Source organism: Dreissena polymorpha, chromosome 13 (assembly GCF_020536995.1).
Source record: "Dreissena polymorpha isolate Duluth1 chromosome 13, UMN_Dpol_1.0, whole genome shotgun sequence".
NCBI classification, from domain to species: Eukaryota; Metazoa; Mollusca; class Bivalvia; order Myida; family Dreissenidae; genus Dreissena; species Dreissena polymorpha.
The window spans coordinates 67,988,606-68,122,961 of record NC_068367.1 but is presented as its reverse complement, the minus strand read 5'-3'; the positions used below and the strand labels follow the sequence as shown (position 1 = coordinate 68,122,961).

Below are 134,356 nucleotides of genomic sequence, written 5' to 3'. Positions count from 1 at the left end.
AATAAAATTAAATTTAGCTTATTTGAATGAAGCAGAGGAAGGGGATAATATGTGGGGAAGGGGATAATACTAGTATGTGGTACCAGTGCAATCTCTAGTGGTTTGTGACCCTCCTCCAGCTACATTAAGATACAAAGGTCAGCAACACATGATGAACAGAACTTACAAAATTGAATGCCTATTGGAATCATTCTTCAGTTTAGAACTAGGTAACTATTTAACAATTTCCATCCTGAAGCAAAGTGAAAATGACTATGTGCAAACAGTATGAAACCAGAACAGCCTGCAAGTAACTCACAGCCTGTTAATGTGTTATGAGGTTTTCTGCTCATCAATATCTAAGGATTGGAAATGAAGCCTTTAAAACTTGATACTTGAATTGAGTAAGAAAGGTCTTTAATTAAACTTAACTTTTCAAGGGACTACAACTGCATCAAAATATGTATTTAAGTGGTTGCTGGTAAGTGCATACCAACTTTATTGAGTAACTGAGTTTTTAAGTTGTCAGTTAATCCTTCAGTGCTGGAACCAAATTTTGAAGGCCTTCGCAAACAGTTCGGATCCAGATGAGACGCCACAGAACGTGGCATCTCATGAGGATCCAAACTGTTTGCTTTTCTGATTGTATTCTTTGAAAAAAAAGAAGAAAATGCTTATTTTAGAAATTCAGCAGACGACATTAGCAGACAACAAATTTCCCAGCATGCAAAGGGTTAATGTAGCATAGCCTGAATTGATTCAATCACCAGAGTGTCCGGTTAGCGGTTTATGTGATGACGCAAACCAATCTGGTTATTGCCAATTATCTCTGTACACAATAAATGTGGAGAAAATTAAACACAAAAAAACAGTGGATGGTTGGTGTCTACAACATTTACTTATATATAGTGCGTAAAAGCGTATGCATGTTACAAAAAAGTATACAGTTATAAATGCGCACATATTGAAAGTATCTATATGCAAGTACATAAACAGAGAATACGAAATGTAAATTATAGACATTCATTTGATGCTTTCCTTTTGTTTATAGGGCATTATTGTGATTTAAAACTGCAAAAGCTGAAATAATAAAACTGGCACTGAACGGTATGCAAGAACAAATTAAAGGACTTTATGAACAATACATAAACCTGCCCTGGAAAGGATTTTTGTATGAATTGAAGTGTACCGCACAGAGTAAACTGCAGTGGTCATATAAAACTTATGCACAACTTTCTCAAACAAAACCAAATTCAAATAAAACAAACATTTCATTCGTAAAATTTATGGGGTTAAGCGAGTGCCAGGTCAATTTTGTTCAGCTTTAACTCACCATTTCAAATAGTGAGAAATCAAATGGAATTTTTTAATATTTTCTACTATTTTACTTTGAAATTACATTATTTAAATGTCATGACGTTATTATTTGCCACAAAATTATCCAGTTTAACCCTTTTAAAAAATAAACAAAGATTTCAAAGAATGCAAGGTGCACATCTATTTAAAATAATAATTTCTCTGACCACTCGAAGGTTTAAATGGATAATCTACCGAAACAAACAAATAGCCTTTAATTTTGTATAGTCAAAACTTTAAATGAAAATATGCCTCACTCTGCGAAAAACAGGATTAATGCATGTGCGTAAAGAATAATCCCACATAAGCCTGTGCAGATTGCACAGGAACAACACTTTTCTGCCATCACTGGACTTTTGTTTTTGAAGAGACTGCCTTTATAAGCAAAATTCAATAAATGTTGAAAGTGTCCCTGATAAGCTTGTGCATACTTCTCAGGGACAACTCTTGACTAACTCTTTCAGTGCTGGAACCGAATTTTGAAGGCCTTTGCAAACAGTTTGGATCCAGATGAGACGCCACAGAACGTGGAGTCTCATCAGGATCCAAACTGTTTGCTAGTCTGATAGAATTCTTTGAAAAAAATCGAAGAAAATGTTAATTTTAGAAATTCAGCAGACGACATTTTAGCAGATGACAAATTTCCCAGCATGCAAAGGGCTAAATGCATTCAGCCTCGTTTTCCAAGTAGGAGGCTCATTAAAAAAAAAATAACTATCAAGTCCTAGCTTTTAAGGTAAGACTTACAGTATTGACAATGTATTGATGGCAAGGTCTTTTACTGTACTGGGATTTTATACTTGGAAAGGTAGTGGTTCAATCATAGATACAAACATAATTTCAAAACAATATACATGAAACTGAACAGTCAATCTGTGTTATGCTAAACAAGTACTTCCATGGCTTAATTTATACTGTCCACCTACATGTATTTTTGTTGAGCTTGTAAATCTTTTTCGGCGTTAGCTGTATACGCCAGCTTTTCACCTTACGTGACCTTTGTTAGCGTCCAATAGAATTCAAATTAAACTTCCCGCGGCCAATTACAGATGAATACACTTCATTGACTGCATTGGCTGATTTGATAAAACCACTAGAACATGTCCGCGTCTTTGTAACACTGTTTTACTGCGTGTTCAGCATGAAACAGTTTTATCTCTAATAAAAAGGCTTAATAGATAAAACAGTTTTACACTCAATCTCGACATCAATACAGTTTGTGCGTGCACCTTTTATTTTCAGAGGATGTTCAGCGCGAGAACGTTGTGTACTTTACGGCCATATTCCTGTCAACATGTTATATGTAAAAGTATAAAGAGAAATGGAAGCGATGCCTCACTTTAATGCATTGCATTTCAACCCGCGAGGTATAAGGGGTCAGTTCCGGTTAGTGTGTTTGAATGTCAGAGTTTATAAACAGGTCAGACCTTATGTGATGATCGGAGTTTGCGGTCAGTAACATAATAGTTATATAATAAAGACGCTATAGCGTGAACTAGGTGAACTGGAATTTTCTTTACCACCAGAACGATGTTAAATGAAGATATCCAGAGATATTATTTTATGGCATGTCAATAATAGATTCTTAATGTGTTTTCAACAATGCCATGATAAATATTATTTTTAATTAATTAACAAGAATTATTCATTCATATTTACTAATGTATTATTGCAGCATATTGACTAATGTATTAAGTATGAGCGCGATGATTCTCGATACTGTTAATAATCGAATCAAATACACGTAGCAATGCCCGATAAACCACTCAAACAGGTTTGTTCGAAGAACGCGCGTATACATATTTAAAATATGTACGGAGACTTCGCATGTGGCCGGTTGACTTTGGTTTTCTGTTTTGTATCTATAGGTTTATGACCAGCAATATGAAATAATGTAAAATAAGCCGCGAAAACTCCGCGTAACATCCCGTACTGCGTTTGATGCAGCTAAAAACTGCACAGAAAAAGATATTAGCTATCCTTGATCTCATTCATTTAAATCTTTACCTTCCATATACTCCAACCACAATCAACGCCGTATATCTTTTTTAAAGATATTTCTTGTTAGTATTATGAATATGTTTTCAAATATTAATTAAATGAAGGTTAATGCATTGAAACCTTTAGAAGGGAATCTAATCCAACTTAATTTGTTTACATGTATTTTTAACATTTTGTTTATTAATAAGTAACATTGTTCCATCACAAAAAAGCAATCTTTGTTTTAGGTTATTAATAAGTTATATTGTTGCATCACAAAAACAATCTTTAATTTCTCTTCTTATCCTTTTTTCTGCAACAATTCTGAGAAACAAAAAATAATATAAAAAAATGGTTTCAATGAAGTAACCCAAAATAATAATCTCACAATGTTTAGAATTTTCATAAGATTAGGACTGAAGGTGTCATAATTATGAGTTGCATTTTTCATGAAACCAACTAAATACAGTGACTTTGGTGTATAAAATACAAACAAATTTTTATTTGTGAGCATTAGCTCACAAATAATGTAGACCGAATTTTGCAAATCAGTATGCCTTAGCTACGCTAGGAACCGTAACCTGTGACTGCCTGTGTGGATAACTCCAGCAAAATTTAGCAGACAACAGAATGCTGAAAGCGTCTATTATAACCCCCGCATCTGCCTGTTCTCACTGGTACAGTACATAGTGTTATTTAACAGCTTCTAAGACAACGTTGGCCAGTCTAGTGTTTATCTTTGAAATCTGTACATATTACGGTAGATGCTTTCAGGGAAAACGGGTCTTAATGCATGTCAAATAAGATTAGCCTGTGCACACTGATTAGCTGTATCAATGATTTGGGGAAAAAAAACAACATCTCGACCTGTGTTTTAAGACACACTCTATAAATTTGAATAGGTTGTGGTCATTTCAAACTTGCGATATAAAAAGCTTTAACATAATTTGAAAACTGAGTTGTGTCTAAGATTATACAACAGCGAAAAAATACAGTGCCTTCAGCGCTTCGATTTATGAATGTTTTTACATACTATCCATATTGAATGTAATTACTATACTCAAAATTGATTTCAGTGCTGCCTTGCTATAATGTGGTCATTAAATACTCAATTAATGTAAATGTCATTGACTGGGAGAATTGATCTAGTCTTCATGACACGTAAATTTAATCTATTTGTGGCTATTTGCTTTACATAGCGGTGATTTTCATTCTGTTATGTATATTTTGATGAACTTGACGTTTTGTTTTAACCCTTTGCATGCTGGGTAATTTGTCTTCTGCTAAAATGTCGTCTGCTGAATTTCTAAAATTAGCATTTTCTTCGTTTTTTTTCAAAGAATACTATCAGAATAGCAAACAGTTTGGATCCTGATGAGACGCCATGTTCTGTGGCGTCTCATCTGGATCCAAACTGTTTGCAAAGGCCTTTAAAATTCGGCTCCAGCGCTTTAAGGGTTAAAATCTGTTAGACATCAGGGACTAATAGGCACTCATCACATATACATGAGCAGCGTTCTTGGGAAACTGGGCGTGATGAATGTGATTGAAGTGTTTTTCCAGATTACACAGGCTAATATCAGAGACAAAACTTTCCACCTAGACAGGATTTCGTTTAGGAGACTCTTCCTTTCAACAAAAATTCCATAAAATCGAAAAATGTCGTTCCTGGAGATCCTGTGCTGATTGCACAGGCTAATTTGGGCGGATACTTTATGCACACGCATTAAGAACCATTTTCCCAAACTTGTTTCAAGCTCCAGTGCACAAACACTTCCATTTCTAGTGTACATCATACTAAACAAGATCAAATGTTGTTTGCTATTGCAAAACCTTAGACGAACTTAATTATTTGTCAAAATTAAGTTTTCTCTGTTTAAATGGCAAGTTAAAAAATAAATACAACCCATTCACATTTATTTAGAGTGTATCTAAACCCAAATGATGAGATGTGTGTGCCATGTTCTAAGCATCCTATGGGTGTCTAAGTTATCTGTATAACACCCTTAGGATGCTATTGTACAACACCTGTATTAAACTTTTTATATTTATAATCTGTTCAAATGTATTTCCCATTTCAAATGACTTTCACAGAATGTGTCAATTTTTTAATAAATGCAGTTTATGAACTGAAACTTCTAGCATACATGATTGAACAGTTTAATCGGTGATCAGCACTTAACTAAATACCATTTTAAGAATACGGTAATAACCTTAGTTGTTCGCAAGCAAGAACTAATAATGAATTTAAAGCAGTAAATTAAAAATGCAGTAGTTATTAATCTTGTAGTTTTTATAAACACAAAGACGTGTTAAAATTGCCAATGAAGTAAATCAAGAAAGTGTCTCACTATGTTTGTACCTTATGTAAGTGTCACACTATGTTTGTACCTTATGCAAGTGTCACACTATGTTTGTACCTTATGTAAGTGTCACACTATGTTTGTACCTTATGTAAGTGTCACACTATGTTTGTACCTTATGTAAGTGTCACACTATGTTTGTACCTTATGTAAGTGTCACACTATGTTTGTACCTTATGTAAGTGTCACACTATGTTTGTACCTTATGTAAGTGTCACACTATGTTTGTACCTTATGTAAGTGTCACACTATGTTTGTACCTTATGTAAGTGTCACACTATGTTTGTACCTTATGTAAGTGTCACACTTTGTTTGTGCCTTATGTAAGTGTCACACTATGTTTGTACCTTATGTAATGTATCAAGAAAGTGTCACACTATGTTTGTACCTTATGTAAGTGTCACACTATGTTTGTACCTTATGAAATGTATCAAGAAAGTGTCACACTATGTTTGTACCTTATGTAAGTGTCACACTATGTTTGTACCTTATGTAAGTGTCACACTATGTTTGTACCTTATGTAAGTGTCACACTATGTTTGTACCTTATGTAAGTGTCACACTATGTTTGTACCTAATGTAAGTGTCACACGATGTTGGTACCTTATGTAATGTTAAGAAAGTGTCTCACTATGTTTGTACCTTATGTAATGTATCAAGAAAGTGTCACACTATGTTTGTACCTTATGTAATGTTAAGTAAGTGTCACACTATGTTTGTACCTTATGTAATGTATCAAGAAAGTGTCACACTATGTTTGTACCTTATGTAATGTATCAAGAAAGTGTCTCACTATGTTTGTACCTTATGCAATGTATCAAGAAAGTGTCTCACAATGTTTGTACCTTATGTAATGTATCAAGAAAGTGTCTCACTATGTTTGTACCTTATGTAATGTATCAAGAAAGTGTGTCACTATGTTTGTACCTTATGTAATGTATCAAGAAAGTGTCTCACTATGTTTGTACCTTATGTAATAATAAGTAAATGAGCCTCATTCTGGCAAAATTGATTTAATGTCAAGTGTAAAGTGTCATCCCAGATTAGCTGTCCGCGTGTAAAGTGTCATCCCAAATTAGCTGTCCGCGGCTAGTGTACAGTGTCATCCCAGATTAGCTGTCAGTGACTAGTGTAAAGTGTCATCCCAGATTAGCTGTCCGTGGCAAGTGTGAAGTGTCATCCCAGATTAGCTGTCCATGGCAAGTGTAAAGTGTCATCCCAGATTAGCCGTCCGCGTGTAAAGTGTCATCCCAGATTAGCTGTCCATGGCTAGTGTAAAGTGTCATCCCAGATTAGCTGTCTGTGGCTAGTGTAAAGTGTCATCCCAGATTAGCTGTCCGCGGCAAGTGTAAAGTGTCATCCCAGATTAGCTGTCCACGGCTAGTGTAAAGTGTCATCCCAGATTAGCTGTCCGTGGCAAGTGTAAAGTATCATCCCAGATTAGCTGTCCGCAGCTAGTGTAAAGTGTCATCCCAGACTAGCTGTCCGCGGCTAGTGTAAAGTGTCATCCCAGATTAGCCATCCGCGTGTAAAGTGTCATCCCAGATTAGCTGTCCATGGCTAGTGTAAAGTGTCATCCCAGATTAGCTGTCTGTGGCTAGTGTAAAGTGTCATCCCAGATTAGCTGTCCGCGGCAAGTGTAAAGTGTCATCCCAGATTAGCTGTCCACGGCTAGTGTAAAGTGTCATCCCAGATTAGCTGTCCGTGGCAAGTGTAAAGTATCATCCCAGATTAGCTGTCCGTGGCAAGTGTAAAGTATCATCCCAGATTAGCTGTCCACGGCTAGTGTAAAGTGTCATCCCAGATTAGCTGTCCGTGGCAAGTGTAAAGTATCATCCCAGATTAGCTGTCCGCAGCTAGTGTAAAGTGTCATCCCAGACTAGCTGTCCGCGGCTAGTGTAAAGTGTCATCCCAGATTAGCTGTCCGCGGCTAGTGCGGACTGCACAGACTAATCTAGGACAACACTTTGCGCACATGCATTAAGTTTAGGTTTCCCAGAGCAAGGCTCAGTTATCATCGGGATGTAATACACGGAATCAAGTTATCCTTTAGTATGCAATAGTTTCTCTCACTCACTAGTGTATATCCATGTACCATTAATAATTGAAAATGTTGGATTTGTTTGACTGAACCCTAGTACTGTTTCATGTTGTTTGTGGTATGCTCTCATAACTAAGAATAATTATTTTTTTCACCATGGTTACCAGACAATATATGGCTATAATTGCAGTTGTCAATTAATGAATGTATTTGTGTTCACATTAGTATCATAGTTTGTTGACTCACAAAGTAGGAAAAGCTGCAGATCATATTAATTATTCATAAAAATGTAGTTAAGTCATGAAACCATAATAATGTAAAAGTGACTGCGTGTTTTAAACGGGCCATGCTCCGTAGTCAAATGAAAATGGCTTGTAAAGATTCCATAATCATAACCATATTGCAGATATCATCGTTTGTAAAGTTTCTGTACTCATGAACCATTTCCCAGATATCCATGGTTTGTAAAGGGACCATACTCATGAACCATATTGCAGATATCATATGGTTTGTAAAGGGACCATACTCATGAACCATATTGCAGAGATCATGATTTGTAAAGGGACTATACTCATAGTTTGTAAAAGTGTTTTACTCATGAAACATAATGCAGATATCATGGTTTGTAAAGGTGCCATGCTTATAAACCATATTGCAGAGATCATGGTTTATAAAGGTGGCATACGGATGAACCATACTGCAGGGATCATGATTTGTAAAGGTTTCATGCACATAAACCATATTGCAGATATCATAGTTTGTAAAGGTTCCATAAAAATTAACCATATTGCAGATATCATGGTTTGTAAAGATGGCATATTCATGAACCATGTTACAGATATCATGGTTTGTAAAGGTTCCATGCACATGAACCATATTGCAGAGATCACGATATGTAAAGGTTCCATGCACATGAAACATATTGCAGATATCATGGTTTGTAAAGGTTCCATGCACATGAACCGTATTGCAGATATCATGGTTTGTAAAGATTCCATAAACATGAATCATATTGCAGATATCATGGTTTGTAAAGGGGTTATCCCCATGAACCATATTGCAGGTATCATGGTGTTTAAAAGTGCCTAACTCATAAACCATATTGCAGATATGATGGCTTGTAAAGGTGACATACTCATGAACTATATTGTAGAGACCATGATTTGTAAAGGTACTATCCTCAATAACCATATTGCAGATATCATGGTTTGTAAAAGTGCCATGCTCATGATCCATTATGCAGATATCATGGTTTGTAAAGGTTCCATTCTCATGAACCATATTGCAGCTATCATGGTTTGTAAAGGTGCTGTAATCTTGAACCATTGTGCAGAGACCATTGTTTGTAAATAGGCTGTTGCAAAGTATTTGATTGTGAAAATAATATTATTGCACAGTCTTTTCTTTTTTAAATGTTTTATACTTTAATTAATGTGCTGCTCAATATTGCAATTGCATTTGGCAGGATTTTCATTATATTGTTAATAAAAAATCTAATGAAAATATGGTGTTATTAAGGATTATCTAGGGTCATGAAATGTCTCTATGGTTTCTGCTTTTTGAAATGAATCCCCCAAGTATTAAACATGAAATATGCCTTCCTGACAAAGAGCAACACTCATTAGAATTATTGAGCCTCGTTCTGGGAAAACTGGGCTAAATGCATGTATATTAAATGTCATCCCAGATTAGCCTGTGTATTCCCCAAAGGCAGGGACAACGTTAGAGCTGCTAATCTGGGAAGATACTTTAAAGGGGCCTTTTCACAGATTTTGGCATTTTTTTAACTTATTCATTAAATGTTTTATATTGATAAATGTAAACATTGGATCGTAAAAGCTCAAGTAAAAAATCAAGAAAAAAATTAAAAAAAGGAAAAGAACATTGCCCGGAGCAGGTTTCGAACCAGTGACCTCTGGAGTCCTGCCAGAGTCCTGAAGTAAAAACGCTCTAGCCTACTGAGCTATTCCGCCGAGTACAATCTTGATGTATTTTATACCTTATATAAGCAATCTTCGTAGTTTCACAAAATTTAACGACAAAAACAGAACTCTCCAAATTATTCAATCGTTTCGCGTTGCAACGCTTTATAATTTTTAGGTTTTAAAATCGTCAAAAGATGCATATAATGGCTATATTAGAGCATGGTTAATGTTCAGTATTACTGTTTCCTCACAAATATCATAACTAAAACGAAAAATTACGAATCTGAAACAACTTTTTTCAATTTTGTCAATTTACCAAAGCGTGAAAAGATCCCTTTAAGCAAATGCATGAAGCGCAGTATTCCTAGAGCATGGATCAATTATGTCCTATTGTGTTTCTTAACCCTTTGCATGCTGGGAAATCTCTCGTCTGCTAAAATGATGTCTGCTGAATTCTAAAATTAGCATTTTCTTCAATTTTTTCAAAGAATACTATCAGAATAGCAAACAGTTTGGATCCTGATGAGATGCCACTTTCTGTGGCGTCTCATCTTGATCCAAACTGTTTGCAAAGGCCTTCAAAATTTGGTTCTAGCACTGAAAGAGTTAATCCTAGGAAAAGGGATTTTCCACTTTGACAACTGATCCAGAAGATGTGGCAATGATGCCTTCAATGTAAAAATTATCACAGCAAAAAAATATCCATTATTTGTGTTTCCAAGTACTTTTGGTACCAGAATTTCCTAACAGTTTTTTCATGTCCATTGATCCATTTATTATTGCATGAAACGAAATGATGATAAACTTCAACTGCACATGGGGTATTGGAAATATTTTCTGCTGCTCTCTACCTCTGTGACTGTGATGTAAAACTCACAGTTTGGATAAAGCTATTGAATTCAGCCCATTATGGTGAATGCTTACAGCTTTTTGTGTCAACTGCGGCTTTTTGTGTCGATATCAGTTCCAATGTAATTATTGAAAAGTGGTGTTTGTTAATGGCATTGCCAGCAATTAGAGTGGACATTGCAGGAGAATTTATTTAGTGGGTTTATTGCTATAAACTGATATAATGCTTTTATAAACATAGGCATTGGTTTACAAGTTACAGCTTTTATGTGCATCATAAGTATTGATAGTGGGTTTTATCTTTTAAATTGTTTTAAATATCTATTATTTAATATTTTGTCTGAAATTGTTGTGAGTTAAATATTTATTATTTCAACATTTTTGTTTTTTGAAGATGTTAGATGGAAAGTGGAAAACATAATTTTTACTCATACAAGTTTAGGTAAGTCAGTTTGTGTTTTCATGTTTTATGTACACTTTTAATATGCATGAAGAAAAAATTTAAAGATCTTTTATAATGCCCAGATAAATTGTGAGACATTAACTCTTTCAGTGCTGAAACCGAATTTTGAAGGCCTTTGCAAACAGTTTGGATCCAGATGAGACGCCACAGAAAGTGGCTTCTCATCAGGATCCAAACTGTTTGCTATTCTGATAGTATTGAAGAAAATGCTAATTTTAGAAATTCTGCAGATGACATTTTAGCAGAAGACAAATTTCCCAGCATGCAAAGGGTTAAGTAGTGGTACACTTGTACATCAGTATGTCTGTCCAAACATTGCGTGGCCTAAACACTTAACTGAATGGTCCTCTTTTGTTTATATGACAATAAAGAAAGCTCGGTCAGACCAGTTTTTGCAAATAACCTTATATGTTTCCACTATTTATTTTTCAGTAAAAATACTTTGTAAAAATATGTAACGGTTAACCAAAAAAGTATCCATCTATATGCCCCTACAAACTTTTAATGTGGAAAACATTTATCATTGCAAGGGATGCGCTATACAAAATTATGCCCTAAATGCCTGCATCTTTATTCCTCCGGAATAATACTGTACTCGCCCCAGTCCCGGATTACCCATAAGGCAAAGTAGGCAACTGCCTATGGGCCCTGTAAGTTTTAGGTGCCCCATGAGACCATGACAAAATTAAAAAAATATACTATCTATAGTTCTTGTATTTATTTAATTCGTAATCTGATAATGAAAGTTTTGCATTGGTCTGTATTATGATGACATTTTATAAAAGGACATTGTCACATTTTATGTCTTGCCAGGCTTGGCACTGGAAGGTTAATTTAAACAAGTTAACTTGACTGGGCACTGGCGTTCTAGAAACACTCAGGCTGACTAGGGGTCTTGGGCGTTTGCCCCAAACATTTCATTGCCTATGAGACCCATGGTGCATAATCTGGCACTGAATCACATGAGCACATAGTACTTATGGGAAGCTGTGAAAATACTGTGATACTCGTTTACCTATTTTTTTCCTCCTCCTGAACCGCTTGATAGATTATAATTAAACTTCACACCCATGAAACATCGGTTACCCTTTTTCAAATGTGTTCAAATCATTTCGGTCATCTGCATACATAGCTAGAGTAAGCAATCAGAACTGAAAGGCTTAGAGGTTTAATAGTTGATAGTATTGTCTTCTACTAAGTTTGTTCAAATGATACACCTGGGGTCAAAATTGGCCCCTAAATGGGGGAATTTGTTTTCATACATGTTTATATTAAAAATCTTCATCTGAATTAATCTGCAAGGCCCCAATGTTTGGTATTTGGCATGTAACATTGTATCCTTTACCAAGTTTGTCGAGATCATGCCCATGGGATAATTAAAGTACTGACAGTACTGGTGTGATGATGCTTTAAGAGGATGGATATAAAAGCATCAATTAAAGTTTATCTACATCACCACAATTGTGTATGTGGGTACGAAAATTTTGGTTCCAAAAAAATTTGGGTACGAAACTTTTGGGCAAAAATTATTCCCATAAAAATTTGGTACGAAAACAATTTGGGTACGAAAAATAAATTGAGTATGAAAAGAAATTGGGGTACAAAAAAAAAATTGAGTACGCAAAAAAATCTAAAAATAACCACATTTTGGGTTTTCCCAGGGTCACAGCGTTTGAAGTGCAACCTAGCAGTTTCGTGTCTCTCTGGTTCCTGTCCCGAACTTCTCGATAAATTTGAAAGAGGACGGGAGCCAAGCTGCCTTTACCTTTATCAATGATAATCAGCGAGGTATGCCAATTGTGAAAATTGAGCTAACTCCATTTGGACTGGCTTGGTCTTTTACATAGGTCGCCATTGTGAAGAATTTTTTCATGGTATTATAACTTAGACGAGCTGCTTTGCTGAAGCAGCATCGTCAAAAATTAGCCCCGCCTTAGGGTCACTTGCAATATTCTGAAACTCTCCAATACTTTCTTGTAGATCCAATATTTTGACAATGGTATAATTTTTTCTTACATTGGCTAAAAGTTCTGTAAAATCATATATTTATGGAAAAAAATAGAATGGGTGACAAGATAATAAGAAAGTAACAGTTTGAAGGCAAGTATTTGTTATATGTGTCAAGATTATTTGGGTACACTTAAAAATTTGACTGTAAATTGCCCAGGGGACAAGTTACCTGGACAGGTAATCACGTAAAGATGGTGATGCCCATGTAGAGGCAGGTATTTTTCGCAGTTTTATACGCTTTATTATTTGTATTAAGTTTTTAAATGTCACTCACTTTCCAGCCATATCAGCAAAAGAGTTGCTAGCGCTTATTTGTATTAATAATTGCTCTATGTCTCGACTTTACTCGCTGCAAATTATCTTAGCAAATGACCTAAATTCAGATCCACTAAGAAAATTCGCTGCCGGTAAAGTGGAGATACATGGGGAATTTTAATACAAAATAAAGGTGTATCACTTTCTCACTGATAAAGCAGGAAAGTGAGAATCATTTAAAAATTAAACAAAAGTAATTAAAGGTATAAAACAGCCAAAATTACATGTCTGGGCATGGATGTCGCAATCTTGACTATCATATGCTAATTCCCTCTGATTACTTTAACACTTTACCACTTCGATACGTATTTTGACGCATTTGTAATCCCTTAGACAGTTTATTTATTTAAAGACCTTTGTTACTAGATTTAAGTTTTAAATGCTTCATTTCCAACCCCTTGATACTGGTGAGCAGCAAACAGCATAAAACCTGAACAGGCTACAAGTAACTCGCAGGCTGGTCTGGTTTTATGCTGTTTGCAAATAGCCATTTTCACTTTGCTTCTGAGTGGGAAAGGGTTAAACATCTGAACTTGGTTGAAAAAGTTTGCTTTAACATTAAAGGCAGTTGTGACTGACAAGATGCATTTTAGCCAAAAATAACATGCATCACTCTTTTTATGCTCCCCCAAACTTTATTTTTTGGGGAAAATATAGTGGCCACTTCGTCCGTCTGTCCGTGTACAATTTTTGTCCGGGCTATTTCTCAGCAACTAATGACAGGAATCCAATGAAACTTTATGGGAAGCTTCACTTCCAAGAGGAGATGTGCATATTATCAGCAGGTTCTGGTCGGATGATTTTTCACAGAGTTATGGCCCTTTGAAATTTTCTATAAACTATACATATAGTGCAATTCTTGTCCGGGCTATTTCTCAGCAACTGATGACCGGAATTCAATGAAACATTATGGGAAGCTTCACTACCAAGAAGAGATGTGCATATTATCAGCGGGTTCTGGTCGGATGATTTTTCACAGAGTTATGGCCCTATGAAATTTTCTATAAACTATACATATAGTGCAATTTTTGTCCAGGCTATTTTTCAGCAACTAATGACTGGAATTCAATGAAACTTTATGGAAAGCTTCACTTCTAAGAGGAGATGTGCATATTATCAGCGGGTTCTGGTCGGATGATTTTTCACAGAGTTATGGCCCTTTGAAATTTTCTATAAACTGTACATATAGTGCAATTCTTGTCCGGGCTATTTCTCAGCAAATAATGACCGGAATGCAATGAAACTTGATGGGAAGCTTCACTACCAAGAGGATATGTGCATATTATCAGTGAGTTCTGGTCGGATGATTTTTCACAGAGTTATGGCCCTTTGAAATTTTCTATAAAAAAATTCTTGCCCCCCCCCCAACTACTGTGCCCTCAAGACGTTTCCTTTTATCTGAATATATAGTGCAATATTGTGACCAAAAAAAACTTTGGGGAGCATCACCCGTCTCCGACGTTTCTTGTTTTTAACTTTTTATCAATAAATTCTAAGCACTTTTTATTAAATTTCACCACGCTTTAATTTTCTGATGGTCAAATATAATCCAAAAGTTTAATAGCCAAACGTGATTTACACATCGTAAACAATTTAGTCACAATTTATTGTATATTTAGTGAAATACACTTCATTGAAATGATTTGGTCTAAATGATTATCTAATTTATCTTATTCTGTATATTTCGAACTGTATTTAAATAAAAGGCAGTGTAACACTGTATGCTTAATGCATGATCGTACAGTGTCCTCCCAGATTAGCCTGTGCAGTATGCTGAGGCTAATGAGGGACGACACTTTCTGCCTATAAGGAATTTTCTTTTGGAAAGGAATTCCTTTAAACCAAAAAAATCTAAAAAAGCTGAAAGTGTTGTCCCTGATAAGCCTGTATGAACAGGCTAATCTGGGACGACACTTAAGGTACATGCATTTAGCTAGTTTTTTGCAGAGCCTGCTCATTTAAATCACATGATGTTTGGAAAGTTTGTTTGTGTGACTCTAAAACTGATGTCTGAACACGTAATTGTGTCTTGTTCTGAGAAAACTGGGCTTAATGCTTGTGCGTAAAGAGCCGTTCCAGATTAGCCTGTGCAGTCTGCACAGGCTAATCAGGGACGACACTTTCCGCTTGTATGGTATTTTTAGTTTGAAGGAAGTCCCTTCTTACCGAAAATCAAGTTTAAGCGGAAAGTGTCGTCCCTGATTAGCCTGTGCGGACTGCACAGGCTAATCTGGGACGACACTTTACGCACATGCATTATGCCCAGTTTTGTCAGAACAAGACACAATTAATGGCTTTAGACAATAATAATCATTTTTCTTTCTGAACCATTAACATTCTTTTGATTAATGGATCACTATAAAACACCCAATATGTTGGATTGGTAAGGTTGCTTAAAACACATGTTGATTGGATATTCCTATTTCAGTGGGATGCAAATAACCAAATGGATTATTCATATATATTCATGGAAATTTATCATGTAAATAAATGAATACCGTAGTGATGTCTCTATGATCAAAATAATGACTTGCCCAAACCAATTTTTTACCCAAGCATGAGAAAGTTGCTGTCCACCTTAACATTTCCTCTGAAACAATCCTTATTTGTATGTGTGTGTCACGGTACCAAACTTAAGTGGTATTGGTGGAAGGATGTGTGGCGGCTCGGTTATCTCAATCGGGAGAACACACGTAAGTGTAAGTGAGGTGTCTCAGGTTGGAGTCTCGGACTGGCTGCACATTTTTTACCACCCGGCGACAATGATGACCAACAGGGGATCAAGGCGGTTACAGTTCTCCATAGTCGAGTATGAATTCCAACTTGGCTGGGGAGAATGTCATGGTACCAAACTTAAGTTGAATTGGTTGAAGGATGTGTAGTGTGATTAACTCAGTCGGAAGAGCACTCGCCCTGTAAGCGAGGTGTCTCGGGTTCGAGTTCCGGATTGGCTGCACACTTTTCACCACCAGGTGACACTTGTATACTCAACTCTGTTAAATGCTGGATGGAACTCGCTCAAACTTTCACAATGTTTTTTCTTGCTTGAATATTATATAAACTTTCATTTTGGAATATATGAAAATTTAAATTGTTAAATTTCTAACTTTGCCAAACAGTGAACAGCTGATCTATTTTGGCAATGAAACAAACTTGCAGGGAACATTTGTGCTAAATGGTTTTGAATTTAATCCTTTGCATGCTGGGAAATTTGTCGTCTGCTAAAATGTTGTCTGCTGAATTTCTAAAATAAGCTTTTTCTTCGATTTTTTTCAAATAATACTATCAGAATAGCACAGTTTGGATCCTGATGAGACGCCATGTTCTGTGGTGTCTCATCTGGATCCAAACTGTTTGCAAAGGCCTTCAAAATTTCGGTTCCAGCACTAAAAGAGTTAATTCCTGTAATGAGGTGGGTAAATTATAGCTCCCTAGGGAGTGATCTGTCCTCGAATTTCATTGCAGGAATTTCTTCAACAAATTAAGTTTGAATGTATTGTTTGGAAAAATGTGGAATTCTAAGAATGGGTTGAATAATACTATTACAGGACCTGGTTCTAATGCTGAAAGTGATTCGAGAGTGTCACAAAAATGCGACTAACACAGATCACTGAAATATAAAAGGATTTTAATCAAATACAGTATTCATTCCTTGTGTGAGTAACTTTTCTGTTATAGTTGAAAAATCCAACCACAGGCTGATAGCAATTATCAGAAGAACCGGTATATATGTGAACTTCAATGTTAACATCAATGAAAGTAAGATGTTTGTTGAGATAATATTGATTGCTGCTCCCTGTCTGAATCGTCATGCCATGGTATGCAAGTAGAGGGTGAAGTGGGGCCATGGCCATGCTCTGTGAAAACCAGGCTTAATGCATGTGCTTAAAGTATTGCCCCAGATTAGCATGTGCACAGATTGCTACTATTGATAACTAAATTATAATCCTTATTAAATTCGATCAATTTATTTAATACTGATTTCTATCCATTACTATTTTCTACCAATAACTAATTTCTATCCATTACAACAAATTGCTATCCATTAATATTTTCTATTCACTACTAATTTCTATCCATTACAAATTTCTACCTGTTACTGATTTTTACCTATACTAATTTCTAGCCATAACTTAAATATCTACCCATTACGTATTTCTATCCATTTGTATTCCAAGAACACTTTTCAAAGAAGAATAAGGACATTGATCCAGTTTGTATCATCTTTTTATTTTAACAAAGTAATTCAAAACTTGCTTATCTGCAACCAATGCAAAAGACATCCTCAAAGCTGTCTTTACTTTTAACAGAAACTTTAACCATATGTTTTCATGTAACAAGTTTCTATTACGTAATTGTATTGTAGTTAATAGTTCAACATGGTGAACGTCATAATAATAATAAAAACCTCTACAAAAGGTATTTTCTATAGTTTGTTGAAGAAGAACAAGGTCCGGTTAAATCTGGCGAGGTCCAGTAAATTTGAAAAGTCATAAGACCTCATGTCCTTTAAGATTTTTTGTCTTTCACATGGGTTGTTATCGGTGTAATTATCCTAATGGGCATTAAATGATATTATCTGTGATTCATTTGCTTTGCTTTCACATATCTAGTGTTGTGAATGAAACTGTTTTCCTTGCTTTTCATTTTTATACAAGAAAAATAGTTTCATTCTCAAGAATCAATATGCAGCTGACACTTTCTCATTTAGTTTTCTTTCTCCTGGCATGACTTGCTGTTAAATTTGTCACTTTCATGTGATTTTTTTCTTAGGCCCCATTTTTAAGAGTGTTGTCCATTAATTTTCTTGTGATTTTACTTAATACCCTTGTCCAAAAGTGGGTTTGTTTTTCTATCTCAATTATTAACTCTTAAAGCCATATGAATGGGCAACATTCCTCCCCAATAAGGCCATACAAAGTTTTTTCTATGGTCATCATCCCCATTATTCTTTCTATTAAAACCTACAATTTACCAAATAAAAAATTAATTAATCAAGTAGAAAGAAAACAGTCAACAGTTCATCCAAGAAGGACAAGCGAAAGCAAATATTTCCTTTAAGGACGTACGCGGCAATTAAGTTTCATGCAAATATTTTTTTACTGAAACACCGGTTGCGAAATTCATGCAAAATATTTCGGATATTCGGATTAAAAAGAATGTAAACAAGTTTAGAACAAAAGAACAACAAAACATGCTTAAAATGAACGCAAGGTAAAACATTGGACTGTTTTTGTCCATGAAAATTAAATACCTTTGAAATGCCGCTTTAAAAGGGCCGTCAAACAGATAAAGCGTCGTATCGACGCAAAACAATATTTTGGGAAACTACGAGGTGCAAATAACTTGCAGTCTGTTCAGGTTTTATGCTGTTTGCTGCTCATCATGCAGTATGTAAGGGTTCAGGAAATTAAGTCTTTAAAATTTGAATCTAGTAATAAAGGTCTTTTATTATTTTAACTTTCTATGGGACTACAAAATACATATCTAAGTGGTAAAGGGTTAAAGGAGGTTTCTTGTAAACAAAAATATAGTCTATGCAGAAAGTGTCATCCCTGATAAGCCTGTTCGGACTGCACAGGCTAATGTGCGACGACACTTTAAACACATGCATTGAACCCCATTTTCCCAAAGTGCCACTCATTCTACATTATAATGGCCTTATGTTCATGCAGGCCCATCACTCTATCACATGGGATTGTCATTTATTACAGTCCACCATTCATTCATATGAATACATTGCACACTTGTTTTATTTTTTCGATATCAGTCCTTAGCTGGAATTCCAATCGATGGCATTTTTAAGCTCACATTTCACAGGATGCTTTTCTGATCGAATTTTGTGACACAAATGTGTATAATAATGCAAATCAGCATTGGAAAAAAATGTTATCAATGCTGTTAAATTACATCAATGTAGTCAGAAAGGCAATGTATCTAAGGCATTAATTAATGTGCATACATGGACCCTGTTGACATATCTGATTGTTCAATTACCTAACAACAATCTTTTCTGGTTTGATATTTTAACTGACAGATTTGTTCATATCCATATACCCTGGTAATGGGTCTATTTATCAATTGAGCCTGATTAGGGTCAAACTTGGCTTTAAAGGGGCCTTTTCACAGATTATGGCATATTTTGAAGTTTGTCATTACCGGTAAATGCTTTATATTGATAAATGTAAACATTTGATCTTAAAAGCTCCAGTAAAAAATCAAGAATAAAATTTAAAAAAGGAAAAAAAAGTAGCCGGTACCAGGGCTTGAACCAGTGACCCCTGGAGTTAGTCTGAAGTAAAAACAAATTAGCCCTCTCGGCTATTCCGTCGGGTATACGCAGTATAAGTATTTCATTTCTTATATAAGCAATCTTTGTAGTTTCGTAAATTTAAACGACAACAACAGAACTCTCCAAATTATTCAATCGTTTCGCGTTGCAACGCTTTATAATTTTTAGGATTTTTCAAATCGTGGAAAGATACAATATAATGGCTATATTGGACTATGGTAAATGTTCAGTAATACTGTTTCCTCACAAATATCATAACTAAAACGAAAATTTGCAAATCTGAAACAACTTTTTTCAATTCTGTCAATTTACCAAACCGTGAAAAGATCACTTTAAATGCATCTGCGTAAAGTGTAGTCCCAGAATAGACAGTGCAGTTTGCAGGGACGACACTTTCTGCTCTGCATTAAGCCTGGTTTTCCCAGAGCTTTGATTGATTGATGTAGTCTAGTGTTTTATAAAGGATGAGTAGCCCCTAGTCAAAAAAATACAATACCTTTAGAACAATGCATTTAGTATAAAACGAATGTCATTGAACAAAAATGAAACATATCTTTCAACTTTAAAACTTTTTTGCCAACTGCCCTCTGACCAAGTCAAGTGACTCAATGAAAGTAAAATAAACCAAAAGAGAAAGGTTATTGATCACCATTAAAATTCGATAAAGAGAATCCCAGTTAATCTCAAAGGACATATGACTGCTGCACTCTGATGAGATAACATTATAGGACATCAATTGTACAATTATTAGATTTCTGCCAAAGGAAGGTGCAGATCTTACAAACAACAATCTGCTTAATGTGCCTGATTGGAATTCTTTTGTGCTGCTGTTTAACTTTTTAAGAATGTTGAAGAAAGAAAATACACCGGTATTTAAGCCGCATTTTGGGGAAAAAACCTGGCTTAATGCATGTGTGTGAAGTGTCATCCCAGATTCGTTTACATTCAGTTTGCACAAGCTAAATCGGGATGGCACTTTACTCTTTTATGAAATTATGCCTTTAAAGGAAGTCTCGTCTAAATGAAAATCCTGCCTAGATGAAAAGTGTTGTCCCTGATCAGCCTGTGCAGACTGAACAGGCTAATCTGGGACAACACTTTGGACACATGCCACATTAAGTACAGTTTTCTGTCTGGGACAACACTTTGGACACATGTCACATTAAGTACAGGCTAATCTGGGACAACACTTTGGACACATGCCACATTAAGTACAGGCTAATCTGGGACAACACTTTGGACACATGCCACATTAAGTACAGGCTAATCTGGGACAACACTTTGGACACATGCCACATTAAGTACAGGCTAATCTGGGACAACACTTTGGACACATGCCACATTAAGTACAGGCTAATCTGGGACAACACTTTGGACACATGCCACATTAAGTACAGGCTAATCTGGGACAACACTTTGGACACATGTCACATTAAGTACAGGCTAATCTGGGACAACACTTTGGACACATGTCACATTAAGTACAGGCTAATCTGGGACAACACTTTGGACACATGCCACATTAAGTACAGGCTAATCTGGGACAACACTTTGGACACATGCCACATTAAGTACAGGCTAATCTGGGACAACACTTTGGACACATGCCACATTAAGTACAGGCTAATCTGGGACAACACTTTAGACACATGCCACATTAAGTACAGGCTAATCTGGGACAACACTTTGGACACATGTCACATTAAGTACAGGCTAATCTGGGACAACACTTTGGACACATGCCACATTAAGTACAGGCTAATCTGGGACAACACTTTAGACACATGTCACATTAAGTACAGGCTAATCTGGGACAACACTTTGGACACATGTCACATTAAGTACAGGCTAATCTGGGACAACACTTTGGACACATGCCACATTAAGTACAGGCTAATCTGGGACAACACTTTAGACACATGTCACATTAAGTACAGGCTAATCTGGGACAACACTTTGGACACATGTCACATTAAGTACAGGCTAATCTGGGACAACACTTTAGACACATGCCACATTAAGTACAGTTTTCTAAGAGCAAGGCTCATAGCACTTTTTAAAAGCACGAGGAATGTTAACTCTTTCAGTGCTGGAACCGAATTTTGAAGGCCTTTGCAAACAGTTTGGATCAAGATGAGACTCCACAGAACATGGCATCTCATCAGGATCCAAACTGTTTGCCATTCTGATAGTATTCTTTGAAAAAAAAATCAAAGAAAATGCTAATTTTAGAAATTCAGCAGAAGACATTTAAGCAGACCACAAATTTCCCAGCATGCAAAGGGTCAATGACAGCTGAGGAGGATAAAATTTATTATTTCTCCTAGCAGCTGTAACTTAGAAACAAGGCATATTTGAAAAAATAACATCCCACATGGTTGCTTTAACAAATATGGATTGCAATAGAGACACCAGGGCTTACAGAGCTGCATTCTTAAGTATGCAGTGGGCAGCCTACATGAGCGTATGGATGCCTCAGAAATTTGGTTTCCACACAAACAGCTTTTTATGTCCCCCACTATAGTAGTGGGGGACATATTGTTTTTGCCCTGTCTGTTGGTCTGTTGGTTGGTTGGTCTGTTGGTTTGCGCCAACTTTAACATTTGCAATAACTTTTGCAATATAGAAGATAGCAACTTGATATTTGGCATGCATATGTATCTCATGGAGCTGCACATTTTGAGTGGTGAAAGGTCAAGGTCATCCTTCAAGGTCAAAGGTCAAATATATGGGTCAAAATTGCTCATTTAATGTACACTTTTGCAATATTTCAATATTCAAGATAGCAACTTGATATTTGGCATGCTCATGGAGCTGCACATTTTGAGTGGTGAAAGGTCAAGGTCAAGGTCATCCTTCAAGGTCAAATGTATGGGTCAAAATCGCTCATTTAATGTACACTTTTGCAATATTTCAATATTCAAGAAAGCAAATTGATATTTGGCATGCATGTGTATCTCATGGAGCTGCACATTTTAAGTGGTGAAAGGTCAAGATCAAGGTCATCCTTCAAGGTCAGAGGTCAAATATATGTGGCCAAAATCGCTCATTTGATGAGTACTTTTGCAATATTGAAGATAGCAACTTGATATTTGGCATGCATGTGTATCTCATGGAGCTGCACATTTTGAGTGGTGAAAGGTCAAGGTCAACCTTCAAGGTCAAATATATGGGTCAAAATTGCTCATGTAATGTCACTTCTGCAATATTGAAGCTAGCAATTTTGTATTTGACATGCATGTGATTCTCATGGAGCTGCACATTTTGAGTGGTGAAGGGTCAAGGTCAAGATCATCCTCCAAGGTCTAACGTCATATACTGGGACATAGTGTTTCACAAACACATCTTGTATTATCATATAATGGAAACATTGTCTCCATAGTGGTGCCAGAACTCATGTTTGATGCCGCACTCAATCCTTACCTTCTAGCTGGTATTTCACATACTATGTTCTCAGTATGCTGATACATGTTGTATGGCTTTTTGGGGAAATTCTGTACTGTAACTATCTTGTATAGGATGCCACCATGTGTAAGACTTACATACTCAGAACAACTAGTATCCTAGTTTGTTGAATACAAATATCATCATATTAAATTTTTTTTTTCAGGCTTTCCGATTTGAAAATAACTTCAAACTGAAAAAATTTAAACATTGAATTCTGCAAAGCAGATGCATTATTATACTTAATTTTCTGTTACTTAATTTAAGTGTTTAGATGCCCTGGTGTAAAAACTATTTTTTGCAGAGACAGATACACAATAAAACAATTGTTAATTATGCAAGAAAGAAGGGTTTATAAAAAACACGATTTTTTTAGTTTCTCATCTTTCAAATTCCCATGTTTCATTTTCTAAAGAAACAAATCTTCTGATTTTGTAATCTCAACAAAACTCATTTTATCCGATTTTGTTTGTCTTCTGACATAAAACAAGGAAATTGTTTTTGCACTAGATTTGTCGTAGAACTGAGCGTTTTCATTTGATATATGGATCATTCCTGGGGATTTATGTAGTCTCCATTTTGACGATTTATTGGGGATAAAAGACTTGCTGCGGAAACTGGCATCCAGGCTTTGTACAATAATTGCACATTTCCAGCGGGTTTGCTTCCCAATTTTAAGCAAATTCTATGTTTAGGGGAAGAGAACTAATGTCAGCAACTGAGAGGAATAAGTTTATTGTAAGATTAATGTTTTAAATAAACATTGTTCACTTTGTTGTCAGATTGTTACATCTCCATTAATTTTATAGCAGTATGATTGCATCAAGGTTTTGAAGATTATAAGACAAAAAGCAAAGAATCTGATAATGTTTTACAATATAAATTACATGTAGATTAGAATCCACAGTCATATGACCCTGTAAATGATCCATTAAATGATCCATTGAATTGCTGGAGTGTAGGGGGTGCTGTCCGGTAAGCACAGTGGTTGGTACACAGGCAGAGTGTCTCCTAAGCAACCTGAGTTCAATCCCCATGCCTGGAAGATTGAGAGTTTGATTGGATCTCACCATATCAGTGAGGACAAGTTGCCACCTGGTTATAATTCCGGCTTACCATCTGAACCCAATAACACATCAAAATGGAAAACATATCAATAACAAAAAGCAGGAAATTGCTGCTATAATAAACAATGTGTCCACATTAAGTCATTAAAGTTAATAAGTTACAATTGCTTTGACACACTCCAGCCTCCGGCGGCAGGACCTCATAAACTTCGAAATACATACATGCTGGAGTGTAGCGGAATAATTCAAGTCTTGATTGATTTGTGCAAATGAGATGCCGGGTTACCGGTTTACATTTCAAAAGACTCGCTGTGGAAAAATAGGGCTTGATGAATGTGCGTTATTATGTCATCCCAGATATTTAAGCCTTTGTACGCATGCATCAAGCCTGGTTTTCTCACATTGAGACTGATATGTAGAAGCCTCCATGGGAGATTGCTGTCAGTTTTGTAACAGACATGAGTGTATCATCCTCAAATAATGACACCATACTGATTTATTTGTAGTGCCAATACAAAGCTGATTTTTGTAAGTGTTTGGAAAACATTTCAGATGACAAAAGCAATCTCATGTCAAAAGATTGAAAGGAAATCTGATATCAGCAGACATCTGGTGTTATTTCTATGGGGCAATATAATATGTCAGAAAGTCTATTTTTGAAAATACATTCAAGATGTACTACCCAGTTCATTGTTTCATTACAGCTAACAATGAAACTTAAGAATTTATATTGGAAAAGAAATTCTTGTTTTATCAACTTCTTTTAGAACAGACCACCAACTTTAAAAATAAAATAATTAATAAGACTTTTAGGTAAATGCAAACCTGTTGTTATGCAGACATAAGTTAAGCTCCATTGGTCATTGTCGGCTCGGGTACTACTTATGTGTACCCCGGGTACTCTTAAGTATACTTACATGTACCCCGGGTACGGTGAATATACTGTATCGTACCCGGTCGATATAAGATCTGTTCCCGAGTTGTATTCCCGCCTAAAATCCTATGTCGTAAAACGCGCTACCGATTATCTTAAACAAACTTCTCTTTTTTTTAAAACTGCATCAACATGCTTTGTGAGTATGAGTTTCGATAATATAGAGGCCATTTTACAGAAAATTGACATAAATGTGAATGTATTTATTTAAAAAAAATAGCCGACAACGACCGATTAAGCTTTAAATTTCCCGGGGTACATGTAAGTATACTTAAGAGTACCCGGGGTACATAATTGTTAGTAGTACCCGAGCCGACAATGACCAATCGAGCATAAGTAAACATTTGAATGTAGTTTAAACAATATTATATGATTATACAAAAAATGGTAGCGTTTGGGTGACTTTTTAGTATAATTGAGATTCTAATGTATTAGTATTACTTTTATTATTATTTAAGTTTTATAAGGAGTTTTGTCATGGTGATCATCTTTTTAATATATTTTCAGTAGTTTTTAGTCAAAGTTAATGTTATTTTTTGTTTATGGAATGACTGGTGTCATTTAACAAAGCATAAACTTTTTTTACTTTGCAGTGAACACGCCAAATTAATTTGTTAATGTTTTGCAATAAATTCCGTTTCAAGTTTTAAGTTTATCCAGTTTTAAAGAAAAGTTTGGTATTTATTTCATTTTGAATAAAAACCTTCTTAAAATGGTGTCGTCCCGATTGTCCCACATTTAGAAATTCAATACACCGTACAAATAGGTGTGAAGAGGCGTAAGATGGGTAATACAAGTGTAAAAAATATCATGTCTAGGATTTATTATGATTAACTACGATCAAAGTATAAAACGATAATTATCTATTGTTTGTCTGCTGTAACATAAATACAATTTAAATTTAAAAAAAATAAGATAAATAAAAACTGTTATTTTATATAATTAAATAACAGTTGAACATCTCAAACATGCATTAATATATATCCATGCGTTATCAATAAATTAACCTAACTTCACTTTTTTCAAAATTCCGCGTTATTTATTTACTAATAAACACGAAGGGATGAGCATTTTGCTTGAGGGATTCAGATTTGTATTTTAATATGTATACTTGTATACTCATTGATCTTATAACAGTGTTACTTATAACTAAGTAGTGTTAGTATGCCATTCGAATTAAAGTATACAGAATCTTTATTCAGAGGGGAGATTAAATAACGGATTGAATGATTGATGCTTTGAATCGAAATATTAAGATTAAATGGAGATTGTTAAATAAACAAATTACCTGAGATTGTTTGATTTTTTAATACATTCATATTTCATTTTTATAGGTATTAAATCGATTGGTGATTAAATATAAAATGTTAATAAAGTGTGTCTATATTCCCTCTATTGGAAGAAAATAAAAATAAAATATTTATCGAGAAACACTTTTGTGTTTATGTTTTGTTAATTTAATCAAATAAATACACGAAATAAATACCCCTTTTCGAGCCCCAGATATGCGACTTACCTGTATGTTCCGTTATCGATATTTTACTCTTAAAATAAAAATGTGGGACAATCGGGAGTAAACCCTTAAAATATTTGAGTAGACCATTTTACTGAATTTATTGATCTACACTGAAACCTTGTGATCTTCCATAACCATTTCTTGGAAAACTGTGCTCCATGCATGTGCCTTAAAGTGTTGTCCCCAATTAGCCTGTGAAGTCTGCACAGGCTTATCAGTGACAATGCTTTCGGTCTAGTAAGACAGGATTTTAGTTTAGAAGATAGATAAGATAAGATAGTTTATTAAAGTCTCATTATCCTGTATCTCGTAAAACATATATAAAATAGCTTTAAAACATAGTACATAAATGCCACTCACAATTGAGTTATAAGAGACTATACATATTATTTAAAAAAAAATCAGCATCAATAGCCAAAACTTTATGAACATATTTCACTTCAACAAAGGAGAATGTAAATGATCAAGTTTTCAACTTCAAATATCGGTTTTAATTAATACAAAATATATAAGAGTAAGATAAATCTTACATCTAATTGCTGTTGGTGTTATAAAGATCATTTTGCAAATCAAGATACTTCCTTGAAACAAAAGATTCCATAAAAATTTATTTACCCAATTTTCCCAGAACAAGGTTCATATGGATGCATATCTTCTGTTACATTTTTAGAAAAATCATAAGGCCCATTTTTGCACAACATGGCTCAAATATCCTCAAGGTAATGGTGATGTGTGGTAATCACTGCAATCCAGTATGACTGCCTCCCATAATGGTGTGGCTAGAAATGAAATGGCAAATGGGAAACACTGTTTCCTGTAAATATGTTGTTGGTTCATAAATCACGTTGACATGTCACTGGAATTTCCTCAATTATTGAAAATGTATGGCCACACAAGGGGCTTCTTCCTTCTAAGAGTCAACAACAGTAATCATCTGTGAAAAAATGATCCCTGCCTGGAGTTTTGTCATTGGGTTCTATGGCTGATGTTTATGTAATGTCAAATTTAGGTTATGTAAGGATTGGGGATTAATGGTTGACTTTCGAGATAAATGGCTTCTTTATTCAGTTCGATAGCAATGGAAAGTCCTACCAGGCCCATCCAGTATTGTTTGACAACAAAAAATAAATTGAAAAAAAAATGTAATGCAGTACATTTTCCGGATCTTTAAGACCGCCAATATTTTGTGAGACATAGTATGAGTCCCTCAATGGAAAAATGAGGCTTTGTGCATGTGTGTAAATTGTTGTCCTGAATAAGCTTGTGCAATCCGCACAGCTAGCTAATAAGGGACAACACTTTCTGCTTTTATGGAAGTTTTTGTTTAAATAAAGTTTCTTCTTAATGGAAAGCCAGTGAAGGTGAAAGTGTCATCCAACATTAGCCTGTGCAGATTGAACAGGCTAATCTGGGACAATACTGTAAGCACATGCATTAAACCCAGGTTTCACAGAGCGCGACTCATATGCATCAATTTGCTCTCATTTTTTCATCAGGTGTAATAATTGTAATGTTTATTTTGTTTGATTTAAGAATGGGCAGAAAGTGTTAGATTTATGGTTAATTAGAGATCTTGCCATTAAGGACTTTTTTCGTTGTGTACAAAAGCTGTTAATGATGAATGTATTGAATTATTTTAAAGTGTTTCAAAAGGGTTGGTTTTATTTGACTGAAAAGAGATAGATATTAAGAGACTGTATAATGATTAATGGTGGACTTAAACATTCCTGGAACTTTACTGAGTGAAATGCTGTGAATACTGTTGGGAAGCAGAATTATTGAATGTTGTTTTTACCTGCAACTTAACCACGAAGTCCTGTGTGATTAATTGTAAAAGATATGACTATTCAACAGCAATTAAAATTGATGAGTGAGAATTGTTTTATTTTATGCTTTCCAGTGGTTTTTAGAGAAATATCAGTGAATTAAACCTGATAATTCAGTGTTTCAAATAATTAATGTTAACAGTGAAAATTATATATATATACCAATACACAACCCCACCCTCAACCTATAATAATTTCCCCCTCCACCAGCCACCCATCCCATTTTATCTGAACATAGAATAATGCCTCTTTGTCAAATACATTTAAATAAAACAAGAAATATCTTTTAAAAAGATATACGGTGTTGATTGTGGTTGTTGTTGATCAACAATTTATAAAAGTTTAATCTATAAGATCAATGATCGAATGCCGTATTTCTTCGCAGTTCTAAGCTGCATCACAAATCAATTACGGGTTGTTGCTCCAGATTTCGTGGCTTATTTTGCTTTATTAGATATTATTTATCGAATATCTATATTTACATAATAGAAAAACACAAGAAGAATGAACATAAATGAAAACATATAGGCCAGCGGCGGCAACACACGAATCATCCATACAAATTTGAAATATTTATACGCGTGCTGTTTGAACAGACCTGTTTTTGTCGTTTGTCTGACTTTGTTATTTGATTCCATTATTAATACAAGTAGTATAGTGAATCATGGCGCTCATGCTTAATAAATCGGTCCACATGGTTGAATATTTCTAATTAAATTAATCAAAACTGGTTCTTATCATGCAATTGTTGAAAACACATTTAGAATCTATGATTGAGATACCATAATAATATCGCCGAATATCTTCATTAAGTAACCTTCTGATTCAAAATAATCTTTAAGTGCATATAGTTTACGCAATAGCGTTTATATAAAGATTTCTGTAACTGACCACAAACTGATCTCAATACCTTGGGGGTTGAAATGCAATGCAATGCAAAGTGAGGTAACAATTCCACTGCTGGAACGATGGCTTGTTTAAAGCTTTATATATTTACATGTTTAACGGTCGATTTTGAAAACAATTTTAAATATTTTGTCAAAGCGTATATCACGTTATTGAACAACAATATTTATATGATATAAAATGTATGTGTGTGACGAATGCAATATCGTAGTAATTACCAAATATGAGAACACAGCCTTAAAGTACAAACGCTGTGGCGCTGACTATCTTCTAAATATACAGGGGCACACAAAATTGTATTGACGTTGAGAGTTGAGTGTGAAACTGCTCTATTTCCCAAGCCTTATCATTAGAGATGAAATTGTTTCATGTTGAATAGCAGTTAACATCGTTGCTTAACAAACTGTAGTATCCCTTTTCATACCCTATACTTCCCAAAAATATAAAGTCGATTGAATAACATATTAATGTAAATGTGAAAACAGTTTATAGATTGCATGTTTTCTACTTCAAAAAGTTTCAGGCCTACCGGCGGGAAATTTTATATTCAAATTGATTGGGTGCTTACAAAGGTCAGCTAAGGTGAAAAGCTGGGTTAGACAGCTACCCCCAAAAATATGATCATGTGAATTAATTTTTTTCTATGCCTGGCCTTATTTTTACAAAAACACAAACATTTGTCAAGAATGCAATCTTGTCTGGCATTATTATGTGTCTGCTGTTTACGTCCCTGGTGACATAAAAGTAACAAGATTGTGGTGTATGTCTGACATGGTAAACATTTGACAGCAGGTGCAATGAAAGTGTCTACCACTAGTACTATTTACTGGCTTCTGTTTTTGTTGCACAGCAAAACCTTATTGACTATAATTTTGTGAAAGTACTTTTTGGCATCAGAAAGTCTTTTCATAAGCTCTTTGTAACAGCTTTAAGTATGTGTTGACATCTTTGTTACTAAGTGACTTGACATATTTGAAACCACACACATTTAGTTAATTTTGTGCCAAATACCTAGAGATTTAGGTATTTATAAGAAGTTCTCTTTACATTTAACAAATTCCCAGCTTTAAGTATACTGTGTTTGAAAGATATGCAATACAATTGTACCAGACAAAAGTGTTTCTTTCTGATGTTTGTTTTCATTAATGTATACACTTAAAAGCATTTATCCTTTTAAAGAACACACTTTGCCATAAAATAAATATGTTTTTCATTAATGGAATTATTTATTAACAATACAGAAAAAGTACCAATAGAATAATCTAAGAGTATAAAATGTGCATTTAATGTGAATAAATTATGGTGCCAATATTGCTATGTTAAATACTTAGCATTAACCCTTTGCATGCTGGGTAATTTGTCGTCTGCTAAAATGTCGTCTGCTGAATTTCTAAAATTAGCATTTTCTTCGATTTTTTTTCAAAGAATACTATCAGAATAGCAAACAGTTTGGATCCAGATGAGACGCCACGTTCTGTGGCGTCTCATCTGGATCCAAACTGTTTGCAAAGGCATTCACAACTCGGTTCCCGCATTGTAAGGGTTAAAGGGGCCATTTCACAGATTTTGGCATGTTTTGAAGTTTGTCATTAAATGCTTTATATTGATAAATGAAAACATTAAATTTTAAAAGCTCCAGTAAAAAATCCAAAAATAAAATTTAAAAAAGGAAAAAAAAGTAGCCTGCATCAGGGCTCGAACCAGTGACCCCTGGAATCCTTAAAGGGGCCTTTTCACAGATTTTGGCATTTTTTAACTTATTCATTAAATGCTATATATTGATAAATGTAAACATTAGATCGTAAAAGCTCCAGTAAAAAATCAAGAATAAAATTAAAAAAAGGAAAAGAACATTGCCCGGAGCAGGTTTCGAACCAGTAACCCCCGGAGTTCTGCCAGAGTCCTGAAGTAAAAACGCTTTAGCCTACTGAGCTATTCCGCCGAGTACACATACTTGACGTATTTTATACCTTATATAAGCATCTTCGTAGTAATACACAATTTAACGACAAAAACAGAACTCTCCAAATTATTCAATCGTTTCGCGTTGCAACACTTTATAATTTTTAGGTTTTTAAATCATCAAAAGATGCATATAATGGCTATATTAGACCATGGCAAATGTTCAGTAATACTGTTTACTCACAAATATTATAACTAAACCCAACATTTGCAAATCTGAAACAACTTTTTTCAATTTTGTCAATTTAGCAAACCGTGAAAAGATCCCTAAACACAATATCTAGAAGGGTAGCTTCCATTGTTTTCTGCAAGTTTCCTATTGGTATTCTTTCACATGAGTCATCCAGCCAAGATTTAGTTAAATATGTGCTTCTCCTGTATTTGGAACTATCCATAAAAAAAGTGTTGGAGGCCGACAAATGGCAATTAATCATATAAATACAATTATCATCTGGTAATATTTTGTGTCGGCTGTTGTGTTACAAAAAAATTCCCTGGTGACATAAACGTGGTCAGATTGTGATGTCTCAGTCCTGGTAGATCGACATTTAACTGTTTCAGTGCTGGAACCGAATTTTGAAGGCTTTTGCAAACAGTTTGGATCCAGATGAGACGCCACAAAACGTGGCGTCTCATCAGGATCCAAACTGTTTGCTATTCTGATAGTATTCTTTGAAAAAAATTCGAAGAAAATGCTAATTTTAGAAATTCAGCAGACGACATGTTAGCAGACGACAAATTTCCCAGCATGCAAAGTGTTAACAGCAAGTTGCAGTGACACATTCTGCAACTAAGGCCTATTTACTGGCTTCACTTTTGTTGCAGTGCATAAACTTACTGACTTTTTGTGAAAGTACTTTTTGCATTGGAAAGTATTTTAATAAGCTCTATGCAGCAGATGTCCCTGGTGACTTTAAAATGGCCATAATGCAGTGCCTTTACTGGTAGACATTTGCCAGCAGATGCAGTGAAAGAGTCTTCAACCAGGCATATTAGCTGGCATCTCTTTTGTATGAGTGGAAAACTGGAAAAGTCATAATTGTTTTACTTTGTGGTGGATAGTATTTAAATCAATTGTGTAAATGCTTTAAGTTTTTGTCTTTCATGTTTGTGGTGAAAGGTAAGATTGTAAAAAACATATATAACAGATATGTTACATCCATCTTTGGTGCGAAAGACAAACAGCCAAAAGCCATATAAATATGAGTCGCGTTCTGAGAAAACTGGGTATAATGCATGTTCGTAAAGTGTCGTCCCAGAATAGCCTGCACAGTCCGCACAGGCTAATCAGGGAAGACACTTTCCGCTGTTATGATACCTTCTGTTTAAAGAAAGTCTCTTCTTAAAAAAAATATAGTGTAGGCGGAAAGTGTCCTCCCTGAATAGCCTGTGCGGATTGCACAGGCTTATCTTGGACAACACTTAACGCACATGCATTATGCACAGTTTTCTCAGAACACGACACATTATAATGAATATATTCCAACCCATATCAATCAACGAAATGCCACAGAAAAATGACTGGTTCTGTCCAGATGTTTGATTGTGTTTGTTAACAATCATTTTGATGAACCTCATGGCTGGCTGTTTGAATAAAATCATGACAATATTAAATGTCGATTTGATTTACACTGGTAATACTGTTGTTTTGAATAATGATAATTATACCAATCAATGCTATTGAAAAAAGCATCTAAGTTGTAATAGTTATTTTTCAGGCTCTATTCTTGTATATATATGTATATATTCTTTCATATATGTGTAAAGATCACATGATTATAGAAGGAAGGAATCTTACTTACAATTTCTTGCTCACACACTTAACAAAATTTAAATTGCAGTAATTACTTTTAGTTTTGGGACACTCACAATTTTTTGAAAAGCCCTTATTTGGCCCAAATAATAATTTTTTTTGTGACTCAAAATTTTTAGACATACAGGATTTTGTCAATAATTAAGCACTATTTTACCACTGATTTCTTCTCCGTTTTCGTAAACTGGTGTCACTTCCATCATGCATTTTCATGACCCGATTGGATAATAAAACCCAGTAGGTGAATGCTTTAGGGCAATAAACCATATCAATTGCATAATTGGGTAAATAACCATGTATATGAGTAATTAACAATTGTTTCGTTCCAGAGAGATAACTCTGACAAATAATACACACTCCAGAACGTAATTCACCCCTATTACTATGCAAATAATTTAAGGCGTTAGACTATGACTAACAATGTTAGACTACGACTGACGAACAAACAAAGAACTCATAGTTTTCAAATTCTTATTTAAGTGCGTTTAAATTACAGGTTCATACAAGAGTTATCAAAAGCTCATTTTTGAACCGGTTCGTCAAGAAAGAGCAATGGTGTAATGTTCTATACCAAAAACATGAGAAATTATTTTTAATAAAGTGCAAATATATGTTAAAGAAAATTATACTAAATGGTGTGATATCTAACATTAAGTACGTGATTTAGTTGTTAATACAATTCATGTTCTACATATTACAAACCTGCATCCAATCGGCAATGCAATCTCTTAGTTTGTCTCTAAATTTTCCAACACCTGTGTTTAAAAAATATTTTTCGTATCTAAATTATTGGACTTGAAATTTTCATATTATTTTAAAGTGTCCATAAACTCAGATTATATACGGTAGATGTGTAAGCAATAAAAAATAATTGTCTCAAAGTACATGATTAAAAACTTTATTTTGCTTATTAAGATTCTGTTGTGGGTTCTGAATGCAAAACCTCAATTTTTATTCACATTTCGGGTGTTGATTTTGTATCTTATGATAACTGATAACATTTTTATAAAGAATAATGTGTTGCATGAGTTATGAAAATTACCTATACCAATTGTGCAAAGGCACATGGTACTTTTGCTCCATCTGGTACTTGCTCTGGGAAAATGGGGTTTAATGCATGTGCATTAAGTGTCGACCAAGATTAGCCTGTGCAGTCAACATTGGCTAATCAGGGATGATGCTTTTTGCTTTTATTGTAATTTTGGTTTCAAGAAAATCTTTTCTCAGGGTAAATCCAGTTAAGGTGGAAAGTGGCGTAACTGATTAGCATATATGGAATGCACAGGCTAATGTGGGATGACACATTACGTACATGCATTAAGCCCGGTTTTCCCAGAGCGAGGCACATCTGTTTTTGTGGGCATGACTTTTGTTGTAGACTAAATCACAGCGTATATGTCTGAAGATTATGTGATAATTATGTATAAATGCTAATGGCTTGCTAGTAACTGGGACATTAATGCAAATTCACATGTTAATCTTTACCAGTATCCATTTTGAGAAACTCATGTTATTGGCATTTTAGCTGAGTAGAAAGAGAGTATATTGAATAAATTTGGATTGTTTAGTCTTAAATTTCCGTTGTATGCATTTTGAGTGGATATTGGTGAAATTTGGTTTCAGATAGTCAGTACCTCAGGGATAGTCTTGAAAGCAGGTAATGAAATATAGTATTTGTGATGTCAAGACACTGAACATCATCCTGTAAGTGATACACAATTAAATGCATTATTGAATATTGATATATTTTCAAGACTATTATCAAATCTAAATTATACAAGTCACAACTAAGGTATACTGAAAATAATGGTTATCATTAGTAAAACTATTAATATTCTTGTATTTGGTTGCTATCTGAGAACTAGAGTATTTTACTTCTTTTTCACAATAAAAATAAAGGAAAATATTTTATTTAACCTTTTTTTTCGTGTCAACATGTAGACAGCTTGATATAGCAGTCACAATGGTCAAGACAACATGTAGACAGCTTGATATAGCAGTCACAATGGTCAAGACAACATGTAGACAGCTTGATATAGCAGTCACAATGGTCAAGACAACATGTAGACAGCTTGATATAGCAGTCACAATGGTCAAGACAACATGTAGACAGCTTGATATAGCAGTCACAATGGTCAAGACAACATGTAGACAGCTTGATATAGCAGTCACAATGGTCAAGACAACATGTAGACAGCTTGATATAGCAGTCACAATGGTCAAGACAACATGTAGACAGCTTGATATAGCAGTCACAATGGTCAAGACAACATGTAGACAGCTTGATATAGCAGTCACAATGGTCAAGACAACATGTAGACAGCTTGATATAGCAGTCACAATGGTCAAGACAACATGTAGACAGCTTGATATAGCAGTCACAATGGTCAATACAACATGTAGACAGCTTGATATAGCAGTCACAATGGTCAAGACAACATGTAGACAGCTTGGTAAAGCAGTCACAATGGTCAACATGTAGACAGCTTGGTATAGCAGTCACAATGGTCAACATGTAGACAGCTTGGTATAGCATTCACAATGGTCAACATGTAGACAGCTTGGTATAGCAGTCACAATGGTCAACAGTAGGTGCGTGCATGTGTCTGAACATTCATTTTTGTTATTCATGATGCAATTTTAAAATAACTTAACACTAATGTTAAACATCATTAGACAACTGTTCACATGTAACTCCAGCGCCCATTCTTCAAAGGTCACAAATGGCCAGAAAACAGATTGTCCAAAGATAATTTCACAGGCATCAAGCAATATTAAAAAACTGACCACAAATGATTACTATGAGGAGCTAGACGGCTTGTTGCTATCAACGGGTCTCTCTACCTCTAAGGTCAAGGTGAGCATCAGAAGTCAAATGTCAAATAAGGCATTAAAACAGCTTGTTTGGAGTGTACCTATCTCATTCATCGTGGATAAATGATTCTTTCTTACCACAAATGACCATCATGTGGAGGCAGCGTGTTGTCTATCAAACCTGTCTCCCTATCTGAAAGGTGGAGGTCACATAAATCAGCTTGTCTGGACTGTAACGTAGTCATTGGTCATTTGTCATCATACAATTTAAAATTTAAATTAAGGCAAATTACCACCATCAGAAGAGGATTTAGTGCATGTAAAATCTGTCTTCCTATCTTAAAGGTCAAGGTCAGACTGAAAGATCAAATGTCAAATTTGGCCATAAAATAGCTTGTCTCATCTGTTAAACGTTATCGTTCATCATGCAATTTTAAAATTGTTGACCAAGTTGAGACTGTGTGTCATGTGTAGCATTAGGTCACACTTAATTGTTTGTTAAAGGTCAACTTTGGGTAATGTACAATATAGATGTGCATGTGAAAACATAGTGGAGCCATTATATTTGAGACACATCTAGTTATTTTGTACACCAGATCATAATTAACGCAGATGCAACTAGAGTTGCATACAAACATTTTTTTAAATTTCTGTCTGTGTCCCAGCAAGTTCTGCATATTTAATGATTCTGTCCAACACTATTAAACTAACATGAAGTATTGGCTGTTGGGCATGGTGTTACTAGATGTGTGTGCAATATTTATGTCCTGTTTATTTCTGAAAAGATTAATTATTCATAGGTACAAAAGTTTTTAGTAGGATATGTGTATTTGAGATGATGATAATTATTTCATTTTGGTGCAATATTTACATTTATATTGCTACATATCTGAAGGCAAAGTTAGTAAATTAGTAAAGATCTACATTTAAATTACTTGCATAGTAATTATTCATCTGAGTGACAATTTCCTACAATTGAACTTTTTTTTTTTTAACTAAAATATTTTTAAATTATATATATATATATACCCCCATATCTGAAAGTCTTCATTTGTGAGCGCCTTGGGAAAGCCAGACTTAATGTATTTGCGTAAAATATGGTCCCACATTAGCCTGTGCCATTTTGACAGGCTTATCAGGGACAACACTTTCCGCTTACATTGAATTTTTTGTTTAAAGTAAGTCTTAACAAAACAAAAATCCAGTGTAGGCAGATTTGTCTGTGTGGACTGCCCTGGCTATTCTTGGACCTTACGCACATAAATAAAATCCGGCTCATTTTTATTTTTATTTGAATTGCTTGGTGTGTTGTAAGCAGAAATGGCTTAAATCTGTCACAATCTACAGGCCAGAGTGACCTACCAGGAAACTTAATGTCACAGGCCTCAATTATAATTGTTGAACCCAGGAGTGCATAGAGTCATGGCATTTTAACTTATGGTTGATTCAAGAAATGGCTAAAAATAGCACAAGAAGCCAGATTCCGGTAATACATGGTTCACACCAACTGCGCTTTGATGGCTTTTTAAAGCGACGTGCAAAGCGGCACCAAAGCCTAACAAAGCTTGATTAAAGCGTCAGTGTCGTAATAGATCCTGGGAAAGCTTGGAGTAAAGCGAGACATTCGGCAAGAACGCCAAATAATTTTTAACTGTTTAAAAAATTTAGGCGCTCTGTCACGAATTGATTAAAGCGCCAAGAGCATATCAAAGCTTAAAAAAAACGTAACAAAACTCAGCAAAGCTTGACTCAAACCGTAGAAAAGCTTTACAGAGCTTGGTTCCAAGCGGCGACCCCAGTCTTCACTGTCTGTCCCCACTTGACACGCTTCGTTACGATGTCTCAAGATTTACTACAATCTGGCATGAAGATCTGACACGAGGTCTGACATGCTTTATTACGCTTTGTTACGTTTTCATGAAGGACTCTCCAGCTTTCCCACGAAATGAAATGCTTTGATCAAGAATTGACACGATTTGTTAGACTTTGTTACACTTGGCAAGCTTCCTCACGCTCTTTCATGATCTCCTACAATACCCACGCTCTGTAGTCATCCCTATAGATAGCACTTGAGTACCACTTATTGCATTGTTTCCAAACGAAGAAGAACTATCCTGAACCTGAAAAACTACTAAAAAACACAAAAATGGGACCCAAGAGAGGTAGAGGTGCAGCAAAAAAGAGCCGGAGAGGGACAGGCATAGGCCAGGTGGCTGAAAGGCCGAGGTCTCCAACACCACAGCAGGCAGAAGATGAAGCCATGCTGGTTCCAGAGCCAGAGCAGCCACAGCCTGACACCCTGCAGGGGATCATCTCCCAGTCATCACACCAGTTCCAGCAGCAGCCGCCAGCAAAAAGTGTACAAACAAACCCTACTACTATGCAACACTAACAGAAGCGCAAAAAGAAGAGATTATTGACTGTCTAAAAGACAATCCCTCCATCTACTCAAAGAGAATGACAGACTATAACGACCCGCAAAACAAAGAGAAGCTATGGGAGGACAAAGCTGCTGACATGGGTGTTGAGGTGGCAGCCCTTAAAACCTTTTACAAGTCAAACCGTACCCAGATGAGACGCCTCAAGAGGACTGTGGGGAAGTCGTGTGAGGGTACTGAGACAGTCAAGGACCTGTCTGCCATGGACAAATTGGTATGGGAGAGGTTCTCCTTCCTCAAAAACCACATCGAGACCACACAGTGTGGAACACAGAAACATGGTGAGCATATGTGGTAGAGGTAGAGAAACAACAGCAGTCATCATCCAGTCAGACTCTGGGTCAGAGTCCCAGTCTACAGAGCCCCCTTCTCATAGACTGTCCACAGAGAGTGTTGACTTGAAGCAAAGTCTGATGGACTTTATGTCTGGAAAGAAAGATGGTGCCATCACCACCCTATGCCTCAACAGGTTGTGCAACACCACAGCAGTTTCAACCTAATTTCTGACGTTCTCTACCTTCTGTTCCATTGTTCCCCCAGCAGGCACCTGAACCTGTTGGCCAGAATGCCCAAGGCATTCTCCACCACTCTTCTACCCCTTGAGATCCTGTAGTTGCATATTCTATGCTCATCTGTCATCCCTCTTCTACTGTATGGCTTCATCATGTAGCTCTTCAAGGCAAAAGCATCATCACCAAGGATGACGTATTGAATATCTGGCTCAGTTTCCCTAGAGAATGGATATTATTGGGGCAGCCTTATGGACCCATCTTCTACGCATTCAAAGAGCTCAGAGTCTATGAATATCTGGGAGTCAGACATGTGTCATTTACCTCCTAGCGCAATCCAGATGAACTTGTATTCTGCATCTACAAGGGCAAGCATTCGTATGGAGAAGAACCCCTTGTAGTTGTGGTAGAGACTTCTGTGTTTGCTGGCTTCTTGATGGCTATGTGTTTTCCATCCAAGGTACCAACTGCATGGGGGACATTCCACATCTGTTCAAACTGCTAGGCAAGGTGTCTCCATGCTTCAGGGGTGGTAGGTGCATGCCGTGCACACTTCTGGAATCAGCTCTGATAATGTGGAGATCCCACATCTGAATCTGAATATGCCAGTAACCTGTAGTTGTCCCCAGTGGCCAGATGTCTCAAGCTGATTGCCAGCTTGAGGTTAGCGGACAGGGGATGCCTGTAGTTAGTCTGCTACTTCTGGATGATTGGTGTCTCTATTTCAAGGATATCATCAAACACCTCAGGGTTTAATCTGGTGAAGTTTCTGAAGGCAGCAGGGTCTTCTCATTTGAGCTGTGTGTCCAGGAGGCTAGTGTAATGACCATATTGCTGTCTTCTTTCTTCAGTGAGCCATGGCCTGGTCCAGCAGCTTCTGATTAATGGTCTTCTCCCTCCTGCTGATAGGTCAAACCTCCCCTTGTCTTGCTATTCTTCCCCCCTCTCATCCGCCTCAAGGGCTAGGATATAGTTATACAACAGAGAGACAAACGTCATGTCTTCTTCAGATAGATCATGCTCTGGTACATGTGGAACTTCTGTATCTTGTTGTTCTGTCATCTTGTTCTGGAGTCAAAGATGCAATGATTTTGATGATCTGCTGCATCTTCATATAGGCTCTGGATCAAAAGCGGCATAAACATTGGCGATCTCGACATTTTCCAATACGCAACAGAGCGTAAAATGCACAATAGAGCTTGATAGTCGTATCAGAGCCTGTTTTAATCGTTATAATCGCATCAAAGCGTAATTAAGCATAATAAAGCTTATCAAAGCGTGATTCCAAGCGCAACAAAGCCTGATCAAAGCTGGATCAAAGCGTGCGGAATCGTAACAAGTCGGGAAATATTTCGTCCCCAAAGCGGCAACTAATTCGTATCAGAGCTTATCAGAGTGTAAGAGATCGTGATATTTTTGGAAAAGTTAACAAAAATCATGGCGCTTTGCTTGCTGATTTAAAGCACGGTGTTTGCCCTTGGTGTGAGCTAACCATCAATGAAGCATATTAGTTTCAGTTTGGGGAAATATTTAAACCTATATAGATACATATTTGGGTGTTATTGATGTATTTATCTAAGATTAATTAATATATTTAATATGTTCACCTTTAGTTATTGTCCATTTCACTCACATGCCATTACATTGTATAGAAAGACATATCATAATAAAGCATAATACATGTATGCACATGATTCTGATTATACACAGATGCACTAACATTATAAATCAAACCATGTTTGTCTTTTTCCATTTCGAACAATAATCCTGTTAGTGTATTTTTGTTCACGAGTAGACTAAAATTGAACACCAATTTACAAACACTTGTCTGTGACATTAAATACACAAATTTCTAATAAAAGTGTGTAATTTGTATCTAAAACTTTTTCTCCTCATTGAATGACACATGCTTTTCATTAATCCATACTACATGTAATTATAATGATGTCCAGCGTTAATTGGTTTGTTATTTGTCATTGTCGATGATCATCTTTATTGCTTTTTATTGTCCGCCATCTCGAAATCGCATTTGTGACATGTGTGCAACATAACGTAAATTCATGTATCTCTGACTTCTTTCATGAATCAATAGTTAAGTATGATATCTTTCGGTGAAAACACAAGAGGTTCCATTAATATTTTGAAACAAACTCGGAATTTATTGATTCTGCAGTGTATAACAGTTGGTTGTTTGAAAACTATGATCTTTTTATTTCTGGAAATATAATTTACAGGTAACAACAAAATAATATTGTTTTGAAAACTAGAATTAGGGTTACAATCTTTTGAAGCAAAAATTACGGGCGAGTAAATCTGACAATCCTGATTTCACTGTAAGCCTTTTTAAATGTTTGTCCAAAATGTCCAACCGACTTTCACCAGGTCTGTGTTTGTATCTCAATATAGGTCATATTTTAACGCTGGCCCGATTCTAAATGCTTTAAACTTCGGCCTTGATGTGGGCTGGATTTTCCGAGGATATTCAATGGTCTCAAATGAACTACCACATGACGCTCTCATATTCAAATAACAACAATGTCAACAGTTCTGAATATTGTGATAATAGATAACATATTAGCTAATCAGATTGCATCACAGTATTGTTGCTGAATGGTCTAGGTAACAAAATAAGCGTTATTTGTAAGGAAAGTAAATTTTTGGAGCATTATCTTTTATTTGGCTTTTGGTCAAAATCTTCTGATCTACCTGTAATTACTTGCTTATGTTTACAACAGTTCTTATTTTTACACACTTTTGCTCTAAGACTTATTCCTGTTTGCTTGTCATTTCAGAAGTGTTCAGTTCCCATGACAACCATTAATGCAATAGCAGGAAGCAGTGCGTAACCATGGCAGCAGGGTCTGACATTCATGGCCACAGCAAATATGAGCTGTTTAGGAGCCAGGTGAGTCAGGTATTCTTTCCTTCTATTTTCAGTGATTTTTTTTCCTTTTTTATAAAGAACCAGAAAACAGCACTTTCCCAATAAGGAAAAAACTACAATTTTCCAATTTCTGTCAAAATAAATTCCCAATTCAAGGTTCACCCCCCAATGTTTTGTTAATTTTGGAACATTTTTTATTAATAAAATGCAACATTTAGGTAGTTTCTCTATTCAGATCTATGGATTGAACCCAAGTTAATATAATATTGACAACTTGACATCACTAATTTATCAATTTTAAAGTATTCAGTAGCAAAGAATCAAATACACCAATTTCAAAATATAAAGACTTCACTTCACTAATTTTCCAAATGTCAGGGTTTTTCGCACACATTTTTCCAATGGGGCTGGTACAGGTACTTTTCCCTATTGGGCTCAAAAAATCGCTGATTTGTTTCAGTCCATTGTATGGGATATTATACATTGTATGATCCTTAGAAAAAATCTTTTCAAAGCATATAAACTGATATTTGTCATTACTTTACCATGAATTCCCTCCATTGCTAAAATGCCAAAAATACCATATTTCCACCCAAAATTGGGACCTATCCCTTAGAGATAAAAATATAGATATGAGTGACAAAATATCGTTGATAACGCCTGTTAAAAGGTCTGAATAGTTCATGTATTTTTTATAACTTAAAAAGCTTGTTAATAAGTTGATAAAGTTTATGATTATGGAACAAAAGCACTATTCAGCCAGTATAAACATTATAATGCTCACCAATTTAACATTCTTTTAAACTGAATACCGTCCTTATCAAGGTTTTTAATTATTTTATGAAACAACTATTTAGAAAGCTTTGTTTGTAGTGGGGGGTGGGATGTTTTTTTCAAAATCAATATGATCTGTTTTACAATTACTGGTATTGCAATTTAGCAATTTATGTACAATATATTCATAAATTATTGGCGTCGCCCTGGAGGGCGGCAACTAGTATGTAATGCATTTTTTTAGCTCACCTGTTTGCTCAGGTGAGCTTTTTTGACCGGTCTTTGTCCGTCGTCCGTTCGTCCGTTAACATTTGCTCGTAAACACTCTAGAGGCCACATTTGTTGTCCCATCTTCATGAAACTTGGTCAGAAGCTTTGCCCCAATAAAATCTCGGCCGAGTTCGAAACTGGGTTGTGCCGGGTCAAAAACTAGGTCACTAGGTCAAAAAAAAGAAAAACCTTGTAAACACTGTAGATGTCACATTTTATGTTCAATCTTCATGTAACTTTGTCAAAATGTTTGTCTTAATGATATCTTGATTGAGTTCAAAAGTGGTTCCGGACTGTTGAAAAACATGGCCGCCAGTGGGCGGGGCAGTTTTCCTTATTTGGCTATAGAGAAACCTTGTAAACACTGTAGAAGTCACAATTTTTGCCCAATCATCATGAAAGGTGGTCAAAACATTGATTCAATTGATATCTCGGACGAGTTCGAAAATGGTCCAGATCGGTGAAAAAACATGGCCGCCAGTGGGCAGGGCATTTTTCTCTATATGTATATACATGTAGTGGCAGTTTTCCCTATTTGGCTAGAGAGAAACCTTGTAAACACTCTAAAAGTCACAATTTTTGTCCAATCGTCATGAAAGTTGGTCAAAACATTGGTTTTAGTGATATCTGAGTTCGAAAATGGTCCAGATCGGTGAAAAAACATGGCCGCCAGTTGGCGAGCCATTTTTCTTTATATGTATATAGTGGCAGTTTTCCCTATTTGGCTATAGAGAAACCTTGTAAACACTCTAGAAGTCACAATTTTTGCCCAATCATCATGAAAGTTGGTCAAAACATTCGTTTTATTGATATCTGGGACGAGTTCGACAATGGTTTGGATCGGTGAAAAAACATGGCCCGAAATAGTAAAATGGTTTCCAGATGAAAGCTCAAAAATGCTTATGCCTAAGATCATGAAAGTTCATAGGTACATTGATCATGACTTGCAGATGACCCCTATTGATTTTCAGGTCACTAGGTCAAAGGTCAAGGTGACCCGAAATAGTAAAATGGTTTCCGGATGATAACTCAAGAACGCTTATGCTTAGGATCATGAAACTTCATAGGTATATTGATCATGACTTGCAGATGACCCCTATTGATTTTCAGGTCACTAGGTCAAAGGTCAAGGTCACGGTGACTCAACTTAGAAAAATGGTTTCCTGATGATAACTCAAGAACGCTTACGCCTAGGATCATGAAACTTCATAGGTACATTGAGGTGACCCTAAATAGTAAAATTGTTTAACTCAAGAACGCTTATGCCTAGGATGATGAAACTTCATAGGAACATTGATCATGACTCGCAGATGATTCCTATTGATTTTCAGGTCACTAGGTCAAAGGTCAAGGTCACGGTGTTTCAACTTAGACATATGGTTTCCAGATGATATTTCAAGAAGGCCTATGCCTAGGATCATGAAACTTGATAGGTACATTGATCATGACTTGCAGATGACCCGTATTGACTTTCAGGTCACTAGGTCAAGGTCACGGTTACTTGACACAGTAAAATGGTTTTGGATGATAACTCAAGAAAGCTTACGCCTAGGATCATGAAACAATATAATGGTCAAGTTGATAGAATTTTCTTATTAAATCAATCAAAAATGAAATTTATCATATTATTTGGCTTTCATCCAACATCATTTCAAAGATGTGAATCCTTTGTCTTATATATAATGTGGTTATTCAATGTCCACTTTAGATATGTAAAAAGCTATCACAATGCTAGTGTTGCCTCCCCCCCCCCCCCCCACACACATTATTATACCGCCACAAAGTCTGTTTGGGGGGCTATATAGCTATATAGGAATCAGTTTGTCCCGACCGTCCCTGTCCCAGTATGTTACGTCCTTCCTGATTTATTGTCCGTTTGTCCGCCCGATTTATTTTTATGAAATAAATTTTGAACAAATGAACATACAACATTCAAACTTCATATGTTGATGCAACCTTATTAGTTTTATATATACACCCCACTGTCTTTTAGGTCACTAGGTCATAGGTCAAGGTCACTTAAATCTCTTATAGAAAACTTTATCATAGACTGTATAATGGAAGTGCTTCCACCTACAGCCTTCAAAATTCCTATATTGATGCACCTCATTTAGTTTTACAGGTCAAATCCAGTGTTAGATCACAAGGTCAAATGCCAATGTCACTTCAACCTCTTATAGAAAACTTTACTGTTGTCTTCAGAACAAAAATGCTTCCATCTGCAATCTTCAGACTTCCTATGTAGATACACCTGACCTAAATGAGTTTTACATTATCACACTCCATTATTTGGTCATTAGGTCAAAGGTCACTGTGTTCTCTGATAAAGAAACATTACATTGGCCCTTCCTGGGTTCTAAAAACCTCATATGTAGATGCATCAATGAATTTTGCGCAACACATACCGTTATGATCACAGGTGGTATGGAATATAAATTATTAAAAATGCATACTGTAATAAAGTGAGTATAGGTAAAATGTCTTCAACATTAAAACATATTATATCAACATGAGAGCTATTGTTACTCTCAAATCTATCATTGTCATTGCACAAAATCAAAGACTTCTTGTGATTGTAAATTTGTTACAGCAACTAGCTGTAATAAGAGCTTGTATTAGTCCCATTTTGGTTGGCAACTTGCATTATTACATTCTGCAAGTGTGATAGACAGGAAAAGTTGCTTTTGCACTGTGTTCCATTTCATCCTCTTAATATATCACATGCATTTAGCAAACATGCTTCGTGTTTTCTGGCGGTGTGGTATTTATCAAACTTCTTCTCAGGAAGGTCAGATATCTATCTATCTCTATACTGTCTAACTCCCCTTGTGGTTATTATTAACAATATGGTGGACGAGCCAGTTATCGAACACATAGGGAATTACGTTAAAATTTAAACACTTAAAATAACAAAAACATTATGTTTTAACACATGACTAAAAGTTTAATCATTTAATAACTTATCTGTAAAGTTTTCCAGCAAATATCCTTCAAGAATTCATAACAATGATTAAACTTGTCTGTGAACAAGGTGTTATTCTTTTAATCAACTGTACTTTGTGTTGTTAAATGTATAAAATCGGTATCAACCTCATGTGTTGAAGTCTTGTTTGCGGCTATAAACTAGCAATGGCCAAATTCGTTAAAACGGGAGTAACAAGTCAGATCTTTGAAATTAAAAGGTCAATATCAACTATTATTTTGTTTAAAAGACAATTCTTTCCAAGGCCAGTATGTGCCGATTTTAATGTTACTTAAATACGCTTAACAGTAAAATCACAGAAAACTTAAGGCAATCTAAACAAAATTAAGAGCAAGTTTAGCGACTTCATTTCAAATGCCCATTATGACACTTGCCGAATTAGCACTAAAAGTCTCAGAACACGCCACATAAATATTTTACATAAAAACCCCATATACAATTATTAAGACATCATTTTTATGTACCTAACCAATTAATATATGTGACAAAGCAGTCAGGTCTTTCTTAATATTTTCCAAAATAGTGTTGGTAAAAAGAAATAAAACTCGAGAATGTTGTAAAGGAACTATTGATCATATATAAGGCATTAAAAGTACAATTGAATGCATATGTGCCCACATACACTTACTGTAGGCCTCTACAAAGCAAATAAATTGCAACAAAATGGCTGAAAAAGAATTATAAAGTCACTGCCCACATATGGTTTCCTGGTCTTCCCCAGATGGTATCAATGTTTTCACAACATGGTCATTAAAAACGCAAATTTCTCCATAATAAATAGTTTTCTGGAGAAACCCTGCTGAGAGGTTATGGCAGACATGTGAAAGTTTGTATAAACTCTTTAATTATTGTAGCGGCTTGAAAATTTAAGCAGTTTTTTCTCCCCTAAATGCCTGAACATGGCCCGTTTTGCACTATCTTCTACTTCAGGGAGCCACATTTCGCCTATTTTTAAAGAAAATTTGTAAGGCTTTTTTCTACATGTAGGCCAATACCTTTGTTATCAATGTTAATACACAGTTGTTTCAAATTGGACTTTGACAAATTTATTTTTTCCAATTTACTTACCCTATGTAAGTTCATGCCAAAATGCACAGCACTGTCCCCTATGGTATTACACTACCCGCAAGGTATCAGGTTTCCTGGGGTGGTCTTAATAATATGGTGGTTGAGTTCAAAAGTGGTTCAAAAGAAGTCACAATTTTTGCCCAATCATCATGAAAGTTGGTTAAAACATTGGTTTTATTGATATCTCGGACGAGTTTGAAAATGGTCCAGATCGGTGAAAAAACATGGCTGCCAGTGGGCGGGGCATTTTTCTCTATATAGTGAAAACATGTGAACACTCACATTTTTGGCCCAATTTTCATGAAATTTGGTCAGAAAATTTGTTTCTTTGATATGAGAGTTGAGTTTGAAAAAGGTTCCGGTCAGTTGAATAACATGGCCGGCGGAGGGGGGGGGGGGGGGGGGGCAGTTTTTTTATATTTATATAAAAGCTTGTGAACACTCTAGAAGTCACATTTTTTTCCCAATCATCATAAAACTTGGTGAAAAGATTGGTTTTATATATATCACATAATTAATGTCATAATTATTGCCGTTAGATTGTCCAAATTTTCATTATATTATACAAAATCCTTGTAAACACTCTAGAGGTCACAATTTTGTTTCAGATTTTATGAACCTTGGTCATAATATTTATTTTTGTAAGCAAAGTTTGATGTTTGGTAAGGGGGGTCAACTCAAAATATAGGCCACCAGGTCAAAGCTTACAAAAACAAAATCACTCCATATGCCAGAGTTTTGGTTCAATAATGATGAAACTTGACCAGGATGTTTGTCTGGACAATATCTAGGGCAAGTTTGATGTTTGGTAAAGATTGAATGAACTGACTCCTCTCAGGTGAGCTAACTAGGGCCATCTTGGCCCTCTTGTTTTCGCTTATGGGAGGAGAATTGATTGATTGATTTTATTTGGTAAACATATGAACATTACATAGTTACTACATAATGCAGACAATATAAAATATATTATCACAGCAATATACATAGCAAACCATGGAATGCACACACAATACCAAGGATAACACAAAAAAGAGAAAAATGATTTTCACTTATTTCCATTGTGGTCCTTGTTATTGGTGGCAGTAACCATGAAACAGTCATGTATTAGATTTTAATAATGTATATGTATCAAATATGTACTGTTTAATAAAGTATATTACTGATTAAGAATGAATAAATATAATCACATGTTCATTATTATCACAGAAGTTGCATAAGAAAGTTACACACTGCATAGGTAGTTAATAAACACACTTTGTAGCATACAACAAGTTAAAGAATAATTATGAGATCCTTGCATCTTATTGATCATAAGACTTAAAAATGTATCACAGTATTTTAACAGAACATAAAATTCATAATAAAAATTATACTATAAAAAGCTATAAAGACTCTAAAAACTGTTTCTTGATGGCACCCTTGAAATTGTTAGGTTTAGGTACATCCCTGATGTTTTGAGGAAGATTGTTCCATAAACAGATACCATTATATGTTAATGTTTTAGAACCAAAACTTCCTACTCTTGGTTTGGAAAAACGACCAGAGTCTTCAAATGTAAAATTTTCAGCAAAATGATCAGATTCTGGCTGAGCTACCATATTAGACCTAGTACAACGATTATGTACGCCAGACACTGGCTTAAAATTCTCACCCATATACTCTGGTGCAAGGCCATTTTTAATCTTATGTACATGACAAAGTATGATCTGTTCTACTCTTTTTGAAACAGGCAGCCAACCTAAATGTGAAAACTGTTCTTGACCAACATGTGATCTGTTATCCATATTCAGAACAAACCTAATCATCTTGTTTTGTGAAGTTTGAAGCCTATTTTTAAGTGACTGAATAAGACCAGGGTACCAAAAAGAGCAGGCATAGTCAAAGTGGCACTGTATAAGAGACATGACAAGGAGTTTTCTGGTGTGCAATGTTAAGAACTTACTATTTCTGTATAGGAACTTTAACCTTGAGTTTGCCTTTGTAATAATTGATCTAGCAATTGTTTTACCAGACAGGAACTGGTCCAATACAGCACCTAGGTACTTAACAGAACTTGATGGAGTAATTGACACATCATTGCAAGAGACATTTAACTGAGAATTTGACCTTAGTTTGGGCTTTGAGAAGTTATATTATGGATCAATGTATATATTTTTGTTTTAAGAAGATCTTGCATAGTGGTTATTTTTTGTGTAAATTAGTGTAAATAAGTACTGCATTTGTGCCTATTACATTTATTACAACATTTATTGCCAATAATGCAAAGCTAATTGTTTTAATTAATAACTGATCCACAACTGATCACAGGGGAAAGATCACAGGGACTGGGAAAATGCGCGAAACTTTCTGGTTTTGTATAAAAACAAATGATGTTTTGTATAAAAACAAAACATAATCAAAATATATTTATTTTGTGTTTTTTCTAATTTGCTTATTTAGTGGAGAATCAATGTAGTACGATATTTGACGACCTATTGCGCAAGCAAGTTTATTGGAAGGCGTAGTGGTACGAAAATGTACAATGTATTAGTTTATTAATAGACATATAATAAAGATCGCTATACACAACTTCACCAAATAGCAGTACATAAGTGAATGTCAGCCGAAATAGTTCAGTTGGGAGAGCGTTAGACTGAAGTTGTTTATGCAACAGTCATCTAAAGGCCCCCGGTTCAATCCCGGGTTCCGGCACGAACGGAACAATTCGGCGGCTGACAATTTTTTCAGTAAGGTTAATAAATATAATAAAGCTTTATTTTATGTAGACATTTTAAAATCCATTTTACTACAATTTGACATTTTTATTTAAATTAATGGATGCAACGTGGTGACAACGTTAATTAAAATTTCTTACATCACTTAAATATCTTATAAAAAATACACGTGTTTTTATATTAACAAATAAATGCAAACAACATATCTATTATCCATGTATTTTTATGGTTGTCTATCATAGGCCTATCCCACCACATATAGTGCGCGAAGCGGGGCACGTATTGTTGAATTGCGATAAAGGAAGCAGCCGCTTATCAAGGAGGAGCTGTGTCCCAGTAACCCGTTTCCCTAGAGTCAAGCATTCCTCGGAGTTTTTTTTAAGTAGCTCATATAGAGCGCAAAGCGTGACACGTATTACTATCCAGGTGGTATGGGCCCTTTAGCATTATCCGACCATTACGTCCATAGTTATCTTCCTTAGAATTTGAGAAATTTTGAAATCCTTGTTCGAAGTCCAAAATATTCATCCGATTGTTCCCAAAACTTTCACAGGCTTTTTTTATCAATGAAGACCCAACCCAAACTCTATAAGAGCAATATCGGACCATAAGTCCAGAATTATGTCTCTTTGAATTTAAAAATAAAAGTGAAAAACTGCTTGGTTAGGTGATTATGTCAACATTTTTCATCAGATTCTTTCCAAACTTACAGTGTCTTCATATCAATGAGCATTTTTACCTCATTTAAAACGAGAAACATCGGGACAATAAGTCCAGATTTTTTTTTCTATTAAATTTAACAAAATAAACAATTTCCACTTGTTTAAAAGATTTCACAACTTTTGTCTGAATCTTTCCAAACTTGTTAAGTGTTTTTATATCAGTATTACTCGAACCCTATTGAAAATGATGAATATCAGAGCAATAAATCTATTATGTTCTTTTACTGAATTTCAAAGTATTGTGAAATGCAGCTTCTTTATACAATTTACAGTTTTCATTCAATTTTTTTTCAAACTTTTACAGTGTTTTCATATCAATGAGTACTCAAACCCTATCGTAAATGAGCAACGTAAGAATAAGTTCAGAATCATCTCCCCTTGAAGTTGAGAAAAAAATGAAATTACGCTTACAAGATGAAGCAGATTTTTTAAAACCTACACAGTTCTGTTCCATTAATGAAAACTGCACACGGATACCAGTAAAAAAAAGAAAGCCAATGTAAATAAAATGAACTATGAAATTTTTGGGAGTTACAACACAAAATCATAGATAATGGTTATTTGGGGGTTATAACACAAAATCATAGATGATGGTTATACCAGTATCTTTTTCTATTTTGTTTAAAATAATCGATCAATATATTAATATTTACAGCAGAAAAAAATCGTTCCATGTAACTTCATTGAGTGCCTTTTACACTGAAATTCCCGACGCCCTTTGATGCTTTGCATCAATACTTATCTTGTATTCATTATATTATATTCAAAAGAAATGTTACTGAATCATGATTTATATGATGATATAGAATACTGTAAAATCATAATTATACATAGCACATTAATTATACCCTCACAAAAGAAGTTTAGGGGGGTATATAGGAGTGAACTTGTCTGTCTGTTAGTGGGTCCGTATTTAGTGTCCACTCTCTAATTCAAGTTTTTTTTTTCCGATCTTCACCAAACTTGGTCAGATGTTGTATCTAAATGATGTCTAGGTCAAGATTGAATATGGTTCATGTGGGATCAAAAACTAGGTCACGGGGTCACTTAGTGCGTTTTTAAACATTGAGCATGGTGTCCGCTCTCTAATTCAAGTAGTTTTCATCTGTGCTTCACCAAACTTGGTCAGAAATTGTATCTAGATGATGTCTAGGCCAAGTTTGAACATGGGCCATGCCGGGTCAAAAACTAGGTCACGGGGTCACTTAGTGCGTTTTAAACATTGAGCATGGTGTCCGCTCTCTAATTCAAGTAGTTTTTTTCTGATCTTCACCACACTTGGTCAGAAGTTGTATCTAGATGATGTGTAGGTCAAGTTCGAATATGGGCCATGCCGGGTCAAAAACTAGGTCACAGCGTCACTTAGTGAATTTTAAACAATCAGCATGTTGTCCGCTCTCTAATTTCAAGTAGTTTTCATCCAAAATCTTCTCCAAACTTTGTCAGAAGTTTTATCAAGATGATCTCTATGCCAAGTTTGAACATGGGCCATGCTGGGCCAAAAACTAGGTCATGGGGTCACTTAGTGTGTTATAAACATTGAGCATGGTTTCCGCTGTTTTGTGTGAAGACAACATGCAAAATATTCTGTGTCAATACGGCATGTGGGGGTATTCGTCATGACTGTGACAAAGCTCTAGTTTTCATTGATCTTTGGTGTTAGGTTATCCGAGAATTTAATACAATCACTTCAGAAAAGGACACATGCATTAACCCTTTACCACTCAAAAGCAAAGTGAAAATGGCCATGTGCAAACAGCATAAAACCAGAACAGCCTGTGAGAAACTCACAGTCTGTTCAGGTTTTATGCTGTTTGATGCTCATCAGTATCTAAGGGTTGGAAATAAAGCCTTTGAAACTTTAATCTATACAAAAAGGTCTTAAATAAAATGTAACTTTTTAAGGGACTACAAATGCTTAAAAATACGTATCTTAGTGGTAAAGGGTTAAGTCCTTTTATTTTTTCCAAAATCACAAATCCACAAATGTGTGTGTCCACGAAGATGTCTTTAAAAAAACAAACACGAAATTTCATGCTATCAAATACATAAGATTTTACAATAATTATTTGGATGCATCAATACTTCCATCACTGGTTTGACTATTAGTAAGTACATCAATTATGATTAATGGCAGGATAAAAGACACCCTACATCAGGATACAAAACACTACAGCAGGATACAAAACACTCTACAGCAGCATTTGGTTAATGAAAGGCAATTAGGAATGAGAATGGCAAGGTACAAGAGTCATTAGGTCTGAAAATAGCTATCTACTGTATGGAACTAATGTGTAGAGACAGGACGTTTGTACATAAATAGACTAAGATTACATTACCTCCAATTATAGATGCACTGACACTATTCCAATTTGTTTGAAAGTCGAACCAATGTCATATTTATGACATAGCAGTTATATTTTCTCAGTTTTTAAGTCTCAATTTTTTAGATAAGGGGCATATGGATTTGCCCTTGTCTGTCCTTCAGTCCATCCGTCAGATTTTTTGTGATGCGTGCATTACTCAAGAAATAAAACAGCCGGAGTGATACAACTTTATACATTTTTTTTTTCAAATTTGGGGCCTGTATTCGGCCCCATTACAAATGGAAAAAAGTATACCAGTATATTTACCCAAATGGGACATAAACATTCCCAATTGAAGGGTTCCAACAATTTTTTTTTTTTAATCTCAACATTTATTACACAAGGATAGGGCATTTGTTAGAAACAATTTTGTATAGTAATCCACTACATTTCTTCATTAAGTGATTGTGCTCAAGTGCATTGCAATCAATCACTTCATTGACAAAGGATTAGGTCTGGGAAAGTCACCTGTTTTATACAATTCCACACAATCAGATAACATTTCCGATGTAGGCTCAGTTTTCTGTAAAAGTTTATGCCTTTAGGAATAGATGTGAATTCACTGAAAAAAACCCCAATCAAGTCAATAACCAAATCAATAGTTTTATGTTAAGTTGGCATTCCCCCAAAACAAAGAAACAATACTGCATACTGTTTTTTGTTTCCTAACGGTTTCACTGGAGGGGACTTATGGTTTGCGCTCTGTCTGTCTGTCTGTCTGTCTGTCTGTCTGTCTGTCTGTCTGTCTGTCTGTCTGTCTGTGTCTGTCTGTCTGTCTGTCTGTCTGTCTGTCTGTCTGTCTGTCTGTCTGTCTGTCTGTCTGTCTGTCTGTCTGTCTGTCCTGTCTGTCTGTCTGTCTGTCTGTCTGTCTGTCTGTCTGTCTGTCTGTCTGTCTGTCTGTCTGTCTGTCTGTCTGTCTGTCTGTCTGTCTGTCTGTCTGTCTGTCTGTCTGTCTGTCTGTCTGTCTGTCTGTCTGTCTGTCTGTCTGTCTGTCTGTCTGTCTGTCTGTCTGTCTGTCTGTCTGTCTGTCTGTCTGTCTGTCTGTCTGTCTGTCTGTCTGTCTGTCTGTCTGTCTGTCTGTCTGTCTGTCTGTCTTGTCTGTCTGTCTGTCTGTCTGTCTGTCTGTCTGTCTGTCACACTATTCTGGATCCTGCGATAACTAAAAAATTTGTCATATTTTTTCATGAAACTTGAAACATGGATAGATGGCAATATGGACATTATGCATGTCATTTCATATTGTTCCTAAGTCAATAATTCTGGTTGCTATGGCAACAAATATGAAAAAAAAAATCAAAAAAATCTGACAATTAGGAAGCCGGTAGGGGACAACTATTGCTTGGCAATAGTCTTGTTACATATTTATTTTGAAGAAATTATTTATTTCAAAAATTGTTGAAAATAACCAATCATACAAAAATAAACATTTTTTATAGACTCTGTTGGATTGAAACTTGCACGTGCCACCAAGATTAATAGTTGGCATGCATTAATAGCCATCCTTGCTGTACATTATTCATTCATAAAAATTGTACTACTATGTTTTATTTTCCCCGTCAAATAAAATGGGTATCACTTTTGATACTTGTTAATATTATACTGCATTTATAACAACAAAGCCTGTGCGTGAAGCAATCGTAAATAAATACTAACAAAAAAATTATCTGTCTTTTGAATATATGGGCCTCAATTTGGGAAAAATGTGCATAAGGCATGTATGTTCAGTGTCATATCAGATAAGCCAGTGCAGACTTAACATGCTTATCAGGGATAACACTTTGCACCTAGACTGGATTTTTGTTAAGGAGGGACTAAATTCTTTTTTTATGTCCCCCACCACTATAGTGGGGGACATATTGTTTTTGCCCTGTCTGTTGGTTTGTTTGTTGGTTGGTTGGTTTTTTTGCCCCAACTTTAACATTTGCCATAACGTTTGCAATATTGAAGAGAGCAACTTGATATTTGGCATGCATGTGTATCTCATGGAGCTGCACATTTTGAGTGGTGAAAGGTCAAGTTCATCCTTCAAGGTCAATGGTCAAATATATGGGTCAAAATCGCTCATTTAATGTCACTTTTGCAATATTGAAGCTAGCAACTTGATATTTGACATGCATGTGTATCTCATGGAGCTGCACATTTTGAGTGTTGAAAGGTCAATGTCAAGGTCATCCTTCAAGGTCAAAGGTCATATATATGGGGACATAGTGTTTCACAAACACATCGCTTGTTTTTTAATCCATTAAAGCGGAAAGCATCATCCCTTATTAGCCTGTGTGGACCTCACAGGCATATCTGACATGACACCTTATGCACATGTATTTAGCCCAGTTTTCCCAGAGCAACACTCTTATAATGCCATATTAGCATACAATATGCTCCTTTAATATGCGTGTTTGTCTTGATGTTGTTTGTGTGTCAGATCAGGCCTGAGAATCAAATTTGTATTCCCTTGCCTGCTGCATTGAGGAATTCATGTCCTGATGTTTTCCTGTAAGTATTTGTGTGTGTTTCAAAATACTCTTTAAAAGAAACTACAAACTGTCACAAAAATATTTTATCAAGAAAAAGCCATAAGTATGACATATTTTGACTTTCCCTGCATTGGGATTTGAAATCTTTTACAAAAATCACGACATTTAACTATACGGCAGCCTGGCCAGTAATTGAAATAAAGAGTCCATTCGAGCAATTAGTATGTTATTTTAGAATCATATTTAAGGCTTTGGCTTCAATTTTAAACCTCAACATCACAGACAGCCATCCTGGTGTTCATCAGCTATTTGCTAATAACTTTTTTAAAGCAACTTTTAATATATTTCTTTCTTTTTTCAACTAAAATAATTATGCAAATCCACCATCTTATTTCATGTTTACTTGGAACTAGTGCATTTCCTGAGTAAACTGCCAGTACTCTTTCACTGCATATTTGTCTTCTTGGTTCTTTTATTGTATTTTTATGAGGAAATGTTCAATGTACATTTAAATGTTACAAGTTCAGTGCGAGGTCAATAAATAATGACCCCCGGCTAAACGGTTATAAGTTCAAATCTGTATAGACAGATGTGCGAAAATCTTGTCCGTGTCTGCAAGCATTATTTTCCTGTCAAATGATGAAACATCATAAATGGAGATCATCACAACTGACACAGTTGTCTCCTTTTACTGTAATATTATGAACTAGCCTCTAGGGGAGATCACTATGGGTTGATTGACATTTTCATTTTCTAAGAAAGGTAACTGTTGCAAAAAAATTCATTAAATAGCATTAGGTTACTGCTCCTGAAATAAGAAATGTATCTGTCATACATCTAGAACATTTGAACAGGAATGAATCCTGTTTTGTTAAGCTGCATCATTCCTACTGGTTTAGCTTACATGTTCACTTGTTAAAAGGTATTACCAAAATAATAGTGATCCATGTATCATGTGCTTATGCTTCCACTGTATTTAGGGGCTTTGGGACGCATGAAGATTTGATTTGCCCTTGTCTGGCTATCTGTCTGTCCCACTTTTTTGTGAGGAAGGTAACTAACAAACTATTTGTGCTCTAGGGATTAAACTTATACATGTAAATACATATGAAGCATGTTCTGAGAAAACTGGGCTTAATGCATGTGCATAAAGTGTCGTTCAAGATAAGCCTGTGAAGTCCGCACAGGCTAATCAGGGACGCAGTCCGCACAGGCTAAACTGGGACGACACTTTCAGCTTAAAGTAGATTTTCGGTAAAAAGGGACTTCCTTTAAACAAAAAATACCATTGAAGCGGAAAGTGTCATCCCTGATTAGCCTGTGCGGAGTGCAAAACATGTAACATAAGCTATAATTAGCTTTTGAACCGACATTATTAACAATTGTATAATAATAACATATTAAAAGCAGCTGTTAAGAGAGACAGTAAAGTAATTTAAACATGGTTCAGACAAACATAATACTAAAGTACATTATGGCATAAATAGCAAAGCATTTGTCACACTAAAGCAAGTGACTAGGAATACAACATAAAACAAAAGATTTGTGCTAATCTAGACCATTAGGTCTACAAATAAATTAAGACAATTTAATATAATAAAAAAGCATGGCAAAGAGGCTTATTATTGAACATATGCTTATATAAGGTCTATTTTGTGAAAACTTCAAAAATCTTCTTGTCCATAACCTAAAGCACATTGTCATAGTAGTATACATATACATGAGGTAGAGCAATAACCAGGTCCAGCCTAGCCAAATAAGCAACACAAAACAAAAGTTAAAGCAAAATGATAAGCAACTAATAGTAATAAAATAATAACTGAGAGATTTGCACTAATCTAAACCGTAAGCTTACAAATTAATAAAGACAATTAAAGACATAAAATAAGCATGGCAAAGGGGTTATTAAGCACATAGTAGAGGTTATCCATATTCAGGATTTAAGATCACGTGACGTTGTGGGGTTCACAATTAAACTATAATGGATGTAAATACACCAGTAAGTTAAGCTTTGTTTTAAATAAATTTAAAAAAAAATCTTAACAATTTTAACTCGTGCATAAAATGGAAATGTGAAATACATCATTATAAATTTATTTAATAAGCCTGACAGTGTGTTCTTGGCCAAAAATTGATATGTTCAGCATTCATGTACATGGTTATACTGCATGTAACATGAAATTTTGGCAGACATATTGAAGAATTTATTCTTAAATCTTAAGTTATCGGCACAAACTGCAAGAAATGCTGTCTCATTTGCACTTAAGATTAATGCAAATGTATTTCAACAAATTGATATACTTGCAAAATAAAAGTTCTCCAGCCTGTGTGTAAACCCCTGTAAACCCTGTTGAGCCTGCACCCTGGTATTTTGGTTTGGATATTTGACCCTTGTTTTAGCAAAATAATAAATTTTTAGCTCGGCTGTTTTCGGAGAAAACCTGAGGTATTGTCATAGCCAGCTCGTCGTCCGCTGTCCAGCATCTGCCGTTCGTTGTCTGCCGTCCACGTCATGCTAAAACCTTGACATTTGTCAAGCTTTCATTTATTCAAAACTGCATCCGCAGCGGAGTGTTTGCACACGTTATGCGGTGCTCTTGTTTAACTTGTGTTACAAGTCACTCAAAATGTTTTACTGCAACAGGGCTGAAACTATACAAACTAGGATTATAACCAGCTTGTGAACTTGTAGATTCCATATTTTGGTTTAGTGTTTTCTGACATACGTAGTTTTCAGAAAAAAAGGTGAATTTGGGACGTCTTTGTCCTTTAAAACATTTCTAGTATTTCATATTTTAAAGAAAAAACATATAAAAAACATAATAGCAACTGTTTTATATATGTTATTAGATGTATAATATATTTATGGATAAAGGTAAAGTTATTTTTTTGTACTTTATATTAGGTTAAATTTTCTGGACTGATATCAAGTAAAATGGCCAGATAAATTGTTCATGGCAATACAATTAGTGAGTCTGTTTCTTTCCCCAAAGGCATGCCACTTATTGCCTACTGGGATTGTACCTACCAGTATCACATGTCTGCTCCATTAACCCATATATGCCAAGTGGACTCTCCCATCCTTCTAAATTGGATCAATTTATTTCCAAAATTAGGGATGTCTAGTATATTTATTTCTATATTTAGAATATTTCTAACAGAAATTCCTTTAAGCAAACAGCGCAGACCCTCATGAGACGCCGCATCATGCAGCGTCTCATCTGAGTCTACGCTGTTTGCCAAGGCCTTTTTTCTAGACGCTAGGCATAAATGGTTTAAATGATTTCTCTGCAGCCTCAGAGTCAGTCAATATCTGGAGTTCGCTAAAGAATGATGTTGACTGAGATTACAATCATTAATAATTTTGGGAAAACAAGGCTTAATGCATGTGTGTAAAGTGTTTCCTTAGATTAGACTGTGGAGACATATGCTTTAATGTTCGTTAAATTGTTATGTATCTGAAGACACGAAAGTGTACTGGTGCATCCTTCCCCCCTCCCCCTGTAAAAAACAACAACAAAAACAAAACATTAACTACTCAATCAACAAAATATGACAAATGAAAAAAGGATTCAAACGATTTATTGTCCCTAATATCTATTCTCTAGTCAGTGATTCGCAATTAATGCCTTTTGTGTATGCCGAATATTGCCACAATCCCCGACAGCTTGCATTGGAAAATTACCACAGAGAGATTGGATTGATTACCAGTACATAATATTTCTATTGTTCCATCATATTGATTGGGTGATTGTCATCAGCAGATAGACAGAAATTGGGATGCATGGACGCTGGGTTCAATTGTTGGAACCAATGGAGATATTATTCTGATTTTTCATTTGAAACTGAATGTTTCTGCTCTTTGGACACAAGTGTAGTATATGTCATTGCTTTCTTCTTTATTCTGAATATGGATTATTTCTGCACAGTGAACATAGTTTTGTTCATGAATTATTTTATGGATGTTTTCAGGTCACATGGATGTCCCACATTTTGACCTGGGAGAATAATAATGAGTTTTTTATTTAAGAAATAATATTTTTCTATCATGGTTTGTTGTCGAATAACCCACAGTAAGGAGTATAGATGCCTAGGAATTAATACACGAGTGCGAAGCACGAGTGATTTGATAACACGCATCTATACAACTTACTGTGGGTTATTCGACAACAAACAATCATAGAAAAATATTATTTCGATTCTAACACGATTCTGATTGATTTGGTTCAAGCTTTAGGATGTGAACTATATTTTTCAATACTCCGCCCTTCTTAGTACTAAGTTCACTATTTATTGACGTCATTGAATTGTGCAAACATATGACGTCATTTTCATTCATAAATATTTTGCAAATGACGTCACTTTCATTGAAAACAACAATCGTTGAAACTTAATGACGTCTCGTTTATTGATGCTACTGAAAAGCTGACATGCTATAAATGTTTTCTGAATTACGTTTCCTAACAAATAACATTCTTTGTAGACGTGGTTATGCCACTTATCACCAGATATACAATTTATTGTTTCATTACATTTATATACATGCTACATTTATTACATTTCTTTAAGAGCGGGTTTTAGCACGTGCATTTTACTGCAATATCTTCTTTATTTATTTGGAACTATTTTCGAAACATTAAGCTCCGCCCATAAGTTATTGCAGAATAACCCACACTTGATTTCCTTCTTTGTCTTTAGAAAACAAGTCGTGTGCCGTGTTAGAATTGTTCTTATACTATGCATACTGTGAACTGAGGTTAAAGGGTATTTTCACGTTTTGGTAAATTGACAAATTTAAATAAAATTGTTTCAGATTCGCAAATTTTTATTGTAGTTAATATTTGTGAGGAAACAGTAATAATGAACATTTACCATCCTCTAAAATATCTATTATATGCATCTTTTGACGATTTAAAAACCTGAAAATTATAAAGCGTTGCAATGCGATATGATTGAATAATTTGGAGAGTTTTGTTGTTCTCGTTATATTTTGGGATACTATGAGGATTGCATATATAAAGTATAAAATACTTCGCTCATTGTATCAGCACGGATGGCCAAGTGGTCTAAGCGACAGACTTTTACTCATGAAGAAAAAAAAGGTTAACATAATTCTCTAAGTAAAAATGGCTAACATAAGGCTCAAAGAAAATAAAGGTTAACATAATTCAACAAGGCAAAATAAGGTTAATCTAATGCTCTAAGCTAAAAGTCACAGCTAAAAAGTTTACCTATTGCATTTTAAGTAATTTTTTAACATAAGATGAATAATATTAAACAATCCTGCTAAAAATGATAATTAAACTAGATAATTGTTTTAACCAGCCTCGCTCTAGCAAAACTGGGCTTAATGCATGTGCTTAAAGAATCATCCTACATACAGATTCGCCTGTGCAGTCTGCACAGGCGAATCTGTAACAACACTTTCCACTTTTAGGGTATTTTTCGTTTAAAGGGAGTCTCTTCTGAGAGAAAATCAAGTGAAGTCTAAAAGTTTTGTCCCTGAGTGGACTGCTTAGGCTAATCAAAAACGTCACAATACGCAAATGCATTTAAAAAATATAGAGGTTAGTTGAGATCAGTCAAACATTTATTGTGACATTAACTATTTTAAAAATACCTAATACTTAAATAAGAATATGAAATGAAATGCATAAATGTGCCAAATCTCTTTTTAAAAGAATTTTTCTTATTATTTATCAGTTAATTTTAGTTAATGTATAATTAATTTAGACAATATGATGGAATGTATATACTTTGGTAGCAAATTTTACAGTTGTTTTAGTGAATTTCAAAAATATGATCAAACTATCAACCTGGAATACCCTCTTAAAGTTTAGGGTTGGCACAAACATTTGGTAGGAACAGGTTAGTGAAAAAAACTAATTGTTTGAGCATTAATGGTTAATTTAACTCCATGCAAAGCAAATTATTACTCTTTAAAACGTCATGTTTCCATTACAAGCCAGTATGACAGCAAACCAATAATATACAAGTCTTGGCTACATGTACATTTTATTACAACTTGTGCTTATTTTAAAATCAATAATGTATGGTCATCATAAGACAAAAGAAAATGAACCCATTCTGGGAAAACAGGGCTTAATGCTAAGTGTCATCCTAGATTAGCCTGTGTAGTGTATCTAGGCTAATCAGGGACAACACTTACCACTTTTAATGGATTTGTTTTGTTTTGAGGAGATCTGGGGCAACACTTTACGTTTTCCTCGAATGAGTCTCAAATGTTTTGGATCAAAGTTTAAAGTTCCATCTAGACTATTGTATTATTATTTACTACATTTATTATGGTATAATAGTGGATGACAAGCTGATGTGACTTCTATATTAAACATGGCATCTAATTCTACAATAATTATGATGGCTGTAACAGATGGGACCCTCATGATCAATAACCTAGTTAATGAGCCATTCTCTTATGAAATCAAGATAATGAATAGTTTAAGTTGTTTAAAGACCTTCTGATTGCTATATAAAGTATTGTCTGGAAGAAGAACACAATTTTCATATGTGATGGAACATTTATTTTCTTTTTCTAATACAGATATGAAAATTGTTTGAAAATATGTATGCACATTCATAGATAGGGTAACTCGCCATTTAGTTGATTTTGACCTTGAGTCAGACATTTTTATTTTTGTAGTTTGCAAAAATCAGTCCTGTTTAGCATGATTTGTGACATTATAACAAACACTTTTACCCTCAAAATAAATAAAATTTCAAAATAAGTGTTATCAAATATTATCTCACGATGAATTTGGATTCAGTACAGTATTAATAACTTTTGGTGATGTGCATTTCAGAATTCATATATTGATCATCTTTATACTATCAGAATTTTGGTCAGATACGTTTCACAGCATTCACAAATGACTTAATATTGAAAACATTACCTTATTCTGTAATAATGAAAGGTAATTTTCAGTGGTTTGCTCTATTGTATAGATTTTACAGTAAAACATGTATAACAACTCAATTAGCCCTTGAGGCGTCTGAACGCAATTCGCCCTTATGGCGAACATTAGTTTATCTAATGGCAGAGACATAGTCGGATGCGAATTAACGACATATTCATTCCAATTAACTTTACTCTTTAAAGAATCCCATAGCTCACAAACAACCAGAATAACATAATGTTTTATCTTTGTATGTTTGAACTTTTCTTTGTCACCCCCAGTGCTACAAATGGTTCCGTTGTTGTAAAGTTTGGCTAGAACTAGAAGTGACCATGTCATTTGTGCTCTTTTTATAACTTATTTTCGTCTTCATGTTGACAAAATAATTAACTTATAAATTCAACACAGGACTGTTACTGTGAAATTTGCATTTTTAGCTCACCAGATTGCTCAGGTGAGCTTTTGTGACCGGTCTTTGTCCGTCTTCCGTCCGTCCGTCCACATTTGTTTGTAAACACTCTAGAAGCCACATTTATTGTCCGATCTTCATGAAACTTGGTCAGAAGCTTTGTCCCAATGAAATCTCGGTCGAGTTTGAAACTGGGTCGTGTCGGGTCAAAAACTAGGTCACTAGGTCAAAAAAAGGAAAAAACTTGTAAACACTGTAGAAGTCACATTTCATGCCCATTCGTCATGTAACTTTGTCAAAATGTTTGTCTTAATGATATGATGGTTGAGTTTAAAAGTGGTTCCGGTCTGTTGAAAAACATGGCCGCCAGTGGGCGGGGCAGTTTTCCTTATTTGGCTATAGAGAAACCTTGTAAACACTCTGGAAGTCACAATTTTTGCCCAATCATCATGAAAGTTGGCCAAAACATTGGTTTTATTGATTTCTCCGACGAATTCGAAAATGGTCCAGATCGGTGGAAAAACATGGCCGCCAGTGGGTTGGGCATTTTTCTCTATATGTTGATAGTGAAATCATGTGGACACTCTAGAAGTCATTTTTTTGGCCAATTTTCTTGAAATTTGGTCAGAACATTTGTTTCCTTGATATGAGAGTTGAGTTCGAAAATGGTTCCGGTCTGTTGAAAAACATGGTTGCCAGGGGGACGGGCAGTTTTCCTTATATTTATATAGTAAAAAGGCTTGTAAACATCATGAATTAAGGTCATGTAACATGCAAGACAACTCTTCTAAATATTGCATTTAAGTTAACATGCTACTCCCCTTTGACTATTAATGTTTTCATGATAATTCAGTGTATTTTCTAGAGGGCACATTACTTTTCCGATCTTCATGCAACTTGGTCAGAAGCTTTGTCCCAATGATATCTCGGTTGAGTTCAGACTGGGTCATGCCGGGTCAAAAACTAGGTCACTAGGTCAAAAAAAAGAAAAACCTTGTCCGTTGAAAAACATGGCCGCCAGTGGGCCGAGCAGTTTTCCTTATTTGGCTATAGAGATACCTTGTAAACACTCTAGAGGCCACATTTTTTGTCCGATCTTCATGAAACTTGGTCAGAAGATTTGTCCCAATGATATCTCGATGGAGTTGGAAACTGGGTCATGCTGGGTCAAAAACTAGGTCACTAGGTCAAAAAAGAAAAACCTTGTAAACACTGTTGAAGTCACATATCATGCCCAATCTTCATGTAACTTTGTCAAAATGTTTGTCTTAATGATATGATGGTTGAGTTCAAAAGTGGTTCTGGTCCGTTGAAAAACATGGCCGCCAGTGGGCGGGGCAGTTTTCCTTATTTGGCTATAGAGAAACCTTGTAAACACACTAGAAGTCACAATTTTTGCCCAATCATGAAAGTTGGACAAAACATTGGTTTTATTGATATCTCGGATGAGTTTGAAAATGGTCCAGATTGGTAAAAAAAAGGTTGTAAACACTCTAGAAGTCACATTTTTTGCCCAATCATCATGAAACTTGGTGAAATTATTGGTTTTATATATATCTCAGATGAGTTCGCAAATGGTCCCGATCGGTCAGAAAACTTGGCCGCCAGGGTGGGGGGGCAGTTTTCTTTATGTGACTAGAGAGAAACCTTGTGATTGAACACTATAGAAGTCTCATTTTTTGCCTAATCATCGTGAAACTTAGTCAATACATTGGTTTTATTGATTTCTCAGACAAGTTGGAAAATGGCTCATATTGGTGAAACACACTTTTTAGCTCACCTGATTGCTGAGTGAGGTTTTAGAATTGGTCTTTGTTCGCTGTCTGTTCGTCCACATTTGGTTTGTAAACACTCTAGCATTTGCACTTTTCAAGCATTCTTTATGAAAGTTGCTGAAAGATCTCAGTCAAGTTTGTTAATGAGCAAAATCACATAATTAATGCCATAATTATTGCCCTTAGATTGTCCAAATTTTTATTGTATAATACAAAATCCTTGTAAACACTCTAGAGGTCACAATTTTGTTTCAGATTTTATGAATCTTGGTCAAAATATTTATTTTTGTAAGCAAAGTTTGATGTTTGGTAAGGAGGGTCAACTCAAAATATAGGTCACCAGGTAAAATCTTACAAAAACATAAACACTCCATACGCCAGAGTTTTGGTTCAATAATGATGAAACTTGACCAGGATGTTTGTCTGGACAATATCTAGGTCAAGTTTGACGTTTGTTAAAGATTAAATGAACCAACTCCTCTCAGGTGAGCGAACTAGGACCATCTTGGCACTCTTGTTATAAATATAGGGAATGTATGACCAAATAAATGCTAAATACAAATTTGTGTCAGTGTAAAGGGTGAATTTGTTGGACTCAAGGGCAAATTCAGTGGGTATTGTTTATCAACTTTTTTTAAATGAACATAAGCTGGGAATAAAATAAGTATTTGTAAATTTGATTCATATGATATGATACTTAAAGCTTGCGCAAGCCGAGTCCTAGCTTTGATCACAAAGATTGTTATTATAGAGTTAGCCATCCGACTTAAGGGCCAGTTACCCTATACAGTAAAATGAATATAGACGTGGGACTTTAATGTTCGTTGATTTCATGGGTTCACTCATGCATGACTTTGACACAAACACAGAGGAAACTGATGGAAACCAAAATTTCTCTGTTTTTATTTCTAATATCTGAAGGAAATCCATGTATGAATGTACGTGTCCACGATAAAGTCATTTTTTGACAAACCAGGAAATGTCATGCCAACGAATACGTCAGACGCTTTTACAGTATCTATGAATATTAATGAATATGTTCCCGAGTAATGTTTAGAATCTGCATATGTGTGTACATTATATCTGTTTTGTTACTTACAAATACTGTTGCACACAAACTATCTTATTGTACCACAATTTTGATGATGTAAAGTTTATAAGTCAACACTAATGTTAATGTGGATAGTTTCCACTAATGGTCCATTGCTTGGTAATTATCAACACTTTTACTTCATACAATTTCATGATCAATATTTATAAATGCTGTTTTGTTTCCCAGAAGAAATAAGGCTTGTTATGCAAATTTCAAATTTACATTTGTGTCCTTAAGTCAACCAGGCCTAGATGTGTGCTAGATGTGTAAGATCTCCATGCCAATACAGAAATGACTGTGCAGAAGAAAAAACAATAAGGTGGCGGTAGGCTTGTGATGCAATGGAGCTTAAATAAATAGGTTAAATCTAAGAAAATACCATAGGACAAGAATAGTTATTTCTGGTCTATACTTAAACAAATATTAGAAATACCATTCAGTAGGATTAACAAAGGGTTACGTATATACCAATTATGTAAACAAAATAAATGTGCTACTAGCTATTATTGAAGGTTATTTGACCTTGTACAGTGTAATATGTGTAGTTAAATTTAATAGTAACTTACAATTCTCAAGATTTGTCATGTAATTATGTTAACAAAATGTCTACTACTGCCTTTGGGTGTAATATTAATATACATAGGGACTATTAATTTTTTTTCATTGTTTAGACAATCATGTGACAAGATGATAGGCTTTTTAGTTAACTATCATGTTCTTTATCTATTTATATTTAAAGTAGTGAAAATTGAGGTCCACCCATGCATGCAAAAGAATGCAGAAGATCTTGTCAATTAACTATGAAATATGCACCCACTTCCAATTATTTGAAAATGTATTTAAAATAAATTTATGGTATTGAATAAAATTCATATAAAAGGGGTGTTGCTAAAGTAGAGTCTGATTTATGGTGCAAAGTTATTACTAAAATTTATTAGATTATATTGAGATTGAACGTTTACATATATGCCAATAATTTTGTCTACAACATCTTTTAATGACATGGCAGTTTGAGCACTGATTAGACAGATTGATAGTCTAGAAAATTGAAAATGAGCCTGGATTTGGGAAAATGGGGCTTAATGCATGTGCGTCTAGTTCTGCTTAGACTTGATTTTGGTTTAAGACTGAGACTTCATTGAAACGAAAATTTCTTAAAAGCAGAAAGTGTTATCTCTGATAAGCCTTTGCAATCTTATAATTTTGTCAAAGATAATCAAAATGTAACAATCAAGTAACGCCCTCAAGCAGTATTTAGTGATCGATTTTCCTGCTATTTACATCTATACCAACTTTTAGCTGAGGTTTATCTTACCATATACTTGTTTGTATTGAAAGCCAATATGGAAAGGTTTTGTTAAACCATCCCCTGGTCAAAACACTTGAAGCATTACATCCATGTTATTAGATGGAAATAACCTTGTGATATGAAAGGAAGTGTATCTATGATCTGAATGTCTGTTTTGAACTTGGTATTTCTTAATACTGCATAGCACAGGATAGTTATTTAAGTGAATTATCAATTATAAGTGAAGTTGTGTTGTTTTCTGGTTAAAATAGTGGTAATTGTTATTTATTATTCAGGATATGATATCAGGAAAAGTGGCTAATTGTTCGTTCAGTGGTATTGGATTAATGTTGCCTTACCAGAAGACAATGTTGAGATGGATTTTAACATTAAAACACTGCCAATATAATATGCCAAACAATACATGTACTGCAATTGTATGAACAATGGCTGATTATCAAAGAATACAACAGACAGAAATGAAAAATAATTATTACAGTTTTGTATTTTTGAAAATTGTCAAAAGTTAAAATAGAGAAAATAAAGAAGACATTACCCTTGAGTAAACAATAAAATGCTGACATCAAAAATAAAGCAAAACCATTTAAAGGGGCTGTCCAACAGATTTTGGCATGTATTGAAGCTTGTCATTAAATGCTTTATATTGATAAATTTAAACATTTGAAGTAAAAATCTCCATTAAAAAAACAATAATACAATTTAAAAAAAGGAAATAAAGTAACCCTTAACAGGGCTCGAACCACTGTACCTCAGGAGTTCTGGAGTAAAAAGTCTCCCGCCTGGACCACTTGACAACCATCCATGCTCATGCTAAGAGCGGATGTATTTTTTACCTATATAAGCAATCCTCGAAGTATCCCACAATAAAACAACATGACGCTTGATAAATTTTTTCAGGTTTTCAAATCATCAAAAGATGCATATAATAGATATTTAAGACCATGGTAAATGGTCAGTTTTACTATTTCCTCAAATATATCATAACTAAAACGGAAATTTGTGAATCTGAAACAACTTTTTTTAATTTGTCAATTTACCAAAACGTGGAATCTGTTGAACGGCCCCTTGAAATTCTCTGTGAAATTAAAATTGTAATGTTCCAGACTAGTTCACATTGATATTTAAGTTATTTTTATGAGCATAATACAACCTGCAGCATTAGCTTTCTTACAGGCCACAGGTAGATATTACCTGTATGGAAAACAGAACTTAAAAGTAGCGGGATGTATTTGCTACCCTGATTTATTTGCTACCCATTACTGTTAATTTGTGATACACAAAGTATGTCGTGAAGAAATCTGATTAAAAAATGGACTATATTGATGGTTTCAAGTGGTTTAATGGAGCTCAAAACTTAAAGATAATCTACAGTTCTAAATTGTGTGACTATGATATTGTATTACATTACACCCACAACAAGTTTCATTAACTGCTGTTGAAGCTTAGTAAAGCCTGATCTGGTTTGTGAATGGTTATGACTATAGCTACTGAAAACAACATTTTTGATGGCAATAATGGCAAAAAACTTATTTTCTGGAAAGGAGAATTCGCTGTTTAGAAGATATATTTATTTGATGATTAATTCTCAATGATGTTTTCACTTATCGAAGTTTCATAAACAGTGCAATTACTATCGTCATTTGTTGAAGCCAACACAAACCATCTGCCATGCTTCCATGGCATGTTGATTTGTCTTCAACATTCTGTTTCGGCTGATCATAAGCATCATCAGCATTAGTAATTGTAATACATGACCTGTTTCATGCAAACATCATGCAGCATTAGTAAATGTAATACATGACCTGCGTCGTGCAAAATTGGGTCTTATGCCTTATGCAGCCAACATAGCTTCAGACCAGCCTGTGTATCTGCACAGTCTGCAGCAGGAGCTATGCTATCTGCTATAAAGTTGTGTAATGTTGCATGGTCTCATTATCTGCACTGTTGCACAGGCTGGACTTGAGCTACGCTGTTCTTATATGGCATGAAACCCACTTTCTCATGACGCAGGTCACAGTGGAGAATGGTCCTATAGCCACTTTGTCTGTTGTCTGGTGGATTTAGAGATAGGGCTTGGAAGCATAGAATTTGTGACAAAATCTTGAAATACACTGACAAAATCTTGAAAGTAACTGAGTAAATTTTGAAATTAACTGAAAAAAATCTAGGAATTAGTGGACAAAAATCTATAAATGTATTGGCAAAATCTAATCAATGCCAAGAGGACAATAATAGTCACGTTCGCTTTATCACTGCCTGTATGAGTCTGCTATTCCTTGTGTGATCGGAGGCAATGTCCTTGTACAAACTATTGGATTCAAGAGGTCTGTGACACACCCGTCTGCTTGTGTAGTGTGTTCATGTGTCAGAGGAATATTCTGTGGATTCGGAAAAAGGAGTAAAGATGGAGGTTGCAAAACCAGAGGTTACAAATAACCCTGTGGAGTCTGTGAATTCTACAAATAAGGTAGAATATAGAACTTTGTTCCTAACTCTAAACCTTCAACCTTCATTCTTTATTTGTTTATTGAATCATAAAGTAATAAAAGTTGAAGCATATGTTTGCCGAATTCATTTAGTTATTTTACAATTGCTAACATATTTGGATAACAGTGGGCCACACATTTTTGTAGATAATAGTAGCCTATTATGCTAGTTTTGAATGCATATCAATAATACTGTTTATTCAGTGAGATTTAGACTAACAAGCATATTGAATACCTGGATACTTGCATTATCTAGCCAGTATTTACAGGATGTCTAAACCTGTATTCTTTAACAATAGATAATTATGATCCTTGCTCTGGAAATAAGGGGCTTAAGACATGTGCGTCAAGTGTCACCCTAGATTAGCTGGTGCAGTCTGAAAACTGTCTGCCTACACATATGCGTCAAGTGTCACCCTAGATTAGCTGGTGCAGTCTGAAAACTGTCTGCCTACACATATGCGTCAAGTGTCACCCTAGATTAGCTGGTGCAGTCTGAAAACTGTCTGCCTACACATATGCGTCAAGTGTCACCCTAGATTAGCTGGTGCAGTCTGAAAACTGTCTGCCTACACATATGCGTCAAGTATCACCCTAGATTAGCTGGTGCAGTCTGAAAACTGTCTGCCTACACATATGCGTCAAGTGTCACCCTAGATTAGCTGGTGCAGTCTGAAAACTGTCTGCCTACACATATGCGTCAAGTGTCACCCTAGATTAGCTGGTGCAGTCTGAAAACTGTCTGCCTACACATATGCGTCAAGTATCACCCTAGATTAGCCGGTGCAGTCTGAAAACTGTCTGCCTACACTGGATCTTTGCTAAGAAAAGAATTTCATTTAAAAAATCTATAAAAGTGGAAAGTGTTGTTCCTGATAAGCTTGTGTGGACTGCACAGGCTAATGAGGGACCTCTTGTGTGGACTGCACAGGCTAATGAGGGACCTCTTGTGTGGACTGCACAGGCTAATGAGGGACCTCTTGTGTGGACTGCACAGGCTAATGAGGGACCTCTTGTGTGGACTGCACAGGCTAATGAGGGACCTCTTGTGTGGACTGCACAGGCTAATGAGGGACCTCTTGTGTGGACTGCACAGGCTAATGAGGGACCTCTCTTTACGCACATGCAATGTTCCTCCTTGTCCCAGAGTGAGGCGCATATATTGAGTGCTTTCTTGTTATTCAACTTACAAGTAATGGAATTGGAAAACATTAATTTGAAAATATAATAATGCAAAGACTTCATAATGCATCTGTTTGCACATGTTGAAGCATACATGGCATAGTGATCTGTTTTTTCATGCCACTATTTTAAAGGGGGGGGGGGGAGGACATATTGTAGATTTAATTGCCCTTGCAAATCCTTGATTCCTTTGCTCTGTCTGTCTGTCTGTCCAATTCATATTTGTGTGTTGAGTGATGCTTATAAAGCATTGCTGCATGCTTTTAGTAAAACTTGACAAGTAGTTCCTCAACAGTTAAGTAAAACTTAACAAGTATTGCTGCATTAGTTGAGTGATCCTGATCAAGTTTTGCTGATTAAGTTGAGTAAAAGTCTACATGTTTTGCTGCATTAATAGATAAAAACTTAACAAGTTTTGCTGCAGAAGTTGAGTGGAACTAAACAAGTAGTGCTGCTATGTTTGAGTAAAACTTAACAAGTAGTGCTGCTATGCTTGAGTGAAACTTAACAAGTAGTGCTGCTATGCTTGAGTGAAACATAACAAGTAGTGCTGGTATGCTTGAGTGAAACACAACAAGTAGTGCTGCTATGCTTGAGTGAAACACAACAAGTAGTGCTGGTATGCTTGAGTGAAACATAACAAGTAGTGCTGCTATGCTTGAGGGAAACTTAGCAAGTAGTGCTGCTATGCTTGAGTGAAACATAACAAGTAGTGCTGCTATGCTTGAGTGAAACATAACAAGTAGTGCTGCTATGCCTGAGTGAAACCTAACAAATAGTGCTGCTATGCTTGAGTGAAGCATAACAAGAAGTGCTGCTATGCTTGAGTGAAACTTAACAAGTAGTGCTGCTATGCTTGAGTAAAGCTTAGCAAATAGTGCTGCTATGCTTGAGTGAAACATAACAAGAAGTGCTGCTTTGCTTGAGTGAATCTTAACAAGTAGTGCTGCTATGCTTGAGTAAAGCTTAGCAAATAGTGCTGATATGCTTGTGTGAAACATAACAAGTAGTGCTGGTATGCTTGAGTGAAACATAACAAGTAGTGCTGCTATGCTTGAGTGAAACATAACAAGCAGTGCTGCTATGCTTGAGTGAAACATAACAAGAAGTACTGGTATGCTTGAGTGAAGCACAACAAGTAGTGCTGCAATGCTTGAGTGAAACAGTAGTGCTGAATTATTTGAGTAAAGCTTAACATGCTGCTATAGTTCAGTAAACTTAACAATTTATAAATAAGTTCATGAAGTTAGCACATTACTCTATAAAAGGATGCCTTTAGTAAAAGATTATTTGAACACTTTCATAGTAGGAATCAAACCCCAAACACATTAGGATGGCAAAATGGCATTAAAAACACATAACAATCCTAAGCATTCTTTGAATTAAATTTCAGACATTTAATGGCATAGTGGATATGATGTCTGATAGTGTTCGGGAGGTCATGGGTTTGATCCCAACTGTCCATCTTTGATCTCCCTATAAGACACTGAGTACTGGTTCTACCCAGGACACAGGCCTGAGAGCCTTTCAATAAGCCTTCAGAACTCAAATAAATATGTTTAACATAATTTTCAGACCCAGTCTGATTTCTCGGACACGTCCAGCGTGAGTGAGTCCAGGCACCTGTTTGAAGATGAGAGGCGGGCCGATCAGGATCAGTCTAGCATTCCGATGACTAGCTTCAACTTCATTAACTCGATCATTGGCTCCGGAATTATAGGTGAGTGGTATTTATGGTATTTCTTTCATTTAAAGGAAGTCTTTTATAAGCAAAAACCCAGCCTAGGCTAAGAGTGCATTCCTGGATTAGCCTGTGCACTTCATGCACATGCATTCAGCCCTGTTTTCCAAGAACAGGGTCCATGTGTCTCAGTATTTAGTGTCAATATTAGTTCTGTTTTAATTGGCTGTCTCATATTTACATTGAATGTTGTTTTGATCTTTGTTCATTACGCTATTCCATTATTTTCAATAAAACTTGGAGTTTTGTTTGTTCTCATGAATTCCAATATTTAACCTTTCCTATTTTATTGTAATAAACAAGTTTCATTATTCAAGTTCAATAGCAATCAATAATATTTTCAATGTAACATTATCAATAAAGTCTGACATACAGGGTTGGCTGGTATTTTTCATCATTCTTCATGTACTTCTGATTCAAGCAGGGTAGTTGTCATTCAATGACTTGTCAGTAATTGACATAAGGTATTTGCACAAAGAACTGGCAACAAGATAGCTAACTCAGCAGCTAACTGACTGCCTCCACCCAATTCACAGGTAAACTGACCGCTTCCATCCCTTATACAGGTAAACTGACCGCCTCCATCCCTTACACAGGTAAACTGACTGCCTCCATCCCTTACACAGGTAAACTGACCGCCTCCATCCCTTACACAGGTAAACTGACTGCCTCCATCCCTTACACAGGTAAACTGACTGCCTCCATCCCTTACACAGGTAAACTGACCGCCTCCATCCCTTACACAGGTAAACTGACTGCTTCCACCCCTTACACAGGTTGATCGCCTCAACCCCTTACTCAGGTAAACTGACCGCCTCCACCTTATACACAGGTATATTGACCCCCCTAAACCCCTTACTCAGGTAAACTGACCGCCTCCACCTTATACACAGGTATATTGACCCCCCTCAACCCCTTACTGAGGTAAACTGACTGCTTCCACCCCTTACACAGGTAAATTGACCCCCTCAACCCCTTACTCAGGTAAACTGACCGCCTTCACCCCTTACACATGCTTACGCACATGCAATACGCTCCATTTCATCAGAGCACAGCTCATTTGCATTTGTTAAAATATAACAAGAAATATCTTTAAAAACTTTTTTTACAAAGTTTGAAGCAAATTTCACGGATACAAAGTCTTTGAAATTACTCGATTTTTGTATTTTTTCTTCCGAATATTCGATTCGGAAAACTGTATCCGAATATTCGGTCCGGGACCGAATATTCGGATATTCTGATATTCGTTGACATCCCTAGTTAATTTTGAATATTTCATTGAAATTTAGCTTGTTAGCCAATCAGATCATGTATTTTCTCTATGAGACACATTATCACAAGCAAAATCTCTTAAAGTTTTAATTATATCTAAGACAAACCAAGCCACTATCTGACCCCAACAAGTTCTGTCCATAGTTTTCAATTGACCCTTGCTGTGGTTAAGCAGGGCGTAATGCATGGGGTAAAGTGTTGTCCCAGATACGCCTGTGCAGCCTGCACAGGCTAATCTGAGGGCCAACACTTTTAGCCTTTAAGAAAATTTTAGCTGAGAAGAGACTACCTTTGAAAGAAAATACTATTGAATTGGAAAGTGTTGTTCCTGATAGGCTGTGCGGACTGGTTCCTGATAGGCTGTGCGGACTGGTTCCTGATAGGCTGTGCGGACTGGTTCCTGATAGGCTGTGCGGACTGGTTCCTGATAGGCTGTGCGGACTGGTTCCTGATAGGCTGTGCGGACTGGTTCCTGATAGGCTGTGCGGACTGGTTCCTGATAGGCTGTGCGGACTGCACAGACTGATCTGGGATGACACTCGAAGCACATGCATAAAGCAACCCCGTATTTCCAGGTCATTTTCTCTAAGAGGCCCACCATCACAAGCATACTCCCTGGACAGTCTGACAAATCTATTACAGACACTTGTGCTCTATCTGGCCCTGACACGTTATCTCAGTTTTCAATTGGCCTTGCACCGGGAAACTGGAGCTTTATGCAAATGTACCATAAAAGCAGAAATTATCTCTCAAAGAAACCAAGCCACTGTCTGACCCTGACAAGTTCTGTCCGCAGTTTTTACTGTTAGATTGTTTTCCAAGTATTTTCGGTCTATAATGGCAGATCAATGGTCTCCCTAACTGATTGTGACTCCCCTGATGGGGATGTGATCAATACCCTTGCTGGGGGCATTTAAATGAGGTGATCAGTTAACATCGTTGCATGGTTGATTACCAGATTTGTTGAAAAGTTAAGACTGTAAATGGTCCCAACATTTGTTAAATTTAGAATGAATCAAATTTGATACACAAAAATGGCAATTGTAAGAAAATGAAGATTTTAAAAACATTTTCAGAAAAAGGCCAGAAGAAAATCTGTTAACTTAAGGATCTAGAAGATAACCTCATAATAGGCTTCAACATCTTCACCTTATAATTCTTTAGGAATTAAAGCCACACACCTTATTTGGCATAGTAAAAATTTTAATTTAAGTTTAAAGTAACATTGCTACTCAAAATCAACGAAAATTTCGTACAATATTTCGTAAAATATAGCTAAACAATTAAAACTCATTGTTCCTTATGGCCATTGTCGAAATGTCAACGCCAGATGTGGTTTGGTAAAATAGGTGTTTGTGGATACAAAATGCTTGTTTTTATTATGGTTTTAAAATGGTACCATTTTAGCGTTTGTGTGTCGTATCAATAGATATATTCGTAGGAAATTAACATGGAATTTATTGTGGTCACAAATAAATAAAAATGAGCATTTTGTATCTACAAAAATCTATGTAATCATACCACATCTAGTGTTGAAATTGTGGCTATTGCTATAAGGAACACTGATTGTTTAGGTGTTACCTTTATTTTACAAAACACTTTACTAAATTTTCGTTGATTTTTAGCTTTATAGAGACTTTAAATGAGAAAAATATTTTATCTATGCCAATTAGAATATATCTGATGGTTACAAGGTAGAAATCCGTCTTTTTTGCGCTTTCAAACCGAAAAATGATTGTGTTTGTCGAAATGGACGTATACGTCTAGAAATCCTACTTTTGGTTTTAAAAGCAGTACCATTTGAAAAATAATAAATTACTTGCTAACTAGGCTATAGATTTAATTTTATCTAGATAGAAATCTGTCTTTTTTGCGCTTTAAAACTTAAAAATTATCGCGTTTGTCGAAATGGATGGAAGTATATGTCTAAAAATCCTACTTTCGGTTTTAAAAGCCTAAGTGCCGTTTGAAAAATAATAAATTACTTGCTAACTAGACTATAGATTTAATGACAATGTTGCAGACTTTCAAATTGCATCTATATATGTATTGATTAACATGTATTTCATTTCAAAGTCAGAGGCAAGGTGTGTGGCTTTAATGCATATATTTAATGGATATAAAATATTTTGTATTTGTTTACATTTCAAAACACATGACATAAGCATATTTAAAAATGCATTGATTTTAATAACAATTTACAACTAAAACAGTGGATAGGGTGGTCGCCTAGCAACCAAGAGGTCTCAGGTTCAATCCTGACTGTGGCAGTGTTTTTTAGATCTCTTCAAAGATGCCAAGTACTTTTTTCTACCCAAAAAATGGACTCGAGATAGTTTCAATAAGTTTAAGGCTGTTAATACAATCAAGCTAAAACAAATAGATTTTAACTAATTGCAAATTTAATGTGATTGTATCACAAAATTGTTGAGTATTTGATTTTAATTTGTTACATTACTAGTATAGTCTATTATTTTATTATTTGTTGTTTACACTGCATTAATTAGAATTTAAACCTATAAAATCTGGATATATGTGTACCCAACAGTTACAAGGATGTATTAACAGAATGCACAATTTACTAACAATAAAAAAACATTATTCAATGTACAATGACTCAATGATTGACATTAATGGATGTTTAAGTACCAGATTGCAGATTGATAAATTTGCAATTTTCCAACTGATTGCCCACGACTGAAAAAAGAGAACAGAGTGAAATAACACCACTGTCTATAGATAAACACTTTAAAGGTTGTCATGCTGGAATTAATACGAGTTGTGTTCTGAGAAAACTGAGCATAATGCATGTGCGTCAAGTGTCGTCCCAGATTAGCCTGTGCAGTCTGCACAGGCTTATCAGGGATGACACTTTCCGCTTTTATGATATGTTTCATTAAAAGAAAGTCTCTTCTTAGCAAAAATCCAATTTAGGCGGAAATTGTCGTCCCTGATTAGCCTGTGCAGACTGCACAGGCTAATCTGGGACGACACCTTACGCACATGCATTATGCCCAGTTTTCTCAGAACACGACTCATATGGTAACAAGCTGCCTACCAACCCCATTATGGGAGCATAGTTCAGTCCGTCTTGGTTCTACCAATGAAATATTTTGCAATATTTAAATATTGGAATAACACCGACAATGATGTCATTTCTATATTGATAAACATCATGTTATGTTCAAAATAAGTTTTAGGTGTCACTGTTTATTAAAAGATAAAGGACCATTATTGTGTTGTTGCAAATCAAACTTATGTATGGCTTTATATCCAATTTTTCAGAACTTTGAACTGTTTTGATTGGCTTACACACAATGAAACAGTTTTTTGAACAAAGGTTACATAATTCTGACATAAATACAGACTGCTACATAATTTTAGGCAAAATTAACTTATGAAAATAAAAACACAAAACAAACTGCAAAAGCAATTTTTTGTCAGACACTTAAATTGTAATGGATTTTCCTTGGTCCATTCTAACACAAAATCAATGTTTACCAAAAGTTTTGGTTGAATGTCTTTTTATATCAGACCTTGAAAAAATCATGAACTTAAAATTTAATGAATATGCCTTATATAGTATTGTATGATTCCATGAAATTTCTTGTCAACACAGCTTAATAAATCAGCACTATTTAGTTACTTATTTTGTGATTTTCAGGCATTCCATTTGCTATGAAGCAGGCAGGGTTTGGACTCAGCATAATACTTCTCATAGTAGTTGCAGTTATAACAGGTAAACTATCTCCATTCATTATTCTGCTTTAAGTACTGGCAGTTATACAGGTTAACTATCACCATTCATTATACTACTTTAAGCAGTGGCAGTTATAACGCTTTAAGTAGTTGCAGTTATAACAAGTTTTTATCACCATTCATTTAACTACTTAAAGTAGTGGCAGTTATAACAGGTTAACTATCACCATTCATTAAAGTACTTAAAGTAGTGGCAGTTATAACGCTTAAAGTAGTTGCAGTTATAACAAGTTTTTATCACCATTCATTTAACTACTTAAAGTAGTGGCAGTTATAACAGGTTAACTATCACCATTCATTATACTACTTAAAGTAGTGGCAGTTATAACAGGCAAACTATCTCCATTCATTATACTACATATAGTAGTTGCAGTTATAATACTGCTTATTGTACATAAAATCCTGTTTTGTTGGAAAGTGTTATCAAAGATTAGCCTGTGCAAAAATTACATCGACTGTTTGTTAATATTTAATCGGAAAAAAAAAAGATAATAAAGTGGCATACAGTTATTAACCCTTTTATGCTTAGCGTCTAGAAAAAATGCCTTGGCAAACAGCGTAGACCCAGATGAGACGCCGCATGATGCGGCGTCTCATCAGGGTCTGCGCTGTATGCTTAAAGGAATTTTTGTAAGAAATATTCTAAATATCGAAATAAGTATACTAGACATCCCTAATTTTGGAAATAAATTGATCCAATTTAGAAGGATGAGAGATTCCACTAGGCATAAATGGGTTAAGGAGGATAAATAATATTTACATTAAATTTAAGCCTCCCTTTTAAAAAAAATCAAGGCTTATTTCATTTTGTAAAGTGATTCCAAAGAAGACAGTCTTTACGCACATGCATTAAGCCCTGTTTTCCCAGAGGAAGGCTCATTTATATGTTTGCATTTCTATTTGCAGATTACTCCATTTTAATGTTGATAGAGGCGGGGAAGCTGTCCAACACCAAAACTTACCAGGTACATGTAATAGTGGGGGCTTATTGATGAGGTTTTATCATCTTCGATTTCTATCCTGATTAACTGAAACATATAATAGCCTGGGAAACAAATAGCATGTGGTCATGTTTGCAAGGTAATTCATTTGCAAACAATAAAGGCTTATATGTCTATAAATAGTAAAATGAATAATGATTTAAGCCTTGTTCTTACAAAGGGAGGCTGAAAGTATGTGCGTTAAGTGTAATTCCAGATTAGTGTGTGCAATCATTCTTGACTTTTCTATAATTGTATTATTCCTAACAAGAAATATCTTTAAAAAAGATTTACGGCGTTGATTGTGGTTGGTGTTGATGAACGATAAAAAGTTATATCTATGAGATCAAACATAGCAAATGCCTTTTTTTCTGCGCAGTTCTTGGCTGCATCACACGCAAATCAATTACGGGATGTCGCGCCAGATTTCGTGGCTTATTTCGCTTTATAAGATATTATTACTCAGTTATCTATATAAACAGAATAGAAACACATGCGAAGCATTAAAATAAATAAAAGCATGTAGTTCAGCCGGTAACACTCCAATCTTATTTGATTCCAATATTTATAGTATCGTAAATCATCGTGCTCATGCTTAATTAATTGGTCGAAATGGATAAATATTTCTAATTAGATTAATCATAATTGGTCCTTATCATGCAATTGTTTAAAACACATTAAAAATCTATGATTGACATACCATAATAATATCGCCGAATATCTTTCTTTAGTATCTTTCTGATAAAAATAAACTTCAAGTGCACATAGTTTACGCGATAGCGTTTATATAATGATTTCTGTAACTGACCGCAAACTGACATTGATAACTTGCGGGTTGGAATGCAATTCATTAAAGTGAGGTAACAATTCCACTGCTGGAACGTCGGCTTGTTTAAAGCTTTAAACATTTATGTGTTTAACGGTCAATTTCGAAAACAATTTGCAATATCGTAGTAATTACCAAATATGAGAACACAGCCTTTAAGTACAGACACTCTGGCGCTGACATTCTTGCAAAAAAAAGAGGCACACACTCTGTATTGATGTCGATAATTGAGTGTGAAACTGCTACATAATCTTACTGTCTTAAGATCATCTTACTGTCTTTAGATCATCTTACTGTCTTTAGATCATCTTACTGTCTTTAGATCATCTTACTGTCTTAAGATCATCTTACTGTCTTAAGATCATCTAACTGTCTTTAGATCATCTTACTGTCTTTAGATCATCTTACTGTCTTTAGATCATCTTACTGTCTTAAGATCATCTTACTGTCTTTAGATCATCTTACTGTCTTAAGATCATCTTACTGTCTTTAGATCATCTTACTGTCTTAAGATCATCTTACTGTCTTTAGATCATCTTACTGTCTTAAGATCATCTTACTGTCTTTAGATCATCTTACTGTCTTTAGATCATCTTACTGTCTTTAGATCATCTTACTGTCTTAAGATCATCTTACTGTCTTTAGATCATCTTACTGTCTTTAGATCATCTTACTGTCTTTAGATCATCTTACTGTCTTTAGATCATCTTACTGGCTTAAGATCATCTTTTACTGGCTTAAGATCATCTTTTACTGGCTTCAGATTATCACACTTAACCCTTTCCCCTTCAGAAGCAAAGTGAAAAGGGCTATGTGCAAACAGCATAAAACCAGAACAGCCTGCGAGTAGCTCACAGTCTGTTAAGGTTTTATGCTGTTTGCTGCTCAACAGTTTATTTAAGGGTTTGAAAAGAAGCCATAAAAACTTGAATCTAGCAAGAAAGGTCTTGAATTAAATATAACATTTTAAGATACTGCAAATGCGTGAACATACGTATCTAAGTGGTAACGGGTTAAAATAACATATAACTATCATCAGATCATCTAGCTGACTTAAATCATCATACTGTCTTTAGATCATCTCACTGACTTTAAATCAATATCCTCACTTCAGATCTCCTAGCTGACTTTGATCCTTTTTCTTACTCCCATCATCCCCCTGACTTCGCATCCTATATTTCAGGACATGATGCTGGTGGCGTATGGTAGGCCAGGCTTCTATCTTCTCACCTTCCTACAGTTCTTGTACCCATTTATTGGTATGTTAACCCTTTCCTTCTCAGAAGCAAAGTAAAAATGGCTATATGCAACCATCATCAAACCAGAACAGCCTGCGAGTAACTTGCAGTACGTTCATGTTTTATGCTGTTTGCTGCTCCTCAGCATCTTAGTGATGAAGATGAAGCTAATCAAACTTGAATCTAGTAAGAACAGTCTTAAATTTAATTTGATTTTTCAAGGAAGTTCAAATGCATCTAAATCACACTAATTGACCGCTGTTTATGGCTAATTAGGGGCATATGACAGGAAATACACAAGTGGATATGTTTGAACCTTTAAGGGGCTCTTTGTTTTTAAAATCGTATCTAGCCAGCCCCCCCACCTAAATACCCCCTGCATCACATTGTGAATCTGAGTGGTAAAGGGCCAAACACATAGGGACTAGTGGCATGGTTTCAGTTCTCTTAGGTTCATGAGTTTAAATCCCAGTCTGGCCATAAAACTTGCTCCGCACTCTGGGAGAATTGGGCTTAATACCTGTGCGTAAATTGTTGTTTGTCCTGCTGCTTGTGCATCTTGAAATGATTTAAATTAAACTCTACTAAAATTCTTCTAATCAAACAACTTATTGCAATGCTTCCAATGCCCCATTACAAATGGGAGAGTATCTAAGGCCAATTTTGCTCTCTTATTTTACATGTTGTTCTTTTTTATTTTTCAGCTATGGTCAGTTATAACGTCATTATCGGGGACACAGTCACGAGGCTTATCATTCGTATTGGTGGAAACCGTAAGTTGGATTAGATATGGGCCACACTCTAAGAAAACAGGGCTTAATGTTTGTGTGTAAAGTGTAGTCTAAGTTTGGCCTGTGCAGTCTGCACAGTCTAGTCAGGGACAACACTTTCCACTTTTATGGCATTTTTAGGTTAAAAGGAAGTCTCTTCATAGCAAAAATTCTTTTTTGTGACAAAAAGTGTGGTCCCTGTTTAGTCTGTGCGCGCTGCAAAGGCTAATCTGGGACAAAACTTTACGCACATGCATAAAGCACCGTTTTCTCGAAGCGCTGGTCATGTAAAACTATTTCACGGCATTGCGTGATGATGTTTACGGACAAGCACACTGTTGACATATTGTATTAGACCTTTACCACTTAAAAGCAACGTGAAAATGGCTTTGTGCAATCAGCATAAACCCAGAACAGCCTGCGAGTAACTCGCAGTCTGTTCAGGTTTTATGCTGTTTGCTGCTCATCAGTATCTAAGGTTTAGAGGTGAAGCCTTAAAAACTTGAATCTAGTAAAAAAAGGTCTTAAATATAATTTAGCTTTCTAAGGGACCACAAATGCGTGAAAATACGTATCTAAGTGGTAAAGGGTTAGGCAAGCTGATAGGATAGCTCAGTTTGAGCATGCCAGCTGGGTATGAGTACAAAATATGAGCAGCGCTATGTGAAACCTGGACTTCGTGCATGTGTGTATGGTGTTGTTTCAGATATCCTGTTCAGTTAGCACAGGCTAATTAGGAACAACACTTTTCCCTTATATGGTATTTTTTGTTTAAAGGATGTCTCTCCTTAGCAAAAGTAACTTTTAGCGGAAGGAGTTTTCCCTGATTAGCCTGTGCAGAAATCGGGATAACAATTTCATGACATTAGAACCGTTTTTTTCAGGTCAAAGCTTGTATATTGCTGAATTGTCGACAACGTTGTCAAATAAAATTATGATATTCCTATTTTATTTTGATTAATATTTGCTAAATACATATTAAATATACATTATAAGGTGAAAATCATGTAATATTTGAACATATAACGTTAGTAATGATGGAGATATTGTGCTACAATTGTTTGTGTAGGTAGGTTAGAGGCTGATCTATGTAGGGATTGCATTTTGGGCATTTGGGATCATGGTCCCTTTACATATAAATGGAAAAAGGGTTTGTGCTCAATAACTTTAGTTTTGATACAGGTATTGCGCTCTAATATATTGTGCATGTAGCTTTTGCGATTGCATTTCGGGCCTTCTTAGTCAGGGTCATTGTTACTGAAAATAGAAAAATGGTTTTCACTCAATACCTTGACATTGGAAGTAGGTGTTGTTGGTAGATATCTCAGATGCAGACCTTGTTTTAAAAGTTAATAAATTTCAACTAAATCAATTGTTAATTAGTTGAAAATCTCGTGGCATTGGTAATATTTATTGCTTTAATGTATTAATTGTCAGATGTAAGTTTACACTTACACTATATAATGTCTTTTAATATTAAACATCATATATGTCTTTGTGGTCATTATAATTTTATCAGGTTACTGACAGGGAATGTACTCTGTACTATCTAAGTAGAAGAATATTAGAGCATTTTGTGTTAGGGGGGCATTAATCCATTATGTGTTGTCCCTTAGCTTGATTATAAGTTGTATGTAACCTGACCGATTTTTGCAACGCTATAATTTATACAAAGAAATCGTTTTGTCACGTGTAGTCCCTCAAAAAGTTAAATTTAATGAAAGACCTTTCTTCCTAGATTCCAACTTTAAAGGCTTCATTTCCAACCCTTAGATACTGATGAGCAGCAAACAGCATAAACCCTGTACAGACTGCAAGTTACCAGACTGTTCTGGTTTTATGCTGTTTGCACAAAGCCATTTTCACTTTGCTACTGAGAGGGAAAGGGCTAAAATGCATGAGTGTTAAATGTCGTCCCAGATGAGCTTGCAATGTGCAGTGCATGCAGGCTAAGCAAAGATGACACTTTCTGCCTTAACTGGATCTTTGCTAAGAAGAGACTTCTTTTTAATGAAAAATACAATTAAAATGGAATGTGTCATCCCTTATTGACCTGTGCCGACTGCACCGACTAATATGGGAGGACACTTTATGCACATCCAGTAAATGCCCTTTTCCTGGAAGGTGGTTCATTTAAAGTTCAGGCAGTTGTTAAACATAGTTTTCAATTATCCTGTGGTGTATGGGGTCAGCTGTAAGGAAAGAGTGAAGGGATCAATATTTGGGATATAAATATGTAACAGTCTGAAATCATCCAGAGTGTGAAAGGTTGTCAAAAATGTTTAATTGTTGTTAATTGGCTAATGATTAGGAGTTCTTAGGTCCTGGAATTTTGTATAGTTTACTAGCATCACTTCAGGTTGTCAAAGAATCGTTTATTGGTTAATCATCAAATAATGTTGTTTATTTATTGATAAAAAGGATTGCTGTTTATTGGTTAATAAACAAATACTGTTGTTTATTGGTTTATAAAAATGATTGTTATACCCCTATTACCATTGGTAATGGGGGCTATATAGGAGTCACTTTGTCGGTCTGTGTGTGATTGTCGGTTTGTCTGTCGGTCTTTCCTGACAATTTCATCCGATCTTCACCAAACTTGGGCCGAAGTTGTATATAGATGATGTCTAGGTCAAAATTGAATATGGGTCATGCTGGGTCAAAAACAAGGTCAGGGGGTCACTTAGTGTGTTTTAAACCGAAAGTTTGTCCGGACCATAACTATGTCATTTATCGTAAGATTTTAAAATGACTTGGTACATTTGTTCTGCATCATTAAACAGTGTGCTTCGCGACAGAATTACGTCGATATCTCCAAGGTCAAGGTCACACTTCGAGTTCAAACGTCAAATGCTTGTCCGGGCCATAACTTTGTTGTTTATTGTGAGCCTTTCAAATCATTTGGCACATTTGTTCACCATAATTGGACGGAGTGTCGCGCGAAAGAATTACGTCGATATCTCCAAGGTCACCCTTTGAGTTCAAAGGTCAAAAATGGCCATAAATGAGCTTGTCCCGGCCATAACTATGTCGTTCATTGTGAAATTTTAAAATCATTTGGCAAATTTGTTCACCATCATTGGATGGTGTGTGGCGCGAAAGAATTGCGTCAATATCTGTCATGTCAAGGTCACACTGTTAGATTAAAGGTCAAAAATGGCCATAAATGATCTTGTCAGGTCCATAACTGTGTCATTCATAGTGAGATTTTAAAATTACTCGGTACAATTGTTCACAATCATTGGACGGTGTGTCATGCAAAAGAATTACGTCAATCTCCAACGTCAAGGTCACACTTTGAGTTCAAAGGTAAAAAATGGCCATAAATGATCTTGTCTGGGCCATAACTATGTCATTCATTGTGAGATTTTAAAATAACTTGGTACATTTAAGAAATAATATTTTTTATATCATGGTTTGTTGTTGAATAACCCACAGTAATGAGTATAGATGGGTAGGAATTAAATCACGAGTGCGAAGCACGAGTGATTTGATAACACGCATCTATGCTTCTTACTGTGGGTTATTCAACAACAAACCATGATATAAAAAATATTATTTCTTAAATGTACCAAGTTATTTTAAAATCTCATCCAATCTTTATGAAATTTGGTCAGAATGTTTATCTTGATGAAATCTGGGTTGTGATTGTATTTGGGTCATCTGGGGTCAAAAACTAGGTCACTAGGTCAAATTATAGAAAAACCTTGTGTAGACAATAGAGGTCAGTTTTCATCCAATCTTTATGAAATTTGGTCAGAATGTTTATCTTGATGAAATCTGGGTTGTGATTGTATTTGGGTCATCTGGGGTCAAAAACTAGGTCACTAGGTCAAATAATAGAAAAACCTTGTGTAGACAATAGAGGTCACAGTTTTCATCCAATCTTTATGAAATTTGGTCAGAATGTTTATCTTGATGAAATCTGGGTTGGGATTGTATTTGGTTCATCTGGGGTGAAAAAACTAGGTCACTAGGTCAAATAATAGAAAAACCTTGTGTAGACAATAGAGGTCACAGTGTTCATCCAATCTTTATGAAATTTGGTCAGAATGTGTATCTAGATAAAATCTGGGTTGGGATAGTATTTGGGTCATCTGGGGTCAGAAACTAGGTCACTAGGTCAAATCATAGAAAAACCTGTGTAGACAATAAAGGTCACAGTTTTCATCTGATCTTAATGAAATATGGTCAGAATGTTTGTCTCTTTAAAATCTGGGTTGCGATCGAATTTGGGTCATCTAGGGTAAAAAACTAGGTCACTAGGTCAAAGTTTAAAAAAACTTGTGTAGACAGTAGAGGTCACAGTTTTCATCCAAACTTTATAAAATTTGACCAGAATGTTTATCTTGATGAAATCTGGGTTGGGATAGTATTTGGGTCATCTGGGGTCAAAAACTAGGTCACTAGGTTAAATAATAGAAAATCTTTGTGTAGACAATAGCGGTCATCATTTTCATCTGATCTTAATGAAATATGGTCAGAATGTTTATCTTGATAATATCTGATTTTGGATCGTATATGGGTCATCTGGGGTCAAAAATTAGGTCACCGGGCCAATTCTAGAAAACCTTGTGTAGATGAAAAAGGTCACAGTTTTCATCACATCTTAATGAAATTTTGTCGGAATGTAATAATGGATGAAATCTTGCTTGGGATTGTATATGGGTCTGATAGAATTTAAGTTGATGTAGCAAGGTAAGTCAGGTGAGCGATATAGGGCCATCATGGCCCTCTTGTATTGATTTTTAGACAATTTTGGTTGTTTATTGGTTGATAGACATGATTGTTGTGAGTTGCTTTGTAAACTATTTATGTTTGCTTATTGGTTTTTAGACAAATATTGTTGTTAATTGGTTGATGAAAATGATTTCTGTTGATTGGTTGGTGAAAATATTGTTAATATTCCAGATATAGCTGGGACAGTACTTGGAACGCGGCAGTTCATCATTTTCCTCTGCACGCTGTTTATTACTTTACCATTATCTCTGTATAGAAACATAGCCAAACTGAGTAAGGTATGTGCAGACAACAAACTGAAAATTGTATCTATCAATAATGTATTGGACAATTTTAATAAATTGACAAGAATATGTAAAACCCGAGACCACTCAAGTCTAATTTTTATCCTTCATTTTTTCAAGGCCCTGTATTTCTGGAAAAAAAATTAACACAAACTTAAAATATATGATAAAAACATGTGAATTATTGGACAATATGTTATGAAATGGACTATATTAAATAAAGTCTTAATGAAGTACTTTTTCTATTGCAGTGGGCGTTTGTGGCAGTGGTTCTAGTTGGAGTTATTTTGCTATTCATCATTATACGCCTAGGAACCTTTGCACATAACATGTGAGTAACCCCCGGTAGTTACTAGGAGAGTATTTGTCTATGTGTCAGGAGTAAAGTTTGAACCTATTTATTTTAGCTCCATGGCCTTTGAAGTACTTACTACTTATTTGAAATGCTCTCAAGTTTGTTTCCTAGGCCTAAAACCAGTACTTGGTGTCTTTGTGGGAGATCTAAAGAATGCCGACACAGTGGAGATCGAACCTGTGACCTTACAGTTTTAGGCAGACACCATATCCATTACACCACGGCAACCTTAAAGTCTCAGGACTTTGTCCGTATCAGTTTGTGGAAAGAACTACTTTCACATTTCTCAAGTGTACTACAAGTGTACTACTTTCACATTTCTTAACTGAACTACTTTCACATTTCTCAAGTGTGCTACTTTCACATTTCTTAACCAAACTTCTTTCACATTTCTCTAGTGCAATACTTTCACATTTCTCAAGTAAACTACTTTCACATTGCTCAAGCAAACTTCTATCACTTTTCTTAAGCTAACTATGTTTACATTTCTCAAGTGTACATGTACTACTTTTACATTTCTCAAGCAAAGTACTTTCAAATTTCTCAAGCAAACTACTTTCAAATTTCTCAAGCAAACTTCTATCATATTTCTCAATTGAACCACTTAAAAAATATCATTATCATAAAGTGTAGGTATACGGTCATTAACTTATATTTCTGTTCTGTAACTTATTTAAGCCCACACTTTGGAGGCATATGTCGCATAAATTAAAGGGCCTTGTTTTAAGTATGGCATACTTTTGGGGTATATTTTTCACTTGTTTCACAAAACTAGAATAGAAAGTACTTTTCATGCATAAGAATTAAAAGTGTGTTTGAAATTATTAAGGGTCCAGAATTGTTTTCACACTATTCTAATGAATTGTGATTAATTGCACTATCAAAAGTATGGTTTAAAAAAAATTAATTCTATACGTTAAAGTACTTGTCTGTTCCTTGCATAAATACTTAAAATATGAGACACTCTGTGGGAATAACAGGCTTCATGCCTGTGCATTAAGTATTGGCACAGATTAGCCAGTGCTCTCTGCACAGGCTAATCAGAGACAAAACTTTCTGCTTTTATGGTCTTGTTTGTGTAGTAAAAGACTTTTCTGAAGGAAAATGCATCCTGGGTGGAACATATCGTTCCTGATTAGTCTGTGGGGATGACACAATCTTATCTGGGATTATACTTTATCTACATACATTCAGCTTGGTTTTCCCAGAGCACAACTCATATGAATTGAAAAGGGGGTTTAGTGCATGTGCATAAAGTGTTGTCCCAGATTAGCCTGTGCAGTCCGCACAGGCTCATCAAAGATGCCACTTTCCAGGTGTATGGTATTTTCTGTTTAAAGGAAGTTTCTTGATAGCAAAATTCCAGTTAAGGCGGGAAGTGTCATCCCTGATTAGCCTGCGCAGAGTGCACAGGCTAATCTGGGACGACACATTACTCACTTGAATCAAACCCCTTTTCACAGAGCGCGGCTCATATATTTCTTTTATGAGGGCTGACACCATGAAGCAATGAGAGTATTTTGTGTTAAATATTATTGTCTTTTTGATGCAATTAAATTATATATGTGAACAATTCTTCACCAAATATTAAATTTGTGTTTTCAGTCCCCAGACTAGCGGTGCATGGGACTTTGCCGATGTAAATATCACTCAAGCTATCGGCATCATGGCATTCGGTAAGAAGTTCTTGTGTGTATTAAATACCAAGCAAGATATGCTTTAATTATCTAAAATTGTTTCTCACATGAAAGCGCTCGAGATTGTGATAACCTTTGGCTAGTCATCGTGTTCATCCTTGAAAGTAAAGGTCACACTTAGAGGGCAAAAGGTCATTGTTGGGCAAACTACAGCTTGTTTGGACTGGAATTTAATATTTCATCATGCAATTAAATCAACTTACCACAAATAATCACCTTGTGGCGGTCATGTTTGAATTTTGAAAAAAACAACATTTTGGCTAGAGTATAGAAGCAAAATGCTCACAATCTGGCAATATGTGTAATATATTGTCTTTTCATATTGTTAATTCTTACAATTTTGTTAATAAATATGTCTTTAAATGTTGATTTAAAAAAATATGTTTTTGTGTATCAAACACTGTGGAAATTTTTCCTGATTTAAGGAACAAATAAAAAGGGTAACATATAATGCATAAGTGTCGTTACATATGGTAAATTCTCTTCAAACTTTACAAATAAGTCTTTAGAACAATATTTATTAGAAAAATAACAATTCTAGATAACTATGTAAACATCTCTATTCCAGTTCTAGAATCTTATGTTGAATAACATGTCTTAGTTTTCTTTTAAATTGAATAAAGAAGCCTTTTTCATTGAAAATGAGGTTAATGCAGTCTGCATGGGCTTATCAGGGACAACACTTTCCGCTTTTGTGGATACTTTGTTTCAAAGAAGTAACTTCTAACTAAAAATCCAGTTTTGCCGAAAAGTATTGCTACGGATAAGCCATGCATAAGATCTAGTAAGGCAGGTTTACAATTGAATTCTATGTTCTGAGGGAATACATTGGGTGAAAATGCATATCTGAGCAGTAAAGGGTTTACTTGAATAGCAAGTCTCATTTTGGTATTGTTTCTCTAGCGTACATGTGTCACCATATAAAAGTGGATAATATTGTCCCTGATTAGCCTGTGCAAACTACACAGGCTCATCTGAGACCACACGCAAGGCACATGCACAATTAATTCTTGTCTTGTTTGCAGCCTACATGTGTCACCACAGCATGTTCCTCATCCACGCCTCCCTGGAGAATCCCACAAAGGAGCGGTGGAACTTTGTGACTCACATCAGTGTGATCTTGTGTATGGTTTTCATGCTGGTGTTTGGTATCCTTGGTTACGCCTCCTTCACCGGATATACTCAAGGTGGGTAGGTGGTTGGGTTTGTGGTAATGTAAGTTGGTTGTTGGGTGGATTTGTGGTTAGAGGGAGGTTGGATGGGTTGGTGGTTAGGTAGGTGTGTGGGTGGATTTGGATGTGTGGTTAGGTAGGTGCACCCACATAGGGCAATGACTCTTTAATTTTGTAATTGACAACATTCAATTTTTGTTTAGAATTTTTATGCTCCCACAAAATATTTTTGGGGAGAGCGTATAGTCACTGCTTCGTCTGTCCGTGTGTCCTTCCGTCTGTGCACATTTTTTGTCCGGGCTATTTCTCAGCAACTAATGACCGGAATTCAATGAAACTTTATGGGAAGCTTCACTACCAAGAGGAGATGTGCATATATTCAGCGGGTTCTGGTCGGATGATTTTTCACAGAGTTATGGCCCTTTGAAATTTTTCATTAACTGTACATATGGTGCAATTCTTGTCCCCCCAACTACTAGGTGTTTCCTTTTATCTGAATATATAGTGCAATATTGTGACAAAAAAAAACTTTGGGGAGCATCACCCGTCTGCGACGGTTTCTTGTTTTGTTATGAAGTTGTTCATATTGATTTCTTTTTGTCATACATAATAGTTGCCTAAGGTATGCCAACTTTTTTATAAAAAATGATTATGACATCTTGACATATGTAATATCATGTCGTAATAATCACTTCTGTGACAAACTATTCTTAATTAGGGCCCGTAATAACGACAACTTAGAGTGAATATGGTGTGGAGTTTGTTCTATTCTCTGACCACTAATATTGAGTCTACTCTGATTTGAAAAAGTTTTTATAACAACCTTATTTCTTTGGTCCAATATATTTGTCAATGACAAACGCAAAAAAGGTACATAGATATATATACAAATGCTGAAGTTTTTTTTTCATCTATGATATTTATAATATTATCTGGGTGATTATACATTGACTTTTAACATATACACTTTATGTAAAACAACAATCATACAGATGTGTAAATGTGATAACAGACTGATATCGAAGAAATGATAAATATGGGCTGTGCTCTTTGAAACAGGGGTTTAATGAATGTGCATAAAGTTTATCCCAGATTAGCCTGTGCAGTCCTCACAGGCTAATCAGGGAGGACACTTTCCGCTCTTATATTTTTCGTTTCAAGAAATTCTCTTCTTATTAAAATTCAAGTTAAGGCAGAAAGTGTTGTACCTGATTAGCCTGTGTGGACTGCACCCCCTTTTCACAGAGCATGGCCCATATACATTCTGTATTATTGCATAAACTCTATCTATAATGCCCTCTGGTTGGGTTCAGAAACTTGACAAAAGGAGGGCTTGAACAGAAGAAATCGTGCATTAACAAGGTGATTCACGTGCGGTTCAAGCCCTGTTGTGTTTTTCATATCCATAATCTGGTCCACACACAGTTACTTCCCTTCTCCAGCCTTCAACGACGGTGTTTGACGACTTTCCAAGCATAAATGGGAAACTGAATCAGCTCCAGTTTCCTTATGCATGCAGGGATAATGGCAATGACTATTTCAATCCACTTTTCATATACCATCTGCACTTTCTTGACAACAGCTTTATTGTATTGACAATGTCAATGAAGTTAAGGTTATTTACTCAACACTTTCAAAAGACTTTGCTGTAAATTTAAGTGATTATGTACCTTAAACGATCCTGCTGTAAATTCCAAAATAATTCCTCATTTTTTTAATTTGCGCGGCTGCATTACAACTTTGCATTAATCCACTGTTTAAACACATTTTAAACCGAAACTGCCTATCCGAAGGTAAAGCCTCGTCATTTCGGATGATGACCGCGTGAGGCATATCGCGGGCTTAGCGCATAACGGTCGTAACTGACTTTTTGTAAACTTTTAAGTACGATAAAAAATAATAATATTTTATTCATTTTTATCAGTAATACAAAATTATTTTGCATAAATGTAGGTATTGTACATTCATTTAAAGTTCACACAATATTCCTCTATTGGCATTATTGTAGTTAGTGATATTTGTTAAATATCAAGATACGACTGTTTTGTGCTTAAAATCTTGTAATGTTTGATTATATTTTTTATGCAAAAAGGTCGTATCTGAAAATCAGATCAGTTTTTTTCTGTTCATATGTCTTAAAATGAATACTTTTATTCGGAATACTTGAAATATGTGTTTATTGAAAAAAAAACTTTTAATGATGGAAGAAAATTCAAAAATTTACATTTATTTGAATTCAAGTTGGATTACCTGGAGTTCATGAAATGCATTGCATTGTGCTTGTTTTTAACCAATAACTATAACTATAAAGTACTATCACTTTATTTGATTTTTTAAAATTATTTAAATGTATGCAGACATACTAGTAACAGAAAAATGATCATTACACAGTGACTGGGGGCCTGTACAGAATTATTAAGTAGAAGACCAATACATAAGAAGAAACAAGTTATTGTCATATCTTTAAATCTTTCATAAAGCATTTAATATTTGTATTGTAATTATTATAATTCAATAGATTTCAAGTCAAAACAAGTTTTATCAGCTTATTTTAATTTAAAAAAATTAATGAACTTTGTTATTAAAAGCAGGCCTATAACCCTCTTTCTGAATTCAAATACAAACTACAATGTTTTCAAATATATTTATTGTGATATACGAAAAATGTTAAGACAAAAACTAGTACAAAATCCTATTGATCTTTTTCCTACCTTTTGAGCATCATTATTATAATTGTCTCAGTCTGACATGCTATGTACTGGTATCATTGTCACAGTTTGGCATGATACATACCGGTACCATTGTCTCAGTCTGACATGCTATGTACTGGTATCATTGTCACAGTTTGGCATGATACACACCTGTACCATTGTCTCAGTCTGACATGCTAGTACCATTGCCACAGTCTCACATGCTACTTACTGGTATAATTGTAACCGTCTGACATGCCACGCACTGGTACCATGTCACAGTATACACTTTTTTCATGGATGCGCGGTGAACAGTCAAAACTGTTTCCCAAGGTATCAGGGATGACTTTGGTACTGTTGCAACAGTTCCAAATGTCAGCCCTGATACCGAGGGACAACAGTTTTGACTGTTCACCAAGCATCCATGAAATAAGTGTTTTATTACCTGATCAAATTTCCAACATAGGAATAACAGCAAACTAAATTTTTATTTACACACAGTTGTAATCGATAAAATAAATAATTTTGACTGTTTAACTGTAAAGTGACGCCATTTTTTCGACGAGGAAATAGCAAAAAAAAATTAATTATCATTTATATAAGACATCAGGTAATAATCTCAGATGCTTCGCATTGGTACCCTTGTCACCATCGGACATGCTACGTACTGGTATAATTGTCACAGTTTGACATGCTATATACTGGCATAATTGTCACAGTCTCAGAGGCTACGTACTGGTATAATTGTAACAGTCTTACATGACATAAACTGGTACATTTGTCACAGTCTGACATGCCACGTACTGGTACCATGTCACAGTCTCAGATGCTACCTACTGGTATCATTGTCAAAATCTGACATACCACGTACTGGAATAATTGTCACAGTCTGACATGCTACGTACTAATACAATAGTCACAGTCTCACATGCTACCTACTGGTACCATTGTCACAATCTGACATGCTACGTACTAGTATAATTGTCACAGTCTTACATGCTCCGTGCGGGTAAAATTGTCACAGTCTGACATGCTAAGTACTGGTATAATTATCACAGTCTACTATGCTATGTACCGGTACCATTGTCACAGTCTAACATGCTATGTACTGGTACCATTGTAACAGTGTGACATGCTAGGTACTGGTACCATTGTCACTGTCTGACATGCTATGTACTGGTACCATTGTCTTAGTGTAACATGCTACATACTGGTACCATTGTCACAGTCTCACATGCTACTTACTGGTATAATTGTTTCAATCTAACATGCTACATACTGGTATAATTGTCACAGTCTCACATGCTACGAACTGGTACCATTTTAACAGACTTAAATGCTATGTACTGGTACCGTTATAACAGTCTGACATGCTACCTACTGGTATCATTGTCATAGTTTGACCAGCTTTGTACTGGTTCAATTGTAACAGTCTGACATGCTACATACTGGTATAATTGTCACAGTCTGACAGGCTATGTACTGGTAAAATTGTCACAGTCTAACATGCTACGTACTGGTACCATTGAAATAGTTTGACATACCATGTACTGGTACCATTGTCACAGTCTCATAAGCTGCGTTCTGGTATAATTGTCTCAATCTCACATGCTACATGCAGGTATAATTGTCACAGTCTTACATGCTACATACTGGAACCATTGAAACAGTCTGATGTGACACGTACTGGTACCATTGTAACAGTCTGACATGCTACATGCTGATATCATTGTCACAGTTTGACCAGCTATGTACTGGTTCAATTGTCACAGTCTGACATGCTACATACTGGTAAAATTGTCACAGTCTGACAGGCTAAGTACTGGTAAAATTGTCACAGGCTCACATGCTACGTACTGGTACCATTGAAATAGTTTGACATGCCATGTACTGGTACCATTTTCACAGTCTCATAAGCTGCGTACTGGTATATTGTCTCAATCTCACATGCTACATGCTGGTATAATTGTCACAGTCTCACATGCTATGTACTGGAACCATTGAAACAGTCTGATGTGACACGTACTGGTACCATTGTAACAGTCTGACATGCTAGGTACTGGTACCATTGTCACAGTCTTACTTGCTGCGTACTGGTATAATTGAAACAGTCAGACATGCTAGGTACTGGTACCATTGTCACAGCCTTACTTGCTACGTACTGGTATTATTGAAACAGTCTGACATGCTAGGTACTGGTACCATTGTCACTGTCTGACATGCCACGTAATGGTATCATTGAAACAGTCTGACATGCTAGGTACTGGTACCATTGTCACAGTCTTACATGCTAAGTACTGGTATAATTGTCACAGTCTAACATGCTATGTACTGGTACCATTGTCACAGTCTAACATGCTATGTACTGGTACAATTGTAACAGTCTGACATGCTACCTACTGGTACCATTTTCACTGTCTGACATTCCATGTACTGGTATCATTGAAACAGTCTGACATGCTACGCACTGGTACTATTGTCACAGTATCACATGCTAGGTACTGGAACAATTGTAACAGTCTGACATGCTACGTACTGTTACCATTGTCACAAACAAAAACAATTGAAGAAAACAAAAAACAAAACAAATTTTAATTAGTTTTCCTATGCAGCTCTATGGTATGACAACTTGACAACATTTAGTTATTAATTTCATAGTATTTGGGAGCAAAATATCAAATATACCAATTTCCCATTATGAAGACTTCACAACGTGAATTTTCCCAATTTCTGGGTTTTTCTCACACAATTTGGCTGGTACCAATACTTTTCCCAATAGGTAACACAAATCACGGCATTGTCTCAGTCTGTATGTATTGCTACCATGGTCTCACATTCTAGGTACTGGTACCATTACACTATCATGTTTGTATTCTTTTTCAGTGCAAAACGGTTGCAACTGCAGATACGACTGTTTTGCAATGAAAATAATTTCATTTTCAGATACCACCTTTTGCCAAATGACGGTTTTAGGGGTTTTTTTAAGCAGAATTTAGCTTAAATATTTTTTCAGATTATAAATATTGACATTATAGTACAAAATATGCAATAAAGTCATTTTTGTAATAAATGCCAGTTACGACCGTTTTGCACTAAGCCCACGATATGTAAAACACAACCTTGAACTGTTTTGAAATAATCGAATTATTTTGTTGATGTCAAATGAACAAAACATTGTTTTCAATGATATTTTAAATTATTTTGGTATGTGTGATTTGTTTATGCAATAATAGCGAAAATACACATTTTCTCGGACATGATCATCTGCGGGCGCTCTCAAAATCCGTTCCTGCGGATTTTTCGAGCGCCCGCAGATGATTATGCCCTCGAAAACGTGTATTATCCCTATAATCATTTCAGCCACGTCATGTGAAGATGGATCTTATGATATATAACTGAAACGTCATGCAAGGTTTTTGTGGTCTTGTTAGCTGACAGGGTAGCTACCGACCGGACTATACAAATGCGAATTCTGGTCTGGAGCTACCCTGGACTCATATAGCATAAGCATATAGCATAAGACCTTTGCATAATGTGTATTATGGTATTGAAGTTGTCATCTTACTTATGCATATTGATATAGGTATGTTCACTCTTTGTCTTTTTGAAAAAAAAAATCTATTGTAATTGGAAAGTGTTGTCCCTAACAAGCCTGTGTGTATTGCACAATCTAATCTAGTACGACACTTTATCCCATCATCAGACGTGCATTGTCGAAATAAACCACTTTGGAATAAATTTTCCTCTATTTCGGCAGTGCTGAAATATAGCTGTCACACGCAGCGGAGAATGGTCTTATTACTCGGAATCATCTATAAAGTAATCATTTTTAGTAAAATCAAATCAGATTGAACCAAACAAACAATTTGATACCAAGATGTAATATATTTTTAACACATAATACAACTCAAAAAGCAAAAATACATTATTTACAAATATTAAGTGCGCGTCATTATAAACACGTCATACGACACAATGCATGTTCTTTCACGCTAAAGCTGCAGTTGTTTAGTGTTTTTGTTTTTTTCATTATTTCTTAAAAATCGGGGACATAGAGGTATGATAAACAGAAAAACAGGTTAGTTACTGATCTTTTTGTAATGTATTAGGCTCGGCACGATTAAAATCATGAAACATTGTTTGCTTAAAATAACTTTGGGATTTTCCGTGTAGTTCGATTTTCCTATTCTATTTTTAAAGAAATAATTTACGACTAAGAAAATTGATGGGATAAATGGAATACTAGGTCGGTGCCGAATAAAGCAACGTTTATTTTGCTCGGCACGAAAATCTGAACCACTCGCCAAAGCTCGTGGTTCAGATTTTCTAAGCCTTGCAAAATAAACTTTGATTTATTCGGCACCGACCTAGTATTCTCTATTTATGCACATTCATTAAGCCCAGTTTTTCCAGAATGCAGCTCATATTAATTACTGACAATATTTGTACTCATCAGGTGATCTCCTGGAGAACTATTGTGAGACTGATGATCTGATGAACGTGGCCAGATTATTATTCGCTGTCACCATCATGCTGACTTACCCAGTAGAGTGCTTCGTAACCCGTGAGGTGAGACATCACTGTCATATTTTTAAGTAGCCACCAAGATGGACCAAGATGGACCAAGATGATACAATTTTTTACAAAAATTTAAACATAATGACATGAATATGTGTTATTTTAGATGAAGATCATATGATACTTATTTAGACAAAACCTTGCAACACTATGCTAGTAAGTATTTTAAATATATTTATTGTTTCGTCATTATCAGGTTTTACTGTTTTTACATATAACATTGTTTGGATGTGTCAAGTTTTCAAACTATTCAGTTAAACAAAAATTTTGTAATTTTGTGCTTTGAAAAGAAATGAGACTTGTTCTGGGAAAATGAGACATTATGCATGCAGGTCAAGTGTCTGCCCCAAGCTTATCAGGGATGACATGTTCTGCTTTTATGGTATTTTACAATTAAAGGGGGTATCTTTTTATCAAAAATTCAATTAAGGGGCAAAGTGTAGCATGTTTGCACTGCAAAGGCTAATATGTGATGACACTATGCGCACATGCATTAATTCCCATTTTCACAGAAGGAGACACAAATAGAGGATAAGATAAAAATTAAGCATAATTATAAAGTAGTGAAACATAAACACTATAATCTTGAATTTATTACAAAAGCATAGGCCTTGTTTTCAGGTGATAGAAAACGCTTTTTTCCTGAGCCACGAGGACCGACCGTTGTGGCGCCATCTGGTAATCACAGTGCTTGTCTCCCTTCTTGCTTGTGCTATCTCTATGGCCACTGACTGCTTGGGGATTGTACTCGAACTCAACGTGAGTACTGATAGTATTTCCTGTGTGTAAAGTGTCGTTCCAGAATAGCCTGTGCAGTAGGCAGAGGCTAATCTTTGATAACACTTCCTGTTTTTATTGTATTTTTCACTGCTATTTTTCATTTAAAGGAAGTCTCGTTTGAGCAAAAATCCAATTTAAGCGGAAAATGTGGTCCCTGATTAGCCTGTGCAGAATGCAGAGGCCAATGAGGGACGACATTTTACGCACATGCAATACAAATTCTTGTGTGGGTAATCTCCATAGCAACTGACTTTCTTGGTATTGTGCTGGAACTCAATGAGAGTACTATCAGTATTACCTGATTCTTGATCCCAAATACAAGAATGCAACTTGCATAGTATGCTACTGTAATATATCAAACACGTTTGCCATTTTAGGAACTGTATACTTAGCAGCCATATGGCAGCTTCATTGTGTAATGATAGTAATAACAGATTGTTATGTCCATGAAGGAAGTGGTCATTTGGAGTAACTGAGATTTTCCATCAGTAAGTCAGGTCGCCAGTGTAAATTTTTTGAACTACTTCAATATTTTACACGCAATTAAATAATAACGAAAACTATGTCAACTTGAAGTGTAGATGTGCAAGACACTTGTCATACCCTGTGATTCCGGAGTTATTTGATGACAAAGTGATGCAGGATCTTAGACATGCTATGTATGATGTTTTCATGGTTTTACAAAAATTATGAGCCTCACTCTTGGAAAATAATTGGGCTTAATGCAAGTGCGTAAAGTGTCATTCAAGATTAGCCTGTGCAGTCCGCAGTGGCTAATAAGGTACCACACTTTCCGACTATTCTGGACTTTTGGTTAAAAGAGACTTCTTTTAAATAAAAAATTAGAAAAAGCGGAAAGTCTTGTCCTGATTTGCCTGCGTGGACTGCACAGGCTAACCTGGGCCGTCACTTAACTCACATGCATTAAGGCCCCTTTTCCCAAAGCGTGGCTTATATTTTATTCTAACCTGAGATTTTATAGGGAGTCATTGGAGCTGCCCCGCTAGCGTTCATCATCCCACCGCTGTGCGTCATGAAACTGCGCCAGGAACCAATCTTCTCCAGGGACAACATCATCCCCATTGCCATAGCAACCTTCGGCACTCTCGTCGCTACCGTGGGCTTCGTTATGGCCATTGTGAATTTCTCCGAGGGGAACCAGTGTAGCCACGGTCAGGAACCGGCCTACTGTCTCTCACCAGACCCAGCAATAGTTAATCTGACAATCAACAACTCTTATATACAGACCACCACACTGTTTGCATAGGAAATTGCTTCATAGAAACAGAAATTAATAGAAAAAAAAATATATGATACTGTATGTGAAAATAGATTTGTATTTTAATTCTACATTTGAAAGTTCGAATATTGTAGATTTCTTAGTATGACCTATTTTAGGGTTGCTATAGAAATTTGTTTATTTAATTGAAAAATTTCTTTTAAATTGTTGACATGTAAAAATGACGATCTATTTTTCTCTGCTCAGATTAAATTTTACCCAGCGTGTAATAATAGAACGATATATGGCTCGCCGACATTAATGTGGCACTGACTTTTATTCATGAATAAATTTAAGTACCGTTACAACAAATAAATTAGTTCCGTTTTTTAAAGAAATTCTAATCGAATGAAGCATAATATTGTAAGTCTAATTAAACTTGTGAAAAACGTGCACGAACAAAATAAAATCCAAAAAAAGGAAACAATCAAAGAGTTTTATCAATGCTTATCGTTTTCACAATTGCGAGGTAAATGAAGTCGAACTTTAATAATGATAATGACTAACAAATATTTTTACCTTTTATGGTAAACAATTCAGTAAAAGTATGTCAACTTTAATAAATATAGCTGTTAAGTTTAAATACTCGGTAGCTAAATTGCTTCACGCACAAAGGCACCAAGAACGAGGAACATTGTTCACTTAATATGTGTGTCCTTCATATTTGCGCAAATCATCTATCAACATTGGAGGAACTTAGTAAAGGCAATTTTTTTTATAACTTGTTTAATTCACAAGTTAAGATTTTGTGACATATTTTGCACATATTTTGTGACAAGACGGCACACTTGTTTACAATTGGGTATTTGTTTAGTCATATTTTATTATACCCCACAGACGAAGCTTAGGAGGGTATATAGGAGTGAACTTGTCTGTCTGTCGGTCCTTATTAAGTGTCCATTCTCTAATTAAAGTTGTTTTCATCCGATCTCACCAAACTTGATCAGAAGTTGTATCTAGATGATGTCTAGGTAAAGTTTGAACATGGGTCATGTCGGGTCAAAAACTAGGTCAAGGGGTCACTTAGTGGGTTTTAAACATTCAGCATGTTGTCCCCTCTCTAATTCAAGTAGTTTTCATCCAATCTTCACCAAACTTGATCAGAAGTTTTATCTAGATGATCTCTAGGCCACGTTTGAACATGGGCCATGCCTGGCCAAAAACTAGGTCACGAGGTCACTTAGTGCATTTTTTAACATTCAGCATGGTGTCCGCTCTTTAATTCAAGTAGTTTTCATCCAATCTTCACCAAACTTGGTCAGAAGTTTAATCTAGATGATCTTAAGGCCAAGTTCGAACATGGGCCTTGCCAGGTCAAAAACTAGGTCACGGGGTCACTTTGTGCGTTTTAAACATTGAGCATGGTGTCTGCTCTCTAATTGAAGTAGTTTACTTCTAATCTTCACCAAACTTGGTCAGAAGTTTTATATAGATGATCTCTAGGCCATGTTTGAACATGGGCCATGCCGAGCTAAAAACTAGGTCACGGGGTCACTTAATGCGTTTTACACATTCAGTATGGTGTCCCCTCACTATTTCAAGTACTTATCATCTGCTTTTCACCAAACTTGGTCAGAAGTTTTATCTCAGTGATCTCAAGGCCATGTTCGAACATGGGTCATGCTGGGCCCAAAACTAGGTCACGTGGTCACTTAGTAGGTTTTACACATTCAGCATGGTGTTCCCTATTTCAAGTACTTTTCATCCCCTCTTCATGTGGTGGTATTCGTCACGTTAGTGACAAAGTTCTAGTTATTTCTATAGAGAATTAAGATACGGGGTATGTTGTTTTGTAGTGTTGTTTTGTAGTGCAATATGTGTTCATTATTTCCGGGACTGTATAAATTAAGTTTAATCAATGTTGTCAATTTATCATTGATATTCCAATTGTACAATGCTATAGACCTTGATGTTTCTGATGGATTATTTATATATTAAGTTTTATATGTAATACCAATTCTAAAAGGGACCATAGTATATGGCCATTTAAATAAAAGAAAGTGTTTGCCACAAGATGGCATGTAATTTTTTAGTACAATATGTATAATAATTAATCTTAACGAACAAAGCAATAAAACAATCGTGCCAATATGTTCAGCCCCTATTGTGAAAGACCCGTTGGCATTATTTATTACTAATGATAAAAGGGTAAGAAGTTTCTATTTATATTTATGCCCCCCTTCGAAAAAGAGGGGTTATATTGTTTTGCACATGTCGGTCGGTCCGTCCACCAGATGGTTTCCGGATGATAACTCAAGAACGCTTAGGCCTAGGATCATGAAATTTCATAGGTACATTAATCATGACTGGCAGATGACCCCTATTGATTTTCAAGTCACTAGGTCAAAGGTCAAAGTCACAGTGACTCGAAATAGTAAAATTATTTCCGGATGATAACTCAAGAATGCTTAGGCCTAGGATCATGAAACTTCATAGGTACATTGATCATGACTGGCAGATGACCCCTATTGATTTTCAGGTCACTAGGTCAAAGGTCAAGGTCACAGTGACTCCAAATAATAAAATGGTTTCCGGATGATAACTCAAGAATGCTTACGCCTATGATCATGAAACTTCATAGGTACATTGATCATGACTGGCAGATGACCCCTATTGATTTTCAGGTCACTAGGTCAAAGGTCAAGGTCACAGTGACTCGAAACAGTAAAATGGTTTCCGGATGATAACTCAAGAATGCTTACGCCTAGGATCATGAAACTTCATAGGTACATTGATCATGACTGGCAGATGACCCCTATTGATTTTCAGGTCACTAGGTCAAAGGTCAAGGTCACAGTGACAAAAAACGTATTCACACAATGGCTGCCACTTCAACTGACAGCCCATATTTTATAATTCTCTTGTGAATATTTAAGTATTCCCCCGGTGGAGGGCATATAGTGATCGGACTGTCGGTCCGTCCATCCGTTCGTCCGTCCGTCTGTCCTTCACACTTTGCGTTTAGGTTTCGAAAAATGCTCATAACTTCTATGTCGCTTCAGATAGCAATTTCATATTTGGTATGCATGTGTATATGGACAAGGCCTTTCCATACGCACACACATTTTGATCCCTGTGACCTTGACCTTGAACTTAGGGTCCGCGTTTAGGTTTCGAAATCTGCGTTTAGGTTTCGAAAAAAGCTCATAACTTCTATCAACCGTTTAAAGGGGGCATAAGTCATCCTATGGTGACAGCTCTTGTTTTTGAATTTTAAGTTATCTATTTTACCTATTACTTTCATATGTGTTTTGTGACTGTTGTCAAGGATATATTGTTACGTGTTGTAAGTTTAATATTGTTAAAATTCAGTTTGTAAATATATCTGTTTTGAACAACTTTACTATTCAATAATGAATGGTAATTATAAATTAAGTATATGTTATATTTAGAAATAAATTTATTGAGAGAACTTAAGTTATACTTGCTTCTAAAAATCTTGTCATTTTGTTCACTGAATTGTAATGCGATCTCTTTGGGTTATTCCACCTATGAACCACGTATGCAGCAGAAAGAAGAATTATAACTCTAGCTGCATAATTTACGGAGTTATTCTCCTTTTCAGCTTTACTTGTCAAGCGCACTATAAAGTCTGTGGTCTCATTAGAGGACATGGTGGCTCCTGGCCAGGCTGTGCGGGTGCGCAAACGGCATAATACCCATTTTCGAATGACGCAGGTCACATGATAGTTCACATCACATTATAGTTGTTAATCAGAGTGAAAGTCAGCTTAAAATATAACCGTAGCTGAATTATGATAAGATTTATTCTGCTTTGGCGTTTTTTACATATGGCCTCGCTTTTATTATCAATAAATACCTCAATTTTTAAAATGCCAAGTAAAAAACGTCTGTTGCTTATGTATATATACGTCTGGAAAGACCGTGTGTGCGGTAATTTGCGTCATAATAGCAATGCATCTAAGTTGAGATGCAAATAATGTAAATTAGCATTTACGGGATAATAGATGTGCATGTTACTACGGCAGTTTGAGTTAAAAGGGGTTCGGGCTTGATTGGATGAAGACATGAAGCTTGCTTTAGCTTTTAATGGTTATATTTCACTCTTTGTGCTTTATGACCACACTGTATCTTCGTCATGCAGTTTAAACAAAAATTACTACAAATGTACCATATTTAGGCGCCGTTTCGCTTGTAAAACCATGTGACCCTAGCTAAAATTCAAGGTCACTTTTGAATTCATCATCATTCAGGCAATTTAAAAATAATTATTAAATAAAATACTTTAAAATTGATATTATTAAATAATTAAGAAAATGATTAAGCTTCAAAAACTGTTTATAATATGGTTTCGACGTGACGCTTGTTCGGATCATGTCACATGCTCCAAGATCAAGTTCACAATCAGAGGTCAAATATCATGAAACATTTTATTCTTATGTGTGGAGAATTCTAATTATTCATTGGGCAGTTTCAAACCTCTACAAATTGTCAGCATGTGGAAATGTTATGCGCTTATAAGCCATTTGTCCGTTGCTCAACGATCGATGTTACACTTGTAGACGCCAATGGTAAAATTGTGCCATAATGCCACTTCTCTGGACAGTAATTGGGTTACTCATTATGAAATGCTGTTCGCAATGTGGAACCAGTGTGTCATGTGCAATACCGGTGTCCCTAACTCAACGGTTAAGGCCACGTGACAAGGTCAATGCTAAGTATGGATACCATACAGATTGTGATCTCGTTAACTTACTCACTCATGTTAATAATTTAAGAATATTTGCCTCAAACTTGTATTAACTATTTGGTTAACATATTATACCTTTGACTTGATTTTGATTCATACTTCAGACGACCGCTCTTTTTCAATGAATTAATGTTTCTCTGGTAGTTTTTTTCCCCACGTAAAACAATGTACGATTCAAAACAAAAATCTGACTGTATTCGACAACTCATATTGTTTTCCATGTCTTTTTTCCAAACACTTAATGCGTGTCCCTTATTCACGTCTTGTGAAACAAGGAACATGAAAACGGCGGCGTACGTACTTTTGAATATAGTGTTCTAACAAACTCTTATTAAACATTGAATTCCTACTCTAACTGTGTATATACTTTTAGTAGGGATGCAAGAGGTTAACCGGTTAACCTACCGGAACGACCAGTTAACTGGTTACATTTTCGGGAAAAGGTTAACCTGAAAAAAACAACATAAATATGAATTGTCATTGAATAATTCTTACGATTTAACGTTTTGCGTGCGACTGACTGCCCACTTGCGCTGGCGTGCCCACTTGCCCTGGCGACTAGATAGAACAACATGCCGCACCATCGATGGTTATAAATAACGTGTCAACAAACAAAGTAATAAAGCAATAAATCAGTACCTTTTGTGGTTACAACAAGGAGCATGTTTTGATAATTGGCGCTATTGTTGTTTTTTTACTCGCGAAAAAATAACTTGCGAACTGCGGGGCGTGTGGGCAATTAGCGAAGACGTTATTGCCACGTTCATCTAACTCGCGATAAAAATCAGTTAAAACATTGGACGACTTATATTGATATTTTGTTAACAAATATCCAACAATGATTGCTCGCGAAAATAAAATGTTTATAAGCAACATTTTCAATAAGAAATGCATTCGTAGTTACAAGTTTGTCGAGTTGTTTTATCATAAATTAATATTATTATCAGTAATTTAATTTGTAAAACTCATTTACTTAATAAATATCAATTTAAAAGTTATTTTTAGAAAATAAAATCATCAGGGCGAGTGTTCTCGAAAACTTGTTACCAATGCTCGCAACCGAATCACCCACGAGCTACTGGACAAAGTCATTTTCTTGACCAAATGAACACTGTTGTTTGTGCATGTTCTGCATATACATGTATGTTTGCTGATTTGTTTGAACTTTGAGATAGCATTGCACTTGCTTAACAATTATTTAACAAAAATAGTAAGTTAATTTAGATTTAGAAATTAAATTAAAATGAACAAAGCACAATATTGTGAGCGATACGATCCGAACGTAATATAAGCGGCAACCAACAATAAATTAATGACACGTAAACATGAACATTGTGTAGTTCTAATTACTTTCAACGTATTTTCTTTAACGCATGAAAAATACATACATAAAAAGCGTACATTTACAAATTTATTTCAATAAATGTTATGATAAATTGTTATTAAGAAAATGATGTTATCAACGCAAGCGATTACTTTCTTTTCTATAGAGTACATGTTCAAGCGGTATGACATGTTTAACGTATACTTAAAACATTTTTCTACTTAAGGTTTTTCTTCTGTAACCTATTGCATCCCTACTTTTATAGTTTGGTTGGTGGACACAACACCGTACAGCTGAAGAGGTCTCTGGGTTTTAAGCTCCCCCCCTCCCGTCTGAAAATGTTGAGGCTTAGGTACGTGCTTTAGATGAAGCACCATAAAATGCAGTGTCAATGTATTAATGATTTAATATACATGTGGTTTGGATGCTGTATACTGGTAGAGATCCTTTATATCCATCTTTTACCCATTTATGCATAGTGGACTCACCCATCCTTCTAAATTGGATCAATTTATTTCCAATATTATGGATGTCTAGTATATTTATTTCTTTATTTAGAATATTTCTTACAGAAATTCCTTTAAGCAAACAGCGCAGGCCCTGACGAAACGCCGCATCATGCTCGGCACGCTAGGCATAAATGGGTTAAAACGAGTGGCCTTCCTTAAATGCCAACAGGACCATCAGTATGATGCATATTCGAAGTTTATTTGATATAAAACTAACATGTTGCTCAGGATTTATAAATTAATAAATGATTAAACCAATTCAGACCCAGAAAACTTAGATTAAAGTACAATGAAAGTGCACTGAATATGGCGTAACGTTTGTACATAAAGACGATAAATAAGAATGAAGACAAATAGTAACTATGCTTGTTATTTCGCGGAATCAATGATGCATCATGTAATATGTTTATAGATAGATCTTTGGCTTCAAAAACAAATTTTAATACAATTTATTCAAATAGCAAATCGCATCGCGTGTTGCAAGCTAATCCACTTTTGTTCTGTCAACACAAATGTTTTTCCATTACATCTTTGAAAGTAATGGATTCATTTTAATATACTTAACAATGGAATGTGTGAAATGAAATATGAGAATGGTTGAAAATGAATGCACTCTAAAAAAATGCATAAAAGTACATTTATATTTATTATTTGAGTACAGTAGCATACATTAGTACAAATGTACAATGGCCTATTATCACAAACATAATGAAGTCAACTTTGAGATTTTTCTTAGTTTTTGTGTTTTTCGATGAAGGTGATCATCATGCACAATTTGGCGGATTGTGTTTTTGGTTAATATTCTGAGTCATACTGAGGGAGAGGAAGAATACAGCTGAGTTTTGAAATTGCTCGCGAGCTCTCAGTGCTCAGCCGAGTGGAAGCTCAAAGCTTCAAACTTGAGAATGTTCATGATACTAGTTCATGATACGAGGCCAAGAAATCGACTACTTTCAAAAAGCTTATAAATGGTAATTTAACATACAACGGAATTAAAAACAATAGTATTTCATCACATAATAATAGTCTTCAAGTATCGTGTATGTCCACAGTCACCAACCAGTTCTTTAATTTAATACGCATCTTCTATATGTATACACTGATTTTGTTTCTAAGAAAGATATAAAATTGTCATTTTAATTGCTAAAAGCTAGCTCAGCGTTAACCCATTTATGCCTGGTGTCTAGAAAAAAGGCCTTGGTAAACAGCGTAGACCCAGATGAGACGCCGCATGATGCGGCGTCTCATCAGGATCTGCGCTGTTTGCTTTAAGGATTTTCCGTAAGAAATATTCTAAATATACCAATAAATATACCAGACATCCCTAATTTTGGAAATAAATTGATCCAATTTAGACGGATGGGAGAGTCCACTAGGCATAAATGAGTTTACCGTTGTTATGGCATAAATGGGTTTACCGTTGTTATGTTAGAATGGTTTAGTAAAGTGGAGGACTAAAGGCCCTACGTCGCTCACGTGAGAAAAGAAGAAACTGAACGAAGCCGCGATATCATATGGACAAATGTTCCGAGCAATTTTTAAGATGACTAGGCAAAAAAGGACTTTTGTGTCTACAATTATTTTCAAGTCTTCGGGTTGGTGTGTACGAGCTTATTTGTTTCCAAGCTTTAAGACTCGTCCCCTTCGTTCAACAGTTGCTGGTACCCGTCTTTGAGAACCACGTGACGCCGATGACGTTTGTAGCACGTGCACACGGTGAGCGCTAGCACGACCGCGGTAACCATGGTAGCCACTGTGATCAGTACCAGAGTGCCTACCTCGTTCTCGTACAGCATACCGGGGGTCCTCTGTAATATAATACAATATGTATATATGTCAGTTGCGTAATTGCATCAGATTCACGTTAACTTGATTTGAATCGTATTTCTACTTATAATGCTTTGCTGCTAAAGAAGTGTCCATAATGCAGAACAAAATGTAACAATGTATTCAAAATAAATCAAGAACAAGGCAATAACAGTGACATCCTTAAGATGAATAATGAAAGCCATAATGATTCAATGTGGCGACACATTAAACATTAAACATGGGTCTAGTCTCATACATATCTATTATGACCAGCGCTTTGTTTCCTTCTACATGTAAGACCGGGATCAAATAAATATCACTTACTGATGGAAGAAATAACTTCTATTATCTAGTTTGTCGTTATTCTCTAGTCAACGGTGACATGATGCCAATGATGAAATAGGACATTAACATATTTGTCTTAACATTAGATATTTTTTTCGCGAATATACAAAATTTTAACAAATTTATGACAAATTATGGTGAATGTAATAACAAGTATTTACATAAAAAATATATCGCAACGCACCAATTCCTACTCGGAAAATTGCGGATCAATTTCCAAAGATATACGTACACATCTCTGTACGCATTAATGATCACGTGAAATCTGCTTCCTGAAAGGATCAAACCTACGAATTTTTTTAACAAGAACAAAATCTATGTACACACTGTGAGCAGTGCGAGACACTTGGCGGGGTCAAGGTCACACGTGTGGATCAGGTCATCTACGGTGGCGGTGAACCAAGACCAGGGGGCGAAACTGCAAACAAAAATTGTACAGAAATTATCGTGGGATTACACGTGCTTAATGCACGTGGGTAATCTATCCTCAAGAATCAGCCTGTATAGTCCAGGCAGACAGAGGGAAAAGAAGGGGCCGGAGGGTAGTCTCAGAACAGCCTGTGTGAAGAATGTGAGGTAACAGTAATTATTTTTATGTAGAGCCTCGTTCCTTAAAAACTGGGCTTGATGCATGTGCATTCCGCACATACTCATCAGGGACGACACTTTACGCACATGCATTAAGATCCGTTTTCCCAGAACGATCATTTTTTTCTTAAGCTGGTAATGGTGTTATTTTTGTGACTTTACCTGTGAAAGACAGCACTTTCCCCGGGACACGAGTTCGTCACGCAGATCAATCCGCGTGTCATCTGAAAGTTAATCATACCAAAATGTGTACGTCATTCGTGATCCAAAAAGCAAGACATTCATCTATTTTTCGTGCGTTGTTAATTTGCTTTAAATCTTTAACGATAAGCACACGATTCTTATACTTTTCATCATAAATAAAAAAATAACGTAGTGTTTGCCTCTGTTTCTATATTACAAATCACACATGCACTCACAAGATATTAAAAGCTCTTTACTGACTTTATAAAAAAAAAGTGATGACATTTAAAGCACGCTGATTTCAGGTGCGACACTATTGAGTTTCGTCATGAGAAATGGGTCATATGCAATATGCGACCAGTGTAGGCAATCCCGCAGTCAGATTATTCGCCTCCCTGTCAACTATAAAGTCACGCAATCTTTCTTGGTCATTAGCGGAGAGGGTAGCTCCTGACAAGTCCGTACAAGGGCCGGTCTGGAGCTACGCTGGCCGCATATGACATAAGACCCACTTTCGCATAACTCGGTTCATGCGGATGCGATACATCATGATTTTAAGCACTTACATGAGCTTCCGGTGTTTGACACTTGTCTGTGGTCTCTACCGGAATATCAGTCTGCAAAAGATACAAGTGACACTCTTTGATTTTTAAACACAGACACCAGTCTAATTCTTATTAAACTCGCTTTTGTTAAGAGTATAAGTTCAGTCAAACAAAGCATAGCAAGTACATTTAAAATGTTCTCTACACATTTCTTGATAATTAACAATAGCATAACAAACTTCGGTATAAAAACTATTCTATGAACTACAACACACGTCAAGGCACTGTGAAGTCTGGGGGATGGTGGTGGAGAAATACAACAAATAGACAAAAATATTTTTAATAACAATCAAGAAAAAAATCATTAAATTTAAATTGACAGCGTTATGATATTTTAGAGCCGAGGATATGTTTAACAGTCATGGCTAAAATCAACTGATTAAAAACTCTTGTTTACAACAGAAAAAATACTTTTTGAAACTATTAAAATAAGTAGTTGAACAAAATATATATTTTTTATTATTTATACTATTTTCATAACTCTTTTATGTCATTGTTACTAAAACGCCTTATGTCTTAAATTTGTTTTAATTTGTATTGGGCGAATAACAATGTAAGGGATTCATGTAATGGCCCTATTCCACAACGAAAATAAGCCCACGATGCTCTACGATTTATCACATTTATTGAATCGGGAAGACTCGTGACAGTCTACGATTCAGTTACGACACTGGTACGATTGAGTTATGCCGAATCGTGGGGTTCGGTTGAAGTCTTGCGAATAGGGTCGAGACTTCACTACGATGTGTAAGAATCTACTTCGACTGTACTACGAACGATGCAGATCGATCACGACTAAGCTAGGACCTCACCGAAAGCATCCATGAATTAGGCGCCAATATCTATTGATATTGATCTAAACCGCGAGAATCTTAGCGGGCTCGCAACTCACTCGGGGTAAACTCGTGAGAGTCTTGACAAAGTCGTAGCTGATTCGTAGGCAAATCACATGATCACCGATTTCCCGATTGAGTCAAAATTACCTACGATTCCTTTACGACGCCCAAGAACGCACTACGACGCTGTTACGAGTCAACTGCGATTAAATTTAGTCTTGGAGGTCCTGGCCAAATTTTAAACACGTTTAAAATATGGCTACGATTTTTCGGGAGCTTACGAGTTGCCGGTATCACTTACGACCGGCGTACGACTAGCTACGAATGAGTTAGGACCTTTGCCGATTGAGCTACGAATGTCCCCGACCTCAAAATATTGGAAATCGGGACAACTCGTGGGGAATCGGGTCGTAGTGAAAAACCCCTATTAACCAATACATGTCCTCAAGTTCAGTACCATGACATGATCCGCTGTCGTCTGTCATTGGAATTCGTCCCAGAGACTCTCATGGAATAGTGACTCGTTCTGATAAAACTGGGCGTAATGCATGTGCGTTTAGTGTCGGCCAAGATTAGCCTGTGCAACCCGCTAAAGCTAATCAGGGAGACAATTTCCGTTGTTTTTTTTCATATAAAGTCTCTTCTTACCAAAAATGCATCTAAGGCGGTAAGTGTCGTACCTGATTAGACTGCACAGGCTAATCTTGGACGAACATGTACACATATGAATTCCCAGATCGAGGCTCAAATAGTGACGCAAACAAATTACCTTCTTTCTCATGACGTCAGCAAGGGACACGTGTAGACCGGTGAGCACGTGCTTGAAGCATTCTGACGTCAGTTCCGCGTTATTTCTCAGACCGCAAATCAAATTTAACGCATAGCCCGTGTACTGCATTTGCTGAAAACAAAAAAGAAATATAAATCTTTAAGACTAAAATACATTAAAAGACCTAGTTGGAACGATTATAAACGTTGTGTATCAGCTGAAATAAAAATTGTGGTACGTATGAAAAAAACTGTAACAAAAAATCGTTATAGAGTTTTCTGTCCAATCGTATTTATTCGGCAAATGAGTAGAATAGGGCTGTTCTGAAAGGTAAATATACCGTCTGGCCTTTAAAGGATAAACACAAATCCCCGCATACATCTACTTATGCATTCAGAAAACATAATTCGCTTAAAAACGCGTCTTCTTGTAATTTACCAAATGCCTCCACAGGGGCATGTAGCGGAACTGCGACCTCACCAAGAAGAATTCGAGACAAACGTCGGTAGGTTCATCATTAAAGCCTCGTTCTAAAATACATGGGATAAATGCATGTGCGTAAACTATCGTCCAATATTAGACTGTGCGGTCCGCATAAGCTAATCAGGGGCGACACTCTCCGCCTAAACTGGAATTTCGTTTTTAAGAGACTTCCTTTAAACGAAAAACGAGCGAAAAGTCTCCAGATAAGCATGTGCGGCCTGTAAAAGCTAATTTGGGACGACACTTTACGCACATGCATACAGCCAAGGTTTCCACAAATGAGGCTTATTAAAGTACTTGAAACATTGAGCAGCTCTCGGAGCTCATATGCACGGTGCAACATCGATATGATCATTATTTACAAACCTGGAAAATCGAGCAGTTTTCGAAATTCTTGAGCACGGTGGAATATCGATATGTTCGTTATTTAAGTACCTGAAGAATGGAGCAGTTCTCGAAACTTTCGAGCACATTGGAAAATCGATATCTTCATTATTAACGTACCTGAAACACGGAGCAGTTCTCGAAGCTCTTGAGAACGGTGAACATCGATATGTTAATTATTTACATACCTGAAACATGGAGCAGTTCTCGAAGCTCCTGAGCCTGATGGAACATCGATATCTGATTTATTTACTTACCTGAAACAAGAAGCAGTTCTCCAAACTCTTGAGCACGGTAGGGCATCGATATGCTCATTATTTAGACAATTACACACGGCAGAGCTGGGCCGGACGTCTAAAATCGTCCCTAGCCGCATAATGGCCCTCGGGCCATTATGTCGGCAGCGGGCCGATTATAGACGTCCGGCCCAGCTCTGTCGTGTGTTATCGTTTATATCACATATCGTAATATTTTGGTCCTTCACTAAAATTTATACTGAACCAGCTTTTCGTACTTTTATTTTCATTCAATTGATTACGCGATTTATGACGTATCTCATGTGACGTAATTTCAATGACGAGACTAGCTAGACTCTGCATTTTAGGACAAAAATTCGGACGAGGAGGGTTTGTATTAAACAGTTAAATATTTTATAATTATCGAACGATTCCAAAGCGTATTTCGGATTTTGTGTTTGTCATGATAATTTGGAGAACTAAAATTATTGTAATCGCTTCGACATTCGATTTCGTAAATCGTGTTTATGGTGACAGTGTTTTGCATTCGATACAATCGTTCAAAAAGTGTGATTTAAAATCAAAATAAATAAACGGACGGAATAACAGACAATGGAATAACAAATCTTTGTTATTTTATAATTATAAAAACCGGATTTAAGTTGCCATCTAAGTAACACGCCGGATATGCGGATACTTTGATAACAGATGGCACTTCGATAGCAGATAACAACAAAAGCCACGAGCGAGAGTTGAGTTCTTCAGCTTTTTTGCATGTATGTTCTGTTTATTTGGTTTTCAGACACGTAACATTGTTTAAGCGATTAATTGTATCGTACTTCATATTGCGGAGCAAGAAAATCGTGAAAAAAAAACAGTGGATTATAAAAAAAGAGATAAAATTTCCTCGCTAATCGTCATGAATTCGATGATCAGTACGTATTTCAATAAAATAAAAATAGATCTACTTGGAAATAAATCAAGGACGTGCCAACTAAATCTAATCGAAATAAAAGATCAATATGTCCATTAATGTTACAACATGTTAAATTTTAGTTGAAAAGCGTATTTGAGGAAATTCAAATGTTTTAAGTGTCGGATGCCACACTTCTTTTACCGATCATATCAAAGACAATAGCACTTCGATTCCAAATAACTCGACACTTTTTACCAGATATAACACACTCTATTTAGTGAATCAGAAATGCAGAATTCGCTGTGGGATACTGCTATAGTAAGCAAGCAATAAATACAAATGTATGTACTGACGTAAATTAAAAACGAATTACCAAAACATGTTCTTATCCCTTTGGAATATGATAATAAAAGGGAAAGGGAAGTGTAAAGCTCAATATAAAGGGAGTTTTCCAATCTCTTTTAAATTGTGTGGCTACTCATAAGTATCATCTTCATAATGCGATTCTCACGAGCACCAATGACAAAGGATTTTATGAGGTGTATTGGTCGCTTTAAGACCCATTGCTCCCCTTATCTAGAGTCCTGCTATAAGTTCAATCGAAATCAGTCGTGTTGATCCACATGATCCGTTGTATTTTCAATTCTCTTTATCTCAATTTACCACTTAAAAACAAGTTTATTATTTAGACAATTATTTTCGGTCGCCACTTGAAATATATTACTTCAGAAATAAGCATTTGAATCTTATTTAAAATTTGCACTTATAATTTTAATTATATAAATTAATAGTAATAACATTTTTGAAAACGAACAACGCCATTGATTATATTTTACATGTGTATGTAATTACGGTTTGCATAGATTCCAAATGTGTCGGGCTTGACAATGCAAATTGATTCGTACTTCAAAATGTTTGGTAATAATAACCATAATATACATAAATGCATTTCAGGTAGAAGATAAAACTCGGTTATCAAAGTGCCCAATTTGTTGAAAGTCTCTGTTATCCGAAGTGCCCTATATCGGGAATCAAAGTATCCGCAACTTCATGAATACCACCTATTAAAACATGCTCTATCTTCGTTTATATTTCATTGAATACTATCAGAATTTCAGAATTTGAAGCACAGTGATTACTCTACATGCTGGACTATCAAACAATTTCTTGCAATATTTCCAAGTAGTTTTATTTTGTTGAAATGTTTACTGTTAATCCAGTTTATGCTGTTTTCCGATCGAATTTTCCATTTTTGGAGGAAAAATCTACCATTCTTCTGTGATGTTTTTCTTTGCAATAGAAAAGGATACACCATTTATAAACTCGACCATGCGCCTTGTCTTAAAAACTAATCTTTATGATATAACTTTAAAAAAACTGATTAACTTACCTCTCGCGCGTGGCTTTTGTTGTTATGTGGTATCGAAGTGCCATCTGTTATCAAAGTATCCGCATACCCACTGTGGGTAAGTGTGTACTGTATTTTACTATAAATTTTGCTGTTTGACGAATCTTGTTAAAGCAAAAATAGAGGCATCGATTTGATGAGTTTCAGTTTCAATCGATATTTATATTATACAAATTTTGTGTTACGTGTCATTATAATTATGTTCGCTTCTTTCGTTGAGTTGTGGCTTAATTTTATTGATCACCGTTGGCTAAGACAGAATGTGGACGCCATTAATATTGTGTTTAGTAAAACCCGCGCGATCCCATTCTTTTCTGATATGAAAAATCGGCCCGGCCGATTTATTTAATTTATTTATTTAATAATAATTTATATTGGCCCGCTAGATACGAATAACGACCCGCTCGCGACGTCATTTTGTTATTATTTATAGTAACGATATGTGATATTAAATTACATGAAACAGAAAGCATGCAGTTCTCGAAACTCTTGAGCACGGTGGAACATCGATATGTTCATTATTACATTACCTGAAACATGGAGCAGTTCTCGAAACTCTTGAGCACGGCGGAGATGCATGGGCGCAGCTCGGGCAGGCACATGGAGCGGGCGATCTCTGACTTCATCACCATGTCGACCCGCTCCACGATCAACGCCTCCCAGTAGTCAAACCGATCCTGCAAATATAAGCGTGATCCAGGTAACCTTTTTGTAATAATAATCAGCCGGTGTCTTGGAAAACCGTGCTCGACGCATGTGGGTTAAGTATCGTTCCCCACTATAACCACTTACTATAAACTTTATAAAGCCTAAATTATCTTTTTATAATACCTCCTCGCTATAACCATTTACTATACCGTTACACTATACCTCCCCACTTTAACCTCTCTTTTTATCATCACTATACTTTCTACATATACTTCTTCATTATAGCTTTTCACTATACCTCTTTACCACAACCCCTCATTAAACCAACTTACTTTACCTCGTTACTGTACCTTATAACAGTAACTCTTACGTTTACTTTCTCATGATGCAAAAATATACCTCCTCACTATAACCACTCTCAATACAGCTCACGATGCATCCTCACTATACATAAAGATAATACTTCCTCACTATATATCCCACTATACACCACAATACCTCCACACTATACCCCCTTACTTAACTTCCTCACTATACACCATAACTATACCTCCTCACTATACACCACTGCAATACCTCCTCATTACACACAATGTTTATTTCTACTCATTATGTTTTTCCAAAATACCCCCTCACTATACCTCCTCACTACACCTCATCACTATACCCCATAACTATACATCATCACGACCCATTCCCAATATAGCCCATCACTATACCTCCTAACTGTACATCAAACTTGTACCTTCTCACTATCACCCCTCACCGTACTTCCCCCACTATACCCTCTCACTCTACCCCCTCACTATAAACCCTCACTGTACCTCATCACTGTACCCCATACTTGTACCTTCTAACTATACCCCCTCACTATACCCCCTCTCTATACCTTCTCATAATACCCCTTTACAATACCCCCCCCCCCCCCCCATTATACCCCTCACTATACCTCCTAACTGTGCCTCATACTTGTACCTTCGAACCATACCTCCTCACTGTATCCCCCTCTCTATTCCCTCTCACTATACCCACTTACTTACTACACCCCCTCTCTATACCCTCACTATTTTCACTCACTATACCCCTAGCTCTACCCCCTAATTATACCCCTCACAATACCTTCTAATTGTACCACATACTTGTACATTATCAATATACACCTTCACTATACCCCCTCTATTACTCCTCAAAGACCCCCTCACTATGACTCCTTACTATACCGCCTCACTACATTCCCTCACTATACCCCATTATCATACCTTCTCACTGCACCCCATGCTTAAACCTTCTGACTGTACTCCCTCACTATAACTCCTCACTGTACCCACTTACAATTCCCCCTCACTATACCCCTCACTATACCCTCTCACTATACCCCCTCACAATACCTTGAGACACCACGACCCTCGCGTGCAGCCGATGATGAGAGCGTCTATGACGGTATCAGAGAACAAGACCGAGTACAGGTCCCAGAACGAGACATCTTCCATGTCAACTGGCACTGCGCAGAAGTTCTATAAACGCAAAATAATTTTATTTTTATTTGTTCATAAATGAAATATGCTAGAAAACCTGCATGTGAAACCTTCGTCCAATTCTGCATTACTACTTAAATAATTAAATCATCTGGAAATAACGACACTGACCTGCAAAACTGCTTCAGTATAGCACCGATCCTGTCCAAGTAACGAATTGTCGAATATTGACCCAGGAGTTGAAGTCGTTGAAGTACTTGACGTTGAAGTCAGACCGGATCGTGACGTTGACGTTAGCGTGGGTCGTGACGTTGACGTCACCCGATTAGGCATTCCAATCGATGAAGACACGGCCTCTTTGCTTGGTGGAGGCGTTACAGTGATAGTTGTAGGTTTAGGGATACTAGGCGTGGTGGTTGAGGGCGGTAACTCCTTCGACATCTGTTCCATCAGGTCTGCGATCACGTCCTCTTTCGTATTGTTTCGGGTCGCGTTTCCAATGGCATCGACAATGGCGTCGTCTTTGGAAGAACCGAAAAGGCTGGTGAGAAAGTTCCTAAACATGGAGGCGAACGTCTTGTCGTCAGTTTTCTTGTCGTCTGCCGCGCACAACATACCGGAAGTCAGTAAAATGACGAAGACTGCTGAAATAAACCTCATGGTTTGTTTTGTTTCTGGATTGCAAACAACTTGATTACTACTGAATGCTCACTTAAGATCGTGTTCGTGTATTACCTCGTTATGTTTTCATCCGTTTTACCACAAGATTATAAATTCAAACAACCTTGCAGACAATCAGTTAACAAAATCCAAATTTATTTCAAACAAAATAACAGAAACATGGTATATGTCCATGCAAATATCAAGTAATTTGTAATAGCGGAATATTGATCATTGTCCAGGCACATGACTGCTTTGCGACAGCTGTGGTGCGGATTAGAAATCTTATCCATCGGTGACATGTGGACCCATAATAGAAATGTTTGGTGTTTACGTTCTCCGGTATATTAATTTAATCGATTAAATATGTTTATACCATGCGCTTGTAAGAAATATCATATAATCGATTTATTTCGTCCCGCTCCCGAATATATATCTATGACGTCATCAACGGAAGTAAACACGATTAAAACAAAGACGTTCCGACTACCTAGGTTTGATTGGCTATCACCAATTTGCCCACATGTCTCGCTACTCGCCTAGCCTGTGTGCTTAGGCATGTCGTAAGATGGGTTATCTGTAATACTATTCTCATTTTGCGCCAACATGCGCAACAGACGCTTCCACTCTGAATATTTACCAAATAAAAAAACAACAACAGCTTCTGTATATACAAAAATGTAGATCTAAATTGGTTGGAAGTAACAATGTCCATACACTCACTTTGTTCATCATTCGAATATTGTTTAAACGCTTATATACGCCAGAACTGATAAATGTAGAAACGTTTTTAAGTCAAATTTATGTGCTTGTATTATTATTCGGAAGTGAAAGTAAACCATGTATGACAACGCCCATACAAAAAGAAATGTACCCCTAGCAACAACACATATATTCGTGATAAAAGAAGAGAGAGCAAAACGAGAATATATTAAAAAGACGGAAATCTGAATGTCTAAATCTGCACCAATGTATCATTTCAACCCAAAACTGTAGGAAATCCCTTTAATTACTTCAGTATGATGCTGGTTAATTTTATAGAATTTTAAGTGTTATTCGTTTTCAATAGCTTTATTTAACAGAGAGTGAAAACTGCACATACATCTGTAGTTAAACAAGATTTCATATACATGTATACATGATTCTGTACGATTGTAACTTCAGCCTGACTTAAGTTAAGGCGTTCCTTTGGAGCTTTGTGCCCTGATGATTATATTTAGTTTTTTATCATCTTAACACATAAACCTACCAGTATCATCAGTGAGGAACTAGAAAGAGTTTTAATATGGTCTCAATAAAATTAGGTCGCCTTGGTGTAGTGGATATGTTGTCCGTCTGGCCACGGAGCGTATATTGACGTGGTCTGGTAATCAGGGGTCACGGGTTCCATCCCCACTGTGGGAGCGTTCTGTAGAGCTTCTCCATCGACACCAAGTACTAGTTCTAGTCCCAGGAAACGGACTCAAGAGTGTTGAAAATAAGCCTTAGTCTTTCGATGCAATCCAGCTAAAATAAATAGGTTTAAACAATAATGAGGGTACTAACAAGTTCAAACTAAGTTATGCACAGTAACTACTAAGATCTAGTTTCTTTCTGCATAAGATCCTATATGGAAGTTTATTAAAGCAACAACATTCTCAAACTTTGTCTCAATTCGTATATATAATTCGCATAGTCTGGTCAGGAGCTACCCTCTCCGCTATGACAATGGCAATTAAGGCACATACATTAAGTCGGGTTTTCCCAGAATACGGCTGTTGTTTTTTTATCTACTATCAAAGTTTCTTATTCATGATAGAGTGTTTCAAAATATTCACACTTGGAGTATGTTTATACATTAATATGAACAAAACAAACAACTATCTGCAGATCTATTATATATAATATATAAAACAATGAACAATTATAGAATTTTTAACAAACCGATAATAGAGGACATCATAAAAATTCCTTGCTCATTCAAAGCATCTGTACATGTATTGACAGAATAAATCACAACCAAACGACAAGAGGGCTATGCTGGCCCAGACCTACCATCTCTGACCCTAACTGCTGAACTGTGATGGCAATAACAAATAGGTAAGCTACATGTACATGACATTTTCACAGGTAAGCTACATGTACATGACAATGTCACAATCATATTAATTTTACACCATTAATTATGTCTTATACACTTCATGAAAGTATTACTCATTTTGAACATTCAGCAATAATACATCATTTTTCAATCTTTCCACTATGCAGTTGGGTATTAACTCAATATAAGACGGTATTATCCATTTTACGCAGCCCCCATCACTGCAAGCATGCCATAACACATTCTCATTAATTACAAAGTCACATATAGTGTACAGATAATACACAATAACACTCATTTTACACAATCCTTCCCTAGGTCTTAGAAATCAAAAAGGAACACCTAATGATTATATGAGGCGCGTTTTGAGAAAACTGGGCATAATGCATGTGCATAAAGTGTCGTCACAGATTAGCCTGTGCAGTCCACACAGGCTCATCAGGGACAACACTTTCCACTTTTATGGTATTTTAAGTTTCAAGGAAGTCCCTCCTTACCGAAAATCAAGTTTAGGCGGAAAGTGTCGTTCCTGATTAATTAGCCTGTGCGGATGGCACAGGATAATCTGGGATGACACTTAACGCACATTCATTAACCCCACTTTTTAGAACAAGGCTCATATAAAATCTGTCCTAGTGCATTTTGACAACTACATCTCACACAAGTTTCTTCTTTAACCTCTCCTTCCCATGTACACTCTCAATTTTCCTCATCTCTTGTTCCTGGTCCAGAACTCTCTCATCTTTCATGCGTATGTCCTGTTCTGAAGCAAACACATCCAAACAGGCACGCAAACGCCCTTTCATCGTCTCTATATTAATTTCTTCTAGCGTGGAGATTTTGTAGATTTCTCTGAACTTGATCAGGGTCTCTGGGTGAAGTGATTGGTCAACATCAGATAGAGACTCTACAATGGAAAAGATGAGATAAATTGTGTCTGCTTTCAACTAGAAAGTTTTTGGTACTGAAACATTTAACCTTTCTCTGGGAAAATAGGGCTGAATGCTTGAGCGTAAAGAGTTGTCCCTGATTAGCCTTTGTAGTCTGCACAGGCTTATCAGGGACAAAACATTACGCTCAAACTAGGTTTTTTGCTATGAAGAGACCTTTTTTAACATTAGGAATAGCATAAACGGGGTAAGTGTAGTCCATGATTAGCCTATAGGACTATACTTTACACTTATGCACTTAGGCTATAGGTCTATACTTAACACTTCTGCACTTAGCCTATAGGACTATACTTTACACTTATGCATTTAGCCTATAGGACTATACTTTACACTTATGCACTTAGCCTATAGGACTATACTTTACACTTATGCACTTAGCCTATAGGACTATACTTTACACTTATGCACTTAGCCTATAGGACTATACTTTACACTTATGCACTTAGCCACATTTTCCAGAGTGTGACTCATTAAGTGCAAACTTAAATAATAAATACTAATGAAATTAATTTTATTTAATGCTTTCCGGTGGTTTATAGAGAAATATCAGTGAATTAAAACTTATAATTTCACTGTTTCAAACAGTGAAATTTATCAGTGAGAATTATCGATAATTTTCATTGTTTACTGTGAAATGACGTCATTGTTTTGACGAAATGACGTCATTTTCCCAGCAAAATTCTTTAGTTAAACTTTTGAACAATGTGTATAAACTGTGAAAAATGCATTAAATAAAAAGAAAATTTGTTGGATTCGGTGGATTATCGATTGTTATACACTCAAGATCATAGAAAATATATATTTTCACTCGTGGCTGCGCCACTCGTGAAAATATTATTTTCTATGATCACTCGTGAATTAAAATCGATAATCCACCGGATCCAACAAATATCCTCTATGTAATATCAATATATGAACTTTGGATTTTCATTGGCTGCAATGAAGATAGTGGCTGCTATTCATTTGTACATTACACACTGGTTCATTGTCGCAGATAAATATTTCCATGAGTTTCAATTTAAAATATTTATATTCACACTAAAGACTTTATTGAGATGGACTACTTGGCTGTTACACAGAACAAGTGTCTTACCATATAACTATCAAGAAACAAAATGTGTCACAGACCCCACAATTCAAATTTGAATACAAAATCCATTATATATTCCACAGCAGACAAAGAGACAAAGGGCCAAACTGGTCACAGTCAAAATTCCTTATCTTACATGACAATCAACACATATTAAGCTTTGAGCGTTTTGCCATAACAACCAGAATTGTTGACATAGGAACAAAATGAAATGACGTGCATAATCTCCATATTGCCATCTATCCATGTTTAAAGTTTCATGACCAAATATGAAGAACTTTTATAGTTATTGCAGAGTCCAGAAAAGTGTGACGGACTGACTGACAGACAGACAGACTGACAGACAGACAGACGGAGTGCAAACCATAAGTCCCCTCCAGTTTCACCAATAGGGGACAAAAACAAAGGGCCATACATTTGCCATAACTTGAAATATCTTAAAAAAATAATTACACATTAAGATGATAAACTAAAACTTTGTGTAACATCCATCAAGGAGTTACCAAGGAAAGGAAAAAAAAAGGACAATAAATTCCATAGTAAAACAAGAGATTGCCAAGCAATATGGTCCCCTACCGGTGAAACTCCACCATTGTCAGATTTTTTTTATATAGATATATTTGTTGCTATAGCAACCAGAATTCTTGACGTAGGAACAAAATGAAATGACGTGCATAATTTCCATATTGCTATCTATCCATGTTTCAAGTTTCATGCAAAAACATTTAGAACTTTTAAAGTTATCGCAGAATCCAGAAAAGTGTGATGGACTGACAGACAGACGGAGTGCAAACCATAAGTCCCCTCCGGTTTCACAGACAAAGGGCAATATTCTGCCAAAAATGGTCACAGTCAAAATTCCTTTCTTTATCATCCATCATCTACACACGGGCATGCAAATGTTTAAAGCAGGGCTAAATGCACGTGTTAAAGTGTCATCCCAGATAAGCCTGTGCAGTTTCTTTTATGGAAATTTTAGTTTAAAGGAAATCTCGTCTAAACAATAATTCATTCTAAGTGGAAAGTGTTGTCCCTGATTTGACTGTGCAGACTGCACACGCTAATCTAGGATGACACTTTACTTAAATGCATTATGCCCCATTTTCTCAAAAACGTGGCTCATGTGTTATCCTTGCTACAATAGACACAACAAGTCCCAGGCACATACCAGGCAGGTGTTTGATCCTGTCTACTACACTGTTGGTGATGTCCCCAGTGGCGTCCGTGTCTATCTTATTGAGGGCCACCACAGCAGGCTTGTGCAGCAGGTCCTTGTTGTACAACTCTAATTCCTGAAAAAAAATGTTGAATATATATCCTTCACAAAATAAATTTGTTTTGGATGAGTGCAGAACTAAAAGAAAACAAAATAAGGCATACTTAATTAACATTTGTTACATTTGACCTCAGTGTGTGACTTTGACCCTAGAGGTCTGAGTCTTACATGTGACACAGAGCCAGATAAAGGAGAACAATTGAAGAAAGCAATTATAGAATCCCAACATGCATAGTAAAGAAATCACTAAATTATGAATAAGTTATCAAATTTGTTATATTTGACCTCAATGTGTGACCTATACCTTGCCTCTAGGGTTATAGGTGTTGCATGTGAATCATCCCCAGATGATTCATAACAACTGTTAGTTTGATTGCTGTAGCTCATATGATATTGGAGATACATCTTAAGACAAAAATATCCTATAAGTAAATGATATTTTCAAGTCAAGAAAGGCCAGTACTCTGTTAATGACACATGGTTGAGTCTCACTTTGAAATGTATCATCCTCTTATTCATTCTCAAACCAAGTTTCATGGAAATCTGCTCAAGCAGTTCCAGGATGTGGCTCAAAAAACAGAAGTGTGCTTATTCTCAAGTAAAAAGGGCCATAACTCTGTTACTTTCAAATGGATTATGATATTTGACATGCATCATCCTCTAATTCATATATACACTCATACCAAGTTTAAATGAAATTGGCCCAAGCACTAACAAGACATGGCTCTGTACAGTTTCTGGACAGAGGGACACAAGGATGCACAACACCATAACATTATCCTTCTATCTACTTTGGTGGATAACAAGCATACTTGAATACCAAAGCATAGCGTTCCCCCAAAGATAAAAAATACCTAGATATTTCCTTGATAGATTGATGAGCCAGTTACATGAGTTTTATTTAGTATAAATTATAAACTATTTCATGGAAATAAATATCACATTGGAACAGTATTTGCATATATTCTTGCACAACAGTTATTGTTGGGTTGACCACTGAGGTGGTGTTTTCCCTACACATACAAAACTAAGAGTTCAACCAATAATATGAGTTGTTCTCTGTGTCAACAGGCTCACACAAGTGCATACAGTGTAGTTTAAGATTAGCCTCAGGGACAGCACTGTAAATTTTATGTTTTTTTTGCCATTGAAGTAAGTCTCTTCTTAATGAAAATCCACTCTAGGCGGAAAGTGTTGTGCCTGATTAGCCTGTGCAGAATGTAAAGGCTAATCTGGGATGACACTGTACTTACATGCATTATGCCCAGTTTTCTGGGACAAAGGCTAAATTAAATAGAAAAGCATGGCGTACCCCACATATCAAAAGTACCTGTATGTTTCCCAGCTCTTTCTACAGTATTTGCATATATTTTTGCAAAAAAGGTCCTTGTATGGTTTATATAAAAGAGCTAAATTGGTAAGTCAAATTTTAAAATAATATACAAATTATTATATTGCCCATACACCTTACCAAACCAAGTGTTAAACCCATAATATTAAACATTCAAAGTGATCGTTACTGACCTTGTTCAAGAGCAGTAGAGTCTCAAAGGCAGTCCTTGCCTCATGATTGGCACTGAGCTGAAAGCCGTTGATGTCAACTATGAAAAGGAGCATCTTGGTGCGTTCTACATGCTTCAGAAACTGGTGGCCAAGACCGTAGTTGAGGTGAGCGCCCTCTATCAGGCCCGGAAGGTCAGCCACAGTGATCTGCAACAAACAGCCTCTGGATTTTCATGGGTAAAATCGGTAAAACTAGACCATAACACAGACCTATTTTCATTTACCTTCTTTTAATTAACCATGAGGTTTCTGAAATCTTGGGCAGGTTTTGAAATCTTAAGAACCACTCAATGCTGCTCATGGTCGATTACAAAAAACAAAATAAAATAGGTATGTGTTTTAAAGGCGCTGAACATTTAAATGCCTCATGATTTTGGACTTAAATTTCAAAAGGTGTGATTCAATGGAGTTTGTTTTTACCTTCATTAAGCAAACAAACAAGCTTGTGAACTGAGTTATGTCAACCCACCTGTCTGTAATCTGCATATTCCATCACGCCAATCTGTGGACGAAGTGTAGTGACTGAAATACATAACCAGGACAATAGAAGGAATCATGCATAACCAGCACAATAATAGAAGGAATAATACATAACAATGGCTGTTTGTAAAACATGCATGCCCCCCATATGGGCTGTCAGTTGTAGTGGCAGCCATTGTGTTAATACGTTTTTTGTCACTTTGACCTTGACCTTTGACCTAGTGACCTGAAAATCAATAGGGGTCATCTGCCAGTCATGATCAATGTGTAACTATTAAGTTTCATGATCCTAGGCCTAATTATTCTTGAGTTATCATCAGGAAACCATTTTACTGTTTCGAGTCACTGTGACCTTGAGCTTTGACCTAGTGACCTGAAAATTAATAGGGGTCATTTGCCAGTCATGCTCAATGTACCTATGAAGTTTCATGATCCTAGGTGTAAGCATTCTTGAGTTATCATCCGGAAACCATATTACTATTTTGAGTATATGTGACCTTGACCTTTGACCAAGTGACCTGAAAATCAGTAGGGAACATCTACCAGTCATTATCAATGTACCTATGAAGTTGCATGATCCTAGGCGTAAGCATTCTTGAGTTATCATCCGGAAACCATTTTACTATTTTGAGTCACTGTGACCTTGACCTTTGACCTAGTGACCTGAAAATCTATAGGGGTCATCTGTCAGTAATGATCAATGTACCTATGAAGTTTCATGATCCTAGGCCTAAGCGTTCATGAGTAATCATCCGGAAACCATCTGGTGGACGGACGGACGGACCGATTTACCGACGGACCGACCGACATGTGCAAAACAATATACCCCCTTTTCTTCAAAGGGGGCATAAAAATCACAATACTAGAAGGAACAAAACATAACCAAGACAATAATAAAAGGAATAATACATGACAGGTCCTTTAATAAAAGGAATAATATAAAACCAGCACAGAAATGGAAGGAATAATACATGCCAAGCACAATAATAGAAGGAATAATACATAACAAGCACAGTAATAGAAGGAATACTATATAACCAGGACAATAATAGAAGGAATAACATATAACCAGCACAATAATAGAAGGAATAAAACATAACCAGGACAATATTAGAAGGAATAATACATAACCAGCCCAATAATCGAAGGATTAATACATAACCAGCACAATAATAGAAGGAAGAATACATAACCAAGACAATAATAGATGAAATAATACATAACCAGCACAATATTGAAAGGAACAATACATAACCAGCACAATATTGAAAGGAACAATACATAACCAGCACAGTAATAAAAGGAATAATACATTACCAGGACAATAATAGAAGGAACAAGACTATTGCCAAGCAATGCAAGTCCCCTACCGGTGAAACTCTACCATTTTCAGATTTTTTATATATATATTTGTTGCCATTGCAACCAGAATTCTTGACGTAGGAACAAAATGAAATGACGTGCATAATGTCCATAATGCCATCTATCCATGTTTCAAGTCTCATGAAAAAATATGAAGAACTTTTAAAGTTATGGCAAGATCCAGAAAAGTGTGACGGACTGACAGACTGACAGACACACAGAGCCCAAACCAAAAGTTCCCTCCTGTTTCACCACTACGGGACAATAATACATAAACAGGACAATAATAGAAGGAATAATACATAACCAGCACAATCATAGAAGAAATAATACATAGTGAGCACAATTATAGAAGGAATCATATACATAACCATCACAGTAATGGAAGGAATAATACATAACCAGCCTAGTATTAGAAGGAATATTATATAACCAGCACAGAAATGGAAGGAACAAGGGCTGTTTGTAAAACATGCATGCCCCCCATATGGGCTGTCAGTTGTAGTGGCAGCCAATGTGTGAATACGTTTTTTGTCACTGTGAAATTGACCTTTGACCTAGTAACATGAAAATCAATAGGGGTCATCTGCCAGTCATGATCAATGCACCTATGAAGTTTCATGATCCTAGGCGTAAGCATTCTTGAGTTATCATCCGGAAACCATTTTACTATTTCGAGTCACTGTGACCTTGACCTTTGACCTAGTGACCTGAAAATCAATAGGGGTCATCTGCCAGTCATTATCAATACATGTATACCTATGAAGTTTCATGATCCTAGGCGTAAGCATTCTTGAGTTATAATCCAGAAACCATTTTACTGTTTCGAGTCACTGTGACCTTGACCTTTGACCTAGTGACCTGAAAATCAATAGGGGTCTTTTGCCAGTCATGATCAATGTTCCTATGAAGTTGCATGATCCTAGGTGTAAGCATTCTTGAGTTATCATCCGGAAACCATTTCACTATTTCGAGTCACTGTGACCTTGACCTTTGACCCAGTGACCTGAAAATCAATAGGGGTCATCTGCCAGTCATTACCAATGTACCTATGAATTTTCATGATCCTAGGCGTAAGCATTCTTGAGTTATCATCCGGAAACCATTTTACTGTTTCGAGTCACTGTGACCTTGACCTTTGACCTAGTGACCTGAAAATCAATAGGGGTCATCTGCCAGTCATGATCAATGTACCTATGAAGTTTCATGATCCTAGTATATGGCCAATTAAATAAAAGAATGTGCATAGCAAGCATATCAGCAGCCAACTTAATGCCCATCATATGCAAAAAATCTGCCATAATATAGACACATTTGAACAATTCTGAATTATTTAAGTTATTTTGTGTCATTTGATTTCTCTTTATTATTAAGGAGGACAACTGAAAAAACTGTTAATGTTTGCCTTCTCAAAATTTGATTGAATGTGTACAAAATTTAAGTGGCATAGCTTTTTCTACGCCCGTCTCTTACAGGACATATTATGGTACCACCCTTGGCAGATGGATGGGGGGGGGGGGGGTGAGCAGGCAGATCTTCAACAAACTTTCTGGATATATTTGCTGATACGAAATGAATGCCAGCCAAGTTTGATAAACATTCTATTCCCACCAAGCACTTTAGATTTATTTCCATTTGTTTAAACAAAACAATCCAATCTCAGAAATTTCATCTCCATGAAATCATGGACTTTTAACAGAATATACACTAAATATATGTTTGAGGCAATAAAATGGAGCAAAAAAAAAAAGGCATACAACGCTATTCTATATTTAAAACAAGTTTATGTTTCTTTATATGACCTTATTAGATGATTAAAAGCAATAACAAGTAATTTAGTTTTATAAGTAAACATATGCGATATTTCATGCATACAGTGTGGTGTATCAACTTACATGGATAGGCGGCAATCTTGGGACTGGCCCTGGATATCACACTCAGAAATGTGGACTTGCCAGCATTAGGAAACCTGCAAATACATTTCCAAGCTCCAGATAATTACCCTATAGGTTTGTTTTATAAAAAAAGGAACCCATTCAAACTGATGGGTCGACATGGAGGGGGGGGGGGGGGGGTAAATACTCCTTAAAATATAATCAGTGGTAACAATTTCCTTTTGTGCAAAACTCAAGGGATTCAACTTTTTCTTTTGGATATAGTCATATCATCCACCTTTAAAATTTTATTTAACTTGCTTCAAAAACCTAAGGCTTATAGACACATCCTCAAGCTTATTTTATGGGAAGCAGCAAAATTTTGTTGTGTTTTGAAAGATTTTTAGCACAATCTTCACTGGAGATAAAACTTCAGCACTCCTCGTAACAAGGCTGACTTCATAACTGCTGTACAAGATATTTGTGAATATTAGAGATTTTACTTAATTTGAATATCTGCATAGATGCAATAGAAACAATATGGCATTTATGTATTAATGATTTTGTTGTAAAACAAACATAACACGATTTTTTCTAAGTGTAACACTTGTTTAAGAAACCTCAATGCAAATGTCAAATATATAAGTAAGGAGATTTTCCTAAGATTTTGTTGTGCTGTCAAAATGCGAACATATCAGCCTCGCTGTGGGCAAAAGGGGTTTAATAAATATGCATAAAGTGTTGTTCCAGATTAGCCTGTGCAGACTGCATAGGCCAATCTAGGACAACATTTTAAGCAAGTGCATTAAGCCCAGCTTTCCCTCAGCAAGGGTCATATAAACTCTGGTGAAATGTCAAAGACCAACCCAACCAGTCCAATGTCAGCAAGCAGCTTGAGATCAAGGGTCACGGACATGGCCTCACCCTTGAGCCCTGTGTAGTTGTTTTCTGGACCCCCTGGAGCCCCGCCCTTGGCTACCACCACCTCTTCACCCTCCTTGTTTAGGTCACCTAGAGAACCATACAGTCACGGGTATGTTATGAATTATAAATAACAAGAGATGTGTTTGTCAGATACACAATGCCCCCTATTGCGCCGCTTTGAAATAAAATTTCAATAGATCATTTGGCAGGTTTAGAAATTATCTCCCGTTAAAGCTTATTACTTCCCTTGGATTGTATTTTTTTACTTTTGACCTTGACCTTTCACCACTCAAAATGTGCAGCTTCATGAGATACACATACATGCCAAATATCAAGTTGCTATCTTCAATATTAAAAAAAATTATGACCAAACTTTAACGGAGGGTAAAGTTTTAAGAAAGAAAAGTACAATGATATTTGACTTTTGACCTTAGAGGATGACCTTGACATTGACTTTTCACCACTCATAATGTGCAGCTCCATGAGATACACATGCATGACAAATATGAAGTTGCTATCTTCAATATTGCAAAAGTAATCAAACTTTAACCAACTGAAGGTTAAAGTTTGGGGACAGAATGACAGACAGGCCAAAAACAATGTACCCTCTCTTCTTCGAAGAAGGGGGCATAAAAAGAGGCTCATGAGTGCTTTGCCCCTAGAATTTAAGAAATTTAGTTAAGCAGGCCTTTTTCTGGCCATTTTGGGAAAAAAATGGAATTTCGAGAAAGTTATATACTTTGTTTTAAGTTATTAAAATAAAATTCATTTGTGCTCAGTGTATAAGTTTTCAATGAATACTCCTATGTCCTCAATGTTACAAATGCAAAATGTACTTACAAAAAAAAAGTGGAATACTAAGATCAAAATGTTAGTTCTAAGTTAGAGAACATGAGAACTGTTTGTGGTATCAGACTGAAATTTCCTCTTTCACGATAAATTTACATCAACAGCTTAGAATACTTTAACTTAAAACTAAAATCAGTGGAAAGGTGGATGCCCACCTGGCTGCAATACTTAAACATTTTAGACATTTACCCAGAACTCTGCCTTCGTCTGTTGTAATGGTAACACCCAGAGGCACTGGAACAATGTGAGGCTCCCCGTTATACCCGAGAAGCACCTGCTTCCTGATAGAAAAACAGTGTTTATTGTTAAACTCTAACAAAATACAAATTAATACAAAACAATCGTTACAGAGCCAGACACATAACTGCAATGCGCAGTTTTAGTACATTGCCACTTCACTATTTTGCATAGGCACCTGAAGAACAGGCAAATGTAATGTAAATACTGGAAAAAATTAAAATACAAATCGTTAGTTTTGTTTTACCCAAAATATTTTTTTTTTGCTTGAGTCTCATTTATTTAATAACATTCAATTTATTCATGCAAATGGATGCCTAATCTGTGATATATAATCTAATACAAACGAGACACATTCTCGGAAAACTGGGCTGAATGCATGTACGTATATAGTGGCATCAGATAAGCCTGTGCAGTCCTCACAGGCTGATCAGGGACGACACTTTCAGCTGTTATGATTTTTTTCGTTTCAGTCTCTTCCTGGAGAAAATTCTGTTTAGGTTGAAAGTGTTACCGATTAGCCTGTGGGGAATGCACTGGCTAATCTGAGACTCAACATACACGCGTTAAGGTTTGCCAGAGCGAGGCTCTAATATTTACAAACAATTATTTAGCAGTTCCAACATACGAGCTGTTGCCTCCTGAGCCTGCAGTGAACCTTTTTAGTGGCGTGATCTCGACCAGTTTTTGGAAGGTTGCTTTCTCTGTGGCCCTAATGACTACATCACCGCCCCGACCACCTATGCCCCCAAATTTAGGGAACCCTTGCCCACCTGCCCCTCCACGGACATGTATGCGGACCTTGTCAAAGAAGGGTCTCTAAAAAAATTGTCAATCTGGTTGTTAAAACACAAAAAAAGTCACCAGATAAGCGCAACAGGGAAGATTTATTGTCAAATATCATTGTAAAATAGCTTATCCCAAAAATTAAGAGTAATGATTTTGGACAAAAACATGTATGTTCGAAAATTAAGAATGACGAAAAATAATTATTTTAGCTAAAAACCGGTGGTGTTCGAAAACGTATACTGCAACACGGTTGACTCGCGGTACTTGAGGAGTATTCACTTGCGTCTAGAAACGATCTTCATATATCAGATAAATGATTTAAAGGACAATTATATTTAACTTAACTTTATTGGACAAAGGCCTTTTTATGGCGAAAATCCTTCAGTATTAACTGCCGTAGAAACAAATCTAACACCACTGTCTGCAATTGTTGTTTTTTTTTCTCCCGGTAGATTCGCGGTAAATAGATTAAACAGCACCAATTTTAAATTAAACATGAATTATCAAAGCTCTGGCATACTCTTCAAAATAACAATCAATAAAGTAAATCACAATATAAATATATGGAATTTAAGGCATCAAATAAAATAAATAGCACAGTTATTTTTAGGCAATGTTGTATTTTTTTCGTTACGACAATTTACTGAACTATACAAATTCAAATATTGTTAAAGTCTGAGTTTTACGACATTTAATTACCAAAAATCGATTCCAATCTGTAGGGAGACATGTTTTCTGTCAGATTTGACAAGTAGGTTACGCAGGATTGTTAATAAACAAAATCCAGAGGGCGCTAATGAAATACCGCGACTCAACCAGACCCGCGACTTAACCGGGTTTGAGTATAAGTGTCCGAAAACTTAGAGTAATTAACGTAGGTAAAATTTAATATTTCAACATACTTCAAGATAGCAGATCAAGTGTATTTCTGTATTTAATGTTAATACTAAAGTGTTTAAATATTCTAGAAAAATGTATGACCTTAACAGATGAAAGCTAAGAATTTACAGCAAGTGAAATTTAGAATTGCTATCGCGAATACATATTGCAAATGCATTCATTACGTTGAATTAAATGAAATGGCAATATACAATACCTTTCGTTGCTTACTATAGAACCGAATGCTTAGTTTAAAGATGTGCTTAGGTAATGACATAGCAATTAGTGATGAAAATCATAAATACAAACAACTTGGAACACTTTGCATTGCCAATAGCGCCTATTGACATAGATTTATCATGTGTATAATTCGGAGCTGTTAGCCGGTGTTTTCGTTTTCTTTAGATTATTTACAAACGATCATTGTACTAAAAACTTCAACATAAACCATTCCCTCATTTGTGTATGCAACATTAAATGAAACGACTAATTTTTCTACAGTTGTTTTGTTGTTGTTTTTTTTCATTTTGGCAATATGGTTAAAATTTATTTACAAAACCATTTGTTTGAAGTAATATATCTACATTATTAGAGTCAGTGTTTAATTGTATTGTGGTGAATAATTGTTTCTATTGAATAGTGCTTGTACCTCAAATTGCAGAAATAAACACAACACAGTTGGAATCAAACACGTTTTGTGGTACAGAACTGTATACACGCATTTTCTCATGAGACGTTTTTCTAAAGGGTATACATTACTTCGGACTCATACATTTTTTACATGTATCAGGGGTGTAGCTAGCATTTTTTGAACTGTAGGCCCGGGTATGATACATAAAAACGGCGGATTTGGGGGTCCTCCCCAGAATGTTTTAAAAATCCTACAACGCCTGTGGTGAGATTTAAAGCATATCTAGACAAATAAGACTTTGGCCTGTTTTTCTTTGATATTTTACTGTTTTAAATATCTCAATGTCAGAGAACTAAATTTTACGGTATTATGTCTGAGGATTATATCAATATGAAATTCAGATTTCTAACACCTTACCCCCATCAGGGTCAACATTTTAATGCGTTTTTCGAAATTGAAGCATTTTTATTGTTTTCATGTTTCAAAAACATATGTAGGCCCGGGCCTGCTGTGCCTAATAGCAGCTACGCCCCTGTGTATGAAGCGTATATTAAAATTGCCTTGTCACATTTATCACCAAGGTTCATGTATGTTTACACATATATGTCTGCTTAGTTTTCGTCAAGAAAAGCGCGTGTTTGTTCACGCAGAGACCTGTACACACAAATAGATCACTGTATAATTGTGTACATTATTATCATTTGTTTTATTATAAAAAACGAACATTCGACCAATTCTGCTTACTTAACGAAGATGTATGAAGTATTTATTTACACATCGGCTAACTTAACCCATCTATGCCTAGTGGACTCTCCCATCCTTCTAAATTGAATCAATTTATTTTCAAAATTAGGGATGTCTAGTATATTTATGCCCCCCTTCGAAGAAGAGGGGGTATATTGCTTTGCTCATGTCGGTCTGTCGGTCTGTCGGTCGGTCTGTCGGTCGGTCTGTCCACCAGGTGGTTGTCAGACGATAACTCAAGAACGCTTGGGCCTAGGATCATGAAACTTCATAGGTACATTGATCATGACTCGCAGATGACCTCTATTGATTTTGAGGTCACTAGGTCAAAGGTCAAGGTCACGGTGACCAGAAATAGTAAAATGGTTTTTGAATGATAACTCAAGAACGCATACGCCTAGGATCATGAAACTTCATGGGTAGATTGATCATGACTGGCAGATGACCTCTATTGATTTTCAGGTTACTAGGTCAAAGGTCAAGGTCACAGTGACTCGAAATAGTAAAATGGTTTCCGGATGATAACTCAAGAATGCTTACGCCAAGGATCATAAAACTTCATAGGTACATTGATAATGACTGGCAGATGACCCCTATTGATTTTGAGGTCACTAGGTCAAAGGTCGAGGTCACGGTGACCCGAAATAGTAAAATGGTTTTCGGATGATAACTCAAGAACGCATACGCCTAGGATCATGAAACTTCATAGGTAGATTGATCATAACTTGCAGATGACCCCTATTGATTTTGAGGTCACAAGGTCAAAGGTCAAGGTCACAATGACCCGAAATAGTAAAATGATTTTCGGATGATAATTCAAGAACGCTTTTGCCTAGGATCATGACACTTCATAGGTACATTGATCATGACTGGCAGATGACCCCTATTGATTTTCAGGTCACTAGGTCAAAGGTCAAGGTCACAGTGACAAAAATGGTATTCACACAATGGCTGTCACTACAACGGACAGCCCATATGGGGGGCATGCATGTTTTACAAACAGCCCTTGTTATTTCTATATTTAGAATATTTCTTACATAAATTCCTTTAAGCAAACAGCGCAGACCCTGATGAGACGCAGCGGCGTCTCATCTGGGTCTACGCTGTTTGCCAAGGCTTTTTTTTCTAGACGCTAGGCACAAATGGGTTAAATCGAAACAACAATATATATCATGAAAGAAATGCCCCGAGAAAGCCTTGTACAGAAATGTGGTTAAAATATTTGAAATGTCATGCTCACAACATGTTTTGCAGAAAAACCGACAGAAATATTTCCAAAACATGATTATCTAAAAAAAATGAAGTGAATGAATGTTGATGAGGATGCTGCTAATGATTATATCGATGTACAGATGTTAATGGTTATGGAGATGATGTGTATGATGATAATACTATTGATGATGATGATGATAATGATGATGATGATGATAGTGATGATGATGATGATGATGATGATGGCGAGGATGATGAAGAATACGATTACGATGATGATGATGTGGGGGATGATGATGATAACGATGAAAATGTTGATGATTTATTATTTAATCTACAAAATTGCTGTTTGTTTCATACTTTGGGGCTTCGTTTAATTGTTCGAGACAGCACTGACTTTAGAAACACTGACCACGCAAAAATGCTTTTCCCTGCCACCGTAATTCAGCACAGAATTAGGTATTCAAGGGAATCCTATTGGGTTCCATGATCACAGATGTGTGTTGTCCTCGGTAGTGTCTCATTTTTCTGGAAGCGGAAAAAAGTTTCGACGATCAATCGAATTCTGTGTGAATGGTTTCGTTGGCCTTAAAATTCTACGTAGAATAAATGTTCGACCACCGTAACTTAGACATCACTCACATTTAAAAACACACAAGACAAACGGAAAGTATTAACTTTATTGGACGGTTTTATGATGGAGCTTAAAGTCCGCGCCTTATTGCATGAACGCCAAACGTACAGATATGGTCAATTACGGTATATGTAAACGACTTCTTTATTAAATACAGTGAATACAAATGCCGTGATAATTATGGATTCTTGTTTTTACTTGGAACCAAATAGTTCGGTCAAGCTCGGATTTACAGTATGTAGAATAGCATAATATGTATAGTATCAGGTTTTTAAGTGTAGTATAAAGTCTTATGTCTCGTTTACTTAAATCTCCTACTTCCATGTTTTTCCGAATGTGTTTGGTTTAGTACGATGTATATGGTTTTTGGTTGAAATGTTTGAAAAAAACAAACAGTTTTCACTGCTTATGGTAGATACCCATAAAACAGCACTCCAAAAGGTCCATTAAATACGATATACGTCGTAAAATGGTGTAAATAATACTAGAAACATATAAGCATATACT

General features: G+C 35.8%; 3 protein-coding genes and 1 pseudogene across 8 annotated transcripts; 2 read left to right on the top strand and 2 right to left on the bottom strand.

Moving 5' to 3' along the window:
• Window positions 1–38,001: 38,001 nt before the first annotated feature.
• LOC127854736 (uncharacterized) lies at window positions 38,002–38,906 on the top strand (annotated as a pseudogene).
• Window positions 38,907–41,591: 2,685 nt separating this feature from the next.
• LOC127854840 (putative sodium-coupled neutral amino acid transporter 11) lies at window positions 41,592–98,809 on the top strand. 6 transcript variants are annotated; one of them, XM_052389901.1, is made up of 14 exons: window positions 66,571–66,810; window positions 68,622–69,024; window positions 71,801–71,945; window positions 76,903–76,977; window positions 77,904–77,962; window positions 79,987–80,062; window positions 80,746–80,814; window positions 85,723–85,829; window positions 86,087–86,166; window positions 87,796–87,866; window positions 88,913–89,074; window positions 96,206–96,318; window positions 96,949–97,086; window positions 98,090–98,797. In XM_052389901.1, the coding sequence occupies exons 2-14, from the start codon at window positions 68,962–68,964 to the stop codon at window positions 98,372–98,374; spliced, it is 1,443 nt and encodes a 480-aa protein (XP_052245861.1). In that variant the 5' UTR covers window positions 66,571–66,810; window positions 68,622–68,961; the 3' UTR covers window positions 98,375–98,797. The 6 variants fall into 6 exon arrangements, with proteins under 6 accessions (XP_052245865.1, XP_052245861.1, XP_052245862.1 ...); XM_052389902.1 differs by having other exon boundaries at window positions 68,568–69,024; XM_052389900.1 differs by having other exon boundaries at window positions 66,571–66,860.
• Window positions 98,810–105,560: 6,751 nt separating this feature from the next.
• LOC127854842 (uncharacterized) lies at window positions 105,561–116,426 on the bottom strand. The gene is made up of 8 exons (XM_052389907.1): window positions 115,787–116,426; window positions 115,529–115,654; window positions 114,023–114,169; window positions 110,066–110,197; window positions 108,422–108,472; window positions 107,835–107,896; window positions 107,412–107,502; window positions 105,561–106,738 (listed from the first exon to the last, which is right to left on the bottom strand). Exons 1-8 carry the CDS (start codon window positions 116,273–116,275, stop codon window positions 106,559–106,561), a joined length of 1,278 nt encoding a protein of 425 aa, XP_052245867.1. The 5' UTR covers window positions 116,276–116,426; the 3' UTR covers window positions 105,561–106,558.
• Window positions 116,427–118,132: 1,706 nt separating this feature from the next.
• On the bottom strand, window positions 118,133–130,976 carry LOC127854843 (GTP-binding protein 10-like). Its single transcript, XM_052389908.1, has 9 exons — window positions 130,846–130,976; window positions 129,589–129,779; window positions 128,913–129,004; window positions 127,817–127,961; window positions 126,972–127,045; window positions 123,704–123,756; window positions 123,196–123,381; window positions 121,564–121,687; window positions 118,133–119,262 (listed from the first exon to the last, which is right to left on the bottom strand). Exons 1-9 carry the CDS (start codon window positions 130,903–130,905, stop codon window positions 119,012–119,014), a joined length of 1,176 nt encoding a protein of 391 aa, XP_052245868.1. The 5' UTR covers window positions 130,906–130,976; the 3' UTR covers window positions 118,133–119,011.
• Between the last annotated feature and the right edge of the window lie 3,380 nt (window positions 130,977–134,356).

Excerpts from the sequence above, each read along its gene's own strand:
- LOC127854840 (XM_052389901.1), top strand. The coding sequence starts at position 68,962 with ATGGAGGTTGCAAAACCAGAGGTTACAAATAACCCTGTGGAGTCTGTG. Across the intron at positions 77,963-79,986 it reads CCAACACCAAAACTTACCAG|GACATGATGCTGGTGGCGTA; the intron begins GTACATGTAATA and ends CCTATATTTCAG. Across the intron at positions 80,063-80,745 it reads GTTCTTGTACCCATTTATTG|CTATGGTCAGTTATAACGTC; the intron begins GTATGTTAACCC and ends TTTATTTTTCAG.
- LOC127854842 (XM_052389907.1), bottom strand. The coding sequence starts at position 116,275 with ATGAGGTTTATTTCAGCAGTCTTCGTCATTTTACTGACTTCCGGTATG. Across the intron at positions 114,170-115,528 it reads GAGGGTCGTGGTGTCTCAAG|GATCGGTTTGACTACTGGGA; the intron begins GTATTGTGAGGG and ends TTATATTTGCAG. Across the intron at positions 106,739-107,411 it reads AGTGTCTCGCACTGCTCACA|AGGACCCCCGGTATGCTGTA; the intron begins GTGTGTACATAG and ends ATTATATTACAG.
- LOC127854843 (XM_052389908.1), bottom strand. The coding sequence starts at position 130,905 with ATGTCATTACCTAAGCACATCTTTAAACTAAGCATTCGGTTCTATAGT. Across the intron at positions 127,962-128,912 it reads AGACGAAGGCAGAGTTCTGG|GTGACCTAAACAAGGAGGGT; the intron begins GTAAATGTCTAA and ends ATGGTTCTCTAG. Across the intron at positions 123,382-123,703 it reads AATATGCAGATTACAGACAG|ATCACTGTGGCTGACCTTCC; the intron begins GTGGGTTGACAT and ends TGTTTGTTGCAG.